Source organism: Muntiacus reevesi, chromosome 20 (assembly GCF_963930625.1).
Source record: "Muntiacus reevesi chromosome 20, mMunRee1.1, whole genome shotgun sequence".
In the NCBI taxonomy this organism is placed as follows: Eukaryota; Metazoa; Chordata; class Mammalia; order Artiodactyla; family Cervidae; genus Muntiacus; species Muntiacus reevesi.
In genome coordinates, this window is record NC_089268.1 from 50,854,943 (window position 1) to 50,996,122 (window position 141,180).

A 141,180-nucleotide genomic window follows, 5' to 3' on the forward strand; every position below is an offset into this window, starting at 1 on the left:
GCCCTGGAGTCTTCACTGGGACTCCTCTCTGGCCCTTTAGCTCAGGTTTACGTGAAGAGACTGTGGGGCAGGTGTGGATTTAGGGTGCCTGACTCCACACCCTGGGCCCCCCTCATGTCCTTCTGCTCCTCTAGGTGTCAGAGATCGGGGCAGGGGCGGGTGGATGGGCCCCGGGGGCGGAAGGCCCTCGGCAAGAGGGGAGCAGCAGCCAGTTCGGAGGTCTCAAAGAAAGACAAAGAAAGATGCTCCCAGCAGACGTCAGTGCTCCTGGACACACAGGCGCTCTTCTTAGCTCCCATTTCAAAACAAACTTAGAGCTTTTTCAATAAGAAACTGGAAATCCCAAGTCACCAGTGATGGAGGGGTGGAGAGGGGCGGTATCTCGAGAGCCTCCGTGCCTTCTGCCCCCGGAAGCCTGACGGCCTGACTCAGACTCCAGCCTCCATCCCGGCCTCGTCCCAGTCACCCGGCTCCTCGGCCCCCACTGGCATCATGCGGGCTCTTGCTGCAAGGTTGCTGAAACCCAGTGTCACCTGGCTAAGACGGAAGGAGGGTGGCGGTTTACTGGCAGCCGGGAGAGACGGCAGGGGTGCGGCTGGCTCCGGAAACCCCTGCACCGCAGCCCGAACATGCCCAGCCCCTGTCCTCGGGGCCAGTTGCCTCCTCTCCCGGCTCTCCACAGTCACAGGGGGCGTCCCGCCCGGAGGAGCCGTGACTGGAGGGGGCGCCCAGCAGGCCGCTGCATGCAGTCTGCCCTTAGGCGGGGCCGGGCGGGGCCTGGAGGAAGCCCCCAGGAACCCCTCGGTCACACGCTGAGCACGCGGGGCAGGATGTTCCCACGGAAGGGGGTGGTCGGGTTGAGCACACCGAATTCTAGGCGTCCACCTGCGTCACGACACCAAGGTGTCCCAGAGCCACTCGGGATGCCGTTTCTTAGCACGGGTCAGGCACAGACATCCCGGGAGACCCTGGGACGGCAGGAGTCCTGGGAGCAGCCCCAAGACTGGTCCCCGGGCTGGGCTCTGCTTCCTGGCTTCTCACAGGCCCCGAGGACTGTGTGCTGGCCAGAGGCCCGCCCGAGCGGCCCTGCCTCAGAGACCAAGCCGTGTCTGCGGCTTCCTGTGAGATCTGATGTCCACCCTGGAGAGGAGACCACGAACAGGAGATGGCCTCGGATCTTCCACGACTTCAACACAGAGCTTCCTGCCACAGGGAGGCAGGGGCAGACAGGCCAGAGAGGATCCGCTTCAGCACCAAGAGGGCTTATCGTTGTTGCTGAGTCGCTCAGTCGTGTCTGACTCTTGTTTGACCCCATGGACTGCAGCCCGCCAGGCTCCTCTGTCCCTGGGATTCTCCAGGCAAGAAGACTGGAGTGGGTTGCCATTTCCTTCTCCAGGGGATCTTCCCAACCCAGGGATCGAACCTGGGTCTCCTGCATTCCAGGCAGATTCTTTACCACTGAGCCCCCTGGGACGCCCACCAAGCGGGCAGATGACAACAAACAGCAGAAATCCATCCATCCTGTGTTCTCAGGGCGGTTCTCCCACGTGGAGAAAAGAGGGTAAGAACATGGGACCTCCCTGGTGGTCCAGGGGTTAAAAATCCCCCTCGCAGTGCATGGGACATGGGTTTGATCCCTGGTCAGGGAACTAAGATCCCACATGTCATGGGGGCAACTAAGCCCAAGCACTCCAAGTAGAGAAAAGCCCAAACACCACAATGAAGGCCCTTGGTGCTGCAACTGAGCCAGATGAAGCCAAATAAATAAATAAAATAAAACTGCTAATTTAAAAAAAAGTAGACAACAGTTTGCCAGCTGGGTTCCATCCACGCCTGTGTGAACGACCAGCAAGTTAATGAAAAAATATTTCTTCCGCCACGTCCCGCCTCTGAAACCTGCGCATTGTCCCTCACACAGCCGTGGATTAATGACAAGAAGCGTCCCTCACTTTCGGCAGCACCAGAAGTGAATAAAGTGCTTTCCCCTAAGTCATTTCATCTATTTTCATAAGAAACTTCCAAAGTAAAAGTGGGCCCATAGCCTCTCTTAGCCTCACTTTTAAGCTGAGCAAACCTCAGCTCCAGGGAGTGCAGTGATTTGACAGAGAGTGGATGATGGCTTTCTCTCAAAACCTAGCTGTCCCATCATGGAAGGGGGCTGGAACTGCGAGGCTCACCAGCAAAACATGGAGCTTCCTGTAAGTGGTTTTCTGGTGTGAATTCAAACCGTACATGCTTTCAGAGGTCATCACAATCCGCTCTCCATCAGGGGATGACACCAATTCATACCCTGGGATCCCAGGAGCTGTCCAGCTGACTCTCACCATTATGACCTTGAACATGTTCATTGTCCACTTATTTCACTTCATTAGAGCGTCGTGGACAGGTGACTTGCCATCAGTTTATTGCTTAAATAAAGACTACAAAGTGACCCGAGTCCTACTTCTAGAGCAGAAGCAGAAAGTTCACACCACATCCTAACTACACCTACCTACTACATCCTAACCACTCCCCAGGTGGCCCCAGCTCAGCCAGGGAACCACGCCCTGAACCAGGGAAGGTTCACACCTACCCATCCAGGACCAATCTCATCCTCGATGCCACCATCTTCTCCAGCAAGAAATCCAGCGAAACAAATGTTCGCTGAAGACCTCCCAGGAGCCAGGCATTGTGGGGTTACCACAGCATCACCACGGCTACCCTCAGAAGACTTTTCATCTGAAACCAAGAGGCCAGAACCTGGGCAGGACCAGCTGCTGGGCGTGATGCCAGCGGAGGGAGGCACGGTTTGTTCTAACTGGAGACAGGTCAGTCACACCTTCACGTATTTGCTGGATCTTGGGGCAACATTGCAAACAATAGATTGTGGAAAAAACACAGGATTCTGACCCAAATGCTTTCTGCTTCAGGGAACGGTTGAGCGTTAGAAGGCCCCATGTTATGTAACTTCCACCTGGTAATGAACGCCAGCTGGGACTCTGCCGTTGCTCAAGCAGAGGCCGCCCGGACCCCAGCGCAACCCCCGGGGGGAACCCAGCACCTTCCTCCAGAGCACGTGAACGCGGGCTTCTGAGGCCCACGGTTAAGTGTGAGGTTTTCCATGCCCTCGGCCCCAGAGGAGGCTTCTTGTTTTCACAATACTCGCTTCCCTGGAGCGTAAGAGTGGGGAAGCGGTGGGCAGGCAGGAATTTGCGGGCTGCAGGCTGGAGGCCATGCATCTTGCTCCTTGGTCAGGAACCAAGTCATTAAAACTCCTGGTTCTCAATGGAAGTCAAAAGTTCATCAAAACTGGCCAGGAGCACAGAAATCGAGTTGCTTGAAAAATCTGTCTTCCTTGGGCCTGGCTGGCCCCATGGAACGTCATGAGAACCAGCAAGACACCCTTTCCAACTCCGACTGTCAGTCAACCCTCCCGCGGGCAGGTCTGGCCAGCACAACACACATGAGTCCATGTCCAGGTGGATGATTTCAACAAGCCCCACGGGGGAAAACCAGCAGCTGTGGTGGGAAGGGGCGAGAGAGGCAGGCAGGCCGGCCCAGGCGGCGCGGGGACTTGGGGCAGGCTGGTCGGCCTCCCAAGTCACCGAACGTGGTCAGAGCCAGCAGGAAGAGACACAGGAGTGCGCAGGAGGGAGGTAGCGGGGTCGGGGGAGACACCCTGCATCCAGAAGAGCCTGCTGGCCACCGGAAACTGCTTTCTGGATTCTCGAAGTGTGGTCTGCAGGGGCCAGCAGAGAAAGCATCACCTGGGGACCTGCTAGAGATGGACCCCACCACAGCTGGACTGGGCTGGAATTCTGGTTTCCAGTGGGCTCAAGAGTCTGAGAACCATTGGCCAGGCGGCTGAGCACTCAGGCTGCCTGGGTTCCAAGCCCTCTCTGTGGCCCCGGGACAGTCACTCAGCCTCCCTGAGTTCCAAGTTCTGCTCTGGATTAAAAATAGATGCGGCTCAGATGGTCATTTGAGAAACAGATGATAAAGCACTTTCAACAACGCCGGACACACAGACAGCAGCACGCCCGTTTACGATCGTTGTTCAGTCGCTCGGTCGTGTCTGACTCTTTGCAACCCCATGGACTGCAGCAGGCCAGGCTGCCCTGTCCCCCACCACCTCCCAGAGCTTGCTCAAACTCATGTCCATTGAGTCAGTGATGCCATCCAACCATCCCATCCTCTGTCATCCCCTTTTCCTCCTGCCCTCAATTTTTCCCAGCATCAGGGTCTTTTCCAATGAGTCAGCTCTTCCCATCAGGTGGCCAAAGTATTGGAGCTTCAGCTTCATCAGTCCTTCCAATGAATATTCAGGACTGATTTCCTTTAGGATGGACTGGCTGGATCTCCTTGCAGCCCAAGGGACTCTCAAGAGTCTTCTCCAACACCACAGTTCAAAAGCTTCAATTCTTCGGTGCTCAGTCTTCATGGTCCAACTCTCACATCCTTACATGACCCCTGGAAAAACCATAGCTTTGACTAGACGGACCTTCACAATGATTGACTAACCAAAATCGTGTCAAGTGTCCCTGGAAGACCATGACTGTCCCTGTCCCCAGACTGGCCTCCCTAAGGAAGTGACGTCCGAGCTGAGACCAGAAGAATCAGAAACGCCCACAACTCACTCCTAACAATCTGCAGCTGTCGTGCGTGGTTCTCAGCAGGTCTTCCCCACTGCCATTAGGTGATACTTTGACCCTCATCCCACGGATGAAGTGACTGAAAACAAAGATGATGACCTTGACGAAGGTCACCCAGGGGAGAAGTGGTGTAGACAGAGCTGGGCCCTGGCTCTTCACCACTGGGCGCGGGGGCTGAGGGCAGGGAGGGCGGGAGTGAAGTGGGAGTGCTGCTAGATGGGGGGGGTGGGATGCGGTCCCGAGGACTGAAGGGTGGGCTCCGTTTTACCCCGAGAGCCAGGGGAGGATGCGGGCGGGGTGACCAGACCCCTCCCTGGGTGGGGGAGGGCCCAGGGCAGCACAGTCCAGGCTGGCGAAGGAGCTGCAGGAAGGGGCCTGGGGTGCAGACCGCATCTCCGGTCCTCAGGAGCCCCGCGTTACAGCCCGCATCTCACACGCAGCGCACGGCCCTGGACCGTGTGTGCAGCCACCGAGAGCCGCACAGACTGTTCCAGGACGTGGCCAGCCTCCAGGCGAGGGAGGCAGACTCAGGAGCAGGTGAGGTTGCCTCTGATTTTCTCACGCTCGCTGGGAGAAACACCCGGGGGCAGACTAAGAAGCCGGCGGAGCTTACCGCTGAGAACTAACGTTAAACCGGGCTCGTGCTGTTTCGGGCTCGTGTTATTTTTTCGCCGTGTGGTCTGTTTTGGTTTTGGCTGTATCCCCTCTGGTACCTTTTTGGCAAAGGTCACAATTACTTTTGTAATCAGACAAATAAATAATAAGTAACTGGCCTGTGGGGTTAACCACAGACACTCAAACGGTCTGGCTGAGTGTGGTGGCCGCTGGGCTGAGGCTGGTGGAGGCTGCCTCCTGGTGGACACACACGCCGAGGACCGGCCTGGGCTGTAAGACAGCGGCACAAACATCTCAGGGAAGCTCACGGAGTCACTCATTTTGTCACTCAACACACACACGCTCATCACCTTTTAAACGCCAAGCATGATGGGAATATAAAACCCAACTTACATACTGTTTAAAATAATGGTGTTTATAACAAGATCACGTTTTGGAACAAGGCTTATGTCCGCTTTTGTTGGAGATGTGTTTTGTTTACACCTTGGTCCTGCTCTTTGGACACTAGTAAGTTTACTCCCAGGTTGTTACGAGCAGCGGGGTGGTTTTCTTGGTACATTTCCTGATTACAATTATAGTCCAGAAGCTACTGATTTTCATATATTGTTTACCTCGGGCCATCTCCCTGGACTGTTTCTCAGGCACACAGTCAGGTGGAACTCTGCTTCTTCTGAGATGCAGTGACTGTACGTCTGGTCTGAGACGTGTCCGTTCCACCCTACCCCCGAACCTCCAGACCCCCCCCCCGCCCCCCCCCATGCTGCTCTTTAGCCAGGAGCGCCTGGCAGGTTCTGCCAGGGGGGCCCTGGCAGCTCAGGGGGGCAGAAGGAGCGGCCAGGCACCCTCTCCCTCCCCCACCCCCCCACTCCCGCCAGGACGCGCAGTGGAGGCTGGATCCTCCCCCCACGCCCCCAACTCGTCCCCTGGTCCGCTCAGAGGTGCTGGCCGGCTTCCGCCGCCCTGGGCCCCTCCAGCCCCCTCCACTCCCCGCTGGGCCGTGAGACCCCACGGCTGGGAGCGGCGAGCTTTCCTTATCTAGAACACTAGTCAAGATGACGGGTCAAGCCCGTCTCACTTCATTTCCTCCTGAGGCCCTGCCCATCCTGCAGGAAAGGAGTCTTAAGCTGGAGAACAAGACGGGGCAGCACAACGTGGGAGGCTGGGGAGAGGGTGGGCCCGCAGCCAGGACTGGGCGGGTCCCAGGAGAGCAGCCAAGAACCCACCCTGTCTACACAGCGGGCATCCCCAGGGCTCCGATGGCGGTGCTCGCCCTCCCCGCCCCAGGAGGCTCTCTGAACCAGACCCAGCAGAGCTGGGGGCCGGGTCTCCTTCTCACACAGAGCTGCTGGGGGACGCTGGAGCGTATGGCGCCCAGAACGCAGGGGCCAGAGGGTTCCCCACCCGGGGGAGGACGGAAGTTCTCCGGGACTCTAACGGGCCTGAGAGGATAAGCCCTGCAGACTCTGGATGCCAGGTTCCAACAAATGGCTTCGCCCGGACCCCACTCACATTCTGAGCTTCCAATCTGCCGTCAAGCTGAACAGGAGCTTCTTACTGGGGTGACTGGACATCTGAGGAGCAAGTGCTAGGAAAGACAGATGCCAAACGGACAGAAAAAACAAGTGTGGAAGCGAAGAGTGCATACAGGGAGAAAATGAAAAACAAGTTCAACATCCAGGGAAGTAAGATAAGCAATCACAACACACATACAGGTTACAACCAAGAGAAAGGACATAACAGAAAAGTGAGCTCTCGGAGATGTACAACGTGATGGTGGCAAAGATGAAAAATAAGCCCAAGGAACCCTTCCAGGGAGCAGAGCAAGACAAAGGACGGAAAACAAGGAGGAAAGATACATACACAAGGACTGGTTCAGGCTGGCCGACCTAGGCTGTTCCAGGAGGAGGGACCGGAGGAGATGCAGGTGAGAAAGACCCTCAGGCAAGAGCAGCACTCTGCAGGGACACCTGATGCAAACCAAGGCCCCAGAGGAGCTGGGCAGTCCGGAGCGAGCCATCAAGCTTTCTGTCCCGAAAACGTCCACCGTGGTCCTCGGTTTACTGGGTTACTACGAGAGTTCAGATGAGCTGTCCACGCTGGCAGGCAGAACACCCTCCGTGAATGCCAGCCACCGCCAGCTCCTCTTGCACACACAAGCCACACACAACCCGTCGCCAATGTGGCTGGCTCTGCCTGCAGGCACCCGCATCCCCAGATGGGTCCTCACCGTCTCTGCCCCCCTGCACCTCCAGGGCCCTGCCTCCCTCCCGTCCCGGCTGAGCGCCGCAGCGCAGGTGGCCCAGTACGTGGCTCCTTTTCTAAAAACGCCGAGCAGAAGCCCAGTCTTCCAGAACCAAGGAGTCTCCGTGCCTGCCTGGCACTTCCCTGCCCAGGGCTGCCCCCACGGCCTCGCAGGCCCCCTGTCTCCTGGGTATCGGGGCACCAGGCTCCTGCCCCGGCTCTGGATGAGGTCCGCTTGGCCACCAACATCTCAACCACACCTCCAGCCTGTCCACATCCACCCCAGGGTAAGGACGTCCTCCTTAGCACTTAGCGAGGACTGCCATACTGAAACGCTCTTTCTCCAGTTTCAACAGCTCGGGATTTTGTCTGTCGTTTCCTAATGTTCCCAGCAAGAGCTCAGTGTGAGGCAGGCACTCTGTATTTATTGAATGAATAAAACCGCCCCAGAACTCAGACCCAAGTGTCCAGACTGAACGGGTCCCCCACACACTCAGTGAAATAAATCACGGCCAACTGCAACCCCAGGAAGACTCGCTCAGCCTGCAGAAGGTGGGACAGGAAGGCGACTGGCCGGGATGCCCAACTTGGAGCTTCTTTTTCAATTTATTTGAAAAATTTTTTCTAGGGTTTTCCCAGGCGACACTAGTGGTAAAGAACCTAATACAAGAGACATAAAAGAGATGGGTGGGGGTTTGATCCCTGGGTCCGAAAGATCCCCCAGAAAAGGAAATGGCAACCCACCCCAGCATTCTTGCCTGGGAAATCCCATGGACAGAGGAGCCGGTGAGCTACGGTCCGCGGAGTCACCACCCGACGGGACTCCAGAGCATGCACACAGTGTAGGCTTTACTTGGCTGCGCTGGGTCTTCACTGCGGCACGTGGGATCCAGCTCCCTGACCTGGGGTTGAACTGGGGCCCCCTGCCTCGGCAGGGGGGAGTCTTAGCCACTGGACACCAGGGAAGTCCTCCGACCGAGAGTTTATTCCCGAACCATCGGGCAGGCCTGCAGGCGGAGTCAGAGCAGCCCCAGGCTCTCAGGTGGTCCTGCTGCCCAGGCCTCCGTGCTCCTTAAAGCAACTGCAGGATGTGCTCACGTCAGCAGGTCGCGCACAGGATCCCGAGGTCAGATGTGGCGCGTGGGGGAAGCAACAGCACCCAGGATGGGAGGGGCCCCCCACAGGGCAGACCACCGGCCAACCAGCAGACGGGGTCCTCCTGGAGGAGGGGTGCCCGACAGCTAGAGGGAGCCTGAGGACTCAGCGAAGCGGAGCAGGACCCTGTGGTCCTTTCTCAGGGTCCACCACCTGCCTTTGCGGAAAAACTTTAGCCAGAAGGTAAGTCTGATCAGTGACGTGAGAGGACGCAGAAACAGAGGCAAACAGTCAAGGGAGAGCAAACAGCAGCAGGTCAGGCAGGAAGCAGAGTCAGGGGCCTCGGGCTCCTCCTCCAGGATCACAGACAGTATTCGGAGCCACATCCTGCGCTGAAACCTTCGCCAGGTGACGTCAGCTGCACGATGACCGGACTGGGGCCGTGACGTAAGCTGCCACGATTCCGAGAAATTGCCTCAAAGAAATAGGAACCAACCAACTCTGGAACTGAAGATCAACTGTACTTAAATCAATCACGATGATGTTTCAAAATCCTTAAAAATTTTTAAAGTGGATTTTCAATAGATACACAGACTTCTGAACTGTTACCTAGGGTCATTTTTCTATTTACCCATCAGCATGTAACACTGACAGATGTTGGAACCGCGGATCCCAGGTGGAAAACAGGCAAGAACCAAAGAGTACTTTGAAATAGTTTTATTGGCTCATAAGACCTTTTGCATATAAAAAAAATACCCAAAACACTATGCAGTATTAAACCACAATTACATTTTTTTTTTTTACCAATTTGAAACTACCCAGAATAAACATTTTTTAAAGCAAAAGAAACCTACAGAACTAAACTCTGAAATGACATTATGACTTAAATACTATGACAAAATATACCTCCTTATAACGTGAATCCATTGCACAAAGCTGCCAGAACGTTTCATGAGCATAACGTCGCACAGGGCGCAAACGAACACGTCACGTCACACACGTAGCTGCAGCAGCTGTGCCCCCGCCTCGGGAACGCTCGTCTCTGGCACGAAAGGCGGCCCGAGACAGCCTCCGCCAGGCCCCTGCCCCGGCAACCCAGGGCCTCCTCTCCCGCCGCGGCCGCCTCCGTCAGCACCGCCGCTGCTTGAAGAAGTCCACGCCCCGCAGCTCCTGGGGCAGGTACTCCTGCTCCACCGGCTCGCTGTAGGCGGGGTTGTACTTGTAGCCTTGGCCGTAGCCCAGGTCCTTCATCAGCCTGGTGGGCGCGTTGCGCAGATGCAGGGGCACGGGGGGCAGCGGCCCCTGGTGGCCCCGCAGGCAGGCCTTGACGTTGCTGTAGGCGCTGTACACCTCCACCGACTTCGGGGCCCGCGCCAGGTAGACGACGCACTGGGCCAGGAGGACCTGCGCGGGGCCGGGGTGGGGGGCGCCGCCCGGGTTAACTCTGGGAGACCCCGCCCCACCGGGCCAGGAGGACCAGCGCGGGGTCTGGGTCGGGGCGCCGCCCGGGTTAGGTCTGGGTCGGGGCACCGCCCGGGTTAACTCTGGGAGCCCCCGCCCCACCGGGCCAGGAGGACCTGCGCGGGGTCTGGGTCGGGGCACCGCCCGCGTTAACTCTGGGAGACCCCGCCCCCGCCCCCGCTGACCTCCCACGGGGCCCACAGTCTGGGTAACCACGACAGGGAGGAGGCGGTCCTGCACGAGGCGACGCTAAACCAGACCGGTGCTTTTCTTTTAAAACTGAAACTTTTTATCATATGAAATTCTTCTTAAAACCCCAACGTATAAAGCTAGGCAGGAGCTGCTCTATCTGTGGGTGAACTTGCAGAGACGTCCTGCTCAGCCCCTCTGACGCTCCTGCCCCCAGGAAACCCTGAACGCCTCCGAGGAGCCCACACGAGCCCCTGCTGACACCAAGGTCGCCCCCGCCCCAGCGTCTAAGTTCCCAGACGGGCGTCAGAAAGCCAGGCAGCCTCCTCCGCGGTCCAGGCCCAGGGAGGCGCCATCCGAAGGGGCCTTACCTCGCACTCGGGCATGCCTATGAAGTGACAGCCTTGGTAGGCGGCGACTGCTTGTGTCAACGCGGACGGGTCGGCCAGGCCTGCCACACACACGAACAGGGGCGAGTTAACTCCCAGTGCCCACCCCTGTGCCGACCCCCACCGCCTGCAGACTCTTAACCAGGAATCACTCAGCAAAATCTGATCTTAGCTGACTGCAGAGGTGTGCGCGGGGTGGTTACTGCGCAGGGTCAAAAACTGTTTCCTTGGAGATAAAAGCTCTACATCTAGTAGGAAAAACAAGAGACCACGTGCAATACACGCAAGGAGCAGAGGCCATGGAGACGGTCACGAGGCTGGACACGCTGAAAGCGGAGCACTTACTGACCCCAAAGAAAGCTACGGCTCTGCGGTCGTCTCCTTTAAACTGGGCCTGGAATCCTCCCTTGCTATTAATATCTCGGGAGCTGTCTGATGAAAACCAGAACATCTGACTCCAAAGCAAAATTAAAACGCTGCTTTCATTTCAACACGGGCACCTCAGAGAGATCCTGGGCCTGTTCTACACCACTGCAGTAACGCCAAAACCGCGAATGAAGGGAAAATCGCAACAAAGCAAGCTGCACCGATTTTCTGGCCCCCGGCGTGTACCAAGCTCCTGCCAACAGAACACTGTCAGCAAAGGTCGTGTCTAAGACCCTGCACCGCTCAACAGGCCAACCGTCACCCGAGCCTGGAGGGAGTCAACCTTTTTGTAGTAGTGACATCAAAGAGGACTTGTCGCAGACCTCCAGAACAAAAACAGAGCAGAGATCAGAGTGTGAATGCCACAAGAATCACCCAAGGCGACACGGGGACACCACGTGAGCAAGTGCCGCTGGGAGAACGGCGCTGACAGGGCCGTGACACGGGGTCCCAGGGACCCCACGGCCGCAGAGGCCCGAGCTGTGAAGGCGGCCCGCACCCCCGCGGGGTCACTACCGAGGCACGCGGGGACCCGTGACTCGGAGCCAGACGCCCAGAAAGAGACCACGGCCTCTCCCCGCCCGCCCAGGACACTCCCCGGGCCCCGCCCAAGGCCCCGCCCAGGACATGCCCCGGGTCCCGCCCCGCCCGAGACCCCGCCCAGGACACTCCCCGGGCCCCGCCCCGCCCGAGGCCCCGCCCAGGACACTCCCCGGGCCCCGCCCCACCCAAGGCCCCGCCCAGGACACTCCCCGGGCCCCGCCCAAGGCCCCGCCCAGGACATGCCCCGGGTCCCGCCCCGCCCGAGACCCCGCCCAGGACACTCCCCGGGCCCCGCCCCGCCCGAGGCCCCGCCCAGGACACTCCCCGGGCCCCGCCCCGCCCGAGGCCCCGCCCAGGACACTCCCCGGGCCCCGCCCCGCCCGAGGCCCCGCCCAGGACACTCCCGGGCCCCGCCCTGCGCCGTCACTCACCCACGTCCTCGCTGGCGAACCTCACGAGCCGCCGCGCCACGTAGAGTGGGTCCTCGCCGCCCTCCAGCATGCGGCCCAGCCAGTAGAGCGCGGCGCTGGCGTCGGAGCCCCGCATGGACTTGTGCAGCGCCGAGATGCAGTTGTAGTGCTCCTCCCCTGCACGCAGAGCCCGGCTCAGCCCCGCGCCCGCGCGCGCCGCACGCCTCTCCCCGCTGACCCCAGGGAAGCCCGAGCCAGCGAGGGACCCAGGAGGGCCGGAGCATGGGGAGCTCCGACACCGCCCTCACCCAGCCCCCCGGAGGGGCAAAGCTGCCGTAGTGGGATGCGAGGCTGGGGAGACGGTGCTGAGCCCCGCCCGCTGCAGAGGGCCTCGGCCTCACGCTTCACCGGGTCCATGGTGAAGGCAGCACGGTGGAGAACCCACTTCCTTCCAAAGGGGTGGAAATCCGACTCCAGCAAGACCGCCCAGAATCACACACACCCTCGTCTACAGGGGACTCTCTTCATCACCCACATCTTTGGTAAAGACACACCAATGTGCTGTGCTTATGTTTACTATTCCATATTCCAGCTCAGGGATTTAACAGGAGCTGATGTCAGGTTTGTTATCTGTAAATATGGTTTTATGAAAACAGATAAATGCACATGGCAAAAAGCACTTTTAAAAAAACTAGCACAGAATAAAAGCATCAATTTCTACCTAAGCTTAATTTTTAATTGTGCCTTTAAGAATTAAAGTGAAAGTCGCTCAGTCGTGTCTAACTCTTCGCGACCCCTTGACTATACAGTCCATGGGATTCTCCAGGCCAGAATACTGGAGTGGGTAGCGTTTCCCTTCTCCAGGGGACCTTTCCTAACCCAGGGATTGAACCCAGGTCTCCCCCATTGCGGGCAGATTCTTTACCAGCTGAGCCACAAGGGAATTAAGGATTTTAACTCTCATTAAAGAACTCCAATTGAACCAAGCTACTTAAACTGAACACACACCCGAGTTTCCGAGATTCCACACCAGCTGTCAGCCCCCGAATCAGAAGTCAGGAGGCAGAGCTATGGGTGGAGCTGCCTGGGGGCGCGTGGAGCTGCGGGGGGGAGTGGGGGGGGGGGGGAGTGGGTCACTCACCTGCCCGGTCATAGAGGATGTGTGAGCGCTGCAGGCCCTCCTTCACGTCGCTCTCTGTGACCAGCACGCGGCTCGGGGGGTAGCTCTGCCCGCCCTTCTTCCCAAAGGTCTTCCGGGCGCTCAGTCGGGCCAGCACCGCCAGCTGCAGCCCGTTCAGCCCGGCCCGCGCGTCCCCATCACTCAGGTGGGCCAGTGTGTCCACTGCCTTGTCCTCAATGAACACCGAGGGCCTGCAACACCACCACCGTGTCACACCCTGGACACCCCCTCCTGCAGCACGCTGTGCCTCTCATCCCCACAAGGTCACTACGGAGGCCCCCGAGGCTCAAGCTTCCGCCCGGGCCCCAAACCCTGGCGTTGGGGCGGGTCTGTGCTGTTACGTGGCCAGCACTGGCAAGGCTGAGCAGAGCCTCGCCCTGAGTCCCAAGGTTACTTCACCTGACGTTTGGTCCTTTTTCACTCGACATTCAGCCCTTTGCATCTCCAGGTTCCACATGTACGAATTCAACTGGCCTCGGACGTAACGTATTAGGGAAAAATTCCAGATAGTTCTAAAAAGCAAAGCTTGAGTCTGCTGCGCGCTGACCACCACTCACAAAGCATTAGAGCACGTCCAACAACTACACGTGGTTTATCTACATCGTGTTAGGTGTGATGAGTCGCCTAGAGACAACCTAGCGTACATGGGAGGACGTGCTCTGGGTCCCATGCAAACATCAGGTTGACAGAGAAGGGGCCTGCGCGTCCTCCAGCCTCAGATTCCGGTGTCCACGGGGGTGGGAGGGCTCTGGACCCAATGCCCTGCAGACCCTGAGGGACAGCTCTACAGGCACGCGTCCTGCACTTGACGGACAGGCCTGTCCCCCTCCCTCTGCGCTGGCCTGGGGCACGCGGCCACGGGAGCACTGGCCACGCGTGGGCCTTTGTCAGGAAGGTCTAACTGTGACTCCTTTCGAGTCTAACTGAGCAACTTTTCCTATTCTGTCTAGTTAGACAAGGTATCCAAAACTTAGCTATGTAGAGGGGTCTTATTCTTTGTGGCTAGCTATATACATACAAAGCAAAATATAATGGTTCAAAGTTACAGCTCAGCCATATCCCTGCCAACCTTCGGCTGGAAATGTCACAGCAATTAATAAATCGACACGGATCATCTGAAGCAGCTATTTGGAGAACAACCCCAAAGGCCCCACCGGCCTGGGCGGGGAGTGCTCACAGAGGGTGCCCGCCTAGCTGGGGGGACAGCCTTGAGGATCCCAGGCTGCACTCGCCCCCGAACGCCCGTCTCTGGCGTCTCATGGATGCCGTGTCTCCAGAGCCAAGCCTCCCAGCTGCCTCTCCGCCCCCAGGAGTCAGCTCACAACAGACGGCTCTCCCATCGGCCCATCCGCCCCTCCTGACCAGACATAACACACACCAAGACCACAGCACTGGCTCTTTGTAAAGCTGACAGCCACTTCCAAAGGGAATTCTTGATGATATGGAAAAACACTAGACGACCCGCACAAAAGATAAAGGATGCTGCGGGGGGCCAGATGCAGAGGAGCTGCGGTAGCTTGGGGGAGCCGCGGGGGAGGGCAGCCTTGCTGACGGCACATCTGCGTGTCTCTGTGCGTATGTGTGTATATGCGCGTGTCTGTGTGTATAAGTGTGTCTCTGATGTATATGTGTCTGTATAAGTGTGCATATGTGTGTCGGTGTGTTTAACTGCGTGTGTTTATGCGCATAACTGCGTATGTCTAAGTGTCTGTGCATGTGCATAAGCGTGTGTGTATGTGTAAGTGTGCATGCATATGTGTACATGTGTCGGTGTGTTGATGTGCATAACTGTCTGCAAGTGTGTATATGTGTGTCTGTACAGGTGTGTATTTGTGTCTCTGTGTATGTGTGTGATGTATGTATATGTGTGTCTGTATAAGTGTATATGTGTAAGTGCATGTGTTTGAGTGCGTGTCTGTGTATATGCGTGTATATATATATGTGTGTACAAGTGTGCATGTAATGCGCACATCTGTGTGTGTGATGTGTGTATGCACAAGTGTGTGTATGTGTGTGTCTGTGTGTAACTGTGTCTGCACAAGTGTGTATGTGTGTTTGTCTGTGTGTGTGTGTGGGGTGGGCAGACCCACACGGCCTCAACAGCTCGCCCAAGAACTAGTGACCCTGACAGCCTTTCTCCTCGGAGCCACCGGCAGCAGAGCGCCCGCAGGACCACGTGTCAGGGGAGCGCGGGGCTGGAGGCCTGAGCCAGTGTCGCGGGGCCGCCCTCCAGAAGCGATCATCTCCACCCCCGACGCTGGGGCCACAGGACGGGGTCCTTGACCTGCAGGGCCTGGCAGACAGCCCCCACTTCTGCACACCGAGTGGACCAACTTCAGCTTCCCCACAGCTGCAGGCGGGAACGTGTATTTTTAAAAACTGAGACAGACGGGAAGTACACAAGAGAACACACCACAAACCCTTATCCGCAGCACCCGGAGCGCTTGCTGAGCCCGCTCTGTGAACTGCCCACCCACTAACCACTCACCTCACTGAGCTGGGGGCGGGCCTGGGGCAGGCAGAACCTTCACAACACCCGGTACATGTCTATCCTGTGACCATCCACTCAAACTCTGAAAACAAAACTAGGTCACATCACACAAAGTCTGCAACCTTCATAATAAAACACTATTTTGAAAAGCAAGCTAGGTACTCAGATCTCTCAGTATTATCTTTTTACCAAACAGGCATCTTGGAAACTGTCAGCACCAGACAAAGGGGTGGATCGCTGCCGCTGTGCCACCATCGGGTCAGCGCCGGGGGCACAGACCGCCCTTGTGGCTGCGCCAGGCACCCCCGGGGCAGGAAGCGGGCAGAGGACAGGCGTACAGGCGGTCTCAGAGCCCAGTCCTCACGGACGGGCGGTGAGCGGGCCTCGTTCGTGACGACAGAGGCCAATGAGTAGGCTGCGAGAAAGCCTTTAGAGACGGAGGTGAGTTTCCCACAGCTGGAAAAGGCAATCCTCCCCTCAGTGTTCGAAGTCCGCTCTGTTCCGCTGTCATCCCTTCCATCAGGTTGGAGTCACGGGCATGGGGTGAGTCCGCCTGGTCTCCACGGCTCCTCATTCCCTCTCACACGAGCCACATTCCAGGACTGCCCCCGTCCAGACTCAGGCTTTCTAAACACAGATGTGTTGCAGTAATAAAAAGGCCTGATCGGGACGGTCACGAGGCAAGTCTCCGAATGGGAACTGACTGCCAAGAACAACGCTGCGGAGCTTCCAGCCCGTAGCCAGTTCCTCCCAACCCCGCTGACACCACGCGGGGCCTCAAGAGGAGGAAATACCATGAGACCCCTCGAGGCCTCAGGCGAGGGCGAGGAGGGGCGCTCAGGTCCAGGACAGACAGGGAGGTGTTCAGGGACCTCAGCAACCAGCACCCAAAGCAGAGTGCGCTCTGAGTCCAGAGACAGTGACATGCTTTCACGGCTGAAGCTTCAACGACCGATGCCCGCGGGGCCCTCTCGGCTCCTCAGCCCCTGCGTGGGCGGCTCAACCCTCAAGCCATGCGACCTGGCCGAAGGGGGTCCCTGTCCAGGCTTCCCAGCGCCCTAGGTAATTCCCTCTGCATCTGGGGCAGGAGCAGGCGGCAGAGGCGTGCTTCTAACACAAATAAGAGAAGAGCCCTGCCCCACGTAAGGCAATCGATGGCCCATGAAACACACACCACGTGTGACCAGACTCACGCGTCTCTCACAACACAGAGACATCACCCGGAGGAGTGGACAGCCTTAAAGGCATCCTTTTCAGTTACAATTTCTTTCCTTTCGTGGAATTGAGTCTCTGACTTCCAGAGTGCACAACAATCACCCTAAAAACACTTGAAAAAGTTTACAGTAACGTTTACATTAATTCTTAATCAATGTTTTACAGAAAAAAAAAACCTGCAGGAAAAATAAAATTGGAATCTGAGTATAAACTTCCAAAGATTCATGACATAAGTTTCTCCTATGAAGAAAATAATAAAAAAAGCCTCTCTAGGTTTTGCGAGCCTTAATAAAAAGGTGTGCAAGGAAAAGCCCAGAATCTGCTGGCACCAAGGCAAACACCTGAGAACTAGAGCCGGGGCCAGGCGGTTAGTCAGAGCCGGAGGAGCTGTGGGGACACCCAGGATAGACGGGAGCCCTCTGCAGGCCAGCTCCACATGCGCCCGTCCATCCTGGAAGGACACCCTCCCCCATCCTGCCCTCCAGCCCAGCCAGGCGCCCCCCCCAACCCGGAGCCAGAGCCGCTTACTCGGAGCTGCTGTTGCCGCCGTGGCTCAGAGGGTCGGCAGGGCGGCTGGAGTCCAGCACTTGGATCCCCAGGGAGTTGACGGCCCGCATTAGGATGGTCACCACGGCCTCCACGGGGAGCTTCTCGAGCACGATGACTCGGCAGCGGCTCAGGAGAGCAGCGTTGACCTGGAAGGAGGGGTTCTCCGTGGTCGCCCCGATCAGGGTGATGGTCCCACACTCCACATGGGGAAGGAACGTGTCCTGATCAGGAAGGAAAACAGAGGACGCTGACCCCAGTCGACAGCCTGCAGGATCCAGGGTGAGCCGGCTATTCCTTCTTTTCCTAATCCCAAATTCAGGATCCGATCAGCAACTTAAGCTGTCCACTAGTCCTGATGTTTCAATTACAAATGCCTGAAACTTGGAAACTTGACCCAAAGTACTTTTTCTCATATCAAGAGCCCTGGGATATACCTACAATTTCATTTATCAGACAGAGGAAGCATTTTCTGGCCACCAAAAAAATGCTAAGAAAAAGTGAGGGTAACAGGCATGAAGGAGAAGGGCGGAGGGCCTGGGCTCCTGGAGATTCCCATCACCCCCACCCTGAGCCCGTGTGCAGTGACCGCACAGGCTTCACACTCAAGTCCACATTTGCAAGGACCAGAAGGAAACAAGAGCGAGCACGTACCTGCTGAGACTTATTGAACCGATGAATCTCGTCAATAAAAAGGATGGTTTTCCTCTTGAAAAATCTCTTCTCGTTCTGAGCTTGTTTGATGACGTCCCGCACGTCGGTTGTCTTGGCGCTGGTTGCTGACAACGTCACAAACCTGATGCTGTGCTTCTTGCTGTTGTTGGCTATGATGTGGGCCAGTGTGGTCTGCGAAAAGACAGAGGGCAGGAACTGTGAGACGGAGGGACGGGCACCAGCACCTACCAGAGGCCTGGACACTGGTGTGCTCGGCAGCAGAGAACCATCTGAAACAGCGTAGCGCGTCTTCACACGCTAAAAAAATGCTACACATGAAGCAGGAAAAGCAGCTGAAAGTCCAGCTAATTCTGACCTCCTTCCCTTCACGTCTAACTCCACTGATGCCTTTCGGGGGACACTAAGATCTCCAGAACCTCTGGAAAGAGCTGCTGAATGGACGCAGCAGAGCCTGGTGGTAGATGCGACCTCACCCGGCCAAGAGAGCAGCAACACCGAGCAGCGAGGCGCAGACCCACGGGCCGGGGGGACCACAGCCCGAAGCTCGCAGGCAGCGCAAAAGAGAACCAGCACTTGAACTGGGAGAGCAACGGTAACCTTAAACCAGCACGTGCAACCGTCCACAGCTCACGTCCGCTGTGGATGGAGTGAGGCAGCAGCAACGCCTCCATCAATGCTTCCCAGGAAGCGAAGAATTCCAAAGAAGAGTGCTGCTTGGCAGCTGGCGCCTACTGAGGGCTGCACACACACGCACACACTCTCATTATTATTACTGTCGGCATCGAAGTGCAACAGTAAGGATGGGGGTGAAGAGGGGCAAATACGCTCCGGAATGAGTGGCAAGGGGGCATTTTATTTTCTGAGGGTCACATGGCCCCATCAGACACTGCGGCTGCTCCTCAGCCAGACCCAGCCCAGAGGCCACACATGCCTGGCTTGCGACAGGCCAGCCACTCTGCACTGACCAGCCTAGCCGCTGCCTTTCCGGCCGCGCATCCTGTGAGTGCGCCCTGCTCACCGCCCCAAGGACGTTCTTCTTCTTCTCTGCCTCTTCCATCTGATTAACCGTTCCGACCATCTTAAGTAAAGAGTTCTCGGGAATCAGTAAGGATGCCACTGCATAGTACCGTGCTGTCTGGGTTAAATCTGACAGTTCCCTGGCCAAAGGAAAGCACAAGACAAGCAAGACACATAAACAGAGGCTAAAGCTGGAGAGAAGAACCAAAGAAACACCATCAAGGTGTCTGAGCCTCACAGCTCTGAGCTCCTCTACACCCAATCCTGGGCTCTGCTTCCCACTCTGTGGTGCTCTCTCCCTTTTCCAGCAGATAAAATGTATATATTTAAGCATCGCTTGGCTCTCTCGTTTTTCAGTCTTAACACCTGACTCCTTAAGACTGCTGCTCAAGTGTTCTTCCAATTCTCTGTTCTCTAGATTCCAGCATCCTAAGTGCCCACCTCTGGGCTTGTGCCAATTCCTAAGAAAGCACTGGACACCAAGACGCACCCAGCTTCTTCTCTATAAAGGACAAGGCATCGTAAGAAGCTAGGGAAAACAGCGGATGAAAGCGACTTGCAAAGGGAAGGAGTTCTCAGGTCAGCCCTGTTAAGTAAATACAGTTTCGAGGTTTGATAAAGAACTGTTTGCAAGAACAAAACGAATGAACAAGAAACCCAACAGCTAAACAGAAGGAAGCACAACAGAAATTTAAAATTTTTTGCATTCCGCCCCCCCTCTCCAAACTGAATGGTCACACTCCCGAATGGGAAACTGCTTCAGGCCACCTGTCTTTTCCCCGAGAATCGGGCTACTAACAGCCGGGGGTGCGGCCCAGGCGGGACGCCTCGGGGGCCCTGATCGGACCCCCCATCTCCCCTCGCAGAGGGCCGGGACGGTGCGCTGACCTTGCCGCAGCCCGGTGGCCCCCACAGGATGAGCGAGGGCACCTCACTGGCCTCGAGCAGCGAGCGCAGCAGCGTCTCGGGCCCCACGGCGCGGCCCTGCCCCACGAAGTCCTGCAGCGCGTCGGGGCGCATGGTGTCGGCCAGCGGCTTCCCCTCCAGCAGCTGCCGCACCTCCTCAGCCGCCGGCGCGCGCGGGCGGCCCCCTGGGGCCCCGAATGCGGCGGCGCCCGCGTCCGCATCCCAGCGGCCCGCGTCGTCCTCGCCGTCCGCGTCGCCCGCCGCCTCCTCCTCTTCCGGCGCTTCGGCCTCGCCCCAGCTCCGCGGGGACGCGCCACCGGCCGCCGCCGCCGCCGGCCGCGGCCCCGCGCCCTTGCCGCCCGGGCTGCCGGGCCGCGCGCCCGGGAAGTCAGGCAGCAGGCGCGCGCCGCTGGGCGTGGGCGGCGCGTCGTCGCTCTCGCGGCCCTCGCTCTCGCCGCCGTCGTCCGGCTCCTCCGCCTCGCCCTCGCTGCTCTCGGCCGCCGTCGGTGTGGCCGGCTGCTTGAGCGCCGAGCTCTCGGACGGCCGGCGCCGCTTGGCGCGGGGTTGCGCGGGCTCCGCCAGGCCCGCCGGGTGCAGCAGCAGGCAGCGGTCCAGGTGCGCGTTGATGTGCGCGGCGGGCATAGCCTGCTGGCACACGGGGCACTGCACCCGGTGCAGCTGCGCCAGCAGCGGGTCGTCCTCCGGCCCGCTCACCTCCATGGCGGCCGCCGCGCGAGGCCCCGCGCCGCGCGCCCCCGGCTCCGGGAGGCGGCAGGACGCGCGCGGCCCGGCGCAGAGCGCCGCTCAGGCCTCACGTCCCGGCCGCCCGCGTCGGCCCGCCCTCTGCCCGCCGCCCTGCCGCCTCGCGCGGCGCGCCGGGAAGCGGAGTCCGCGGTAGCCCGCACGGCCGCCGCCGGCGCCGGCTCGCACGGCCCGACGGGAAACGTAGTCCGCGGCCGCTCGGCGGCTGAGGCGCGCCCTTTTCCGGCCGGCGCCGGCGCCGGCGCCTCGCACGGCCTTCCGGGAAACGTAGTTCGCGGAGGCTCGGCGGGTTGCCGCGCGTCCCTTTCCGGTCCGCGCCGAGGGAGGCTGGCAGGCTGCGCATGCGCAAACCCACCCGCGGGCGGGACGCCAGAGAGCTGGGACCTGCGCCGCGGCTGCGCGAGGGGCGTGGCTTTGCGTGCGGGAGGGGGCGGGAGGGGGCGGGAGGGGGCGGGAGGGGGCGGAGGGCGGAGTCAGGCGGGGAGTGGGGGTACCGGTGGACGCGGTCGGAATGCTGGTCCGGGACGGGTCCCACGCAGACCGAAGGGTCACCCGCAGTGGCGGCCGGAGACGCACGTCTAGCACCGTTCTCCCCAGACTGTTGGCCTTTGAACCCAATCGAGTGGTGTCTCGCGGCCGCTCCGTAGTTAAACGTTAGGAATGCGCGGGCATCCCCTGGCGCCGGCGGACGGGCGACGTCGGGTTGGGACCCGCTAATCTCTGGCCTCTAGGCCCCGTTCCTGCTCTTCTGAAACTAGTTAAAAAACGTGTCACACACCTGACTTTTTGGTATTTAGAGAAAGGAAACAGAGGTGGGATGAAAACAAATGAAACGTTTTTAGGGAAGAATTGACTTTCCTAAAAGCTGACAAGACTGGAATTTCTAATTCATCTGCATAAGAACTGCTTCGAACTTAACCGAAAGGCAACCACCCAAGGCATGTCTGAGTCTCTTCTTGTGAGATGATTTTACAAAAAGGAATGGATCACAGAGAACTTGTTCTCTCGCCCAGTCGTGTCCAGTAAGTCAGTTCTTTGCATCAGGTGGGCATCACACTGGAGCTTCAGCATCAGTCCTTCCAATGAATATTCAGGACAGATTTCCTTTTAGATCGATTAGTTGGATCTCCTTGCAGTCCAAGGGACTCTCAGGAGTCTTCTCCAGCACCACAGAGAACTAGCAGTATATAAAAGATAGTATAAAAATGAACAGCAAAGGAAATATTTTTTCAGTTGATACTGGATTTAAAGTATGTGTTGCAACCTCCCTGCAACTGTAAAGAGGACTGAAACCCGATTTTATGATTAGAAGAGGTAAGCAAAAAAGTTGAGAAGGAATCTTTACCCTTTGGCCATCATGCAGTTTGAATTGTAGGATCACGAACTTTTATATAACCTTTTAATTATTGCCCAGAGCAAACATCCCCTGAACTTCACAAAAGCAGGTAGTTTGAGAAGAGGTTTTCAGAGCCTAGAGAGAAATTTCCTCATTCTGCCTTAAGTTTTATTAGCTTATTAGCTTTATTAACCAACAGAAGGCCGATTAAAAAGAGAAAAACAGGACTGTGAACATGTGCAGGTCTCATACACACGGAGTACCTAGTGATGAACTGGGGCTTGGATAGCAACTTAGCAGAAAACACAACAGGTTTGAAGGGAAGTGACAGGACAAAGGAAAAGGACCTTGCGTTTTTAGAGAGGCAAACTGGGTTAAGGCAAATATATGGGAAACTAATGGGGGACAAACAGTGTATTAAAAAGCAGAGACATCACTTTGCCGACAAAGGTCCATCTAGTCAAAGCTATGGTTTTTCCAGTAGTCATATATGATTGTGAAAATTGGACTATAAAGAAGGCTGAGTGCTGGAGAATCAATCCTTTTATCTGTGGTGTTGGAGAAGACTCTTGAGAGTCCCTTGGACTGCAAGGAGATCAAACCAGTCGATCCTAAAGTTAATCAACCCTGAATATTAATTGGAAGGACTGATGCTGAAACTTAAGCTCCAGTACTTTGGCCACCTGATAGAGCCAACTCATTGGAAAAGACTCCGATGCTGGGAAGGCTTAAGGGCAGGAAGGGAAGAGGGCAATAGAGAATGAGATGGTTGAATGGCATCACTGACTTAATGGACGTGAGTCTGAGCAAACTCCGGGGGATAGTGAAGGACAGGGAAGCCCAGCGTGCTGCCATCATGGGGTCGTAGAGAGTCAGACAGACTGAGCGACTGAACAACAAATGAGAGACAAGAACTAGTTAAGTATACTATGTAGCTTTCTCTCGTGCCTCCTCTGGGCCGATGAGGGTCTAGGGTTCCCTCCAGCGATTAACTTCTGCTCTTCCTCGTAGATGGGATGCGGGACACCTTTGCAAATTTATGTCCTGCTCTTAGGAAGTAAGGGGAAAGCAGAGAGCTTTTCTTGTATCTGCTTAATTGCCTTCAGCTCAGTATAATCTGTGGACTTCCTAGGTGGCCTAGTGGTAAAGAATATGCCGGACGATACAAGAGAACTCGGGTTCAGTCGTTGGGTCAGGAAGATCCCCTGGAGAAGGAAATGGCAACCCTCTCCAGTATTCTTGCCTAGGAAACCCCATGGACAGAGGAACCTGGTGGGCTGCAGTCCATGACTTTGCAGTCTGACTCCGCAAAGAGTCAGACACGACTGAACGACTAAACGGTGACAGTATAATGCTTAGGCCAAAGGGACGCAGTTTGGTGTGGCGTGTTCCGCTGCTGGTCAGGTTCCAGAGCTGTCCTCAAAATGAGTTTTGAAGGAAAGTATTTCTAAATATGGAAACAGTACACTACAATAATTTTAAACATTTGTAGAAATAAATGGACTTGTAGTCACCTTTAACACAAAATATTTTGAAATAGTAATAACAAACCAGGCAAGATCTATGAAGCTTCTTGAATCTTTTAATAAATGTAAAGCTTAAAACTTAACTTTTTTAAAACTAATACACACTTATTGTGAAAAATCTACTCAGATTCTCACTTAATACTTCAACACCCTCTTCCAGTCTTTTAAAAATGCATTTTAAGACTCTGCTGTGTATATACATATAAGTGTAATTCTGTATCTGCCTTTATTGTTACCTAATATATATTTTCAAAAGTTTTTACTGTAATGGGAAAGCATTCATTGTGTAATAGTAAAAGTTAGAAGGTACGAAGCTATATAGTGTAGTCCTGTCTTATTTTTATACAAGTGCTTTGTTCATATTTATATATATATATTTAAAAGAAAAGAATCAGAAAAAGGAAAAAAAGAGAAGACAAAACCCTCCGTATCTCCATGTGTACACGTACTTTACTCCTGTGGTCTCATCCATGAATAAAATCGAGCCATTTGGATGGAATGCGAGGTGAAAATGTGCCGACTTGCCCTCGAATCTGCTCTTGAGTGGGCCGTGGTGTGACCTTGGCAAGCTGCTGCCCTTCGCAGGCTCAGCTTCCAAACCTGAGGGGGTTCCGGCAATGCCTCCCAGCCTGTTGTGAGCGGTCAGCCATCCTAGGAACGTAAAGGGGTTTAGGACCTTGTCGGTCTCCCTCTAAGCCCTCTATGACTCTGTTTTCCTGAACCCCAGCTCATTCTGTCTGAAGTTCAAAGTTTTCTCCACTAGATGGTGATACTAGAAAAATAAAATGAATAAATGGTAGCAGCTTCCCTATCCAGATTTAAACTTTCTGTTTTAATCAACATAAAAACAAATAAGTTTAAGCCCTGTTATAAGACTGTAGTGAATGAGATCAACGTAAAGCAATAAACCTTCGGTTTAAGCTTCCTCCTCGAGTCCCTGCCCGCTGTCTTGTTTTTAGCCGGCCTTGGCGTTCTCTCTCTCTGTCCTCCGGCCCCACGATCACGGTGGGGGTGACGGGCATGTGCGTGGCTCTGCTCTCAGATCGGCCATCTGTTCAGTGGCCACAAGGAAAGTCTCAGTGTGGCTGGGGGTCCCGAGTGCTGCCGGGCAATGAGCCGCAGTGTTGTCGAGCCTCGGGTGTCATCTTGCCCCTGACATTCACACCAAGGCCTGTTGGATGTTCTGGGTTCAGTTAACCCCGCTGTGACGCACGTGCCCGAATCTTTAGTCTGCATCCTAAACGTCAGCCCCAGGGTCGTCCCTTCTCCTTCCTGCCACAGGGGTCCTCTCCCCTGACTTAGCCTCACCCGCCTTTCTTGTCCTGACTTTCCCCTGTGTCACTTCTCATTACGTTTATTCCAATAAATTATATACTTCTTGCTGCTATACTGAGACCGTCGAATTGTTTTATTTTATTACTGGTCTTACTGGTATAAAAGAACGGCCTTGACTTTTATTAATTTATTTCATATTTGACTTTTGTTAGTTTCAAGTGATTTTCAGTTGGTATTTGTGATGCAAAAAGAATATATCTGAACTTTGAAATCAGTTTCTGGCACCGAGCTTCAAAAATCCTTGGAATTTCCTGAGTGACAGGAGAGCCAGTGAGGTGACACCTGGCGGGTCCCGGGAGAACTTCAGAACAGGGCGGGTCACCAGAAAGGCCAGCCACACAACTCGAGGTTGGAACTGCGGGCCAGCCATCTCTGCGGACGGAGGGGCCCTGCATCTGTAGCCGTAGGACTGCTGGCCCCTGAGCCTGGAGTCTGAAATGGGCCATCCTTGCGGGGCACTCTGCCCTGACCCGTGGGTTCTGATAAGAGCGCTGGTGTCAAGAGAATTGACTTGTAGGATGTCGCCTACTTGGTGTCAGAACAATACTGTCCCTCTTGATTTCCAAAGCATTTTTTTTCTTTCTGAATTGCACTGGTCAATACTAGTTATTATTACATTGTTGGAGAAAGCAGATCATTTTACCCTGTAAAGTGAAAGGTGAATTGACGGAGGCAAAACTCCTACTTCAATCCCCGATTTTTTAAAACTTCCAGCCAAGTAGAGACTAGTTGTGTCTTGGTTACCATCTACTCTTCAGTTTAGCGCATCCTCTGCATCGTCCTCGAGTCTCCAGGCCGGTCTGACGCCTTGTCTGCCCTCACGGCGGACGCCCTGTGGCGCTGTGACCGGCCGCTGCGCGTCTGTTTCCACTCTGCCCTCCGCTTCCACGTGCAGGACCGCGCGGGTCCCGACCCGACCTGTGGGGCGCCGGGCGGGCTTGATGGGGCAGTGAGTGAAAGCCACCAGGTCAAGGGCAGGCTTGACCCTCTGCCCCAAGGCTCACATCAGGAGTCGTTTCTTCCAGAAAGACCACCCAAACGGGGCTTTTAGTCATGTAAAGATTAGAGGAGTACTTTGAGAGAACCCTTCCATGAAGAAAAAGGGCAGTGTTTTGGAGGTGGGAATAAGATGGTCTCCTAGGAGCAGTGGGAAGAAAGACTGGCTTGTTCTGGGGAGAGCTGGGTTTTTAACTGAAAGGAGAATAGAATGTGGAGGGTCAGCCGTGATGTCTGTTTCCTTCTTGTCTCTCGAACTGAATTTGAAACCCTACGGGAAGAAGATCGGGACGGTTCAGGAGACGCTGGGCGTTCTGGCCCCGAATCTGGGTCTGGAGGACCAGCCGTAAGCGGTGGAAGGAGGCCACCTCCGCCGCCCTGCCCTGGCCCGGGGAGGGGGCGGCTCCCCACTCAGACCCTGGTGCTCCCCCGCGGCCCCATCGGCAGTGCTGGTGCCCAGGTTTCTTCCAGGAGGGTCTTGACAGTGGCCTTCACCCAGCGGGCAGCAGGGCCCTGCAGGCTACGTGAGGACTGCGGCCCACGGAGCTGCTGGCAGCACATTTCAGCGACCCTTTGAGGAATTTCCAGAAATATTAATAAGTAGGGGGTTCACAGGTTGCTGCTAAGTGACTGGTTGGTAAAATGAGGCAAGTGTAAAGGAGGATCTCAGAGACGTTGTTAAGAAGGCATTAAAATTAATGTGAAGTTCAACAAATGATCCCATCAAAAGTGAGTAAATGACAGAGAAAAAACGAACCTTGGCTTCTACTTATACCACAGGCAAAAATTAATTCAAGATGGACCACAGGCCCACATGTAAAAGCCAGAAGTCTGGCTTCTACAGGGAGACATGGAAGAATATCCGCATGGCTTTGGGGTACATGAAAGTTTGTTAGCGATGGTGTAAACAGCACTGCTCATTAAAAAATATATATGAGTATATATATATGTATATGTTGAACTTAATTAAATTTTAAAACATCTGCTTTTCAAAAGACATCTGTGGGAAAATGAAACCATAAGCCATAGCCTGAGAGAAAATATTTGTAATACATATATCTGCACTGGACTTACTTCGAGAGTATATAAAGAGAATTATCGTAACGCAACAATAAGACAAAATACCCCTGTTTTTAAGTGCACAAAAGGTATAAAAGAATGCTTCACAAAGGAAGGCACATAGATAGAAAGGCACAGGAAAGATGCACTTTAAAGCTACCATGAAATGCCACCGCAGTCCGTCTCCTGTGCTAAGGTGCTTCAGCCGTGTCTGACTCTGTGTGACCCCATGGACTGTAGCCCACCAGGCTCCTCTGTCCACGGGATTCTCCAGGCAAGAACCCTGGAGTGAATTGCCATGCCCTCCTCCAGGGGATCTTCCTGGCCCAGGGATCAAACCACACTCCCTCTAGAATGCCTGAAACTAAAAAGATTGACCACATTACGTACTGTTAAAAGGGCAAACACACCCTTGCCCATAATCCAGTAATTCTATTCCCGGAGGATTTACCCAGGAGAGATAGAAACATGCTCACCACAGCTAGGGAGTGGCCCCTGCTTGCTGTAACTAGAGAGAGCCCTTGTGCAGCAAGGAAGACCCAGCGCAACCAAAAAAAAAAAAAATCTCATCAACCTGTACCTTCAAAATGGGTGCAGGTTGTTTATGCAGTTTATATGAGGTTGATTAAACCCCCCAAGATCCTGTTTCCTGCCCGTGAGAATGACTGCAGCTCACAGAGCCGTCAGCACCACACGCTGGCAGGGATGCAGAGCAGCCGCAACGCCCACACGCTGCTGGCGCGTCGCCGCTGGAAGCCCGGAATGGGCTCTTAGAGAAGCTTGCCGATTTCTTATAAAACTAAACGCGCCATCTGCTCTATGACCCATCCGTTGTACTCTTATGTATTTACTCCAAGGAAATGAAAACATATGTATAAAATGTCTTGTAGAAGTGTGTTTATAGAAGCTTTATTTGCAATAGCAAAACAAGCCAAGACCTGGATACACTGTAAATATGCAGGTGATGGATGGACAGGTCGTGGTCCCTCATACGGTGAAGTGCTACAGTGGACCAGGAAAGGAGGAACTGCAAACCACACGGGGCTCCCACAAATGCCACGCGGAGGGAAGGAAGCCAGCGCAGAGGGCTCAGGCAGTGAGTCCCTTGCAAGTTCAAGAGCAGGCAAGTCTCGGGAATCTGGGTCTTAGAAATCAGTGTCATTGAGGCAGGGATTGACTGAAAGGGGGCATAGCAGGAATGTTACGCGTACGGGTTGGGATGTGGTCTAATTAAGAACTAAGCACTGCTAGCAAATTTCCCCTCAGTTAAAAAATTCAAGGGGTTTCCGTTTCCAATAATGGCAGCTGGGAAATTCAGATAGATCAATACACGTAACTGCTGAAAACAAGTAGTGTTGCTGAATAAAATGGTTTAGAAATCTTCCTAAAAGTATCAGAGACCTGATAAACAGGAACTTGTTGTTTTAGTTGCTAAGTCATGTTGGACTCTTTGCGACCCCATGGACTGTAGCCCACCAGGCTCCTCTGTCCATGGGATTCTCCAGGCAAGAATACTGGAGTGGCTTGCCATTTCCTCCCCCAGGGGATCTTCCCGACCCAGGGATCAAACCCACACTTCCTGCATTGGCAGGTGGATTCTTCACCACTGAGCCATCAGGGAAGCATGAAAATAGGAACTATCTGGGAACAATCTGAGGGAAATGCAAATCCAAACAGAGCAGAAGAACCTGAGCACAAGAGGTCCTTCTGCCCCGAGTGCTTTTACCAATTCTGCCAATTCTGAGAGTGTCCGTCATGAGCCCAGGGTCTACCCGAGCTGAGAGTTCACCCTCAAGCAGAGGGGCCTGAGAGACCTCCCTCCCCCTTCATGGAGCTGGCATCCAGAGGGCAGTAACCCCTGGTGATGATGAACAGGATGCAAATCCACCCCCACAACCACTGCCTCTCACTATTACACTCACATTTTTTTTCCTGGCATTGTTAAATGTTCTTCTACGTGTGACTTAATAGAAATATAATGTTCTTTCTTATGGAAGGACTACAACTATTCAACCAGCTTGTACTTATGTTCTATCTCAATTTTTTAAATATAATAAATAACGTCATCATTGATAACTTCAAAGATATTATTTTGCAATTCTATTTCCTTTGGGGCGAAAGTCTTAGGAATGCAATTGTGGGGTCACAGAGCATGGCAGAACTGCCTTCCCCAAAGAGGAGAGCAATCTCCATTCCAACCAGAAGTGTCGGAGGGTGCTGTGCTGGGCCCTCCCCGGCCTCATGCACATTCAAAATGTTTCCCGGATGACAGCTGGGACTTGTAACGCCCTTTTACCATTTTACCAGCTGCCACGGTCCTTTTGCACCAAGAAACGTCAATACTTTTGAATATATGGGTTAAAAACTAAAAAACCTATGAACCATTACATAGTAGCCAGATTTATTTTCTAACTAAAGATACAACCTTTACCCTTGATAAGAAATAAGACCCTCCTGAGAATATGGGGCGATTTCACCAGCCCCCCTTCAGCCCCCATTACCCTCTCTGCCGCAGTGTTTTCCCATGGAAAATTTCTCTCCTCAACCTTACCCTCTTGGGAAAAGCAGGCCAACATTTGGTCAGAAGAACATGGCTTGGGCTTTGCACTTCTGTAATTTCATGCCTCGTTCCTGTCATAAGCTCCTTCTAGCTCTTAAAATTCACTTCTAATTTAGAAGGTAGAAAAGCATCCTCAAGAATGGAAACATAAATATACCCTTCCTCAAATTCCAGCTGGAAAAAATGATGATTCATGCTGCAGAACGGAATCTCTCACACTGGGACCTGAATACTCTCACTTTTCCCAGTTGTTTAGAGCAGTCTCAACAGAAGAGTAAATGTTACCTCACAGCAAGTGTTTTATTTTGTTCTTTCATTCTTAGGCTTAAAGAATTAACGGGAGGGAGATGTGTTTGTGGAATGGGGGACGAGAGGCAGAGAGACTCCTGTGGTGTTGCGTTGGAATTAGAGAACTCTAAGGATGAACTCACAGTTTGAGAAAATTTTACTTCCAGCTCCATCCACTGAAAAGGACTGGACAGCCAGTAACAAAGAGCTCCCTGTTGCCTTGGTCTTGGTCTTGGCTTCTAAATCCATTCTTCCCTGAAAGGAACCACGGCTTCTCTGAGAAATGGTAGGTTCTAGAAGAGCGGGAGAAGTACATGGTGAGCTTCAGTATCTCTTTATGCCAGAAAGTCAGGATGTGCCCCCTAAAACAGGGGCATGTCAGAAGTATTTTGGCCAAATTCGGGACAATTTGAGCATCAGCGTGAATAGCACAGTTCAGTTCAGTTCAGTTCAGTTGCTCAGTCGTGTCTGACTCTTTGCGACACCATGAATCGAAGCACACCAGGCCTCCCTGTCCATCACCAACTCCCGGAGTTTACTCAAACTCATGCCCATGGAGTCGGTGATGCCATTCAGCCATCTCATCCTCTGTCGTCCCCGTCTCCTGCTGCCCCCAATCCCTCCCAGCATCAGGGTCTTTTCCAGTGAGTCAACTCTTGGTGGCCAAAGTATTGGAGTTTCAGCCTCAGCATCAGTCCTTCCAATGAACACCCAGGACTGATCTCCTTTAGGATGGGCTGGTTGGATCTCCTTGCAGTCCAAGGGACTCTCAAGAGGCTTCTCCAACACCACAGTTCAAAAGCATCAATTTTTTGGTGCTCAGCCTTCTTTACGGTCCAGCTCTCACATCCACACATGACCACTGGAAAAACCATAGCCTTGACCAGACGGACCTTTGTTGGCAAAGTAATATCTCTGCTTTTTAATATGCTATCTAGGTTGGTCATAACTTTCCTTCCAAGGAGTAAGCGTCTTTTAATTTCATGGCTGCAGTCACCATCTGCAGTGATTTTGGAGTCCAAAAAAATAAAGTCTGACACTGTTTCCATTGTCTCCCCATCTATTTCTCATGAGGTGATGGGACCAGATGCCATGATCTTAATTTTCTGAATGTTAAGCTTTAAGCCAACATTTTCACTCTCTTCTTTCACTTTCATCAAGAGACTTTTTAGTTCCTCTTCACTTTCTGCCTTAAGGGTGGTGTCATCTGCATGTCTGAGGTTATCGATATTTCTCCTGGCCATCTTGCTTGATTCCAGCTTGTATTTCTTCCAGTCCAGCATTTCTCATGATGTACTCTGCATATAAGTTAAACAAGCAGGGTGACAATGTACAGCCTTGATATACTCCTTTTCCTGTTTGGAACCAGTCTGTTGTCTCATGTCCAATTCTAACTGTTGCTTCGTGACCTGCATACAGGTTTCTCAAGAGGCAGGTCAGGTGGTCTGGTATTCCCATCTCTTTCAGGATTTTCCACAGTTTATTGTGATTCACACAGAGAATGTGTTTTATGTTCAGAAATGATACTGAAAGGGAGGGTATCAGGATGGGGATGGAAAACTTCTTAATAGAAGAATATCAGTTAACAAGTGTAGAAAATGATAGGATTGGGAAGTCACTTATCAGTCATTGTGGTGATAGCTGATTCACGCAAGGATGGGTACTTAAGTCATCAAGTGATAGACTGTTGTGGAATGGGATGCCCATAAAATCTCGCAAGTTAGTTACTAATTGCAAAGGGAAAAGGATAATCTTATTATTAAGAAATCTAGCAGATGCCTCCTGGATCAGATTACCAAACTATATGATTGACCATGGCACAATCTTCATCATGTACCACCTATCGAGACATTCTGAGAAGGACCTACTGCCCCTGACGTGGTTTTCATGCCCTGTGGTTGCCTGGTTCAGACTTTGAGGAACAATCTCTCAATTCAAACTGAGAGACATTTTATGGAGAAACTGAATCAAAAATATAAAAAATCTCAATGTCATGAAAGGTTAAAAAAAAAACTTGGTTTTTGTTCTCGAAATAGATAAAAAGGAGACTGAAAAGCATGTCAACAAAATGCGTTGTGTGATTTTTTGTTTTTTTTGTTTTTTGTTTTTTTGCTGTGTGATTTTTGGTTGGATCCTGTCTCTGATCTCAGGAGACATGATAATGTATTTCGGGGTAAAGTTTCATGAGGTCTGTAACTCAGAAAAGAGAGACAGCAAACATTGAAAATATAAACACTTGGTGAATCTATGTGCAGGGTGTATGGATATTCATTGTACTATTCATGCAAATCCTTTGCAGCTTTTAAGTTCTAAAAAAGAAACAAAACATATCTAGCGAAAATTATACAGAAGTGGTATGAGCTTCAGAAATGTATTTCTGAATTTACAAAAAGTATTGCACCATGCACTTCGTTCCTATTGAATATCATATGTTTTCTAAGCAGTAGATTAACTCCATGACTTGTGTTTACATTTTACAAGAAAGCAAAAAAGGGTATAATTATGTGAACGAACTGTGCAACTTTTATAGAAGTAATGAACTGAAAGATTATTTGGTACTTCTGAGGAGACTAATTTTTAAAGGGCCCTAGATGTATATTCATATAGTTTTTTTCAATCCTTCTATTTTCATTTTTTATTACATAAAATTTAGCTACTTACTCACCGTCACCTGGACAGTTTAAGGGTCTAATATCAGCTGGGTTGTAAACAAGTCTGAATGTTCCATAACATCACTGTCCTCCTGGTTCAAAGTGTCCTCTCTGCAAGTAGAAAGTAAGAGATACAAATTAGCTTTAAATTTCCATTAATTTTCTACTAATTAGGAAACCCTACCCCGTGCGGCATTCCTTCCAGGAGAGAAGAGTGAAGTCTTCGATCTTTCCCACCCACCATTTCCTCTTCCTCTCTCTGGCCCCAGCTGACCTGGAAAGTGCAGGCTATGATTTATGACTCCTCGGGTCCAGCCTAGGTCACTTGGAACAGGCGGCCACCAACTGCTGAGTGGCGATTTTTTTTTCTCTTAAGTTTCCCTTTCATTATTTATATTGTTGGGTTTTCTCCTTTGTTTATTACTTTTTTGAACTATAATTCGCACACCCCAAAATTCACCCATCATCAGTGGACAACTGAACTATGTGTTAGGAAGCATACTGAAGTGTTCAAAATGTTTTTTGAACGTTTCTGTCATCCCAGTAAGATTTTGCTTGCAGTTCATCCTTGTTTCTACTCTCAGCCTGAGGCAACTCGAATCTACTTCCTGTGTCTACGGATTTGCCTTTTCTGGACATTTCACGCAAACGGAGAGTCACAGTGTAAGGCCTCTCTTTCTGACTCTGTTCGCTCAGCGCAGTGTTTTTGTTTATCCAGGTTGTAGCCAGGATGAGTGCTTCATTCACTTCTACTGTTGAGTAGCATTCCATCTGAGTGGATACATCGAGCACTTTTCTCCGTTCACTGAATCTGCTGCTGGACAGTGGATTGTTTCCAGGTTTTGTGAATAACACTGCCGAACATTTGCACCCAAGGCTTTGCTTGTTCACGTATTTTCATTTCTCTTGGGTAGATGCCTGGGAGAAGAATTGTTAGGTCAAATGGAGAATGACTTTAACCAACTGCCAACCTATTGCCTAAGACCTGCATCATTTCACGCTTCCTCCAACATGTATGTTGAGGGTTCCAGTTATTCCACACCCTCACCAACACGTCCTTCATCTATCTTTTTATTATAGTTCTACTAGGGTGTGAAATGTTATTTCGTTGTGATTTTAATGCATCCCTCTAATGATAGATTTTTGAGCATTTTTGTGTGCATATTAACTATTATATGTTTTCTTTTATAAGATGTCCTTCAAATCTCTTGTCCATTTTTAGAATTGGGTTGTCTTCATATTGCTGATTTGTAAGGGTCTGTGTCAGGATATGGGTCTTTTATCAAATATGCGGTTTCACAGTGTTTTCTCCAAGTCTGCTGCTTGTTTTTCCATTTTTCAATGGTGTCTTCTGAGGAGCAAATTTTGAATTTTGGTGAGTACAGTGTATCAGGTTTTGCTTTCATGGATCATAGTCAATGATGCTTTTTGAAAGGAAAGTTCAGTAGCTGTGTAGATAGTAGGGGGTCTTTCTTTGCATTCTGGGGTTTGTGAAGATGGCTGCACTCTTGTGTGCAGACATGCAAGAGCCTTGCTGCTCCAAGACCCTCAGGATGCCAAGCACAGGCAGACGCTGTCAGCACTGTCCAGGCTGTCTCTGCACCAGCCAGCACACGGAGTCCCTGGCCATGCCTGCCTCACCGCTCCTGCGACAGCACACTCTCGTGCTGGTCGATGTCCATTGAAAGCAATCGTAGTTTCTATGGCTCTGAGAAATGATGTTTTCTAAGGTTGAAGAAAGGGAACGTGTTAGTTGCTCAGTTGTGTCTGACTGTGACCCCATGGACTTAGCCCGCCAGGCTCCTCTGTCCACGGAATTCTCCAGGCAAGAATACTAGAGTGGGTTTCCATTTCCTTCTGCAGGGGGTCTTCCCGACCCAGGGATTGAACCTGGATCTCCTGCATTGCAGGAGGATTCTTTACCTAAGGTTAGGATTTTTATAAAAGATTTGTAGCTCCATAGTATGAGGGAAATCCAGGGGAAATGTCTGGAGCTGTTTCCACCTCTACTGTGAAGTTTCCCACTAGTAACAGCACCTTTAGAGACATCTGGTTATTTTATGGTGTGGACCTTCTGAGGTGAGGTGGGGAGGCCAGAGCGGGTCCGCCCGCGTTGCCTGTTTTTCTTGGTGGTTAGGATTGTACCAGGCTGCTTGCGCTCGGCGCCACCAGACGCTGGAGATGGTGTGACGTAGCAGAACCGCACTACTGCTGTCTGATTTTAGAAAAGTAGAATGATAGGAGTTCTTTCCATGGACTTCTCCTTTAGGACACTTAGGCACAGTTAAAAACCTTCTCTCTAGTGAACTCTGGTATTTTGGCCACCTGATGCAAAGAGCTGACTCATTTGAAGAGACCCTGATGTTGGGAAATATTGAAGGCAGGAGGAGAAGGGGATGACAGAGGATGAGATGGTTGGATGGCATCACTGACTTGATGGACATGAGTTTGGGTAAACTCCAGGAGTTGGTGATGGACAGGGAGGCCTGGCGTGCTGCGGTTCATGGAGTTGCAGATAGTCGGACATGACTAAGCGACTGAACCGAACTGAACTAGTGATCAATCAACAGATGTGTATCGAATATATACTGTGCCCGAAACTGTCTGCCTGTGATGACCTCATGTCTGCAGCCCGGACCTCTCCCCTGAAGTCCAGGTTTCTGTCTCACGACCTATGAAATTCAGATATCTAACAGAGCTATCAAACATGGAAGTCCTGACTCCCCCCAAAGTCACTTCTCCGTCACAGCCAATGTCAGCTCCCGCCTCCACATGCTCAGGAAAAAACGTGGAGAGTCATCCTTGCCTTCCGGCTTCCTTTCACTCCTCACATCCAATCCATCATAAATCCTGGTGGATCTAAATGAGTATGAAGTCCTGGATGAGATTCCCATGTGGAAAAGGGGCACTAGGGAGGAACTCATAAAGCCTGAATAAAGTATTTGTTTTTGTTGTTGTTTAGTCACTAAGTCAAGTTCAACTCTTTGCAGCCTGCCAGGCTCTTCTGCCCGTGGGATTTCCAGGGCAAGAATATTGGAGTGGGTTGCCATGCCCTCCTCCAGGGTATCTTTCCAACCCAGGGATCAAACCCAGGTCTCCTGCACTGCAGACGGATTCTTTACCGTCTGAGCCAGCAGGGAGAGTATGCCATCAAATTAGCTGAAGGCCACTCACCTGGCTTTCTCTGGGTGTGGGAATTGGTCACCTTATCCACACTTCACAGTCTAATTACTCCAAGGAAACTGATAACCTCAAATCAGTTCAGTCTTTTCATGACAGTTCTGTCACGTAATCTATCTTTCACAAACATATAATATTGTGGAGTTACTCTGCCTGAAGAGCAAAGTTCTCTGGTCCTAGAAAAATATCCAAAGTTTGGCTTTTTGAAAGATTTTACTATAATTCTTTATATTCTACTCAAAATGAAAATGTATTCTTATTTAATATGGAAAACACTGATCTGAATTAAAGATAAGAGCTTTAGTCTTTGAAAAGCAAGAGGTCACTAGAGGCGGGTTGGGGCGGAGAGCGGGGGCTCTGAAAGATGAAAATGAGAGAACTGTAGGATCATCTGTATCAGTTCTATTTTCTGGGGAATCAATGTTTTATGCAACTTCAGTAAGTCTAGGAATCCCCTGCTGTTGCGATCAGGCAGGTGGTTTGTTGGCAGGGGATTCTCTTTTCTTGGCCTGGGGTGGAAGACGGGGGGAGGCAGAGTGTTGTTTGCAGGGAGAGTTTGTGAAACCTCACTCCTGTTCTTTGTCACTCCCCCGCACGCCTGTGCCTTTGAACTTTCCCCGGAGCTGTAAATAGCTGGAGATGTTGCAAATAATCTTAAGCGCTGAGAACCTTAAAACTGTCCAGAGCTTTTGCCGGCAGAAGCTCTCTCCTACTGTAGTGGGTTGTGTTCAAAGTGTAAGGTGGGCAAAAAAGGTGGGCTTCCCACACTTGAACCCCCAATCTGGGAACGTGCCCGAGACGCCAAGACCGAAAAGGGCGGCAGAGCGGGGCGTGCGATGGCAAAGACAGACGCGGCTTTGTCGTCCCGAGGCTGCTCCCGCCGTGACGTGACGAGAAGGTGAAGGTGATATTTCATCCGCGGCCACGGCACATCCTCTCCTTACCTGACCTCTGAAATGGAGCCATCGGCCTTGAAAAGCCCGGCGTCTAAAATTAATGTTCTTCCCCGTCTGACTGAGAAGGCAACAGCTGAGCAACATGAGATCAGGGACCATCTGAGCTTAAACAGGGGCTCAAAGTGGCATTCGAGAGAGAGGCTACTTCCTCCCGGAGTGGACACTTGTCTTTTCAGAAGACTTACTCCGACTGCAAGGCCAGACCTTTACCAGGGAGTTGAGTAGTCGTTCTGAACTCTGCAAACTCCCCTTTATCTGCTGGATCTTGTGCTCTACGCTTGGAGTGGTCTGAGCCCCAGCATGTCCTCTTTTAAATGGTAATCACTCTATTTTCTTTCTTTATTTCTATGTTGTCTTACATAGCAAGATTTATCAAACTCCAGGCAGAGCTTAACATTTAATAGTTCTCTGCAAAATTTTTATATCTTGGACCCAAGCTTTTGTTAATTTTTATGTGGCTTCCTGAGCCAACTTGAGTACATTCTACAATGATGTATTAGATTTTAGTTATAGTTTGTTTTAGATGTAGCCGTGAAATCCTTATTATAACAACAGATTTTCTCAGGGCAACTTGTAAGAACACTGGTGATGGTCTGTAGTATATTTCACAGAGCTCTGGTTGATGCTGTTCACATTTTAGTGTGAATAAGTTTATGGTCTTTCTACGGTTCAGTAGAATTGTGAAGAGCATTGGATTTTAAATAAATTTAGAGTAAAGGTATCATTTTATTATACTAGAGGAGTTGAGAAAATGAAAGATGAAGTTTTGTGGGGATAATTACAGATGATTTCAAATTGAGAAAAAGTTGGAAGAAGCAATTTCCAGAAAATCTCTATCAGGGGGCCTCCGGAGGGAACCCATCACAAGTTTGCATCAGCCTCCCCGAAGTGGTCAGGAGATGCGTGGCTGCAGACACCCGTGTGGGGCTTTGGTATCAGAGCAGTATTGAGGCTATTACTTCGTTTGTAAGGAAAGTGTATCTAGGGTGTGAAATCTTTGGTGCTCAGCTGCCAACGACACAGGGAAAGGTGTCTGGGAATCTCATCTATGCGAGATAACTGTTAGGAAGCAAAGTTCTTTTTAAAATAAACATTTTAAGACGTAGGCAGCGAAAGGCTCTGAAAATGGCACATTTGGTGAGACCACTCCCCCGAGGGGGCAGAATTCCTCGGGGAGTCCCGGGGGCCCCTTCCTCACACAACACGCCCTTCCCACCTGGGCTGGAGGGGCAAGGCCAGCAAGCCAGTTCAACCCAGACTGTCTCCTTAAACCGGCTGCTTTGCCTAGATCGTCTATTCGGCAGCGAGGCCCCGTGACGCTCCAGTTTGCTTCTCACTATTTTCTTTTGTAGGAAAAAGAAGGGAGAGAAAGCTTTTTCCTTTCCAAATCCCAACATGTGAAACTCAAGGTTAATATTTTCATTTCTCTTCCTCATTTGGGGCCCTTTCTCTAGTTTAAATAGAAGCAACCTCAAACTTCCCAGTGTTGGTTTTCCCAGTCAAACGTGTGTGTCAGTGATGGGAGCTCCGTTCCCCCCTTGCAGCGGAGAGAAGAGTCATGGTGACTATGTCCTCATTTACAAACCAGAGACCGAGGGGGACAGAGACCGCGCTCCAGACGCCAGCCTCCTCGGGCTCACCACCAAGATGCTGACAGTGAAGAGGCTGGAAGGAATCAACGCGTGCTACCGCAGTGAGCAGCTGGAGAAGATGGCTTTTTTCCAGTGCGTGGAGGAGGTAGAGAAGTGCTTTCTGGAAGAAAGTTCTGGTGAACAAGATTCGAGATCTGGAAAGAGCCAGGTACCTGAAGTGGTTTGGTCTCCTGGCGAGGGTCAGTCCTGCCTTCTGTTTTCTCACATAAAGCAACGCCCGTCCCCATCTATCAGATGGTTTTCAGATTCGGTGTTGTCATCCCTGGTGTAGAATTAAGGAAGCTCTATGAACCTGCAAATCCCCGCTTTGTTCCCCGGAGGTTTGCCCCCAGGTGGGAGCAGTCGCCGCTGGGAGGCCTTTGAATGTGCAGCTTTCCCTGTGGGCGCCGCTGCCGTCTGGCGCCCGGCTTGGAGGTCACGGGGGTGGCGTGGAAGCGCAGTTTCTTAGGCGGGAAGGTTTGGGCATGCAATCTGGAGAAGCGCGTGAGGGCCACAGCTGCTCTGCACAAGAGTCTAGTTCCCTCAGGACCCCGAGGTCTCCGTGGAGTAGGGGTCAGGGCTGTCGACAGTGGCCGCTGGGGTCGGGGACAGGCTCTGGCTGGCGGCAGGCCCCATCCTGGCAGCCGGCTCTTCGGGAGGCCCCTCACCGAGCGCGGTGGCTGCCGCTCTGAGCAGTGGACACGCACGCGTGCCAAGCCCCCAGCACCGGCTCTGTCGCGATGAGGGGTGCCCGGGGGTGTGGACCGGCAGGCTCTGTCCCCTGCTCGGCCCCCTGGCTCCCTCCCTCTGCCTCCCGCCCAGACGGGGCCTCACCTGCGATTGCTGGAACTTGTCTGTCACCCTGCCCCGGATGCCCTCCTCAAGGTCGGGACCTCCTGTCACCCCCCTCGCCTTCTCTCCTGCTCACAGCACCAAACCGGCGCCGAGACGTTTGCAGAACGGACAGGTCTGTTCAGGTGTGTCCTGCGTTCCCCTGGAGGGCCAGGGATCGTTATTTCTGATAATCAGAGCGAGTTTGGGAAACATCCCTCTTTGTCCTTCCCCAGGGGCTCAGATGGTAAAGTGTCTGCCTGCAATGTGGGAGACCCGGGTTCCATCCCTGGGTCGGGAAGATCCCCTGGCCGAGGGCATGGCAACCCACTGCAGCGTTCTTGCCTGGAGTCTCCCGGACAGAGGAGCCTGGCGGGCTACAGGACGTGGGGTTGCAAAGAGTCGGACGCGGCTGAGCGACTTTGCTTTCACTTTCACTTTCCTCTTTGTCCAATTTCTATTTCGAAAAACCCTGTTCAGGTAGGAAGGGCATTTCTAATGATATAACAGACAGTGGAACACAGCTATTAGGTATAAAGGGCAAAGGAGTCTTTTCACTGTGAGTGCAGAGAGATGAACCTTGCTGGATAGAGGGAACGAGTCGAGCTGAAGCGTGGTGTCTGGAGACCGACCTTCCCCTGTGAGCTAACATCTTGTCCAGCACACACCAAGAAGAAACTTCCTCGGCAAAACTGAAGTCAGATCCGAGGACTTCCTCTTTTGGGCTGCTTGCAATGCAAATGAGTAATCAGAGGGGTTTTCTTTTCTGTTCATTAATTTCTGTAGGACAGGGGAGATAAAGTATTCTTATAAGCGAACTTTGAAATAGCCAATGATTTGTGATAGTTTCTATGAGTTTGAATATGTTTCCAGGACGGATTTTTGCCAAGTTCTGTGATACAAGTTTTGTAAGTAGGCAAGATCGTGCTAGGTGGAAACAGGAGCATTTTCGGGAAGAACTGTTTTGGTGATGATCTGCTCCAGAGAAATCAAGGGACTGGGAAGTGAAAAGGTTTAGGATACTTCTGAGGGAACGTCTGAGGATGCTGACCCTGAGATCCTAAGAGAAGGTCCTGTGCGACGGGTCTGATGTCCGGCGGCGCGGAAGGTGGGGAGGATCCGCCGTGTGTCCCATTCAGTTTCTCGCTGAGTGGCTCAGGGCCCAGAGGTGTCGCCAGTAAATTTCCCCGGCTCTCTCGCCCTGCGGGGGACGGACGGGCCCAGGACGGGAGGCACAGAGCCCTTCTCCTTTCTGTGTCTGCCAAGGCCACAGTCCCCGAGGCCCTCGCTGGCCCGGTGAGTGGGTGCCGGGCGGCCAGCAGGCCTTGGCAGGGCTGGGCGGAGAGGGCCTTCCAGGGGCTCGGATGTCGTCAGGAATGCAGACGGAGCTGGGCTGACACGTCTCCATCTCCTGCTGGGGCCACGGGAAATCTTCACAATCCCGGGCCTTTCTCTCCAGGGACCATAAAACATGCCCTCCATGACTCTCTCCACCACGTCTCTGTCCCTTCATCCCTTCTCTTTAAGAAGATTAGCACAGCTAATCATAGTAGAAAGCCTCACCGCGCTGCCCTGGGGGGAATTTACTCTGCATGGCAGTCGCTCTGGGACAGGCAATCTGCGCGGAAGGCCTGATGCGCAAGTTCTTTCTAGAAGAGTCTTTTCTCTCCTAACAAGAACAAATTGTCTGTGCATTCCACAACTTACATCTATGGACACAGTTCAGTGCAGCTCAGATTCTGCTTTTCCGGCTCTGCACCAGGTTTTTCTGTTTCACTCATTTTTCCTCTTCTGGCTTTATTTATTTATTTATTTTTTGCCTCTCTTCTGTCTCTTCCTCTGATTTATTTTTTGAATTGATAGAATACCACATATTCTACTTTTCTACTATGTTTTGTTCCTTTTGTTTTCCAGCTTCCCTTTTGATTCTGTTTTTGAAAGGCTTTTCTCATATTCTCTTATATTCTACAGACTGTTCAAAATCACCTAAACAGTGTAGGATTTTTAAAAGCTTGTGACAGATACCCTGGGCTTCCTAGGTGGCGGCAGTGCTAAGGAACCCGCCTGCCTACGCAGAACATACTAAGAGATGTGGGTTCAGCCTCTGGGTCGGGAAGATTCCCTGGAGGAGGGTCCAGCTCTCCTGTGGGTGGGCACAGCTTTGGAGTGGGTCCCTGAACGCACTCCAGTCTTCCTGCCTGGAGAATCCCAGGGACAGAGGAGCCTGGAGGGCTACAATCCACGGGGTCGCAGAGTCGGACACGACTGAGGCGGCTTAGCACAGAGCAGATACGCGACAATAAACCAGACGGAAAGCCACACAGTGTGGTGTTGAAACAAAGTGAGACGTAAATGATGAACGTGGCGCATGTGAGCGATGGCTTAATAGCTACTGTGTGCGTCATTAACTCAGAGTGATAACGGCTCTCATAACTATAATTAGCATTCCTTTTACACAATCAAATCCAGGTTTTCCTCTTTTGTTACTTCTCTGTTACCCATATAAATAATCACCATGCTGTATTTCCCTCAGCTCTGACTTGCTGTTTGATACACGCACACACACACGCACCTTCTAATGGAAGACCAAAGAGCTCCTGTTCTCAGCAACCTGAGTCCGTTCTCCCCCGTGGTTGTTTCTGCCCCTCTGCCACCCCGCCGGCTCTACACACCCCTGCTTTTTCTCCCCAGGCTTGTCTCTGCTCACCTCCTGTCCTCTGGTCCTCAGCCACCCCCCAACAGGCATGGCCCCCGAGCAGGAAAGGACCACACGGAGGTGGGGATCACAGCTCCCGGAATGGTGAACCACCGGGTACAAAGGCTGCAAAGACCAAGCAGAACGAGCTGTTTATTATCAGGATGTGAGGAGGCGAGGAGTGGGTTGGGACAAAGCTCGGGGCTCCCTGCTGCGATAGCAGTTGGTGCATTTAATAGCAGGTGGCCGTCCCTGCCTCACTGCGGTGAAGCTGTACCTTCAGCGGGGGTCACCGTGATTATAACTTAGATCTCAAAATAGCGTAGCTGCGGGCGGAGGGTCTGCGATGTTTAAGGCCGTGCATCCCCCTCCCGCCCAGCCCGTGTCCCTTGCCCGCGTGGGCTGGAGAAAGCTCCCTGGCGGTGGCCCCGTTTCCCTGGCGCTAATCGTCCTTGAACGGGAGACAAGCGCGTTCTCGGGGGTGTCACTTGTCGCCAGCCGGTCTCCCTCTGCCCTGCACCTGTTTCCGATCTGTCACCCGGGCCATCATATTTTTCCTTTTAAAGAGGCAGATTAGCCATTGATGGTGTAACTGGAACCGTCACCGCAGGGTCCTGCAGACCCCGCCGCTCAGCACCGCCTCCCACCCGGAGCAGAGTTCTGCCTGGAAACGTGCTCGCGCCGGGTGAGGGCGGGAAGGCAAGATGGACTTGTCACTCAGAAGAAAAGGTGTCTGGATCGCAGGTGGCCTGTGCCTTCTCTCGTCTCCCGTCCTCTGGCGTGTGCTCCGGTCCGTGATGACCCGGGGAGGTCACCGACAGGCGCCTGCTCTTGAGGACACCCAGGTAGTAACATGGTCTCTGTCGTAGCTGAGTGTTTCTGGCCAGAGAGCGGGCTCGCCCCAGCCGGCAGAATGCATGTCCTGCCTCGTCCTCCCCGGGACGGCTGCCCTGCGGGGCTGGGATCAGGAGAGGTAGGCAGCCGTTGTTAACATCTCCAACTCTCCACCAACTTTCGGGGAACCTGGAGTCAGTCATTCCTGACGTGTATGAAAGCCGGCATTCTATTTTTATCTGTGAGAGCTAAAAATAATGTCAGCAGCTCTTCTCCTACTTCTTATGTAACTGGGGGAAATAAAATGGCACCAAGGCACAAAGTCCTTTCCCCTCGTTAAGAAGTGTCTGCAGAAGAGTGGCCGCCTCTTCTGAGCAAGCTCCCGAGCATAGATGGCCTCTGAGCCTCTTCCTTGGAACCTCTGCCCCTCAGTGCCTTTCCTGGGATGCCACAGCTGGGATTCAGTCAGGAAAGCAGGAGCATTTTGAAGGAAGAGAAAGAATTCAGATTCTAAAGATTTTAGCGCTTCCCAAGGGAGAGTCTTGTATCTGGGAAATCAGTCCTTTCTACCTATTTAATTCTTTCATCAATTAGCATAGAATGAGTTACTTTTAAGACGATGGAGGCAGTTTAGCAGAGACTCCAGGAGGTGTTCTGAGCTGCTTTTCCCGCAGGAAGAGGTTGTCAGCAGAGCTGCTTATCACCAACTCCCCCACCGCAGGGACTTCGGGCCTTTTTCTGCTTAGTCAAGCCCCTTCCTTGAAATCGTGCGCCCCGGATGCACTCTACGCCTGTGTGTGCATTGCAGGTGGTTCTGTGGTTTGTGCATGATTTAATTTTTGTCCAAATAATTAATTTTTGCCTCTTTGGATTTGGCCCCCATTGAAAACTCATGAGTTTATGGTTATCTCTCCGGGGGAGTTGGCTGATATGTGTCTAAGCCTGCATGTAGATTTCTGTCTTATTCAACAAGAAACCACCAGCCCTGCATCGGGTAGTGCTCAGAGGACCCAGAACTCGAGGAGCCAGGTTTCCATGGTGGCCCTGCGCCTCTCCGAGGAGCTGACATGATGAGTACTCCTGTCACTGCTGCCCAAGCCTGAATCTTTTTGGCTGTTGCACACACGCCTCCGGGGGAGTTGGCTGATATGTGCCTATGCCTGCAATAGACTTCTGTCTATGGGGGACGCACAATAAAGAACAACCATCCCCTGTGTCTGAGAGGTGGCCCCCAGGTGTGTCCTGAAGGAGGGGCCGGCAGGGAGCTCATTAGGAGTGCTCTGCTCTGAGTGTTTTATAAAACGCTGTTATCACTTTCCAACGGTAAAGAAAATGTCTCTTAAATCAGATTTTACAATATACCCTCTTCTCTTTTCCATTGTGAATGGTTATTTGGAAATGTGGGTGACCTCTTGTCTTAAAAGTGTCTATAAGAGCAGTTTTAGGAACTCCCTTTTCAGGGTGTCAGAGAATACTATCTGGACGTCAGTCTTCACTGAAGACATAAAACAGTGGAAAGGTTTCCCAACACCCTGGGAGCAGACCTCTGCTCATACGAGATTCTGAGAGTCCCAGTTTCTGTCTGTGTCATTTTGACTTCTGAGAATAATTAAACTTGTGATAGTTTTATGTCATTTGGTATAATATGAAAAAAATGTCTTATTTTCTCTCTCTGAAAATTAAATCAAAGTAGTAAAATATACAAACATTGCAAATCAAGCCTGTGTTCCTAAGTTAGAAAATGATTAGCATATTGATAATGAAATTTCTAGATACAATTGACCAAACTGTGTCCTGATCCACTTACCTAAGACATGACGACTATAAAAATCACATTTGTCTATCGGGGTTTTCCAGACCAATTTCTCTCACACCCCCTTCTTGATTTTTGCTACATCGACATACGAGTTTTACTCCTATTAGTTAATATAATATTTTCACATATCAAGTCATTAAAAATATTTAGCACAAGCAAGAGCGGAGTGGAATCATGGTTTCGATGTGCTTACTCTAGAGTTTCAAATACACAGTAACACACATAAATAAATTTTAAAACTGGTTTCGTAGTTTACAACCCCCAAATCACCCCAAGCTTCTAGTAAAGCGGTGACTCCACGTCACCATTGGACATTGGCCTCCGGGTGCTGTGTCCGAGTCTTCTGCCTGGGCCATTGGGCACTTTGGGCTTTATTTTGAAATTTCTGCTCAAAACATAGCAATGATAACAAAGATGGGGAGTGATAAGCAGACAGCGGTGGAAAGCCAAGAGGCCCAAAGTCCCCGCCTGAACGCAGAGGCATGGGAAACCCTGACAGGCCGAGCGCGGCTGGGGCCCCCTGCGGCTCTCCCGCTGTCACTGAGGTCCCAGCAGAAGCTGGGGCAAGGTGGGCGCGCGTGTGCAGGTGCCGGGCTTGCCCCGGGGGTGGGCTGGGGGGAGCGGGGACCCCTGATGGCTGCATCGCCAGGCAGGAGGGCCTCAGAGGGTGAGGCGGGGGGCACGGTCCTCTGCCTCCTGTCACCCCGGGGTCTTCTGCAGGTGATAGACCCCCGGCGTCTTCAGCTGTGTGTGGGTGAGCTGCACCCTCAGTTACAACTTTGGTCAGGGAGAAGCACTCGCGGTCAGCCCACTGACAGTGCAGAGGCGACAGGCCCGGCCCAGGCCGGCCCAGTGAGCGTGGCTCTGACCTCGTCCGCCCGGGGTCCCGGGGAGCAGAGGCTACTGTGGCATTTCGTGATGGTTGGGGCGTCAGGGGGCCGGGAAGCACAGCCTTTCTCTGAGGCAGCCTTCTTCACAAGTGGCTGGGCAGCCCTTGGCAAGGTTGCTAGCAAGTTCCAGCTGGCCGTTCCCAGGTGGACGCAGCCAGCAGCCACAGGCCCCGGGTCAGCGGGCAGGGGGCTCGCAGGCCCTCGCAGGGTGGCTGAGCTCTCCCGGACCCTGGCTTCTGGCCTTGGTGCTGCCTCTTCCTGGCTCCCCCGTTCTTTAGGGTCTTGCACTGGGAACGACCCCCAGGCCTCGAGCTGGGAACTGGAAATCTGAGCGACAAGCCTGGGGTCGTGGCGAGCAGGCCGACGCTCCGGCCTGTGATCAGGTGTCAGGAAGTTCTAGAAAGAGGCAGAGACCAGACTGGAAGTGAGGGGAGTGTGCGCCCAGCCTCTGGTTTGTCTAGTAGACCTTTAGCTTGTCGGCTTCGCATCCCAAACGTGAGCAGTGAACATGGAAATCACCTTTCCTGTTACCATGCTTTGTATACCATTTAGGGCTTATCTGATGAGATGGTTGGTGTACAACGAGTGCGGAGAAAAAAAGCAAGCTGGGCAGTCAGGCAAGAAAAGGAAATTTATTAGAGGGAAACGAGACGGTGACTGGCCCTTAAGGAGAACCCGCACCCTCCCTTTCTGATGGGGACTTTCTTAAACCCTGCCAGTGAAAAATTCTCGGAAAGGATGGTCATGCAGTCAGAGGTCTAGAATCTGGTGGTCTTGCAGCTTTGGGAAGGTAGGCGCCAGTGAGAACACAGAATGTCGTTTGGGCAATTTGGTCAGTTGCAAGGATCACTGTGATTTTATTCTTTGTTTGCGAGGTCAGCATCGTGAGTCATCTTATCAGTGAGCCCCCACGTAGACCCTATTAGTTGGATAGCATCACCGACTCAATGGACATGAACTTGGGCAAACTCCTGGAGACACAGAGGGGCCAGGAAGCCTGGTGTGCTGCAGTCCATCTGGTCCAAAGACTCGGACACGACAGAGCGACAACAGAACAGAACAGAGGGCTTACCTGAACAAAATTAAGTGAGCTAAGTGTAGAAATTAACTATGAAGACAAGATTTTAATGCATAAATGTATTTTTCTCTGCATCCCGGGGAAATGGCTCTACCTTCTGTACAGCGTAGATGTTGTATGATGGTGCATCCTCTTTCAACCGTGCGATTCCAAGTCCTGCTTTGATCTGTTTGGAGTTGGCCATGGGCAGGTGGGCCAGGCACTCGACTGCGGGCAACTGACCGGCAGACAACGGGCCCTGGCGGGGCTGCTCTGCCCTGGGCCTGCCTCAGGGCACCTGTCGGTTCTGGGGCTGCATCCAGCCTGGTGTCTTTGAGTCCAGCATACGCATGGTTTGCAGGATGGGTCCCCGATCTAAAAGGGGTTGGCGCTCCCTCGGGCGCCAGGGCCAGGAGGGAGGCAGCAGCAGGTGTAAGCTCTCAGAGTCCGTGCAGGCCCAGACTCCCCTGCGTCTCTCAGGTCCCTTGGGTTCTCAGGAGAGGGCTCAGAAGATGCTCAACACGATGACTGTCCAGCCTGAACCCTGAGGAGAGGGTGTTCCCAAAGGGCCCAGAGAAGGCGGGGCTGGAACAGGCCAGGGGGACATGTGATGAGTCTATGCTGACCAGTTCTGTCTGTCCTGGGACCAAGCAGTTCTCACAGTGAGGTCCCTGGACCCCCTGAGGGACCCTAAGACTCTTTTGGAGGTTCGCATGGTCAAAGCTGTTTTCTCTTCTGTTCTAAGATTTCTGCCTTTTCCGCTGCTTTGACACTTGCACTAATGACATCAAGGCAGTGATGAGTAAGACTGCCAGCACCTCTGCCCAGAATCAGGCCATGCCACCAGCATGTCCTAGCAACCATGGCGTGTTTCCCCACCAGACCCTCAGACACAACAGAAAGCTTTAGTTTCTGTTTTCTAAAGAGCCAGGTTTCCTTAAGAATGTACTTGGTGAAGCGGGAATAAAAATGCATCTGATTACCTGCATCAGAGCTGAAGTGTTCACTTAAATCTTTGTGCCTGAATTCTAGGCTGATTTGCTCAGTGAAGAATCTCCGAGCACCCACTGAATGAAGAGGAGGCAGAGTCTGATGAAACGGGGTCGTTTATTTAAAGGACTTATAGAGCCTGCGGCTCAGCATGCTTACACAGAAAGTCTCATGGTGGGGTCTTCTTGTAGAACTCTCGACGGCCTCTAGTTATCTCAAAATTTAAAAATGGGTGATGACACCAGTAAGGTCTTGTTTCTCCCCAGCCTTCTAGGATGAGCATGTTGAGTTGATGGGATAATATAAGCAAGTTTCTACATTCTTAAGGCTATGTTTGTATTTTACCCATAGCCACCTGATGCGAAAACCCTACTCCCTGGAAAAGACCCTGATGCTGGGAAAGACTGAGGGCAGGAGGAGAAGGGGCAGCACAGGGTGAGATGGTTGGATGGCAGCGCTGACTCCGTGGACCCTGCGGGCACCTCCGCGATCAGCTCTGAGAACGACAGTCATGGTCACCAGCATTTGTGCCGTGATTCCTGTGCTCCGTGCTCAGCTCTTCGTCCCAGTTAATCCTCACAGAGGTCCCGTGAAGCTGTGTAGTCGTTCCCTCTGTTCTGTAGATGGGTAAACTGAGGGTTGGTGAGGCCAGTCACCCAGAGCTACGCAGCTACGTACCGCGATACTCTAGCTGGGTGGATTAGTTAGCCCAACACATGAAACAGGCAGCTAGGTTTATCTGTAGGCCATTTGTTGTTGCTCTTCAGTCGCTAAGTTGTGTCTGACCGTTTAACTGGAATTTAACTTGCAGACCATTTAACTGGAGTTTAGTTTTCAGAAATCAAACATTAAGTATTTGAAAACCACCTCTGATGAGTTTTCTAAGGACAGTGTGTATTTTCTTCACATTACCTGAGGTGCATTTCACCCATGCTGTTTTGGCCAGTTGCTCTGCTCCTTGATGCAAATACAGCTAGACTGGGTAGAGAGATTAAAAAGGGGCTCGTTTCTTTTTCTCAGCAAATTGAGGCTCTTTTCTGGTACTGATGTAACAGTGACCTCCTGTGGGAAGAAGCTGCAAAAGTCCTGTCGTGAGGTCAGAGCACTTTTGGCCTGTCCTTCCAACTGGGTTTTAAAAATGGTTTAATTAATTCATTAATTGAAGTATAGATGATTTGCGATATTATATTAGTTTCAGGTATACACATAGTGATTCAATATTTTCATATTTCCTTTAAAAGTTGTTACAAAATAGTGGCTTTGTTTCCCTTGCTGTATGATGCATCCTCATTGCTAGTCTATTTTATACACAGCGGTTTGCGTCTGCTAACCCCATACCCCTTATCTGCCGCTCGCCCTTCTCTCTCCCCTTTCGTGACCACTAGTTTGTTTCCTATGTCTAGGAGTCTCTTTCTGTTTTGCTTGTACATTCGATCATACAATTTTTTAGATCCTACATATAAGTGATACCATACAGTATTTCACTAAGCATAATGCTGCCTAGGTTTGTTCTTTTACATGATATTTACATGTTGCTTTACATGATATTTTTTCATTCTTTTTTTAAGGCTGAGTAATATTCCACTGTATAAACACACACACACACACACACACATGACACATTTATCCATTCGTCTGTTGATGGACTCTTTGCTTACTTCCATATCCTGGCTATTGGAAATAGTGCTGCAGTGAAGACTGGAGTGCGTGTATCTTTCTTGGTTTGTGTTTTTGTTTTCTTTGGATACATATCCAGGAGTGGGGTTGCAAGACTGTCTGGTACTATATTTTTAGTTTTCTGAGAAACCTCCATGCTCTTTCCCACAGTGGTTGCACCTTCCACTTGTTGAAACCAATGTCTTGAGGCTGCCGTCCGCCTGTTCTCAGCCATTGATTCCAGGGCAGAGGAGAAGCCAGGAAACAAAACATTGGAAGTAATGATTTTCTCAAACATATAATAAGGTTGTAAAATTATAAACTGAATGCTGTGTGTCAGCGTACCTAAGATACTTAATTTCTTTGTTGTATAATACATAACGGTTTTTATAGTCTGTAGCTTATTAACTGTAGTCACAAGTCTGGACTCTTGAATGGATTTGACTTTCCACTATCTTTAGGTGGTGGACAATAAGACAGGGAAGGTGGATAATCCAGGGATCAGCTTGTTCAGCTTTTGTCGTGGTGCTCGGTAATTCTGCAGGTGTTTTTACGCACATTGTACTTATAAAATCTGAGGTGAGCCGTGGTTACTGTGCGCACAGATTAGCGTGAGACCACAAGCGTGGATTTCACGTCCCCTGCGCCACCTCTGTGACACCGAGCGTGTTGTCCAGCCTCTCACCTGCCTCCTTGCTGGGGTCAAGAATACCGACCCTGCAGGCTTGCTGTTGTCTAAAGCAGGCTACGCTAAGCGTGCTGCAGAGAGAGGGCCCACAGACCCCACGGCGGGTGTGCGTTGTCCGCGGCGCTGGCATCCCCTCCGTGGCCTGATTGCGCTCCTGCTGAGAGCCCCGCCGCCCGCCTTCCCGTGGGACTCCTCTCCCCGCCGCTCCTCTCTTTCCTCCCGGAATCCCCTTCCCAGTTTCCTGGGGGCTGGGTTGGAGGCCTTTTCCTGCACGCTCCCTCATTCTCTCTCCTCTCCTGGGCCCTTGGGGGTCCTTCTGTCCTCAGGGCCAGATTCAAAGCCCATCGCGGTCGGTTCCAACCCGCCCTCCACACCGTCCTTCCGGGGCACTGTGCCTGCCCCGTGCCGCGTGTGCGGGTGGTTTTGATGCCCTTTCTGGTAATCACCTTGGGTTTGGCCTCTGCTCCTGAAAAGCCGGGGCCTCTGCCCCATGGGGAGCCTGCTCTATTTCTTCGTATCTTTCACGGCACCTGTGTCATGCGTGTCCGATCTGTTCGTGTTCTAGTTATTCCTAACATGGTTTAGGGACCGTTTCGTACTTTAAACCTTAGCAGTTAGGATAATTATTAATATGCTTATTTCAATTATTCAAACAAAGTCATGGGCAGGGCCAACCTCCAAAGAGCAGGATATCTGGAATAATACTGGTGGGGGAATTTCCCCCAAGAGTCCCATGAGGATGTGCTTGAAAGTGTCTTACCCATCTCGACGCGGGCAGGGTCGGCTTTGGGGGTCAGCGTGGTCTGACGCACACAGGCATGCTTCACCGACGCACAGATCAGAGCGTCGCCCTGCTTACCTGCTGCCTCCTTCTCTCAAGTCGAAATCTATCTACCAGCTTGTACTCTGAAACGGCTCTCACAGAATCCAGGGAACATTGTTTGCAGTCATGGCCAAGAGGCATTGCATAGATTCTGAAGTCTGTCTTGAGATTAATTTTCCAAGAGAGAATAAGTTTATTTGAACACGTTTTTTATCTGTTTCTTTGAGGCATTCTGATCTTTGACAGTCACTGTTTCCTGTGTGATGGAGATGGTCATTCACCACAAACCAGAACCTTGTTACTCCAAGGGCGGCCCGTGGCTTGCCAGCTTCACCTGTGAGCTGGTTAGAAGTGCAGACGGTCCGGTCCCTCCCAGACCTGCTGGGGAAGAATCTGCATTTTAACAAGTTCCACTGGTGACCCCTGTGTGCATCGAAGGGTAAAAAGCAGTAGGATGTTCGCTTCCTCCGGCAGTTGAAGGATGAAGGGTTCATTCAAGTTTACTGTAAGAAAATTCCTGACAGGAAAAATTGCTGCCACAGTTGTGAACACATGCTTGCATATTATACACATGTAAAAGCGTCAGTCGCTCAGTCACGTCTCTCTTTGCGACCCCCATGGACTGTAGCCCGCCAGGCTCCGCTGTCCGTGGAATTCTCCGGGCAAGAATACTGGAATGGGTTGCCATTCCCTTCTCCAGGGGATCTTCCTGACCCAGGGATCTAACCTGGGTCTTCCTTATTACAGGCAGATTCTTTACTATCTGAGCCCCCAGGGATGCCCTGCATTTTATACACACACACACACACACACACACACACATCCAGAACGCGTGTGTGCGTGTGTGTATATGTATGTATGCATGTGTGTGTGTGTGTATTTAGTGTGTATATCCTTCCAGGGGTCTGTCAGGCTATTTCTTGGGAACCAGAAAATATCCTTTCTTGAAGATTTTAAGAACATATTTTCCCTTATAAAATAAATATGTCTAAGAATAGCTCTTTCCATTAGATTTCTCAGGCAGACAAAATACAAAATTTGTACTAGGGCCAGTTAGATAAGCTGAGGGGAGGGACATGTGAGGTGCGGGCGTGGCCTGCCTCCCCCGTGAAGGTCACTGGTCCTCTCCAGGTGGACCTCGAGTTCCTGGCCCCTTTGAAAGGCAGGGGCCTGTGACGAGCCGCTGCGTCATGGAAATTCCTCGGTCAGCCCTTGTCCGCAAGGCAGCAGGCGATCTAACTGGGTAAAGGGGTCACCTGTGAGGCCCTTCTAGCGTGTAGGCACAGCTTTTTGTCCGGGCGGCTGGATCCAGTGCGTCTACTCGGGCAGCCCTGCTCCCAAAGCTCCCAGGGTGGGGGGAAGGTCCTTGTGCCTGCAGCTCCTGAGTCCACTTGGACTCTGCCCTCACATTGGACAAGTGACCTTGACTCTGAGCACGTGTGTGGCTCTCTGATATTTGCTCATCCGGGGCGTGCGTGCTAAGTCGCTTAAGTCATGTCTGACTCTTTGTGACCCCATGGACTGTAGCCCACCAGGCTCCTCTGTCCAAGGGATTCTCTAGGCAAGAAGACCGGAGTGGGTTGCTGCTTCCTCCTCTAGGGGATCTTCCTGACTCAGGGATCGAACCTGCATCTCTTACATCTCCTGCATTGGCAGCTGGGTTCTTCATCACTAGCACCACCTGGGAAGCCCCGGGGAGGCATTTCCCAAACTCTCCTGCCTACAGGTGAGAATCGCCTAGTGCTGGGTGAATATTCCAACCCCAGGCCCCTGAAACCACAGCACCAGACTCCTCACGAGGGAACCTTGCCTTTAACACTCTGGGGCTTCTCAGGGGTAGGGCGGTCAGTCAGCCGAGCTCTAGGGACCCCCCCTGACTTCTGGCCAGCTCACACTCCTTCCCTCTCAGGACTTGCTGGCACCAGAAGATGCCCACTGCCAACTGAAAAGATGATAATCTGTTTCTGCTGGGGGTTGGTTAGGCCATAAGACGTATGTGATACTTGAAATATTTGGTCCCTTTGCGTGATGTGTACTCATCACGCATCTCTTCTAACCAAGTCAGTCATGTGACCACTGATGCCTCCTTGTCTGTAGATTAAGGCTGAGCGCAGCACACATGTCAGGAGGCTCCTTGTTCTGAGAAATAGGTGAATGCTGACTGATGTCATCGAGTTTCTTGCCCTCTGAGTTCTCGCTTGGTCTCTGGGGATCATGGATCTGTGGGAATGCTAGTTTTGGGTATATATTTCCACTGCCACCATAACTCTCTTATCTTTGTGTTAGTTGCTGCAGTGAACATTTTGTGCCATTAGTTGGGTAAGAAAAGAGAATTCTGACGGTAAAACCAACAAATTAAGAATAATCTTGGCAGAAGGAAGACGTTACACAAGGTTTAAGGAAGAACCGGCGGTCAGGTCGCCCTGCGTCCAAGCAGGTGGATGGGCCTGTCTCTGCGGAGAATTACAATGAAGCGGACCTTCCGTGAGTCGACTTGAGAGGCTGAATGAAATCTAACCTGAGCGCTCTGGGCCCTACACGTGTCCACAAATAACTGGAGAGGGCAACCGTGGACAGCGGGTCAGGGGAAGTGGCGGTAGAGGAATGTTTGGGAGGAACATCCAAGCCCAGGTACAGAGAAGGCCTGGCTACTGAAGCGTGAGGCCTCTGGGAGCGGTCACGAAGCCCGGGGCAGTCCCTGTGGCCGTTTCTGCAAACCCTCCCTGTTTCCTGGGAGGCCCGAGTGGCAGACTCTGCTTCCCTCCCAGAGTGCCGGTCCCACACCAACCTGGACACCAGTGGCCTTTGGGCTTCTGTCAGCACGGCCTGCACAGAGCAGCTCCTGGGGTCGGGGCGGGAGGTGCCCTTTGGAGCTGGCGGTGAACTCCGTCAAGGTCAGGACCCAGCTCAGACAGATGCTCTGGACGGGGGGCCCAGCCGTCTGTGACCAGAAGTGCAGAGACTCGCAGGCTCTGCTCAGGCTGAGTGGAAGCCTTTGCTAAATGCCTCCCGAGTCCCGTTCCCGCTGGCTCCAGTGAGGAGGACAAAGAAAAGCAGTTTGCAGAGCCCAGCGTGCTAGCTGTCGGCCACCTGGCGCCCGCGCTCGCTGAGGGTGACCTAGACGTTGGCGACGCTGCCCTCCTGGGGGCTGGCGCGCAGGCGGGCCCAGTCTGCGCGGACGGCGCTCAGCACAGCAGATGCGCGACACTGTGGCTCCGTCTAGAAGCTCATCGTCCAGTCGAGGTAAAAATGCCAGGCTGTCTGGATCAGGAGGAAAACCGGATGGGCAGTTCCAGCGTGACTCTTGGGGCTGGAGGTTCTCTGAGCTCGGGTTGAGCGTCTGGGCCGGGCTTTCTCGGGTCTCGCCTAGGTGAGCAGGGTGGGGGCAGCCCACGTGCAGCCGGGTGTCCGCTGACCCCTCGCTGCAGGGTGAGGGGCAGGCACCGGCCAGCCGTTGCGACGGCCACTCTGCGACCGCTTCCCCTTCTCGGCCAGTCCCCTTAATGCTCACTTCAGAGCAGAGTCTCCAGGTCCATTTGGAATAGAAGAGCCCCCAGGTCTGTGAGCCTGGACTCACAGAATCTGTTTTTTTCCAGCTACTCTCTGAGCACGCAGCGGGAGTGTGGGGTGGGCGGGTGGGCGACGCGTAGGCACGGCTCCCCTCCGCCCTCGGTCTTAGGGAGCAGGCAGGCGAGGAAGGGGCGTGGAGGGCTGAGGGCGGAGCGGGTGTGGGGGGGTTGCCTATTCTGGGGCTGCTGGGGAGGCCCCACAGAGCAAGTGGCGTCTCAGCTCTCACGTGACACGCTGGCATTCAGGAGGCGCTCAATAATGAAGGCTCGGCGTGAAGGGGGAGGGAGGCGGCAGGAGAGGAGAAGACGCCCTTGCTGACCGACCCGGCCAGGCCGAGAGGGGGAACCTCGGGGCTGCCCGGAGCCCGATACCAAGGTGGGGGCGCCACCCCACCCCAGCTCCGACTTCCTGCTCAAGCCCTGCCTGTATTTTATCACCCCTGAAAGTTAATTCTGGTGGTTCCAGACCTCATTCCTGGGACTTCTTAGAAACGAAATTACACTTGGTGCCACTTCCCTTCCTTCTGAGATTACTATTGCTATATTTTTAGTATGTTTTAGGGGAGTAAAAGCATTACTTACCTCTAGTTTTCCACATAACCACTTCTGATGACTACCCCTTTTAAATACTTTCTGTTTTTTTTTTTCAGGCCGTCCAGCCTGAATTAACTTTTCTGTGAGAAAAGGTCTTTTGTGGTTTATAAATTTTAATGCAGGATGCTATCTGCCAGGATATTTTTGGATCACAACCAGAGGTTTAACCAGCCTCCCTTAACGATGAAACGAGGCGGGCCTGAGCCACACCTGGCCACAGTGGCTCTTTCATCGTCCACGTTCAAAGTCATGACACTCCTGGCTTAACCTCGGGACGCCAAGAATTTTCTTTTAAAACCTGTTTCCTGGAAATGGGTCTTTGCTGTGCTAATGGATAATTTTTCACTTCATATTTTTTTAAGGTGCATAAATTCTATTTTTTTCCCTGGCAAATAGAGAAACCCCAGAGTATGGGGGTGTGTGGTAAGAACCTCCTCTGTATTAAACAGGACAGAGCATCCCTGTCCTGGGTTTTTAAATATTTCATTAGCAACCGGCTGTTCTTACACTGACTCCTTCTTCCCTGTCCTCCCCAGACACTGGACTGATTATTTTGATTAAAAGTGCTGAGTAAGAGAATGTGGCCTGAGAATTAGCCTCGTAAGTAAATGCCCAGGGCTTTAACCACAGAGGGACCTGCTCTGGGGCTATTTAGAGTGCTCTATTCGATGTGACCTTAAGGGAAGCTGGGTTTGAGGCCTGACTTCCTCCTTTGTTTTCTCATCCTTTCTCCTCCCACGCTGAGTGATCCTCCTGGTCTCGAGGGTCACTCCAAGCTGGCAAAGTTCCTTGGTGCAAAATTTTCAGAGCTGCTCCCTCTAGGGCGGTAGATTTGCAGGGACATCCTTCTAGGTGCCTGGTGGCCTGACATCCGGGCCAGCTGGTGACGTCTGTGGGAGAAATCCCTTCCTCCGTAAGCTCAGCCCGGGGGGCTCAACCGCCGCTGACCCTCGATCCACACCCGTCTCCTCCCCAGGCGGCTTTGCACAGCCTGTGGACCGCACACAGTGAACGTCTTGCTGGAATGGCGAGTTTGCTGTTAGCCAACTGTCCATTCATTCCTGTGGAATCGCTGACAGTTTACTTCTAAGACTCCAAATAAAAGAATGCGTTTGCAAAGGAACATGGTGGGTTTCCCAGGAGGCCGGTGCTTGAGGGAGGCGGATGGTTGCTGACCGCGTCCCCACCTGGACGCGGCAGGGCTGCCTGGCCCAGGGGTCCTGCTGAGAGGACTGGCTCCAGTGACCCTTCTGGGTTATGTCAGTGAAAAATCACAGAGACTGCAGCTTCCAGTGTGGGTTTTAAGAGGCTCCTTTGTAGTTTGTAAAAAACTGCTTTCCCAGGGGTTTCGGTGTATAAACGCTGAGACCTGCCTCCCAGCGGGAGCCTCCTGGAAGGAAACAAAATGAGGCCTTCAGCATCTCCCCAGGAGGTTCAGAGCCGTGACAGCACATCTGATGAGCCGAGCCCACCATCTGGAAAGTGTCCCCTGAGGCCAAGGAGGGCATCTGGCCCAGTGCTGCAGGCAGGGGTCAGGCAGGGCTGCCAAGTTAAGTTCAGGAGCCCCTGCAACCTGCATTCCAGAGAAGCAGTGCATCCGCTTTAGCATGCACATGTCCGTGGAGTATTTGGGGCATATTTATACCCCAGGGTTCCTCATTGCTTCTCTGACGTTCAAATTCCACAGGACCTCCTGTTTTCTCAGTTACGCGGTAGCAGGGGGCGGCCTGTGAGCACGCTGCACACGAGGTGCTTTGAGATCATGGCCACGGGCTGATGCTGGAACCCAGAGGCCAGGTGTGGGCGCAGCTGGTGGGCTGGAATCAGGAGGGCGTGGGGGCTGCCGTGGCCCACTGCAGGGGTGCTGACATGCTTACAGTGTCGGGGGCTGTCACAGCCCAGCGGGGGAGGCAGGCAGGGAGGCCTGGGGGCACTGGAGGGGGGACAGAGAGAGGCTGACGGGGAGGCAGAGCCTGATGGACTGGTGTGATGGCCAGGAAGCAGCAGGTGTGACTGTCCTGGGTCTCCACGTTGGTGATGGAAGGATACAGAGGCCCTTTGGTCACCATGGTAACTAAGACAGAAGAGAAATGGCCCCACGGCCCTGCTGGGGTCCAAAGCCCCAGCCTGACCTGGCGGTCAAGTCACAGGAGAAGGGCCTCTGCGAGTAAGTCGGGTAAGATGGAGGTGGCGGGAGCCTAGAATGCAGGGGCCGGCTGGTTGAGGCCCCAGGTGCTGATGAAGGCGTGAATCTCCTGGAGCTGTGATCACCAGACGCTTTTCTTGTTGAGCCCCTTCTTCACATGGTGCCTGATGGGCTGTATCACAGACACGCGAGTGGCCCCTCCAGAGTGGCGGGAGCACTGTGCACCCCTGCAGAGAGCAGGGAGGAATCGCTGAGCCCCGAGCTCTACGTCTGAGAACCACCCCTCCAGAACAAGGACAGACAGGCTGGCCTCCCGGGACCCCCGCCCAGGGCCGCCTGGCCCTTGTAGGGACCTTGGTCAAACTGTGGAACCCGCTGACCTTCAGAAACAGAGGCAGGCGCTGCTTCCACCTGCCCAGCGCCCTTGGAGTCCCGTGGCATTTCCTGGGCCCCTGGTTTGCCTGTGTGGAGGGGAGGGCACACGACTGGCTGGTGGGCTAAACAGGGGCCGTCCTCAGACGGCCGTCGCTGCCAATGCTGACATAGCGGCGAAACGTGGGCCAGCCCCTCCAGACCAAAGCATCAGATCTCTGCGAGTCCTGCTCAGGTGACTCAGGATTCTAGAAGTTTGAAAATGCGTTTCTTGTGACAGAGTGTCTGTCCTCAGGGGTTTCCCAGCCCCTTTCCTGGCGCCTCCCCACCTCCCTTCTCAGTTCCCGTTTTTACCCCCAGAACCTCGTGGGGCTCCCCAGGATCCCACTCCTTCCTTATGGCCGGAAGCGTGGAGTGAGAGAATCCAAGGGCTGGCATTTGAGGTTCTGGTGGATTGCTTTCATTTTCGAGGGTCTCTGATTCAGTTAAAGGAGCCAGTTCTTCAAGAGTCATGAAGATAGACCAGAAAGAGCAAACTCCTGAAGCTCTTGGGTTGCCACCCGTCTGCCCACATCTGTGTTCTCCGAAGCCCCGCAGGGACTGGAGGGGGACCCCGCTTCAGAAAGCAGCGGCCTGTGACATAGTCACAGCTCAGAGTCGGGGGAGCGGTCTCTCCTGCCGGGAGGGAAGAAGGTGGTACTAAGACCTGTACACAGAAGTCTGTTATAGCCTGAAGGACCGTTCGGTTAATTTCGGCGTCGGGTCTGAGGCTCCTCAATCCCCCGTGTCTCCCGTCACCGCCTGATGACTCGCCACGGCTTTTGTGTCCTCTGAGTCCGGCCACAGGGGACACCATCAAGGGTGGGATTTCCTTAGGAGGACGCCTGACACTGGGATCTGGTTTCAGAAACCACTCACCTACGGTCTCAAGACACGTGAGCCGTTTCCTGGCGAACGGGGACGGTGCTGTGTGCCAGACCCTCTTCCTCCCTGCCGCCCCCTGCACCTTCGCTGCTGTCACGACGTCCGTCTGTGACCTGAGGCACCTTCGTGTTCTGCAGTCCTGCAGCTACGGGGTTTCGGTACCATTTTTGGACATCCACAGCCGTGCACGTCGGAGATGCTGGCTGCTCCCTTGCCTCTTCAGAAACCAGCGCCCTCACCTCTGACCACGAGCGAAGCTCTGCTCGCTCCCCGGTGAGACGAGAGACTCCCGAAGACGAGAGGCGAGGAGTGCTAACCCTGGTGGACCAGAAGCACCTCCCGAATACTGGGGCCTTTCCCTCCTGGGGCGGCCTGGCCGAGCCGTGCTCTCGAACCTGGACCCGCGTGTCAGGATATCATAAGGGGAGCTAGGGAGAGATGACTCAGGGCCGCTGTCGACTGTAGGGCCTTTTGTTTTGCTTCCATATGGCGTCCTGGCGTTTGTTCCCTCGGGACACATGAGGTCAGCAACCGACCGTAAATGTTTAAAGGATGAATTTCTGTGATGTGAATATTTTATTAATGTTGGCAAAAAACGTCCTTCTTCCTCCCCCACAATTTTCCAGAAGGCTGTCACTGACTGTTCACATTTTTGTTCCTCAGCTAGGGTCACCAAGGGTGTCTAAATGTCTTCCTGCTTGAGTTAGGGCTTGAGTCAGCTGCGTCAAAGTCAGAACGCCTTTTTCAGAGCCCCCCTGGATCCGGACCCTCTGGGGTGCCTGTTGTTTTCCCCCAACATACCCCTGCCCAGAGCAAGCCCCGTCTGGACCCTCGGGAGTCGGAGCACCGGGACACAGGGCTTTGGTGGTGATGTCTAAGAGGCTACGGAAAAGTACCTGAGAATCCAGCCCATCCGCGCAGGTGCCAGGGGAGGCGCAGAAATGCCGTTCCCGGCCACGGGGCATTGCAGGGGGCCGGCCATCTTCAGAGTGGTCCAGCAGAGAGCCGCGGAGGTGGGGATGGGAACAGACAGAATCGCTCTGTGGAGAAGAGCGCAGAAACAGCGAGGCTCCCGCAGGTGCTAACAGCCTCAGGAAGGGCGCCTGTCTAGCCGGGGCTGCCTGGGGCCAGAAGCACCCACAGCCCGACCGCTTCCGCTCAAGCTCTGACTGAAGATGCCAAAAGCCAAAAGCGTAACTTTGTGAGGTGCTCTGGCAGGGCTGCGATGAAGAGCGAGTGTGGAGAATAAGTGAAAGAGCAAACGCAGTCTCTGGGGTGCCGGTGAGGGCGGGGGAACCCCGGGAGGGCCTGGGGTGAGGGTGGCCCCCAGCGTTTCTGAGCAACCTCTGCGTCTCCTGCTCTGCCGAATGCTCTTGCCTCCTTCCGTCTGGGAAGCTGTCTTGGGCAATTCCATATTCTCTCCTTTTCATTCTGGAGCTCCTCATATCTGAGTGTTGGATCTCCTGGACTTGGAATTTCTTATCCTTTCATGTCTGTTTCCTTCTCTGCTCTGCTTTCAGGGAGTTTTCTTTATTGTGGGGGTTCCTTTAAGTTCTCTTGTCAACTCTCGGAATCGACTCCAACAACCCTTTCCTATTCTCCGAGTGCTTCTTTGATGTAAATCCTGTTCTAGTAACAGAGATTGAACATGTTTCATGTGCGTATTGATGAGTTTTCTTTTAAAGTTTTCTTTTTCTTGCATCACCTCTGCTGCCTCCAACTTGCTTTGCTTCATTAGTTTTAGCCTCTGTTTTCATAGGGCAGAAATGCCAATGCTTGTCTGCATATTAGAATCATCAGGAAATCCTTAAAAACTCAAGCATCCAGACCACTTGCCAGGCCAATTAAATCATAATCTCTGGGACTAAGATGAAATAATCAGCATTTTTCAAAGCTTTCCAGTGTTTTGTGGAATAATTCCGGTTGCTTCTCTGCTTTCCTCCTCTGTTGTCCTAAGATTCAGCTTTCCTGTCTGGACCACTTATCCATCTGCCTCCAGTTTCTAAAATTCTATCACTGCTATGTCGTCTCGTGTTATTTTTTGACACTGTGTGTGTGACTCACTTATTGTTATTGTTCTTTTAATAGGGTCTGAAGGAGCGGAGCATGGAGTAAGATGGGGAGGGAAGGAAGGGCTCTTAGAGGAGGTCAGTTTCGAACCAGAAGGAAGGGTCCTTCTCATTCAGCCCTAGTGGATATTGACACAGGTACAGATGTATCAGCAGTGATTTTACCTTTACCTCATTTATTCAAAAAGGGGCTACTCCCTTAAAATCTACCCAAATTTTCTTTAAAAATGAGAGTACTGGCATCACCCTCAGTTATGCAGTTAAAACCCCATATAGTCAATGTTTCCTCATTTATGGTTTAGTCGCTAAGTCCTCTTTGCGACCCCGTGGACTGTAGGCCACCAGGCCCCTCCGTCCATGTGATTCTCCAGGCAAGAGTACTGGAGTGGGCTGCCCTTTCCTTCTCCAGGGGATCTTCCTGACCCAGGGATCTAACCCAGGCCTCCCACATCGCAGGCAGATTCTTCACCAACTGAGCTATGAGGGAATCCCTACTAATTTATGACTAGTGATAATGGACTTGGTTAAAGTTTGCTTTTCTCTATTTGTTTTGGTTAAAAAATTAGTGTAAACAAGATTGCAGTCTGGTAAACTGGTTAAAAGAAAAATAGTCAAGGATCTTACTGGAACGTAAATGCAGGAGGGTGAACAAGTTGCTCTGCTTGCAGATGCTGTTGATCTGAATCTGATCTGCCCTGCCCTGAACCATACTTTCGTAGCTATTAATTTGTGTCACTGAATTAACAGAACTGGAATAAAACTCTTTATTCTTTTTAAACAAATTTCATAGTTTTTTTAAACATACTTTTAGTCTACCTGAACTTGGAATTGTGGAGTGTTTAATGAAAGTAACAGGAAGACAAACTGTGAACTATAACATGTCATCTCTAATTAATAAACCGCTGAACATAGGCAAGGAATTCAAGGCTATAAAGCACCGTGCCTTTTCACAGTCAATTAATACAGAATTATTTGGCACGTCCAATTCTGTAGCTAGGTGGGAAATTACTGTATTTAATTGCGTTCAAGCGCACACGTTTAGCTGTGAACCAGGGCGCTCTCTCCTGTTCTCAGGGCCTGTAACGGAAGCCGGGCAGCGCCGCCTCGGCCGCCCCGCCCCGGAGTGTGGTGGCTCTGTCGCCCCGCTGTGACCCCCTGCCCTCTGCCCCCCTCTCTGTCCTTCCTTCCTCACCGATGAACTTCCAGCGCTCTGGGCCCTGCGCCGGGGCTGACTGGCGCGCTTTCTCCCGTGTGTGGGTGGATTGACTCAAGGATGTGGGCCCAGACCTAGCTACACATTCTGCCTTTTGAAGGTGTGAGTGAGTGTGTGTGTGAATGTGTGCGAGCGGGAGTGTGTGCACGCAGAGTGTGGCTTTCTCTCGGGAGCCCGGCGTGTCCTTCGCTCCTTGCTGGTCTGCCTGCCACAGCAGTCCTGAGTGGCGCCAGTGGAGTGAAACAGGAGGCAGGGAGCTGGCCTCGGACAGTCACGCGAAGGCTCCAAGGAGACCAGTGACTTTCAGCCTTATGGATGTGAAGTTTACAGACTCACAGACTCCCTGATAACACAGCTGCACCTCTTTGTTTCCTGTTGAGAAGATAGATGACTAAAAGCTATTTTTATTCTTCATCAATTCTGTCAAGTAGGCTTGACTTTTACCAACCACACTGGTGTGAACGAACATGGGAACGATGGTCAGAGTCAGTCACTTAGGAATGGTACGTGGCTTCTAGAGACAGAAGGGCTTCCCTGTGGCTCAGACGGTAAATAATCCACCTGCTATGGAGGAGGCCTGGGTTTGATCCTTGGGTTGGAAAGACCCCCTGGAGAAGGGAATGGCAGCCCACTCCAGTATTCGTGCCTGGAGAATTCCATGGACGGAGGAGCCTGGTGGGCTACAGTCCGTGGGGTCGCAAAGAGTCGGACATGACCGAGTGGCTAACATTTTCTAGAATTCATGCTCTCGTGAGTTCAGTACATGAAGGTTTAGACCCTGAGAGTCTAAAGGTCCAGAGGTTTGGTTCAAAGTCAAGTTCTCTGAAACCCTCCGGCCTCTCCCTCACGTCCCCAAGGAGGTTACTGGGGCTTCCGCCATGGAACTGCTTTCCCTGCAGCTTGAGGACTGGAAGGGCAAGAAGTTTTCCTTGAAAGCTTTTTACTCTCTGATGCTTATGTCTCAATGGCCAACCCTTCTACAAAGGAGGCTGAACAATGTAGTTTTTTAGCCGAACACACAATCCAGGTATCTCTTAGAAGGGAAGATGGGGAAAAGGACAATAGACAGACTGCTCGCAACCTATGACATGATCTGTCCTGAGACCAGGCCGAGTGAGTGCCTGGGGCCGTGGGCAGTGAGAGGCTTCTTTGTGTGTGGGCCGGAGACCCCAGCCCCGGTGTCCCCAGCTCGCTGACTCCAGAGACTGGGGTTTTGGGGGGCTGGGTGTAAAGTATTTCCCAGAGGAGGCAGCTCATAGCGGTAAAGGGAGCACTGAATGCAGAGCGAGAGGAGGTGGGCGCACGTCTTGAGGATGGTCAAACTGGACAAGCTGCTTGACTTCCTAGAGGCTCAGCCCTCCCGTGCCAGGAGGAAATGCTTGCCTTTACTCCCGGAAGGGACACCGGGCCGGGGTCAGCGAAGGCCTCTCGCCTGGGAGCCTCGCGCATGGTGCTGCTGACTTGGCGTGCCTTTAACCTGAGGGGCCGGGGTCACAGGCCCACCGGACAGGGGGCCACCAGGCAGATGTGAGGTGCTGGACTGTCCCCTGGAGTCCCCCAGGGTGGGTGCTGGCGTGGACGGCCACGCGGTCATGCCCCGTGCCAGAAGGCGCCTTGTGAACCGCTCGGCCAGGGTGCAGGTGCAAATCGGATTTCGCGAGGTGCGGGGCGCTCCCCGCGGGTCCGCCCACCCTGCAGTTCTGCTTGCGTGTCTGCTTTGCGTTTTAGGAGTTTCATTTTTATACTGGCTCGTTTACAGATGTTTGATCAGGTGTGAACTTCTACCAAGAAGACTATAAAAAAGCAATTTAACCAGGGAGTCTGAAATGCCATAGGAAGGGTCGGCCTCTGCACAAGTTACCTACTGGACTTTAAAAATGAACAAAGTTGCTCTTTCTTTTTCACTTCCTTGCGAAGCTCCTGGAAGGAAAGTTCAGGAGTTCACTTTGCCTGTTTGGGGCGGCTGTCTGAGCAGCCCGCCTGCTCTGCCTGTCCTCGGTTCTCTTTTCCTGACACGGCCTCTCCCTCCTGCTCACCAGCAAAGACCTGGGTATGTTTTCAGGCCTGGCTCAAGGGGCAATACCACCTCAAAGCCTCCATAACCAGGAGCCCCCGGAGGAAGCCCTCTTCCCCTGGGCTGGGGTAGCCCTGTCTGCATCTTTATCGTAAGAGCATCAGGTGCTAATTGAGAGCTTACTGTGTGCCAGCCACTGGTCTAAGTGCTTCGTGTATGTTCACTTCATGCTCGTGAAAGCTGTGTAAGGTCAGAACCCTTATTACCCTCAGCTTACAGGTGAAAGTGGAGGCACAGAAAGGTTAAGTAGCTCGCCCAAGATCACTCAGCTAGAAAAAAACAGCCAAGGCAGGCCATGCAGCCAGTCTCTGAAGCAATTATAACCCATATGCAATAATTCTCTTGATAATGCACTTCTCAGTCTTTCTCACTTGACTATAAGAATTTTCTGTCAAGGGCTCTGTGTTATTCCTCTGAGCATGTTCAGCTTTCTATCTTGAATGAATGAATGGGCATACACATACCAGCATGGGGACACAGATTCAAACAGTACAGGAAACTTGAAAATGATGAGAAATGACACTGCGGCTCCAACTCAAGTTTCTCTCCACAGTGAATGCTGTTGATAATTTCCTGTGATTTCTTTTAGGAATGCCAGCATATATGTATGTGCTTTAAAGAATTCATCCAAGCAGGATCAAACTTGAACACATTCTGTTCATTCCTAGTACATAGAGGGCTATTTTTAACTTAGCGAGACTGAAAAGTGTTTACCCATCCATCCACCCATCCATCCATCCATCAGCAGATGCTAGAGTTTCTTCCACATTTTGGCCATTGTGAATAACGCCGCTGTGAGCAGAGTTGTGCCAATATGTTTCTGCATCCTTGCCTTTAGATCGTTTGGGTATCACTCAGAAGCAGGATTGCTGATCATATGGTAGCTGTCTGTTAAATCTTTGGATGAACCGCCTCACCCTTTTCCCCAGTGGCTGCGCCATTTTACGTTTCCACCAACAGTGCAGAGTTCTGATTTCTTCACATCCTCATCAACACTTACTGTTTTTATGCTAGGTTCCCAGGTGTGATGGGTGTGGTGTGGTATCTCGTTGTGGTTTTGGGCTTAAGTTATTTTATCTTTTTGTCCACGTGGCATGTGGGATCTTAGTTCCCCGACCAGGGATTGAACCCATGGCTCCTGTAGTGGAAGCTCGGGGTCTTAACCACTGAACCACCAGGGAAGTCCTCTGGCTTTATGTTACTCTACATTCAAGAAAAATCCTCCTTCATTCTGGGTTTGGGTGAGAGTGTTTTAAGGAGGAATGACAGAAGCGAAGTTCTCCATGGGATGTGGCTCAGGGTATGTTTGTCAGCCAACGTCTGGGCCCAAATAAGGGATCTGACCTTTAAACTGGCTGGGAAACCCGGCACCGCCTGGCCAGGCTGGCCCCCAGCGACCTCCCCGGGGATTCCTGAGTGTTAAGCTGTGCCATGACTCTGGGTGGGAACGGCCTGCTCTACAAAATACTGGTGCCGGCTTTGTGCTGGCGTTTATGGCAACGGGGGGGTGTTCTTCCAAATGTCGGGGTCAGGCACGGACACGCCTCCCCGGCGGAGGTGGACTTTCCCCGGGCGGCGGAGTCTATGCCGACAGCTGACCCGCCTGTTCTGGGGACCCTGCATCAAGCTGGTGTTTGTGATGCTTTTCTTTTTCCAAAAACACTTACACATTCATCACTGTGTGTTAGCCCCTTAATGATCTTTGAAACTAGAGGCGATAAACCCGAGTCTCTTACGTGGAGTGCTGTCCGCAAGGGATGCAACTGGTTAGCAGAAACGCCCCTAGAACCCAGCCTCCTGACTCTGGGCCAGTGGTCCATCTGACAGGGGCGGTCCCCTCCCAGAGTTAAGATTCCATGCATTTGAAGAGCCTGTTTTCTTCAGGACTTTTTCCGGCTTCAAGCAAAGTACCCAGTTGAGCAGGGGCAGAGGGTAGTTTGTCTGGCCCTTTCTCCGGAGACCCTGGTGGTGAAGACCAGCTCTGTGAAGACGGGCACAGCCCTGGGGCCTCGAACCTTGGCAGGTAACACTAGTGGCCCCACAAGCTTTCGAGACCAGGACTGGTTAACTCTGCTTAGATAAGATGAGAAACCTCTGCTGATGACGCTCGTGATGGTTAAAACCAGCGTCTCCAGGCATGAATGCCGTAGACAGAGGAATGCCCTGGGTCTTCTCTTGTTGCTCTGCGTAGCTCGAGTCAGAGGTCACAGGAAGTTCTATGTCACCGGAGAAGGTCTCTGAGTGACCGGTGGCTCCCTGCTGGACTTCAGGCGGCCTGAAGTATATACAGGTCTGGATGGCCCTCCCCAGGCTACTTGCACAAACGTGAGCCCACCCACAACTGGTCTGTCTTCTGGAACTTGCTCTCTGCGAGCTGAGTGGCCGAGAGCACAGGGGCTCATGGACACAGCAGGTGGACGCCACTGATGGACAAAGGCGGCCAGCTGAGTTTGATGGCGTCGCACCCCAGAGGTCATCCCACCCCCACCCGGCTCAGGTGGCCCCTGCTGAGCGCGGGCCCCGGGCCATGATGGAGCTGTTGTTCCAGGGACAGCAGAGTCAGCGCCTGCGGGTTTCAGGTTTCGTGACTGTTAGTGGGAACGCCGTGAAGGTTGCCTCAAATAGACACGTTCACAGCATATTCTTTTCTGCTTTAAAACAAAAGAGGAGAAAAACCCACCTCACCTGCCACCTCTGACATGTTATACACTTACTTGCAAGATGTATACCTTTGACTAATTATTTATATCTTTACAGAAGCACCTTCCTTCTTTCCTCCACGACTGGAGGAAAGAACTTTTGTTTCCGAGGAAAAACAATCATCAGTCACTCGTAGGTCGCTCTTCAGAACGACTCCCCAGAGCCTACTTAAAAATTACAGACCCGAAATGTTGCCTTATTTCTTTTAAACCAAAGATACCCAACGTTAGCATTACTTAAAAATAGTTTTTAATTAGTGGATAATGTTACGTGTGAGATGCCCTTCCAAAGCATCTTAGCACTTTACAGCTTCTCAGATGATACCACCCTGTGAAAGTGTGTTCGTGAGCCCTGGGCTGACACCCCGCGCAGAAGCTCATGAAGGGTAGCCAGAAGGTTTCCCCCTGTGTCATACTCAAGCACAGTTAGAAAATAAAAAGTCTCACCCTCATTTCATTCCATCTTTACTGAGCCAGAGGTAAGAGAATTTCATGAGAAAGTTTGGAAGTAACTGGTGACTTGAGGATATTTAGAATATGGACCATCTGAGGGTGAAGACAAGGACTGCTAGAAAATACCTCCACAAATTTGTAAGTTGCATTCATCAAGGAAATGTTGTGCTAAACTCATTCTTTCTTCTCTTGGGTCATTAAACTGGCTGCCGTGAGAGTGCCACGACTTAGATTAATTTCCGCAACTAAATTCCTTGCCGTATCTTGTGGGAAATGCAGAGGCTTGTGAACTGGCTTGCAGCAGAGCAGGTGACGTTCTGACTGGCTAGAGAACCGTCCTCAGTACAGAGCCCGGAGCCGTGGTCCTCAGCGTCCTCCCTGCTGTGGCATGGTCGGAGGACGGCTGTTCCCACCCCGGACTCGTGTGCGCTGCTGCGTGCAGACCAGCTCCCTGCCACTCGAGAAAACACACCTCCAGACTAGTTAGGGCGAGAGATATTATTATGAGAATTAACTCACCACCCCGATCCGGAAGATGGACGGCTAGCAGATTTCAGTACCTGGGACACTATTAGTAACCACGTGTTTGAGCATCTATGAGGGACCCTAAGTAAAACAGGCTGTGCTGTGACCGTTCCTTTCAGCTCACCCTGCGAAACATTCTAAACTCCAGCATTAAAGACGCTGGAAGGTGCTTCCAGTCTTCTGGGGAGCCCAGCTCCTCAGCCAAGGGCAGCCTGCGTGAGAGGGGCGGCTTCAGATCTCGGGAAGAGGCTTTCAGGACCAGAAAACCTACAGATGAGGGAAGCTTTAAGCCAGTACATAAAAGCGGTTAATTTTTAAAAATGAAGATTTGATGTCACATCCAAAAGCTTTCAAAACAAGTTTTGATTTCTGTAAGTCCTGCTCCAAATGGACTTCTCTGACAAATAGACATGTCAACATGATCAATGACTATTTGGGTAAATATTTTGAAGAATTATAAGAAATTATAAGAAATAATTTATTATTCTATTCCGCCTCTGGTTGGCTAGTCCTTGGACGACAGTGAGCCCATCTTGCTGGTTTCTCTGCTCTTGACCCTGGCTGTCTTAGGCACACACTATGGAAGTTTGGTGAATTAAATGCTAGTTCACAAACCTCGCAGAGGAGTCTTGGCTGTGACAGAACTCTCCACTTAAGACAGTTTGCAAATTAGGGGGCTAGGACCTTGACGAGCTAACCCCAGGACAACTGTCCCCACCCTTGACTGTGCATTACTCACATGAGTTGCCCAAGAAAATAGACAGGGCACCACTTATAGGGGAATTTCAGATAACGAATGATTTTTTTTTTTGTAAGGGACACACTTATATTAAAAAATTACTTGACGTTCATCTGAATTTAAATTTAACTGGGTGTTCTGTGTTTTTATTTGCTAAACCTGACAAAGCTAAGGCTTTAGAAAGGGTTGAAATGAGGTACTCATTTGGCCTGGGATGGGGCGCCAGGGCTGGAATGCTTCAGAGGCTCTCCAGGTGACTATTCTGCAGCTAGGGTCATGGGTGCTGTCCTGTAGGGTGCGTTTCGACCTTGCACCTGTTCTCACGACCTCCGGTTGGAAGCATCTGCGCCTCCGTTCCGAGGTATCCCGGGCCTCAGCAGCCCAGGGGCTGGTGGCGGGGGTCTGTGACCGGCAGGCATGGGGAGAGGCGGGAGTTGTGAGGTGGCCTTGACGTCTCTGCCCTTCCTGAGACAGCAGAGCTTTACTGTTAGAGTTCTCCTGAAAAGAAGTGTCTGTGCCGAGGCGCTGGGCTCCTTTGGCTCATCTCACCATCACACGATGCTGCTCCCGGCTCTGCACGGTCCTCAGAGGTGATGCTCAGCCCCTGGGCACCCTGTGTTCTTGGGGGGGCCTCCTACACCAGGGCACCCCACAACCCAAGGAGGCCTCAGATTAGGAGGAGGGCCAGGCTTTGCTGGTCCCTCCAAGTTTGGTTGTGTGTGAGAGCCGAGTCTAGGCCTTAAGCCCCTTGGATTCCTCCCTGGAGACTGCCGCTGCCTCCTGGGGCCCAAGCCCAGCATCGGGCCCTGTTAGCCAGCAGCAGAGCCTGCAGGGTTTGTCTTCCCAGCTGGAATCCACAGCTGTGTTTCTCTGGATTCCTGTTTGCTTTCCTCTGCTCACTTGTGGTGCCGGTCACACATCTGAACTGTGGAGCTTGCCATGGCCTTGGGTCTGAGGCGGGCGAGCCTCCTCTGAGGACAGGGCCCAGTGGGAGGACGGAGACTCGAGTGTGAGGTCAGGCCTGGCCCTGGCTTGCTTTGAGCCAGATACCGCGCCTCCCTGGCAGATCTACAAGTAAGACAGAGCACTGTGGACAGAGACTGGAACCCCTGAAGGCAAGCCACGCAAGTGTAAGATGGTGGGTTTTATTTTAGATTTGTACAGTTTGAAATCCTTACAGCACGACCAAATGGTAAGATCTAGTGATCAATTGAATCATGGGATTAAACACAGAATTCTGAGATCATTTCTATAGAGTTTAGTTGAAAGTGTCCGTGAGTCCTCCAAGGAGGAAAAAACTGGGGCTCGGTGCTCACAGATGTCAAGCACATGGTGGAGGAGAAGCCGGGAGCGGCGTGATGATGGCCAAGGCAGGAAGACGTGCCAAACAGCCATCAGCTCCTGATCATGTGTGGACTTCGAGGACCACTCCCGGGATGAGCTCTGAGATGAAGGCACAGCATCGTCTGCGCGGATGGGATTGTCTGCAGTCTGATAGGCATGTGGCTGATGAAGAGAGACTGAACCCTTAGATATTTTTACGAGTGCCCTATCAGAGATGCTCATTTAGAAGGAAACCAGATAGCGTTTTCAAGGATGTGAGCTCTGTAGGAAAATTACCGAGGTGTCCTAGCCAGAAGACAAACCCGGTCTTAATAAAGACTTCTGCACTGAGGCAGCCATGGAGGGAGGAGGCCAGAGCTTTTAATTTGAGTTGGAGTACAAAGTAAGATGCCAAAAGATTAAGTGGAAGGAACATATAGTCCTGGATATAAACAAAACACAGCCCTGTGAGAAGTCCAGTGCTGGCAGAATCCTTGAGTCTATTAGCAGCTAATTAACTCCTGTGCTAGCTCGGGCTAGTGAGACCGATGGCCCAGGTCATAGCAAATCTGAGAGGGGACAGTCCCTTCTGTTTGTTAGTTGGGAGAATGGGAACGGGGGAAGTGACTTTTTTCTTTTTCCACTGCCGAAATTCATTCATGACAACAAAGGTTACATTGTATGGCAGATCTGTGAAGTCAAACTTTAAGATCAACTCTTTGGTATCCTCTGAAAAAATGATTTGATAAACGACTTGAAGAGAAGCTAACAAAATATAATGCTTAAAGGCAAATTAAAAAAAACAGTTTTCATCAGAGAACGTGACTCATAAGCACACATTTTTGTTATTTCTAAGTAAGTACGTTTATAGATTCAGTCTGCTTTCCCAGCTTCAGTTTCAAAGCTGGTGTTCGTTGGCTAGTACTTGAATTTAGTAAGGAAACTTATTTAGCATTATGAATTTCTAAAATAAAGCATTGTTTAGAGACAGTATATTTAGATGCAAAGATGAGACTAATTCTATCAAAATTCCTATTTTTTAAATTATGATAATGATATTAGATTACCTGGGGGAAAAGGTTATGTACACTTTCAGACATGAATTTGGTTAAATCAGTATTGATGGAAGCAAGGTTTAATAAAAATATGGATGATTATGAAATGCATATAAATAGTATGCTGTTTCATTAAATATATTTATATTCATGTTATAAAATAAATTAGTCTTAGTTATTTAATCACTTGAAAAAAATCCCTAGATCTTAGAATTTTTGAGTTGAGGATTTTTTTGCAGCTGGAGTCCCGATTTTATAGAACATGGATTTTCATAAGAGTTGGAACCCTCATCTGGTTAATTTTCTTTAAAATTAAAATAAAAGCCCCACATTTGACTTTGACATTAATTGTCATAACTTTCAGTAGAGAAAAAAATTTGAGGTGCTACTAAGAGTAGAATTCATAAAAAATACTTAATATTTTTTATAACATTTACCTAGAAACTGAACTTATTTATTTTTAAATAACACTACTTCTCTGTTAAATAGGAGAAATTGGTGCCAGTATGAGTAATTTTGTGGGAGTGAATAGAAAATGAACAACAGCAAAGTGCTAGCAGGTGAAGAAATGTTCAGGTTCAGATGTGACTGATGTAGCTGCAGTAAGTTATATATTTGTGTAAATGTACTCCGGCAATAATGAGGTCAGTTTGAAAAATATATTGCTTATAACTGAATTAAATCAAAATGAAAACTTTTACAGTGATTGTTAAACGCCAAATTGAACTGATCTCATTAAATGTGAAATTCAAGTATATTTAGACTTTTGCCTAAATTTTAATACATGAAAATAATGAGACATGACCAGAAGAGTTGGAAAAAGTTACTTCTATTTTTTTTTTTCCCTTTAGCAGTTTCTCATTTCACAGTTTAGATGTATTTTCTGGAGCTGGATGAAGTAGCCTGGCGTGTGAACCTCCAGCGCACCGTGCGTCTCAGTGAACAGAGGATGAGTTGCCGGTTTTATGTGAACATTTTGCTCATGACTTTTCACCTAGCGCAGTTATCTTTGTGTGTGAGTCAGGTTCACAGAGAAGAAAGAGTTCATTAAACTGGATGAGGGGCTGCAGTGGCGTGGAGTGAACGCAGACGAGGTTTATACGAGGTTGCTAACTGAAAACAGACTTCAGTTCTGGGCTTGGAATGCCCGCAGCTGCAGTTTGCAGCCAGGATGGTGCAGTGCTGAGTGGGCTGCGGCCAGCTGTCGCCTCCTCGTGGGCACTGATTTATTTCCTGCTCTTCCGGGGCTGGTCTGGCCAAAGTCTCCAGGAAGACGGATGAGCAACTGTGTGCTGGTTTTGCCTCCTGTGGAAACCCACGGAGAATTCCAGGTGGGTCGCCCACAAGCCGAGGAAAGCAGGCCAGCCCCTCCTCGTTGTCAGACCCTGTCCAGCCCAAATCTACTCTATTGGATACAACTGCAGGCACTAATAGTCTCCTTAATCCCCACTATTGGGCCTAATTTGAGAAGTGTTCCCTCCAGACAAAAGCAGTCCCTTTAAAGTTTACCTGGCCTGTGTCCTTCTCTGGCGACCCGATACTGAAGCATAGATTACTGCTTCTGTTTATACCGGTCCACAGCATAAAGCAACTCCACAGCTGCCCGTTCTGAGCGCCGAGAAAACTGCCGGGCAGTAACACACGGGACGAGGAGAGCCGGGCGCACGTCTGGAAAAGGCACTGCGGGGCTGGCTGTTTAGTGAGAGGAAAGGAGAACGAGTCTGTCAGGCGTGAGTCAGCTGGCACTTGAGGGAGGAAGGCCTTGTGGGGAAGGTCACCAGGACTCACAAGAACCACCCCTTCCAGCGGCAATGCTTCAGCTAATTTGGCGCGCTTTGGTCAAGAGCCCTCCTGCCAACGCAGGAGACGGAGATGTAAGAGACACGGGTTCGATCCCTGTGTCGGAAAGATCCCCTGGAGGAGGCCACGGGAGCCCACTCCAGGATTCTTTCCTAGAGAATCCCATCACAGAGGAGGCTGCTGGGCGACGGTCCACGGGGTCACAGAGTCAGACACGACTGAAGCGACCTGGCACGCAGTATTAAAATCTCCTGCAGCTGAGTGGAGCTGGGAAGACTCGTTTCTCTGCTCTCTAGCTGAGCTGACTGGGCCTACGTGCTCTTCAAGGTCTCTTCAAATTCTAAATAATTTTATGATTTAGTAAGCTTTCTATTTCTTTGTTTTATTTTGAACGTTTAAAACACCGTGTTCCTTTACTGTGAATTGTGTGGCTGGGAATCCCAAACCCACCGGATTGGGAAGCAAGCTACTTTCATTGCCTTAATTTCTTTAAAACATGTAATTTAAACCTGTGGTATTCCATCTAAGGTGATTTTGTCGGTTTCTCCTTGTTCTGTCTTCAGTCATCGTGGAAAATATAAAGCATTTTTTCTGTAATGAAAAACGCTACCTCTCCACATGTATTACTTTTGTTCATGGACGAAGCGATCTTTCCGTGAACAAGAGATTGCTGTTCTTGCTGGAGTCAGCGGATAGCGCTTTCTTTTTAAAAACATAAACTTATTTTTAATCGGAGGATAGCTGTGCTGGCGGGTAGCGTGAGTCCGCCGTGGGCATGCCCGCGCCCCCTTCCCCTTGAGCCGCCCGCCGCCCCGCGCCTCTGGGCGCTCAGAGCCCGGTTCTGAGCCGCCTGCCTCACACAGCGAATTCCCGCGGGCCACCCCTCTTACGCGTGGTGCGTCTGTGTCTCCACGCTGCTCTCTCCTCCGTCCTGGCCTCTCCTCCCCCACGGTGCCCACAGTCTGCTCTCTCCCGCCGAAGCAAGGACGCCGGGCTCAACGCCGGGGCTGCCCGAGAGCAGGCCTGAAGCGCGCGTCTCAGCGCCCGTCCCGAGCCGCTGCCCCCGAGCAGCGCCGGGGAGGAGACCTCCCGCACACCCCGTTCCCCTGGGACGGCGGGGAGATGCGAGTCTCCTGATAGAGGTCCCGAGGGATCGCCGTCCTCCGTGCGGACAGGGCCCGAGGCAGAGGGGAGAAGTCAGCCCTGCGAGGCAGCTCCCTCACCAGCTGAGAAATGGATACAAACTCAGGTACAAACAGGCAGGCACGGTGTCTGTGACCTGCCCTCAAGACACCTCCCCACGGCATCTGGTCACTCAATCCTCATCACGGCAGAAGAGCGATTCCAGGGCGAAGGTGCCTGCAAAGACCCCCAGAAGCGGTTTCTCGCCAGCAGACAGAGCTTCGGAGAGTGCCTTTAACTCCGCCAGGCTTCAGCCCAGAGTCGGCGGCCTGGCAGAGGCTGAGAGCGCAGGGGCGTCAGAGCGTGCACGGGTGTGAGGGCCGGCTCCTGGGCCCAGGGCAGATGCAGGGAGGACTGCAGAGTCCGAAGCAAGGCGCTGACTGAGCACCTGCTCTAGTGTCGAGCTCGGCGACGCACAAAGAAAGCCAATCAGACGTTTCAGAGGAAGTCGCCGCGGCTTGCTCTCGCCTCCTGGAAAAAGAGGTTTCATGATCCTCATGAAGTAAAATGTGAGTGCCAGCACCCGCCTCTAACCTCGTCTCCTCCCCATCATCGCAACTGCTCCTTAAGTCTCTGAAGCACGGAAGGCAAGTTGCACGCAATACAGAGTCTGCGTTTCTGACAAGGTCTCAGGGGGAGCCGGACCCAGACCTGGCTGAGTAGAAGGGACCAGCCACCTAAACTTTGGGGCAGAGTCATCACAGACGAGTTTATATCTACAATGTTCGCATCACATTCCATGTTCAGAGACTTCTCAGAGACGCCTTTTAAAGCCACTTTGCTTTGTAACGTGCTTGCAAAACTTGCTGCCCTGGGGAAGCTGTGGAAAGGCAAAGCCTGGCAGGTTCAGTATTTTGCTCTAAGTGCGGATCTCTTAACCTCCCTTAAACCAAGGGGCCACACAGCCCCTCGCCTGGGGAGCGCTGGGTTCCCCAGAGAGCCACCCACCCCCGTGGGCCAGCTTCCCAGGGGGCTGCGCTGGACCGCCCGCTGCTTTCTCGGAGCAGGATACAGGAGATGGAGCGATAAAAGCGCACGTAAAATAAAAATTAAAGCGCATACGGAGAACACCACGTGAAATGAATCCTTATAAAACTGTCTGTGGCGGGGAGAAATCAAAGGATTTTATTAGGTGGTGAAAAAACGCTGTAAACTTCATGTGAAAACATTCCAAGGTCGGGTCTTGTGTTGTATAAGAGAGGAGTTATGCTAAGTAAGACTCATTTTAATCAAATGCACATCAAGGAGCTCGAATCCCATTTTTACCTGAGTTTGAAATTGGCTATTAACACACACGCGCGCGCACACACCCCCAGTGCCATTGCTCAGCAACCTTGCCGCCCCGTCTAAAGTGCACGTGTTGTTCTGGGGCAGACCCTTAAGCAGACAGGCAGCCGCCGTCCGGGGCTTTCAGACTCACTGTTGTGTGAAGTGTGCAAATAACTCTGCGCTCTGGGAGGCGGTGTCGCCCCACTGCAGCCAGTCTCCCCTCCTCTGCTCACCCGCATTTGGGTGGAGGAATCCAATCCCTTGTGATGGCCTCAGTTTGACCAGGAAGCAAGGCGAAGATTTCAGGGGAGAACCAGGGGTGTGGGTGGGAATGTGGGCTTTTCCTTGGCTCCCCCCTCTCCAGATCCCCCGCAAGATCATCTTGGAGGGGGGTCTGCGGTCTGCTGGGCAAGCACCCCTGGACTCATTTCCTCGTGTGTCCCTGGTGGCCGGTGAGGCGGAGGCAGCGGTTTGCTAGATAATCCATCCTGGGGAGGATCGAAGACCCTTGATGGAGGGAGGGAAGCAGCAGGGCTGAGGAGTGCGGCCTCCCCAGTGTCACTCTCGTTCACGCTGCGGTGGGGCTGCCTGGGTGGTGAGGAACCAAAAAAGCTTCCAAAAGCCAGAGGGATGGGGCTGGAGCTGTCAGAGTCCTGGCTCCCAAACCTGGCCTCTCTTACAGTCCATGGGGTGCAGGTGGGGTCAAAATGTCAGTCTCCAGCCCACTCCTGTAATTTTATGAGGCGCTCTGGCGGCGGCGGGGGGGGGGGGGGACCCAGGCACTGATGGTTTTCAGACCCCCGGCCGGGTGGTCAAGGAGAACCAGGTCAGAGCAAAGGAGGATCCGGGCAGGTGAGAAGGGGGAGGGCGGCAGGAGGGCGGCCAGGCAGAGCCTCGTTGGCGGCTCCTGGGGAAGGGCAGCAGTTAGGGGCAGAGGGCCCAGCGTTTTCTGTTTGGGAAAGGCAGGAGAGGTGGTGGAGGGAAGGAAGTAAGAAAATATGAACCTCTTTAAGATGTCTGAGGGGAGTGCGTCCGTCGGCAATAAGAGGGAAAGTGAAGTCTGTATGAGCCGCACGCCCCGTGTGCCTGGATCTTAGGTGGTTGCTCTTGAGTCGCTCAGTCCTGTCTGACTCTTGGTGACCCATGGACTGTAGCCCACCAGGCTTCTCTGTGCATGGGACTCTCCAGGCAAGAATGCTGGAGTGGGTTGCCATTTCCTCTCCAGGGGATCTTCCGGACCAGGGAGGGATTGAACCCACATCTACATTGCAAGAGGATTCTTTACCACTCAGCCAGCCCAGATCTTTAGGAGATGGGTCTTAATTTGCTCCCAATTATTTCTAACCTGTTCTTTTAAATTGACAACGGCAGGCTGGAGAGGAGAGTGAAAGAGGGTGTATTTTCAACATTTGTGTCTCGGGTCCACAACCTGGCCCCCAAGGAGGAAGGGCAGACCAAGGGTCGGCCTCTCCCAGAACCTTGGGTCTTCACACCCCTGTTCAGGACCCACTTGGTCACTCAGTTATAGCAGGGGGTCTGGGGATGAGAAAACTTGCGTGCATGCCCAGTTGGTTTCAGTCGTGTCCAGCTCTTTGAGACCCCATGGACTGTAGCCCACCAGGCTCATGGGATTTCCCAGGTAAGAACCCTGGAGTGGGATGTCATTTCCTTCTCCCGGGGATCTTTCCAACCCAGAAATAGAACCCGAATCTCCCGTGTCTCCTGCAATGGCAGGTGGGCTCTTTACCACTTGAACCACCTGGGAAGCCCAAACCAAGCCTGAAAGTGTGTAATGTAAGTCAAGCTGAGTCCGCGAGGACAGGTCGGGGAGCGCATCTGAGCGGGGCTGGTCCCACGCACCTCTCGTTGGAGAGGCAGTGAGCCGGGCACTGTGCTGCCGTTTTTACAAAACTGCCGATTCATCTTGCTGTCAAATGAGAGTAAAACCACCCAGGTCTCTGCCCTTGACAGAGGCTCCCATTAGGCTTTCCTGAGCCAACACCGTTGATTCTGGTCTCTCTCTTGAGATGCACCTGGGAGCAGTCTTCTCTCCTTGGTGGACTCACCAAGAGGCGTTGGTCTTCCTGGCAGGGTGGTCTTCTCCTGTGGCCGTCTGACTGCCCTGACGTTTTCTGCAGCCCCGGGTGTGTCTGCCCACTAGCTCTGAGGTCCAGGTCAGCACTTCCCTCCCAGGTTCGGTCCTGTCCTGTCCTGCCAGGCCCGGCACATCGCTCAGCGGGTCGTGTCTACCGGGGACTGTAGGGAGTTTTCTCCCTTAAGGCCCAAGGAGTTTGCATGTGCGCCGAAGATGAAGAGAGCCAGATTTCTCTTGCAAATGATCTCTACAGTCATCTTCCAGGAGCAGGCGAGGAGACACAGCTTTAATATTTCTTCTGAAAATTCTTTCCTTTGTCTTCTTTTAGGCTCTGTTTTTCTCTCTCCCCTGTGAGGAGTCTAACCAAAGTTTAACAATGTAACATTACAGCTTTTATAATTTTGCTTTTGTATTTCTAAAGCATTAGGCTAAAGTTACCCAGAGTGTTCACCTTGGCACCTCAATAACAATAATGTACCCTCAGCTTAGCGTTTAGGCAGTTAGTTTGGTCGTGTCTCATTGAGATGTTAAGAAAACAATTTTCTGAGGCAGCTATAATCCCCCACACAGAGCTTCGGCGATCCCGTAGCATCAGCTCAGGGATGCAGACTGTCAGCAGCGCCCGGGGAGCCCGATTTCAGGGGTGCAGCCTGACGGGCGTTCCTGCCCCGACATCACCGTCTGGTAATCACGGCTTCCTTCTTGCGCGTGGGCTCAGCAGGCCCGCCGCGCGGTGCTGCGGGGCGGAGTGCGGGGAAAGGTCTGTGCCCGGGCGAGGACGGTGCACGGAGTCAGAGCTTCTCCTGGAGTTTCTGTTCAAACAGCAAGGAGAACTGCAGCTGCCGCGTGTTTGGAGCTCGTCGGGTCCAGGCTCCTCTAGATGTCAGTGTGACACAGGGAGACAGCCTGTGGCAACGAGGGAAGCCCTTCTGACGCTGTTCAGGGGTAGAGCGAGCCTGATTCACAACTGAAGGGGAGAGAGCAGAGCCTCGCTGGGAAACTGGGCTCTGACCTTCCTCAGAATCAGTAGCTCTCCTGTTGGTCCAATCAGACCTAGCGCCTAGCGCGTCCTGTGGGCCCCCAGCACCGACACGGAGATGGCCCTGCAGGCGGCACCTGGGGCCAGCGCGCCACGTTATCCAGTTTGCGTATTTTGATAGACTGAAACCCACTGACACACACCAGTGTTCTTTCCTAAGTTCACCAGTGCTGTTACCGCCACGTTCATGCCCTCCAGTATGAATCCAGAAGACCACGACCCGCCCACCAGGGGCTTCACTGCAAAAGCGAGGCGGCGAGACAAGGCTATCAAACATCTCAATTTGCTAAGCTACCTTATCTGACTCATTTTCAAAACCTGAATGAAATTCTCTTTCTCTCCTTCCATGTTAATTCTGATCTTCTGACCAATGAATATTTATTTCTTTCCTTGTTTCTATTTGATGGCATTTTCTTGTAACCTTTCATCTTATCTCCTGTGATGCTGGCTGTATGGTAGATATTCCATCAATATTAATTATATACCTTGCCTATAATCTACTTCTTTTTTCAGAGTGACAGCACAGCTGTAGTTATGACTTAAAGTCCTGTTTATGCCATTTCTGAATTATATAACCCTGTTAAATTATCCGACTATATTATAAAATGGAGTTAGTAGTATCTATCTCAAAGTGTTGCTATGAGGAAGCAGAAATTAATGATGTAATGGGCTTAGAAACATGCCTGGTATGTAGTCAGTACTTAGTATATACTAGCCACCACCATCATCATCACCATCACCACCATCATCACCATCATCTTTAGCAGCCACAACATTATCATCACCACCATCACCATCATCACCTCCACCAACATTATACCCCTGAGTAAATGCCAGGGATTCAAAGATGAATCTGTCTTTTTGCCCACGTGGGCCCTACAATCTAGCGGGAAGCTGATGATGAAAACATGGAGAAAGTGTTGTGTGCTGTTTGGGGTGGGGGACGTGCTGACCACTGTGCTTGTGCCGAAGGGGAAGCTGAAGGACGTGGTCCTGGCTTTCACTAAAAAAGAGAAAATTCCAGACTACCAGGCTCTAATCTCTAATTTTGGCTTTCCGCAGATTTACTAAACATGCCTCTGTGTTTGAAGGCCTTTATCTGAAAAATGAAAATGCTCTGAACCTATTGGACTGCCTCTTGGGTTGTTTAAAAGCACACTTCTAATTTGTCTTGATATCCATGACCTGCACTCACATAGTGTTTCATGCCTGCAAGTCACCCACAGGCAAATTTTGCTCTTTCCAAAGTAAAAAAAAAAAAGACTGATTCTTTGAACATCCATAGAATTTCATTAATTTATAATGCATAACTTCAGAACTTGTGATAATTTGGGTGGATTGGGTTAATGTTTACCTTTTATGTGGTATTTAAAAAGGGTTTGTAAACTAATTCAGAGAAAGGGCTGGGAGAAGAATACTCATCTCCTTAGAAAGGGGCCATCTGTTCCAAGTGGTGTAGAAGCCTCTTTTATGAAAGCTTACTGTAGTTTTCTACTTTCTGATTTGCAAAACCCATTCACAAATAGCCTCTGATTTTTATTTGATTTCTACGTGAACAATATCAAGACAGAATAAACAAAGATCAAGGGTAACATACACATTGTCAATATCCTCTAATCCATCCAAGAAGATGAGCCTTCTTCTACAAACAATGTCAGAGTTTTATAAAACTTCTTTTAAAATAGTTCATTCACTTTCAAATACTCCAGTTGCTACAGGGCTTCATCAATTCAGACCATCCTGCCCTCTAAATTGCTATTTATTTTTGGTATTTTTGTCTGTGCTTGAATTGTGTAATGTAGTGGTTCTCAATCTGGGGTGAATTTGTCTACCAGAGACATTTAGCAATTTCTGGAGGCACTGATTTTGGATATTTCACCTGGGGGTACTGTGGACATCTGGTGGGCAGATGCTGGAGATGCTGCCAAGCATCCTCTAATTCTAGAGACGTTCCCCATAATAAAAAATTCTCCAGCCCCAAGCACCAGGAGCCCTGCGGTCCACAGAGCCTGCTCTGACGTGTCATTCACATTGCTGATTACTCCATCGTGTCCCCACAGGCTAAGGAGCAAGTGTGGTCACTCCCTGGCCTGGAGGACTCAGCAGCGCCTGCCGCCGAGGAAAGGACAGCGGCCCCCGCAGGTAATCCTTCCGTAAGATTAGATGTTGACGAATGAAGTCCTGTCGTTGTTGTTCTTATCCAGAGGAAGTTACACTTTCGTGAAGCCCTGTGTTGGGTCAAATGCTGCTTGGATACCTTTATCTGACTGGCTTTGGGTCCTCCTAGCTGCCGAGCAGAGAATCTTTGGAGGCCCAGCCCCCAGTCCATTGACCACACGCTCTCCTACTTTGCTTTCCAAAGCTCGTATCTGCTGATAAAGAGAAGCCTGAATAAAGGTGCCATTCTGTGAGGCCAGAATGACACCGGTCACATGTGACCTTCATTAAAATATTTTGTGTCCTATGGTGGCTTTTAGAGAGATCTTCCCAGAAGAACCTGCCCTCCTCTGAGGAAGAAACGTTTAACAAGCTCGACGAGAAGCAGGCCGAGGAGACCCCTGCGTCTCTAGCTCAGAGAAGTTCCGCCGCATTTCAGACAGAAAGACCCCATGGTGAACCGGCAGATTCTGCCCTCAGAAATTCCGCAGAGCCGAGAGACAGTGAGGACGGAAGAGGCACTTCATGTCCAGGGAGCCTGAGCCGACGGGAAGCTCACAGCTCTGGAGCTGAGCGAGGCTCTGCGGATAAAAGTGAAAGTCTGGTGTTCGAAGGGGAGGAAAAGGGGCTTCGCTCTAAGGGAGAGCCTGGTGACAGAGGATCTAAAGAAGATGGAGGATGCGAGATTCCACACGGAACAGGGCTGGACAGGAGTTCAAATAAAGAGCAGTGTGTTGATAGAACAAATGGTGGTCAACTCCACGAAAGGTAGGGTTTACAGCGTTTGCATCCGCAATCACCATTTTCTGTAGATCTAGGTGCCATTGTAATGTAAGGCCATACTGAAGGATAACAAAATGACAGTTTAGAAGCCGCTTCCCCAGCAGCATGGATTTTTCTTGCCATTATTTTTTCTTCTTGCTGTGACATTTTCAAGCAATTTATCACTTTCTATGTCTCCTACCAACTGATAGACAGATATGGTAATTACTGTCAATCACATTTTGTATTTTCTAAACATCAAGTAAAAGTTTCTTTTTTTTAGCAATATAGAGCACATCCTTCCTAACTGAGCATTGATCAGATTGATCAAATGGTACATTGGCTGCTTCACAAGTATTGTGAGGACTGAGTGAGAAGTAGGTTATTTAATGCTTCTTCCTCATCTGCGAAGTTTCACATAGAAATTCAGGCAATTACGCAGCCAATTAAAATGAATGAATCTATGTTGTGATGAACCAAGAATCTACTTGAAACAAAGAGCACCCAGATCTAACCATTCTGTGGTGTTTTTTAGGGATTGCTGATATAATTCTTATTTCCTTTTTGAATAATGTATTTTGGAAGCTATTTATAGAGAAGTCTAATTTTTCAAGAGCTAAATGTAACCGCTAATGTTTATGAAGGAAGTCCATCACTGAAGAAATGGGTTTAGTAGAGTCTGGAGGTGTCGGAAAGTGGACATTAGTTGAATTCTTTCACCAGCAGCGGCTCCTCTCACTGCTGGTCCTATTCAGAGACCATTGTTTTTCTTTTCTTTTCTTTTTTTTTTTTTTGTGCTTTAATGCAGTTGTTTCCCTCTTCTTTAAGGAAGAAAGTGAAAAATGAAGATCAAATTAGTTAGGGAGTCATAAAATGACTGCTGTTGAAAAGGGTCAGTGGACTAACGGGGTCGCCGTGAGGTCGTCAGGGAGTGCCTCTAGGATGTGGGCTGTCTCCAGCTGCTTGGGACGGTGGGGTGCACCCATCTCCATCTCACCCCAGACTCTGACATCGCCAGCTCCCTGTCTCGAAGCTTACATCCCATCAGTGAAGCATCGTTGCGAGGAAGGTTTCCTGGTCAGAAATGTGATCATCTGAGAGTTTTCTCTTGGGAACGTTGAAAGCTGTGGCTGGATTCTATTTTCCAGGCATGTCAGCTCCGTAAAAGCCGCGCCCCCGTCACGAGCCGTGGGAAAGGCAGCGACAAGACCTGCCTTGCAGAAAGCTGATCCAACAGAGGCCTTGGGAGGCGAGAAGAGGAGAGGCGGCGAGGAGAGCTTGGTCCAGGAGGAGAGCAAGAAGAGCAAGATAGATGCAGTGGGTAGAGGAGCCGGGGACATGCGGAGCACACCGCAAGCCAGCCGCGCCGGGGACTCCCTGCAAGGCAGAGCCCCCGAGCCCGCTGGAGCAGAGGCCCCCAGGCAGCAAGCTCTGGAGACCCCCCTGGGTAGGAAACGGCTTTGGTTCCAGCCCTTTAAAGCATCTTAACCTTTTCCAGCAAGCATTTCTGACTAAATTTCACTTAGACTAATGTCCTGCAGGAGACCTTACAACATAACGATACCATTTGTGTTTGTAACGCCATCACTGTTTTGGGGGCAGTGAAGAGACAAGTGCCACCAGGAGGAATCTGTCCCAGCTTCTTCATTTTTCAGCATATTTATGGTGTGAGAGGAGAATATCCTTGTCAGATCAGATGCCCAGAGATTAATATCATTATCTGAATCTTAAAAATATGAACTCTTGACAGAGTGCCTAGCACAAGATAAGTGTTTAAGGATTACATTTTGAATAAACGCAAATTTCTAAAAGCAAAAATATCATCGGCTTACTTCCTTCTGTACCCTTTGGACACATGTAAGAAGCTTCACTTAGTAGGTGATTAAATAACAAATAAATGGAGAAATGAATAGGTTCATGGCAAGAAAAGTTTTACAGTAACTCTGGAAAAGTGAAAAGTATGCTGGAAGAATATTGGTCCGTAGCTATGTATTTTACGGCCTTCCAAGCTGGCGCAGTGGTAAAGAACCTTCCAGCTGATGCAGGGGACACCAGTTTGATCCCTGGGTCGGGAAGATCCAACCTGGGGAAGATCCTGGGGGAAATAGCAACCCACTCCAGTATTCTTGCCTGGGAAATCCTACGGATAGAGGGGCCTGGCAGTCTACAACCCATGGGGTCACAAAGAGTTGGACATGACTTAGCGACTAAACAACAGTGTGTTTTAGAACAGACCCTGCTGTGGACTGGAGGTTAAACACTCAGGCTGGAGCGTGAAAGTGGGAGAAACTTGTGAGCTGGAGAATATACTCTCAGCCAGTGTTACTGGGTGTTCTGTTTCTAGTCGGGAAAAATCCATCTTGAAGCTTTGTGCTTAGTTGCCCAGTCATGTCTGACTCTTGCGACCCCGTGGGCTGCAGCCCACCAGGCTCCTCTGTCCATGGGATTCTCCAGGCAAGAACACTGGAGTGGGTAGCCTTTCCCTTCTCCAGGGATCTTCCAAACCCAGGGATCGAACCCAGGTCTCCTGCATTGCAGGTGGACTCTTTACCAACTGAGACACCAGGGAAGCCCCTTTAAGCTTTAAATGTGTCTTAAACAAAGGCTAAAATATTTCGGAAAGGTCATGTTTAGTAATATCAAACCTTTCAATGATGGAAGAAATTTTTCATTTTTTTTTTTCTCTCTAATTAAAATTGTGGACTTTATCAATTGTGCTTTTAAAAAAATGGGTCAAACAGTGTCAGGGATTTGAGTGTAAATGACTCAGACCGGGAGCATTACCCGTTTGGGCATTATATGGAGATCTTTGATTGTTTCGTTGTTTCTGAACGCTGTCCTGAAGAAGGTGGGGACCAAGGTCCTGACGACCTCTCTCAAAAGTGTCAGGGGTCACCTTGGTGACCCACAAATCACAACATGAAGTGAAGATGTGTTCCCCGGGTCTTTCGGAATCCAGAGGGCCGCTTGCGTTTTGCTTCTAAACGAGCACGTTGGCACACGGGCCGCTTCTCACCAGCCTTCTCCTCTCGCCTCCCAGCCGACGCCCCGGCACCGCCCGCGCCCTTCGACCACCGCATCGTGACGGCCAGGCAGGCCGCGGTCAGCAGCTTCTACACCGTGAGCAGCACCGGGATCTTAGGGGGGTGAGTGAGGCGGCTCTTCCGCCCTCTCTTGGCAAGGAGGAAAGGCCGCTTTCAAGACGCAGGTCTTTTTAAAATTCTTATGTTTTATCTTTTTAATTTTACTTTTTTTGGTTTTTGTACTGAGTTTTCATATTTTTAAATTTATATCGCAGCATAGTTAATTTACAATGTTGTGTTAGTTTTGGGTGTACAGAAAAGTGGTTCAGTTACATCTATATATATCTTATATTTATCTATATATATATTCTTTTTCAGATTCTTCTCCATTACAGGTCATCATAGAATATTGAGTAGAGTTCCGTGTGCTATGCAATAGCTCCTTGCTGGCTGTCGGCTTTACGTTTAGTCACGTTCGTAGGTTAACCCCGAGCTCCTAACTTAGAGCCCCGCCGCCCGCCTTTCCCCTTTGCTAACTGTAAGCTTCTTGCCTAGCTGTGTGAGTCTTTTTCTGTTTTGTAAATAAGTTAATTTGTATCGTATTTTTAGACCTCATATATAAGTGACATCATGTGCTGTTTGTCTTTCTCTGTCTGACTTAGTTCACTTAGCATGATAATCTCTAGGTCTATCCATGCAAATAGCATTATTTCCTTCTTTTTATGACTGAGTAATATATATAAACTGCAGTCAAGACTGCCGAGAGAAATATCAATAACCTCAGACATGCAGATGACACCACCCTTATGGCAGAAAGTGAAGAAGAACTAAAGAGCCTCTTGATGAAAGTGAAAGAGGACAGTGAAAAAGTTGGCTTAAAGCTCAACATTCAGAAAACTAACATCATGGCATCCGGTCCCATCAGTTCAGTTCAGTTCAGTTCAGTGGCTCAGTCGTGTCTGACTCTTTGCAACCCCATGAACTGCAGCACACCAGGCCTCTCTGTCCATCACCAACTCCCGGAGTCCACCCAAACTTGTGTCCACTGAGTCGGTGATGCCATCCAGCCACCTCATCCTCTGTCATCCCCTTCTCCTCCTGCCTTCAATCTTATCCAACATCAGGGTAATTTCAAATGAGTCAGCTCTTTGCATCAGGTGGGCAAAATATTGGAGTTTCAGCTTTAGCATCAGTCCTACCAGTGAACTCCCAGGACTGATCTCCTTTAGGATGGACTGGTTGGATCTCCTTGAAGTCCAAGGGACTCTCAGGAGTCTTCTCCAACATTGCAGTTCAAAAGCATCAATTCTTTGGCACTCAGCTCTCTTTAGAGTCCAACTCTACATCCATACATGACTACTGGAAAAACCATAGCCATGACTAGTTGGACCTTTGTTGACAAAGTAATGTCTCTGCTTTTTAATATGCTGTCTAGTTTGGTCATAACTTTCCTTCCAAGGAGTGGATGCCATGATCTTAGTTTTCTGAATGTTGAGCTTTAAGCCAACACTTCATGGCAGATGAATGGCATCACCAACTTGATGGACATGAGTTTGAGCAAGCTCCGGGAGTAGGTGATGGACAGGGAGGCCTGGCGTGCTGCAGTCCATGAGGATGGAAGGAGTTGGACACGACTGAGTGACTGAACTGAACTGAATATGTATACCACACATTCCTCATGCCCCATCTATTGGTAGACACTCAGGAGGCTTCCACGCCTTGGCTATTGTGAATAGTGCTGTTACAAACAGAGATGGATCTTAAAGATTTCAGAGATGTTTGTCAGTCTCAACCAGAGAACCAGAAACATCATTTACAGCTATTTTAAGTGATTTTAACCATTTCTTAAAATTGTCGCTGATACCAGAAAGGTTGATGAGGTGACTACCCTCCGCGTTTCACCTGTGTAACTTTCCGTGTCGTCCTGTCTGGAGCGAGAGGAAAGAGGTGTGAGTGAGTCCCCAGGAGGTTTAGAAGTTTGAACGCTGAGGAACAAAATTTAGAAATGTGTGAAGGCTGTTTATCTCATGGCACATATTAAATATATATTTTTATCATCATTGGTTTTCCATTTGCGCTGAGACCATCATTCATCTCAGTTGGTGATGCGCCTCCCTGAAGGGCGCGCTGGTAGGACATCCACACATACTCCCTCCCTGAAGAAGGAGGAGGCGAGTCCATCAGGAAGGAGGGTCCTTCCTCTCCTATCTCGGCCATGACCCCCCGTGAGGTCTTGTGACTTCCAGTATTAAGTTGACTCCCACCAGCAATCTATGTAGAGTAAGAGGCGGAAAGCAGGAAAACTGTACATGTATTCAACACATAGAAATTTACTTACAACACGGGGAGAGCACGTGTGGCTCTTAGCGTGCGTGTTTCTGCCTGTGGTCAGGGGTGCGGCTGACTCTGCAAAGCCCCTCCTGGCTTTCCCACCCCACGGCTTCTTTGCCGTCTGTCACGGGACGCACCCGAACTTTCTCCTTGGCTGGCAGAGAGCCCCCCGGCCTGTGAGGATGGTTGAGGGGGACGGGGCTTCCGGAGCAGGTGGCCGTGCCTGAGGCCCCCTACTTTCATGGCAAGCATTAGCTTATCAGGGTCTCGAGGGATGGGGTGGCAAGCCAGCCACCGTTTCTCTAAAGGAGAAAAGTTATTTGCAGACGCGGCTTTGGAGCAGCCCCAGGGTCTGTGTGTGCTTCTGGTCGAGGTCCCTCGGTGACTCTCAGAGCCTCCTTCCTGCCCCTTTGGGCCGCCCTTCCAGCCACCCTTGCCCCGTCCCGGGCTCAGTGAGGAATTAGAGGGGCGGTCAGCTGGGCGTGCTGGCCTCATCGGCGGGGACCTCCTCTCGGTCAGGGGCGAGTCGAGATGCAGCCTCTTGTCCTGCATTGTCGGCGGAGCCACAGCCCGGGGCCGGGCCGCCGGGGCCCCGCACGCCGCGGCAGGCCCCTCCGTTTTCCCGGGGTGCTCTCCCCGCCTGTGGTCTGTGGGGTGATTAGGGCTGCTGTTCACCATGGTCAGTTATTCCTAGAATGAGGTTATCAGCCTGGCGGGCCAGCAGGGGCCGTGTGAGGCCACCTCCCGCCCCAGGCCTTGCAGGGCGAAGCCTGCCAGAGGGGCGGAAGGAGGCACTGAAGCTGAGCAGCGGCGTGGCACCACGGCCGGGCCAGGCCGATCCGGGGGCCACTGCTAATTAAGGGGAAAAGCCCTTTCTTAACAAGTAGCCACATCTGAAGCGCCTGGGGCTGTGTTCATGGGCTCCAGGAGAGAGAGCACGTCTGGAACAGTGGATGGGATTAAGGTCACACTTGGCGGCGCTTTCGGTAATGTCACCCCCCACCCCCACCCCAGGACGCATCTGCTTCTGTGCAGGGAGTGTGGCTGAGTGGGGTGGGCTGGGGTGACCTTCCCCAGCTCCCCGGCCGTTACACTGAGTCAGGAATCACAGCAAGCAAGTCAAGTGGGAAGACTGCTCATGAGTGTGTATTTGGGGAGGTGGTGACGTTTGTAAGAAGCTGCCTTACGAAGTGCATTTAAATTGATATCCAAGCTAAAGTGTGTAGTATCTGCTTTGATTAAATGTGTCTATATGCAATTTTGTGATTACTTCTTATTTATTTATATGCAGTTTCCAAAAATAATCTCACTTGCCCGACCAACAGCCTGTATCACTCTTATGCTTAGAGAACCTAGCTTGTTATATTCACATGCATTCAGAAAGACTCTATTTTCTGTACAATAGAAGCCCTCAAATTTTGGGGTGCATGAGAACCACCCAAGAGATGTTGTGAAAGTGCAGCTTCTGGGGCCTTCCTCAACCTTCCTGCTTCAGTAGGGCCAGGACATCACCCCCAGGTGACCCTGAGGCCAGTGGCTCATATCAGAACTTGACCTGTTCTAGGAGATTTGGCAACAGTAGGGGCACGTCAGGTTTGCTCACTCAAGTCATAGAGGGGTGTTGGAAAGCCTCGGCTTCCACCAGGTGGGGACAGAGCCTCACCCGGGCCACGTCTTCTTCTCCCGCAGCGGGCGCTTTGGCCAAGTTCACAAGTGTGAGGAGAAGGCCACGGGCCTGAAGCTGGCGGCCAAGATAATCAAGACCAGGGGCGTGAAGGACAAGGTAAGGGCCGCGCAGTGGAATCCGCGGGCTGCCGCCACCCGCCCCCCCCCTCCCCCCCCCCGCCCCCAGCGCTAAACCAGCCCTCCCTCCGCTAGGACGACGTGAGGAACGAGATCAGCGTCATGAACCAGCTGGACCACGTGAACCTCATCCAGCTCTACGACGCTTTCGAGTCTAAGAACGACATCGTCCTGGTCATGGAGTAGTAAGTCCCCCACCCCCTCCCCATCCTACACGCACATCTGGGCCCTCAGCACGCCGCCCTGTCCTGCCTCCAGCTGCTGGACCCCGCTGGACCCCGGGATTCTGACTCGCATGTGTCAGAATTGCATCTGCCGCGGGATGGAAATTACTCAGGAAAGGGTCTCCACGTGAGATTCTGTTGCTAAGCAGCAGGATGACCACACAGATTTAGCTTCAAACATGAGCTGAACTATCGAGGCCCCAGCTTAACTCTTGCTCTGGACACCCTGGAGGAGTGAGCCTTGAACTGTGTCCTACTTTTGACCTGATGGCGAAGACAAAATTCGTGTCAGACTCTTACAAGTAGAGCTAAGAGGCTTCTGTTTAACATCGCCTTTCCAGGGCCTGCCCTCGTGGTCCACTGGTAAGACGTCCCCTCACCACGCAAGGGCTTCGGGTTCGATCCCTGGTCTGGCAGCTAAACATAAACATAAAACAGAAGCAGTGTTATAACAAATTCATTAAAGATGTTAAAAATGCTCCACATCAAAAAAAAAACTCTAAAAAAATTATAAAAAAGAAAATAAAATCACCTTTATAAAAAATTGAGTGCTTAGTTAGAAAGTGAGTCATTCTACCAAAGCTGAATCTGTGCTTGTGACTCATTTCACCTCCCCACCCCCATTTCGGGTTTTGCTTGTCATTGTGTGATAGGAATTTCGGATATTAAAACATCCAGCATGAGCTCCACCTAAGCACTTTATTGCTGAAATCAGCCTAACCTTCCCGAGGAGTTTGGAATTCCCTCCATCCCTGCCTTCCTAGCGTCCTCTTGGGCCTCCATGCTCCTTAGGAGATGGCAGAGGTGGGCAGACCCACCGTTAGAGATGGACAGCCCCACCCCAGAGCCGCAGCCCCTGCAAGGGAGGGGCTTTGAGACTTTCCGTTTGAGCAAGTGGTGGTGGCTACAGCGACGGCCATCACCGTCAAAGGCATCTTACCGAGAAGGTAGAGAGACGCAGCTGCAGACGCATCCCGTGGGCAGGTGGGCAGCGCTCAGACGCAAAGAGCAGGTGCCTGTCGAGGGCGCTGACTGGGGACTCGCCCCCTCCCCCGCAGCGTGGACGGAGGCGAGCTCTTCGACCGCATCATCGACGACAACCGCAGCCTGACGGAGTTCGACACCATCCTGTTCATCAGGCAGATATGCGAGGGGATAAGACACATGCACCAGATGTATATCCTGCACTTGGACCTGAAGGTAGGCTGCGCTCTTCCTCACGGGAACACGAGCCTTTGCTCAGGTGGATCCCTGGGCCCCGGCGAGTACAGGACGCCGACTTGGGAGACAGAGCCTGTCGCTGGGTACGTATTCAGGCATTCGAGAACTCTGGACTCTTAGCTTCATCTCCCTGTTCTCAACCAAGACCTGCTTGTCTCCGACCTTAGGGACTGCTGCCCAGAGTCTTACTCTAAGCTGCTTATGTTAAAGGAACTCACAGGGGGCTGGTTTCCACCATCACCCCCATCACCATCACCCCCATCACCATCACCACCATCCTGGTTGCATCCTGGTTGCATCCCCTCATTATCAGTTTGAGTAGGTACGAGGAATTTTAGCTAACTCAGATTTCCCTGGTTGTGGTCAAACTTCCCAGCTCTCCAGAATGCCCAGCAGTCCTCTAAAACCCTCCAGGAGGCTCTGGACTTTAAGGATTATTTTTCTATGAGCCTACTAGAGCCGGGAGGAGAATGGTATGGCAGAATGGGATTCAGGGGGAGGCGCTGAGAGGCTGAGAGGCAGAAGGGTGGTGGGTGGGGCTGCGCACCACCCTGGGAGCCATGCGAACCTGTTGTAAACAGTGGGAAGCTCACCCTCTTTCTCCTCTTATTTTACGCTCGCTCTCTCTCCCATTATGCAGTCCCTGTAATGGGACTGTGCATAGTTACGACCAGCGACACACGGGCCCGATGACTCGGAGCAGCTCTCATATCGTCAGTGCATCTTCTGTGTGGCTCGGTCTTTTCCTCACTTCCCTGTTTGCACAGTGTGACACTGAGATAAAATACACATTCTGTAGAACATGCCATCTACTGCACGTCATCAGGGATCGCAGAGCTAAATGAATTCAGCTTCCTTGAAGAGGTTTCCATGGGCCTCCGTTCCTGTAACGGCTCCTCTCACTGTCCTGCCTCTCCCATCCACGGGGCAGGGGGAGGTGGTCGATAGGATGACAGAGCCAAAGGTTAACAGTCATTAGCAGAGCCCATGGCTATGGACCGGTTTGATAATGCATACTTTCACGGAGCATTTTCACTGAGTGTAGATACTCTCCAAATATCCCTAAAGGGGTTTGATTGGCAGCTGAAGCGAGGACCTGACCCGTCGTAAGTCAAACAGCTCCATATGTGGCTTCATAATGTTGATTGAGGACTTGCAACGGGCAGTTTTACTTGTGGCTCGTATGTAAAGATGCAATAAAGGCGACAGCTGGATGGGTCATTAAGGACCAGGTGCCCTTTCAGAAAGCTCCTTGGAAGCAGAAGGGCCAAAAATACCAAAGGCTTGTCTCTCTGTAGGGGAGATTAAAGCTGATTTAAAGTCGTCTTCTTCCTGGATTTTTTTGTGTTTTGTAAATCATATTCAATGAATATGCTTTAATTTTATAATTAGAAAAAAATTAACTCTGAAGTGCCCTCAGAGCTGTGTTTTTTCCTTTTTAAAATATTCTGCAAATAATTCTTTTGTGTCATGGTGCTCTTTGGCAACTGGACAGCTTGATACATAATCAATCAGTTATGTGAGCACGGGGCCACGTCTTCCTGTGTAGCACCCACTTCTCTATAAATTGCCTTTGCCTAGAGACATCTGTTTTAGAGATATTTTAGGAAAAAAATGACATTATGACCACCAAATGGACAATTGAATGTTGACAAGCAGACACTACCAGAGTGGGAAATGGCAACCCGCTCCAGTTCTCTTGCTTGGGACAGAGGAGCCCGGCAGGCTACAGTCCATGGGGTAGCAGAGTCGGACACAACCCAGTGACTAAACCACCGCCTCCAGGCCGGTACTCGCTCGTTTCTCCAAGTGTTACTGTGTTTCTGACCTCACTCTACCCTCTCCTCCACCTGGGCAGGCAGGGTAGGGGGCAGCCATGGCCCCATGTGAAGGGTGGGATGTGGAATCCCGGGCACTTGGCACCTCGGCTAATGCCCCCTCCTAGCGCTTAGGGAAGATTTGGGATTAGTTAGAGCTTGAGAGTTCAGGCAGTTCTTTGAAACCTCCATTTCTCTTTTAAGGATGACCTTGACTGTAAGTCAGATCCCTTATCTTTCCCATCCCTCAGGTCTCCCGTCCTAACGAAGGTGGGTGCCCTTGTCCGGTGCTCTAGAAATACCGAGTGGCAGCTCTATCTCCCTCTCCCCTCTGCACCCCAAGACCACCCCATTGGCAGGGCCAAGTCTTTCCAGAGGCAAACTCCTAGGGAACGCTTAGTCAAGGCTTCTAGGCACCGAGGCCAAACTCAGCAAATCTCTGGCATTGTGGAGGATGAAGAATGGACGGGGGTGGAGGAGTCCCCCGCTTACAGATGACTTTCCCATAGACTGAGCGCAGGGCGAGCCTGGGGGTCAGGGCTGCTTGCATTCGGGTGCGTGCTTAGCGCGGCCGGTGGAATGAAGCAGGCCATTTCTCCTGGAACTCATAAATCCTCGGGAAAAATATTCCTCCAAGAAGGGGAAATTCATACTTAATAATTTTCGGGGGTGGATGTCAAGTCGGAGACGGCCTCCACGAGGCCGTTTGGAAAGTCCTGAGGCAGGAGGCCTTGGCCTGAACTCAGGCATGGTCGTCAACTGCAGAGCCGGTGGGGGAGGGAAGGCAGGGTCATGCAGGCTTGGCAGGGGCCCACAACCTCATCCACCACATAATTAAAGGAGAAAATACCCACACAGACAAGCCCGCCCCAAAGTGAAAGGCCTGATATGTTTTTCCTGAGCATCGTTGTATTTTTAGTTGTGGTTCAAGGACAATTTGAGTGAAGGATGGTTGTTTTCATTGCTAATGTGTCTCTTTCTCCTGGCAGCCTGAGAACATCCTGTGTGTGAATCGGGACACTAAACAAATAAAAATTATTGACTTTGGATTGGCCAGAAGGTATGTCAATTTGGATATAGGTGTGTGAATTGAGTTAGAGAACATGATGGGTGATCTTTCTTTGCAAAGATAAATCTGATATACCCCTTGGTTTTGTATCCCTGTTTAGAATTAACCAAAATTATGTTTCAGCTTTACTTTGCTGGCTTTAGAATTTGAACATTTAGGAGTTTCTTACAGTGCATGCAAGAAAAATATGGAATATTAAAACCTACTATAGTGCAGTTATCAAATTTTAAGACAGTAATCCATAATTTGTAAGAGTTTGTTTTAGTCTTTTGTATTTGGTCCATCTGTAAAGAGAAGATTTACTTTAAAAAAGTAAATGTGTGAGCAGGATTGCCAGGGGTTCGGGCAGAGATGAGCTCCTTAAGGGAACAGAGTCTACAGGGACCTCAGTGCCTGAGTGAGAGTGTCAGACGGCCGTGAAGTGCTGCCTTCTCTATATTCATTAAGCTTGTTTAAGCCGTCCACAGGGCACAGTCTGAATCACGGCTCCTTCTGTCATGTTTCAGGATTCAGGTGTTCTAATTGCTCTGAGTGGCTTTTCTCACAACCATTTCAGATTATTAAGGCTCTCTGGTGGGAAGCTTCGTTACCAGTTTTGGACACTATCTCTGTAACGCACGATCTCCTTTAGAGGCTGTTTATACTAACTGTGCTGTGCGTCTGCAGTTATTTTGCTTATAGACTGCATCCTTTCTGATTCCTCGAGTTTTGATTTCTGGCGGACCCTCTTCATTCCTCCGTGTTGCCTCCTAAATTTCAGGTACAAACCCAGAGAGAAGCTGAAGGTGAACTTTGGAACTCCTGAATTCCTCGCCCCTGAGGTTGTGAACTACGATTTTGTCTCCTTCCCCACTGACATGTGGAGTGTGGGCGTCATCACCTACATGCTGTAAGCAGACCCCTCAGCCCCTGGGTCACTTGTTCTCCATCCCCGTGCATATTCCATTTGCTTTGAATAAGTTAGATCTTTCAAAGATAATAACTCTGCCCCATACTCAGGTACTTCCCATGTTCTGCTGACTCTGGTGGGTAAAGGAGTAAGTTCTTTCCTTATATCATCAGAAAAAGTAACAGTCTGTCTTCTTCACTCATCACCCGAATTCCTAGGACACCATCCTATGCTCTAAAAGTAACTTAAAAAGCACCTCCAGCCTGTGTCCTGATGCCCTGAGTGACAAAGCAACCTCACAGTTCAGGGGTCATTCCTGGCGTTTGCCATCTGAGGACGTGATGGCGCTCTGCAGAACACGACGTTAAAAGGGTGTTTGTGTTATTGTGTGAGATTCCTGTTTGAGGCTAGCTGTGCCTTCATCACACCCACTGCTTATAAACAAAAATTATGCTCGCAAGTCGCTCATTCGTGCCCGACTCTTTGCGACCCCACGGACTGTCTGCTAGGCTCCTCGGTCTCTGGGTTTCTCCAGGCAAGAATACTGGAGTGGGTTGCCGTGCCCTCCTTCAGGGGATTTTCCCGACCCAGGGACTGAATCCACATCCCCTGTAACTCCTGCATTGCAAGCAGATTCTTTATCACTGAGCCACAATTCTTGGTTATTTGCCTTCTTTCCGTTTTAAATGACAGGACCAAGAAGGCACCTGTCTCTACAGAGTCTGAGGGTGTTTAAAGAATTCTCACCCTGGACACCGTGTCTTACAGACTCAGCGGCTTGTCCCCCTTCCTGGGTGACGACGATGCTGAGACCCTGAACAACATCCTGGCCTGCAGGTGGGACCTGGAGGAACAAGAGTTCCAGGACATCTCGGAGGAGGCCCGGGAGTTCATCTCCAAGCTTCTCATTAAGGAGAAGAGGTGACCACGTCCCCTCTGGGCTCAGGAGGAGGCAGGGGGAACAGAGAGGCGGGGCCCCGGGGCTGAGAGGACCGCAGACAGAGAAGTGGCCAGCAGCCCCCGCGGGGGTCTCTCTGATGGACCTCAGAGGTGTAGACAGAGTGACTCTGATGCTCCCCACCCCGCCTCCTAAGATCTGGAACTGCTGTGATCACAGGGCTTGAGTGGGGCTGGGGGGCTCCACGCCGCTGAACGCTTGACGGTTGTTTCATGGGAGAGCCAGCTGTGGGCCCGGCCTGCCCGCTGCTCTGCAGACGTGTTCTTTTACCCGCTTCCAGCTCCGTGGGAGGAGGGCATTATGTTCTTTGACGAGACTCTGAGATCATAAAGCCGGTTAAGTGACAGAACCAAGAATCAACACAAGGCTGTGTGCGTGACTGTTATGTATGAATGGCCTGCTTTCTGTCTTGCTAATAATTCAGAATTCAGTGGTTGAAGAGTACTGATACTGAAATACAGGGGCTCACATTTTAGAATCATGGAGGGGGTGGAGGTGGTGATGAGCCAGTCAAACATACTTTTCAGACGATTCTAAAATATATAATGACAAAAGATAAAACTAAATAACAAAAATTTAAAAAAAACCAACTCCCAAAAACATAAAAGAAAAATACAAAGAAAAAAGAAACCAAATTAAAAATAAATAAAAATAATTTTAAAAAGCAAAAAGTTTTAAAAGACAAAAAAAGGAAAACAAAAAACCTCCAAAATGGAAAAATAATGAGAGAAAATAGAAAAATAATAAAACATACAATGATAGATGTCATTTAAGATGTTCATGACCAACAAACTTGCTTTATTGTTTTATTATCTTATAGTTTTTAAGTTATATAACCACAACCGTGAACCAATAGACAGGCGGTTCAGTGGGGTGGGGTCCGGGGCAGACCCCAGATGCTCCTTCCCTTGCACTTCACTGTCCCTGATCCACCAGGAATTGTATCTGGGGCTTTGAGGGCAAATGTATAAGTCCAGTCCCTGCCTTTAGGTAACTTGTGATCTAAGAGAAGAGACGAGCAGTTTTTAGTTCAGTTCAGTTCAGTCGCTCAGTCGTGTCTGACTGTTTGCGACCACATGGCCTGCAGCACGCCAGTCCTCCCTGTCCATCACCAACTCCCGGAGTTTACTCAGACTCATGTCCATTGAGTCGGTGACGCCATTCAACCATGTCATCCTCTGTCGTCCCCTTCTCCTCCTGCCCTCAACCTTTCCCAGCATCAGGGTTTTTTCCAATGAGTCAACTCTTCGCATGAGGTGGCCAAAGTATTGGAGTTTCAGCTCCAGCATCAGTCCTTCCAATGAACACTCAGGACTGATCTCCTTCAGGATGGACTGGTTGGATCTCACTGAAGTCCAAGGGACTCTCAAGAGTCTCCTCCAACACCGCAGTTGAAAACAGTAGATTTTAAAAGAGGCTTAAATACAATGTGGTGAACACTTATTGAAGGTCAGGCTTCCCTGGTGACTCAGTGGTAAAGAACCTGCCTGCTAAGCAGGAGACACAGGTTCGATCCCTGGCTCGGGAAGATAGAAGTTTAATTTATGAAGCTCAGGCATCTCATCAAGAATGGTTATTTCTATTTGAATTCCTGTTCAGGTGGCAGAAAGATTTCAGAGCTGTTTGTCTTCCTTGTCTTACCACCAGTGTTACCCTAATGGGATTGGAGGGTAGCCTGTCCCTGATACTAATTCTACAGAAGACAGAATCGCCTGGCAACCTGACGTGAGGCCATCTGGTCTCCCAAAGGCGGTGGTCAGGGCCAAGGTCTCGTTCGCTGGGTCCCTCATAACCCCTGCCTTTCCCTTCAGCTGGAGAATCAGCGCGAGTGAGGCCCTCAAGCACCCGTGGCTGTCGGACCACAAGCTCCACTCCAGGCTCCGCACGCAGGTAACCACGGCTGCTGTTTCTCCCCCTCTTCTAGCCGGCTTCAACCTTCTGGCGGTCAGATGCTAGCGGCACCTTAGCCTCGAGTGGCGTTCTTTCTAATTAGTTTCTCACAGCCTTCTAATCTGCTAGTGCTAAATTGCTTAAAATGCTTTTATTGAGTGATTTGTGGTTTTTAATGATGCTAACTACGCTAGAGAGTTATTTTCAGCAGAACTATGTATTACGTTTATTATTTAATTACTATATCCCTTACAAAGTGAATCGTATCGTCACCATAATTGCACCCACACTTGCACATTTAGCCTAGGGCATAGGGACACAAGAAGTTTCAGAGAATACATGCTAATATACATTCAAGGTAAATCTCCTACTTAGAACTCAGAATTCTAACTTCCCTGCTTGCCTGGTTTAGTGTACTCTAAGCACCAAAAAAAAAAGGTCATATTCAGCTTGGACAAGAGATTAATGTAAGTGCGTGTGAAGGAGACTCTTACCGAAGTCTGAGCAGAGACTGGGTGGTGGGGTGTACCTCGAGAGCGATCCGGCCGCCCCGTGTGGTCACTTCTTACGCAAACTCCCGACCGCCTCTCACCGCCCTGGTCAGCGCCTAACATTTGACCTCCCTCGTCGGCCCCTCCAGCACAGGTCTCCTTCCTAAGCTTTGGGTCCGAATACTCCCCCGGGAGCTGGCCATCCCCACTTGGATTGTCTCGCCGCCCGCCACCGTCCCCGCCACCCTCCCAGACCCCAGCGCGGCTCTGTGCCCCCTCTCCGTCCCCCAGTCCCTTCATCTCATCTGCAGTCTACCTCCAAGTTCTGCACTGATTGTTCCTGGAATCTGTACAGCCCCCACCATCACGATGGTTGTCTAGACCGAGGCCACCGGTCCCCTGAGTGACTACCATCGCCTCCCGCCGACGTCCACATCCAGATCACCGTGGATCATATAAACAGCACAGAGGCAGACGGGTCGCATCTAAGCAGCTTTCCTGAACATTTAGCGTGGTCAGCGGGTCGCGACACCCAGGGAGGCGGTGGGCAGGCCCTGCCGCCAGGCTCACCGTGGATGGGACTGGTCGGCCTCGTACACGCCCCTCCCCTCCATCTTTGCTCCTCCGGGGTTTGGAGTGCAGCTTTTCCACTGACCAAACCCTGGGATGACTGTGCCCCAGGTACTCATTTTTTCCACATCCAGTTTTTATTGAAATTACTTCTAAATTCGGCATCAGTTGTAAGTTTTATTTGTGTCTGAATATACCTTTCCTTGATAATTGGTACTGATGTCAAGTAAAAATAGGCTGATTCCCTGGTAGGTACCTCACCCAGACGGCATAAACTGCTTATTAGGGTTACCAACCTATTCTGGGCCAATTTTCCACCCATGTATTTTTATCCAAGCTTATTGGTGTCCAAATACACTTTGACGTGGTGGACAATATGGAAACCACAACAGATAATTAATGACATTTTACAGTGTAAAAGTGTTTAAAAATATTTTTTAGACCATATAACAACAACAAAAATCACCTTTTTGTTATTTTATCCAACTGCTGGTACCTAAGGTGAATAGATATTTCAGGGATGGTGAGGATTAAACAAGAAAATATTCCATTGTACGAATCCAGTTAGTTACCATGAAAGTTAAAATTGCACGGCGCTGTGCCAAGCACTGTTCTGACGGCTTCAGGAAAGGCCGATGCTCTGAAACAGACATGCCATCATTCCCTTTATGTGAATGGGCCGCTGAGGACAGGGCTATGGACCCACCCAGGATCCCAGCACAGGCAGCAGGCCCTGGAGCCGGGCGAGGGTCCCCACTCTGCCGTCCCGCTGGAGGCGGGCTGCCGGGCCAAGGGGGCCTGTGCCGTTTCCAGGACCACCCTTGTGTGACATCTTTCAGGTTACTGAAAGACAACACTCAAGCTTAATATGTTTTATTTTTCGGTGAAATAATGAGAATAATTTTTTTTTGTCTCTTTTCATTGTTTCGTGCTTAAACGCACTTCCTGTTTCCCAACCACCAAGCATGCCCGTGATCCGTAAACTTAGATGATTCTCCTTCTTGGACACCGAGGCCCGCGGTCTCTACCCCCTGAGCCGGGCTCACGGGGCCAAGCCCCCCGCCCGCACGGGACCCACTGCGTCAGACGCAGCCTGGGCTGCAGCAGAGCCTCCTGGAGGGCAAGCCCGTGAGCCCTTGGCCAGCGGCTGTGCAGACGCAGTCCCCGCTTTGGGGCTGGGGGCGGGTAAGCCAGCGGGTGGGACCGATTCTCTCCTCCCGCAGCTCGTGACCATCCAGCTCTCCTCCCCATCTCCTGGGTGCCGGCTTCATCCTCTGCTTCCCGTTTACTGAGCTGATAAGACAATGGACGTGCTCAGGGTCTACGTGCAGCGCTCTCTGCCCCGTCACCAAATCATCCCTTCCTTAGCTACAGCTCTGACCGTGTTATCCCCTGAATAGAGACTCTCCCAGCTTCCCCTTCGTGCGCCCTGAACCCCCATGCCCTCTTCTAGGCAGGGGTGCCAGTGTTGGGGCCCCAGCCCCGCGCCCAGGTCAGCCCAAGTCCTGGGCAGTGTCCGAGGCCCACTCCCAATGCCCTTTCTCCAGGACGGCCTCCTCACTGTCAACACACACACACACACAGACACACACACACACACACACACACACACACACACAGATACACAGACACACACAGATACACACACACACACACACACACACACCCCACCCGGCTCTGGTAAGCACTGGGATCCTTCAAGGGGCTCCTTTTTTCTCACGGACACACACACATTACAAAGTCACCTGTGGTTTCTCTAAGGGGCACAGCCAACTGATTACAATTTTGAAAGCCTTGCTGAATTAACAAGGGTCATGGGGTGCGAGTCTCTCCGTCCGTGACTCCGAGGGGAAGGGCGGTGATGACAGGTCCGCTGAGGGGCTGGGGAGGGGGACGCCCTCAAGCCGATTCTGCGGCCGTGAGCCACTCGGGGTCCCGGGACGTGGCTGCAGGAACCCCGCGTCTTCAGGTATCATCAGACCGCGTCAGTTCCGACCCTTCTCAAAATGTCTTCCTGGTTTTCCCAGAAGAGGAAGAAGTGCTGCCCTGATGCCCAGGAGCTGGTGACCAAGTAGTGCCCGGAAGGCGCCCTCCTGAAAGGTTGGTCTGACGGGGCCTCTGACCTAGGGAGCGCGGGGAGAGCCTGGCTGGCTGACCGCGGGCAGCGGGGCGCGTTTCCTCCGGGGAGGCCCCGAGGCCAGACGGCTGTCTTTGGGTCTGCTCTGCTGTTTCCTAGCAGAGAACCCTGTGTCTTGTGATTTGTGGACTGGGGACAGTCTCGTTTCCCATGCTTGCTGAGTGGCTCCACTGAGACCATCCAAGCAAAGCCGGAGACCAGGGCTCGGCACACAGTAGGTCCTCAGAGGGGTCCCGAGTCCTTGCACCGTTGCACGTGGCTGAGGTAGCAGGGGAGCGAGCGAGTCTGCAGAGTCGGGGTGCCTGAGGCCCTGCCTGCACAGCCCGGGGCACGGTGGGGCCTGACCCTCTCGGGGACCCTGCTCTCTCTTCTCCTCCTCCAGAGCTGTTGCCAGGCCCAGGCCCCTTCTTGGACCCCAAGGAACTGCCTCTTCATACAAAGCCTCTGCCTTGCTTAGAATTTTGTCAGAATTATTCACAGAAGGAGTGTTACACATGAGCAGGTGCTGTTACATCAATAAATGGTCCAATCTGTGGCCTACAGGGGGCTTCCCAGGTGGTTAAGAACCCGTCTGGCAGTGCAGGAGGCGTAAGAGACACGGGTTCAATCTCTGGCTTGGGAAGACCCCCAGAGGAGGGCAGGGCAACCCACTGCAGTATCTTTGCCTGGAGACCCCCATCGACCGAGGAGCCTGGTGGGCTACAGCCCACAGGATCGCAGAGAGTCGGTCCCAGCTGAGAATCTGAGCGTGCACGCATGCACACACACACACACACACACACACGCGCGCGCGCGTGCGTGGCCCAAAGGAGAGGCTGAGGGCAGTGCAGCATCCCAGGGGACTTCGAGAAGCCCCAGCACCCCGTGTGGTGCGGGGGACGCTCGGGGGCCGCCCCGTCATCTGGGCTGCGGGTCCACGGCCGGCCGGGCAGCTCGGCTTCAGCAGCCCTGCTGGCCTCGAGCCTCGTGAGTTGGCATTCTGCAGCCGGCCCGTCCGGACTCTCCCGCTGACTTATATCTACTCCGGCTCCGAGGTTTTGTTGGTCTGTTGACTGAATGTGCTCTTCTAAGATGCCTTGAATCTGTTGAGGAGTAAGACGGGATAGAAATAAACCAGCAAATCATCATACAAGTCACGAACCAGCGTCAGCGAACAACCCGGCTTCGGCACGAGGGTCCCTTACTGGGGACCCTATCGCTTGCTTAGAGGCTGATGTGACGTCAACGGGAAAGCTTTTGCTTTTGACATACAAAGACCATTCTTGTTTGTCCAGACCAGTGGGGAGTTGGCGTTGGGAACTGCAGGGGGTAGCCTCACATCTGGTGATACGGTGGAGATGGAGGGCCGCCTGCGCCTCCTGAGGTGCGGGGCATCCTGGCCTCGCTGGGAGACGTGGGCCCGAGGTCTGCAGGCAGCACGCCCCGGCGGTCCTTCTCTCCCCCAGCCCCGCCCAGAGGCCGCTCCGTCCCCAGCGACCACAAGCCCTGAGGGTTTGCCGCAAACCACCTTCCCACCATAAGCCCTGGGCGGGCTCTGGGGGCTGGTGGGAGTGAGGTCGCTGGGTGCCAGGAGGTGCCCAGGGAGGAGGTCTGGCGCCAGGGGCTGGTGGGAAGGATGAGGCGAAAAGGCAGCGGGCGATGGCCGAGTCCTTCCCAGGAGGTTTGCTCTTGAACCCAAGGCGACGGAAGGGGTGGCAGCCAGCAGGACAAGGACAAAGGGTTGTGTTTTTCTTTTTTCCCCCAAACTTCAAACTTTTTATTTTGTATTGGAGTACAGCGAGTTAAAAGTACTCTGGTGGTTTCAGGTGAACAGTCACGGGACTCAGCCACACGTGTAGGTGTGCATGCATCCATCCTCTCCAAACTCCCCTCCCGCCCAGGCTGGCACATAGCTGAGCAGAGTTCCATGTGCTGTGCCGTAGGCCCTTGTTGGTTATCTATTTTAAATGTAGCAGTGTATACATGACCTTCCCAAAGGACAAAGTGCTTTGAGCTGGTTGCCCTGGCAACGCAGCATCTTTGTTGCAGATGCTCAGCGAGACCACTCCACACCTGGCCTGGTCCGCTCCGTGCCGGCCACTCGGGCTGGCCACCTTCCCTTCCTGGGTCCCCCCCACCCCGGTCCCACCGCATGTCCATGCAATGCAGGTGCTTCCTGGTTTCCTTTCTCACTTTTTTTTTTCTTTCTCAAACTAAAATGCAAGCTTAAGAAATTAACGCTGGGCGCAGCCCTCCTTGAGCAGGACGCTGTGCTAAAAGCAGTAGATCATGCTTCACAATCTCTCCTGCCAGGAGGAGCTGGGAGCTTTGGCAAGAAGCAACATGAGTAAAACCAATTTTGAGATAATATTGATTTTTAAAATCTGGTGGTTGGAGATGATTCCTGTGGAAAAAGAGCCTTATGAATAAGGCATAACCCGCAACGCAAATTGAGGACAGAAATCTCCTGCAATTTGTCAGAGGTTTTTTGATGGGTTGAGGAAGCGCTCTAAAAACAAACCAGGTGGCGTTTCGTTTCTCCTTCCCGCTGCTCCATGGCTAGCCCGGGAGACGCGCACCGGGGCCAAGCCCTTGGGTCTACAGGGAGGACGTGGGTCACACGCAGCCAAGAGCAGATGGAGAGAGTTCCACGCGCGTCCCCGGCAGCTCTTTGATGCTGACGGAGCTGGCGGGACGCAGGGGTGGCAGCGGCTCAGAGCTGGCTGTGCTTCAGGTGAAACAAAGAGGCCTTGTCCTTCGATGCTGCACACAGTACCAAAATATCTTGCATAAACTGAAACACACACACACAACCCACCCAGCTCTGGTAAGCAGTGGGATCCTTCAAGGGCTTCCTTTTTTTTCTCACAGACACACATACGTTATAAAAAGTCATCTGTGGTTTTCCTAAGGGGTGCAACCAACTAATTACAATTTTAAAAGCCTTGCTGAATTAACAAGAGTCATATTTTGTTTGCTTTGCAGGAAAACTGCTGCGGTTGCTGCTGCCTTGAGAAGATTTTTGGAAAAATCAGCAATTCTGATGCCTTGACCCCTATGGAGACTGGTGGCTCTGGGCCGGGGCGGGGGTGGGGGGTGCGTCACTCTGAACTCTGAGCACCTCTGCCAGGCTTGGGGGCGGGGGGCGCTGAGAGCTGAAGCCCTGGAGGCAGGCAAGCTTGCACCCCCCTTCGTCACACCCTGTGACGGGGCCCACACCCCAAAAGACGGTTCCCCAACATCCTGAGCTTAAAGCTTTCTGTCTTCGTTGCTGGGGCCCGGCGGGTCTCGTCTCTGCTACGTCTCAGACCACTAGAGCGGTCACACTGGAGACTGAGCTGAGGGTTTAAAATGTGTTGGAGGCAACAGCAAACTATTATCTATAGGGCGGATAAACAGCAAGGTCCTGCTGCACAGCAGAGGGAACTGTATTCAGCGTCTTGGGACAGACCCCTGTGCGTGTGCTCAGTCCTGTCTGACTCTTTGTGACCCCACGGACTGTAACCCACCAGGTTCCTCCGTCCATGAGATTCTCCAGGTAAGAATACTGGAGTGAGCTGCCATTTCAGACTATAATGGAAAAGAACATGAAAAAGAATGAATTGTTCAGTCGCCTGGTCGTGTCCGACTCTTTGCGACCCCATGGACTGCAGCACGCCAGGCCTCCCTGTCTGTCAGCATCTCCCAGAGTTTGCTCAGACTCACTTGCATCGAGCTGATGATGCCACCCAGCCATCTTATCCTCGGTCCTTTGCTCCCTTCTCCTCTCACCCTCAACCTTTCCCTGCAACAGGGTCTTTTCCAATGAGTCAGCTCATTATAATGGAAAAGAGTACGAGAAAGAATGTGGATATATGTTTAAAGGAAAAAGTTGGATACATTTAGAGGGAGAATCGCCTTTCAAAGGGGTGAGTGTGTTGCCAGAAAAAGTTCTAAGTCCGGTGAACCCTTGGCCGGTTACTCTCTCAGACTTTATTATTTTGATTTGGACTGAAATCCGGTGAATCCGACTGATGAGTAATTTGCTTTCTGGAACATAAGCTTTCTTTGAATTCTGAGCAACAGGCATCAGGCGGCCTGTCTGCCATGTGTTTTGAGACCTCCTCCAAGAGCAGCAGTCTTCCAAGCAGCTGGTCTACTTTCAGCTGAGGGGCGTGGGTTGTCACCGTGCACCTTGCTCTCTTCCGAGGGAACCGTCATCCACGTGAACCACGGGCACGGTTAGTCTGTCCACTCACGGCCTTGAGTAACGCTAACTGTCCCGAGAGCTCCCCTCGACGCGGCCGGAACGAGAAGGGGTGGCTCTGGTGAGTCCTTAGGGGGACGGTGCTGGGCTTCCTGTCGAGTGACCTGGGTAAAGAGGACCAGTGGCCACACCACATGTCGGCTCTTTGGCTCAGCCCTGCGCAGGGCACCCCCCGCTCGGAAGTGACCCTGATTTCCAGCTGGAGGTTCTTCCGTTCCCGAGCTCATGTGCCGTTTCTTCACATGTAACAGGGGACCTGAGCCCTGCTGCAGAAACGGGGGTTGTTTCTCCAGGAAGCTGAGACGGTGGATGCCACGCCCATCACTTACTTCTTAAGCCTCTCTCACGTTTCCCACTTCCAAATACCTGTTGTGTTGAGATCAGCTATAATAATGTCTTTATTTTTAGCTTAAGTTGCTCTAGGCTCCAGCTGCCTCGATAGTGATGAAAGGAACTAAGAACAGCCCCAGGGGCCGCCCAGGCAAGGGGGTTCTGACAGGCGCTGACAGTTCCCCATCCTCTCTGATCCCGCCCGAGAGTCCTCCTTGCCTGCCCATGTGCTTCTGGGGCGGGGGAGGTGGAGACAGAAGACAGGGGTAATTAGTTCAGGCCTCTGGCCAGCTCACCGGTGGTGCAATAAGATGCGTCTCCTTCTCCTTTGGGCCCGCGCATTCACCCAAGGCTGGCTTCTTCTCTTCCTGTTCTATGATTCTGCTTCATGTTTAATTTAGTTTCCTTAAAACACACACACGCACACAAGGCCCTGTGACTGAACTGTTGTGTTACCGCACTATCTTTAGCGCCTGGTGTTCATCGGGTCTGGAAAAGCAGGAGGTGGTCCAGGTTTAATACTCAGTCCACAGAGAGCTGGCGTCTGCTCAACTGCTGAACAGGACGCAGGGGTCTGGTCGGAAGCCCCTCGTGGAGGGCGTGTTCCGGCCTGAGCGTGGGTTCTCCTCCGGCCCGCGCGGAGGACCTTCCGCCGGACGCGAGGGTCACCTCGGTCCTGGCCGCCTTCCCCGGTCCCACCGCACGCGGAGGCCCCAGCTCGGGCCAAGTGAGCGAGTGCCTGCTTGCCAGCTTCACCCACTGACGACCCCGCAGTCAGCGGGCGTGGGTTTTGGGGTTTAGAAAGGAGACTCCGCTTTGACAGCGGCTCTCCTCAGACTGCGTAGTTAGGTTTGCAGCCTTGGCTGGGGAGTGCTGGGGCGGGGTCCGCAGGGGTGCTTTCTGCGGGCGCTAAGGACACGGTGCTGAAGCGCCGAGGACTGCCCTCCAGTTTCACGAGATGAGGGGGTTCCCGTCTCTTGCTCAGCGGTCCCCTCTGTCCACACCCTTGTGCCGCTGCGGGATGTGGCGATTCTGATGGGAAACGGGCTTCGCGCATCGGAGGAATCAAACCACAGGCGAGTGTGAACCCAGAACGGAGTCTGGCGGGACCGGGGTCCTCGTGATCCCTTTCCCCCAGAAGTCACCAGGACCCAGAGGCTGTGTGGGCTTCTGCATCCTCTCGGGGGATGTGGTGGCCTTGCTCACTCCTTTAGGCCGTCACTGTCCATTTGCTGGAGGAAATTAAGTGCCAGGGGATGGGGCCTGTCCCACGGCCTGGGGAGAAAGAAACTGTCAAGGGAAAAGGAACCGACAGGGACCCGGAATCTGTTGCTGCTTAAAAACCAGGGAGAAAACGGTCACCTTGTTCATGACATAAAAGCCCCTAGCACGGACTCCCACCTGGATTAACCGTGGAAACCATTTCCGGGTTGAGGTTGGCTGACTCCTGTCTTTGGGCGCTGTAGAGTTGCCTGGAGTCAGTTTCTGTCGACTTGACATTTCTTTGCTTTCTTTCCTCAAAGATGCAAATAGGCGTGATGATTTGTCTCGCGAGGCAGGCTCTGATGTGATGTGGTCTCAGATCTGTGAGAACCAACGTTTTCACCATCTTTATGGAAATTAGCACAGCAGCACTTTGTCCTTGTTTTAGAACCAAATATGGGTTTTCTACGAGGGAAATGAGCAAGGCTCTCCTTTAATTCCTTTTCTGTCCTTCTGTTCCCACGACCCCGACTCCAGCCTCTGGGCTGTGGGAGGGCCAATATTAGACTTGCGCCTGTTCGGTCTGGACTCCAGGCCAGCTGAGGGGCCTCCTTTGGAAACTGATCTGTGAGCCCGTAACTAGGGCAGGGAGGGATTGAGCTCAGCTCTCTCCGCTGGAGATTCCGTCCTGGGTTCAGGCCGTTCTTCTGCACCCTTCTCAAATCGGCCACGATGCGCTCCTTTGCTTTTGCTCCATCTTTTAAAATACTTTGCCTCTTTCTTTTTTTCTTAAGTTAGAATCAAAGTCCGGCTTCTTATCTATCACCATGTTCCCCTAGAGCCTCTCTGAGATGGAAATTATGTTTGCAAAACGCGAGTTGCTTTCTGTTCTAAAGGACTGAGACGCTGCCCTGAGTGGGCGGGACTTCCTGGGCTGGGACGACTTCCGGGCCTCGGGTGAAACTCACAGCTTCTCAGCTTAGAGGGTCAGTGCATTTCTCCTCCCAGCTCCGATCCAGGCAGGTGCGTCGTCCCTGGCGGTCTTCCCGTGGGCAGCTTCACCTTCCGTGAAGGCTTCTCACTCCCCTGCTGCTGCCCACTCGAAGGGGCAGAAGAGTCCTGCTTGCACGTTCTGTAGTTATCCCGACGGATAGATGCCGGTGAGCCCTCTGGACGAAGTTTCTCAGTGCAGACAAGAAACAAACACGGAGCCCCGAAGCAGTGACTACATATATCGTGTGTATTTTCTATTTCTGGCATAGTTTCATTCAGCTGTACTCCTTTTCCTTATAAAGATGTGTAACAGTCATATGTATGTATCATATTGAAGAATAAACTTGGACCTTGTTTATCCTTTGGTTAATGAGCTAATTTGTGGACGTGTCAAATGCGATGCAAACGCTCTCCTTTGGATGAGGATGGTGTATGACATCTGCTGATATCAAGAACCTAGGCTACACTCACAGGGACCCTAGACCAGTCACAGGAGCCCCGGGGAAAACTATTCCCGCAACTTGGATGCAAAGAACCAACATAAGGTGCAGGGTTTTTCCCCCTAATTTTAGCACAAAGATACAGACTGAGATCAATACACAGCGCCCGGTACAGCACCGTGTGAGGACTCATGAAGGCAGCTAGCAGCAGCTCACCCTTTCCTGTAGCTCTGGGGCGATTCTTCAGACCCAGAGGGGTGTGTCTGCCCCAGAGGACCTACCGTTGAGGGACTCAGGAGGAAACGGCTGCCCAGCCCGGGGCCACCGCTGTCCTTCCCGGCTGGAACGCTGCTGTGAGGGCTCCGAGCCTAGCCGTTGTCTGAGGGTGACGCGGGGCCAGGCCAGCATCCCTAGCCTAGCCCCCCGGGGGTGGCTGCCCACCCACACTGGCTGGCATGGTCCCGCTGGGGTGCCTGGGGTCTCTGCTGGGAGCGGCGGACCGCGTGGTCACACAGACACCCTGCTGCTCACTCGAGATTCAGCTTCCCCACCCGGTGTCAGGCCAGGCCTCTGACCTCTTTCCTGGGCCTCTGCGATGTTGCGATACAGCCACAGCTGTGTGTTTGACCCGGGTCCCGGGTCCTGGCCCGGAGCTCCGAGAAGCCTCAGAATTTCCTGAGTGTCCACAGCTGAGCTGTTGCCTTCAGGTCACTCTGGGTGGGTGAGGCCTGTGGTCCGAGGACCCAGCCACAGGACCGGGGGCTGGTGCGCTCACCTGGCCCCTCCACCCCTGCCGCCAGGGAGGGGGAAGGAGCTGGGACCGAGCTAGCACCGGTGGCCCAGAGTTGATCCGTCATCCCTGGGTACCGAAACCTCTATTAAAAACCCTGAACGAAGGGACCTGGAGAGGTTCTGGGTTAATGAATGTGCTGGAGGGGGACGCAGCCCAGCTCCACAGGGTCAGAGCCTCCTGCTCTCAGGACCCGCCCGGGCCTCGCCCTTCCGGCCACTCGTCCGTCCGTGTCCTTTACTCTGTCCTTTGTAGCACGCGGGGAGTAGTGAGTGAAGGGGGTCCCTGGGTTCTGTGAACCAAGCGTTCACCCAGATGACGGAAGCTGAGCGAGGCGTCAGATGATGGACGCTCAAGGAGGCGTCTTGGGAAGCCGTGAGTTTTAGCCGAGTTGGACAGAAGCCTGTCTGGAGGCGCGGGGTCTGAGCGATGAGCCTGGAACCGGGGTCTGCGCGGACTCCAGGCGGGTGTCACGACGATTGTGTGCGGAAGCCCTACACACTCGCTGTCAGAAGTGTTTCAGGGAGCAGCTGTCTTCCTTCTGCCTCCAATGCGGGCATAAGCAGGTCCAGGGTCCAGCTCTGCCCTTTCCCGGGAGGGGCCCCCGCTGGGGCCGGGGCCTGGGCTGCTCCCCGTCCTCCTGGGGGAGGGGACGGGCCGTCTCCCTTACCTGCGTCCCAGGGGAGACACGCGGTCACTTCCCCGGGCCGCTCTAAGAGGCAGCCCCTGTGGATGAGGCTTGGGATCCAGACCTTGGATCCCACCCGTCAGGGGTTGAGAGGCTCCCAAAGACCCCTCTGGTAACTCTCTGCTCCTGTTCCCAACACAGGGATCCCCGAGAGCTGGCCTGTGTCCCCGATGTCGCCTCGGGGACAAGTGTTTCTCAACAAAGATGCTTACCTGTGCTCAGGGCCTTGCCTGCACAGCTCGGTCCCCTCAAAGCTCACTCGGCTTTTACGTGATTGATGGCAAAAGTAGAGAATGTTATGAATAAGTAAGATTTTCTTACCATGTGTGCTCATGATTTTAAAAATATTTCCCCTGTGCATATGCTCAAAAACATGTCAACTTGAAAGAAAACAACCTAACGAGGATATTCATAATTCTTGCTCATTAAGGTCTGAACTTCTTTCCCCCTCAATGATTTCACACACCTGTTCACTGTAAATTTCCCGGGAACTTTTTATACTATATTAATGTTGTCCAGAACTTGGACACACACCTGAGGTTTTTCTGAATTTTAATTATTCTGAAGTCAATTTTCATATTCTGAATAATTTCTGACTTGCCCATGTGTTTAATAAAATTGAACTTTAAAACATTATGAAGTTTTCCTAGGGTATTTTTCAAAAGACAGTGTACAGTCTGCCTTTATAAATGCTTTTAAAATTGTTTTTAAAAACTCCTTTCACTGAAAATGTCCCTATTTGTCTCAGATCTTATCATTCTACAATTCGCTTAGGGGCTTTTCTCGTGAGCAGGGGCTCACGGCTTTCCAAGGGGAACAGGAGCTTTGCTCCTCCGTCAAGACTGCCTTCCGCTGACTTTTTCAGTGTCACATGCTGTGGTTTTGGTCGGTTTTCTGCAGCAATTTTCACTTTGCTTCTGTCTCACTCAGGAGTTATCCACTCCCAGCTGTGCTATCTTAGAAATTTGTCTGACATCCACCTGCTTCTTAAAGCATGTTTGGTTAAGGTGTTTCATCACACAGGGTATTACTTGGTTGTTATCATTTAGCCGTTCACGTCCGACTCTTTTTTGGCCTCATAGTCTGTCGCCACCAGGCTTCTCTGCCCATGGGATTCTCCAGGCAAGAACGCTGGAGTAGACTGCCGTTTTCTTCTCCAGGAGATCTTCCTGACCCAGGGATTGAGCTCAAGTCTCCTGCATTGGGAGGACGGTTTTTTGTTTTTGTTTTTTTTTTTTTTTTACTGCCGAGCCACCACAAATCGGGTAATGATGGCTCCTGTTGTGACAATCCACTGGGACTTGAAATTTCAAAATTTAATACTCTCTAAAATGGAAGAGGAGGCCTTGTCCATATCTGCAAAGTAAGGTTTCCATTTTGTCACAGTAGGCAGTATACAGTGTTTACTGTTTAGCCTTCACATAGTAGTTTCATTGCACAGTAACTTAAAAGTCGGACTTCCCTGGAGGCCTGGTGGGAAAGAATCGGTCTGCCATTTCAGGAGGCGTGGATTTGATCCCGGGAGAAGAAAATGGTAACCCACTCTAGTATTCTTCCTGGGCAATCCTGTGGACAGAGAAGCCTGGCAGGCTATAGTCCGTGAAGTCACGAAAGAGTCAGACATGACTTGGTGACTAGACAACAACAACAAACTCAACAGCCATTTTATTGGTTGCTGCGGGGCAGTGCCACCCCCTCCAGCCCTCCTGCCTGGAGAATCCCAGGGACGGGGGAGCCTGGGGGGCTGCGGTCTATGGGGTCGCACAGAGTCGGACACGCCTGGAGCAACTTAGCAGCAGCAGCTACTATGTGGTAACATTAAAGAGGCAGCTAGCAACAAAAATCAGACTTAGGTGGGCATGTGGGACTTCCCTAGTGGTTCAGCTGGTAAAGAATCCGCCTGTGATGCAGGAGACCCCGGTTCAATTCCTGGGTGAAGAAGATCCCCCGGAGAAGGAAATGGCAACCCACTCCAGAATTCTTGCTTGGGAAATCCCATGGACAGAGGAGCCTGGAGGGCTACAGGTCATGGGGTCGCAAAGAGTCAGACACGACTGAGCAATTAACACTTCACACTTCAGATAGGTGTATATGGTGATAGACTTTCTGACGTTAAAAACAGCCTTTTCTGTATGTTCACCTGTTAATCATTCAGGTTATGTCCAGATTTTAGTTTTTACAAATAAAGTTGCTGAGAACATTCGTGCGTGGGTCTTTGTATGATCAACCTGGTTTGAAGTTGATCAATATTATTGATCACCTCAAATAACTAACGCTTTCCCCCCATCAGTCTTCTCTATTAATTTTCTCTTTTCTGTTTAATTGCTTTCTATCCTTATTGTTTATATTCCCTTTCTTTTCTTTACTTTGGGTTCAGTTTGGTCTTTTTTTTTTTTTTTTTCTTGAGGAGGAAACATAGGCTGTTGATTTGAAATATTTCTTCTTTTCTTATGTAGATACTCAGTGTGAATGATTTCCCTAAGTACCGCTTTTGCTGTCACTCCGAGGAAGCCTGTGATACAAGGGGGAGGCCATCCGGGTGGCATCATAAAATAGAGTACCCAGCTGTCTCCTGATAGCTCTGCCTATGGGACCCTCTCACCAGGGGTCCCTGCAAACAAACCTAGAGTAACCCCTTCATGACTAACTCCCTGGATACGGCCCATGGAAGAGCAGTGTTGCTGAGTTTTATGCTCTCATGTATCATTAAAAGCGAGACTCTAACATGCTTCAGCTAAAGGCTGGCACCTGCCATCTGCCTCTGCAAGGATTAATTCACAAACTGCTGTGACCACTGACCTTCAACACCCTCCGAAATGAGTTCAGGGTGGAGATCAGGAATGAGGCACTCTGTGCTCTGGGAAAAGCTGCCAGAACACGTCTTTAGACAGTTAGATATTTCCAGGAGAAGATTTTATGAGCTCAATTCTTGCGTCTCTTTGTGTCTAGAAAAGCACTAAAATCTCATGGTGACGTCTGCTCCTCGGGACCAGCAGTAACCTTCCCCAGCCTGGCAGAAACTGTCTGCAAAAACGTGTGCTTGACTGTGTGAACTGCCCTTTACCACAGCCACGTGCAGGCCGACCTCCCCCTTGCCTGTTCAGAGCAGCTTCTCAGAGCTAGCTGAGACACTGCCTCCCGGCCACACTCTTCATTTTGCCCCAGATAAAACTTAACTGTCACACTGCGCTTTTTTTCTTCAGTCAACATAAGCACTGGTGTTTACGTGCATGAAAAGTCAGTCATCTGGTGTACCACATACATGCCTCTCACCACTTATTAAGCAGATGTTTTGCACAGGAGCCCGTGTGTAAGATCTGCCCTCACTCTCTGACTTCATCTCCATGGTAACCTCTGTGAGGTGCTGGTCCTACCATGATGCCATTTTCCGTATCAGGAAGCCGCGTCCTCCACAGCGAGGCTGACGGTCATGCTCTGAGTGTGGGCCTGGGTTTATCCTAAGGTCTTTCTAACCCCAAATCGCAAAGCAAGCCTCTCCTTCGTGACTGCGTCCACGGCCTCTGCACAGACAGGTAGGTGACCCCTGACGAGGGCTGGCCTGGTGAGGTGGCCCCAAGTCACGGGGCAGGGGAGAAGCCGGGTGAGAGCCGCAAGCCAGAATCCCCCCCTTGGGAGAGAAGCGTCTTCTCCCGACGGCTTACTGGGGGAAGCCGCCTCAGCTCGGGAGCTGGCCCAGCCGGGGCTGTGGTCACACAGTCAGCCAGCACCCACGGGCGCCAGCGGGCAAAGTGAAGCTCGCTTTATGCCCGTGTTCACTGTATTGTTTTCTGTTGTTTGTCAACACACACACACACACACACACACACACACGATTTCACCCTCAAGCAAGCCTTTAACAAAGGTTAAGTTAAATGACCATGAATTCATACATCAGACATGGGAGCACGGTTGGGTTAAGGATGGAAAATTGTTTAAACGCACACAGACACACTTGGGAGCTCACAGGTAGGGCTTCCTGAGCGCTCCCTTGCAGCATCTGCCCTGAAGGGTCACAGGTCAAAGTGGAAGACGAGCATGTGTCCGGGGGTCACCGGATGCCCCACCTTCTGCACGGCCAGGTGAGTGCTCACCGGGTAATCATTCCCAGGAAACGTGTCTCCGGGCTGCACGTGTTAGATGCTCTGACCCATCATCTGTTTGGGGATCCATCTGTTCATTCGGCACGGAAGCGGAATGTTACATTTTCACTCTTCCTGCTAGTCTAAAGCTTTGTTCATATCCGTCAGCCATCCTGGAGCGGTTTAAATCAGTGCAGGTTTTTATTTTTTATTAAGTGTCAACTCTGCTCCAGGCGAGCCCGGCCTCGCCGTTATCCAGAGTGCTCAGCAGGCCCCGGGAGTCCCGGCGCAGAGGAGCACCGCTGTTAATAAAAGCTAGTCGTGGCTCAGGGCTTATCTGCGCTCCGTCCCCTCAGCTCTGGCCCCCTCTGCGCTGCTCAGGGCTCCGGTTCTCCTCCGTCGGAAGGACAAGGGTTTTGTTCCAGGATGTGAGCTCCATGGAGACTCAGCAACGCCTCTCCAGCAGTCCGGGCTGGAGTGGCCTCTGCAGAGCAGGCCGGGAGCATTCAGCTGATGTTTCAAAAATGGCAGAAATCGGCTGGCCGTCCCCCGTCTCCAGAGAGGAGTTCAAAAAGCCCAGGTGAGGTGCAGGCCTTGGGCAGGCATCTGGCCACCTGGAGCTCCTGTTACACACGTGCGTGTCCCGTCCACCGGCCTCCGGAGTGGGGCTGGGGCGCTGGTCCTCCCTGCGCACCGTGGGTTCCATGGCCTGCGCCCCTGGCCTGCCTGGAGGAACTGGACACCGTTAAACCTCCTCCCACGTCTGTCTGTGCAAGGATTCAGCCTAAGTCTCGGGATGGGAGGTGCAAGCTGACAGTCTCCCAGCTCTGATTCCTCCTGCCTCAGGGAGACCCTCGCCGTGACAGGGACCCAGGACCAGAGGGCTAATGACAACGTGGGAAGCCCTTGAGTTCACCCTCCTGCCTTGGAGCAGCACGGATGGGAAGTGTCCCCGGGTGATCCCTGCCGTTGCAGCATCTCACAGGGCGATGGATCTGTGTTCTCTTTGGCCAGAAAGCCGGTGTCCACGCTTGAATTCTACTTGCAGCCGGGGCCGCACCCTCAAGACACCTGGGCTCACGGCGGCTGCAAGGGCGCCAGCCCTCCCCTGGCTGTCAACATGCAGGACCCCTTCCTGAGCCACAGGAAGTGACCTCATCCAAGTGGGCACAGCCCTGGAGCAAAACCCTGGGGACCCTCAACCCGAGGGAGCTGGGCCAGAGAGAGATGCCCGCTGAAACCCAGAGAGGGGCAGGGGCGCACTCCCCACCACGAGCCCGCAGCCCGTCCCCAGCGGCGAGGGCTCCACGAGCTCCTCTGCCTCTGGCTCCGGCGCACTCCTCCCCTCACTTCTCGTGGGATGACTTTCCCTGGAAACCAACCGTGTCCAAGCTCACGTCTCAGGATCTGCTTTCAAGATCCCTCAAACGAAAACAGATCCACTCCCAGCAGAATCACCGCCTGCCCAGGTCACTCCTGTTCACGCTCACGTGCGATCACATGACCGAGGGGAAGAGGAGGTCAAGTGACTCGATTTCCGTGGGAAGCAGCCTGCTCCTGTGGCTCCGCTCAGAGCTCCTGCGTGTTGCGGGCCTTCCCTCCGCAGGCGGCGGCCTCCCGCCTGGCGTGCATCTGCCTTTTGGGTTTTTCAAGACCTCCCAGTGGTCCTCACGTGTATCGAGGTCGGGAACCACTCACTGCAGAAGGAACAGGGTGCAAGCAGGAGCTGCTGGACTGTGAAACCCAAGGAAATATTCTCACGGTAGGAAGGATGAAGACGTGGGTCTTTCCCTGGGTAACAGGACTCAGCTTATCCCCCGGGTTTGTCCCACTGACTCTGCCCTTACGGTTTTTAGCTGGGGAAGCTCTGCCCACATTTGGAATTCCACTCCTTCCCTAAGAGGACAGTCCCCATGTGGGGTCCTTGGAGCCCCAGTGCCCCCACTTACTGCCCTTTAAAATGGGCCCGTAACTGAGGGTTGTTCATATTTGTGATTCTTTGCAGAGAGCATTAGACTTTTCAGTAGGAGACTGAGGGATTGAGATGAGTGTTGACATGTGAACATAGAGATGATCCCTCCAGATTATTTTTATCTTGTCTTAAACACTCAAACACCGGGGCAGGCAGACCAATTAAGCTTTCGTGGGAAGCTGTGCATGTCTTTCAACCACAGCAAGTCTGGGGTTATAATCCCCGGCTCCCTACAATAAAATCGTTTCAAGGGTAAATAAAAAGCCAGTGAGAAGAATGGCTGGTTGAGAACAACTGTTTCACAGTGACCACCTCGCACATAAACTGTGCACGAGAAGATCCGTGCTGGCCATAAACGGGCTCCCCTGGGGTGACCGTCCATCCTGCTCACCCCCAGACCTGGCGGGGCCACGCTGGCTTCCCCTGGGTCACTTCTGTCTCCGTCTCATTCCTTTATAATCTGCACAGTTCCCCAACCCGGCGGCCACTGGCCCTCAAGGCTGATGCGTGTGGGGTGCGGGGCTGTGCGAGGCAGCAGAAGGTCCAGCCTGGCCGCGGCTGACCTCTGGATGCCACCCGGGTATGAGTCACACGGCGCCCAGGGTCCCCAAGTCCTGGGGGACGTCCCCTCTCCTCCAGCTCCCAAGGCCATTCTGGGAGGCGGGTGGGGCAGAAGAAACAGGCCCATCACAAGGCCGTGCGGAGGAAACCTGACTGCCGCGTCCAGTAGAGCCCTTCCTCCTCCGAGGTGCCACGAGAAGATCACCTTCCGCAAAGCCCCCAGGCGGGGGCTGCGAGGGTCTCACTGATCAGGGGAGGGCCCTCTGTCAGCTCAGACCTGTCAGAGCCTCCATCAGAGAAACAGAAAAGCGGCGCTGGCGGGAAAGTGGAGCCCGGGAAAGAATGCAGCAGGCGCAGCTGGCAGGGAAGGCAGCACAGCCGCGCCGAAACCTTAAACGCAGAGTTACTTCACGACCAGCAGTTTCGTCCTCCTGCATGTGCGCCCGGAAGGATGAAAAGCAAGGACTTGCAGCCGCTCACAGCCGCGGCACCCACAGCAGCTGAAAGGCGGGAGGCCGCACCTGTCAGTGGACGATGGGTAAACAAGCTGTCTATGGCTGATTCATATCAATGTATGACAAAACCCACTGAAAAATTAAAAAAAAAAAAAACCCTAGGAAAGGAACAGAAGAAAAAAAAAAAAAAAGAAAGAAAAAAAAAACAAACAAGCTGCGGTCCATCCACACAGTGGATTCCGGCTCGGTCTCAGAAAGGAAGGAGATTCTGACACCTGCTGCAGCACAGAGGAACTCTGAGCACATCCTCAGTGAGATAAGCCAGCCACAGAAGGAAGAGTTCTGCATGCTTCCACTTGTGCCAGCTCCCTAGAGCAGGTTCATAGAGACAGAAAGTGGTTTCCAGGGGCTAGGGGAGAGGGTGGAGGGAATGTTTAATGGGGACAGAGTCTCAGTTTTGCCCGAAGAGTTCTGGAGACGGTGGTGATGGTTGTACGACCATGTCACTGTTCTTAGCGCCACTGACCTGCGCGTGGTGAGTGGTTAAGATGGTGAATCTCCCGCTGTTGTGTGTCTGACTCTGTGACTTCATGGACTATAGCCCTCTGTCCGTGGGGTTCTCCAGGCCAGAGCACTGAATGGGTTGCCATGCCCTCCTCCAGGGGATATTCCCAACCCAGGGATTAAAGCCGGCTGTCCTGCAGAGCAGGCGGACTCTTTACCGCCTGATCCCCCAGGGTAACAGAAGAAAGCAGCTCTCCACCCCGGGATGAGGCGCTCTCGAGGTGGAGAAGCTGGTTTCTGCCCCCGAATGGGCTCACGCCCACCTGCACCCACGGCGGCCGCTCGTCCTCTGCACACGGGGCCCTGGTCAGTTTCTCCCGGATCAGAGGAGGGGCGAGCACTTGGCTCCCGTCATTTTGGCCTTTGCCTGTTTCTCTGGCTTGTTTGGGTTTTACTTTTCCTGACTGTGATACTTATGGCTCTGTTGGAAAATGTTGCTTGGTTCACACCAACGTTTCTATTCATCAGGCACGTAAGCAACACAGAATGTATGCGCACGGCCACTTGCACATTTCCCTGAGGTTTATATCCATTTCTTTTAAGGTAGATTTGATCCATAATGTTTAGAGCACGTCTTGTTTGGAACCATCATACCTAAGTGTCAGTCGAGTTTTTTCCTCCTTTACTGGTTACTTTTACCAGGCTGTTCCCTTGAAAGAAGCTCAAAAAGCTTTATAAAAATCCACTGTATGAATCTTTCTCACACAGCAATGCCGTAGAGTGGGAAGTGGTAGGGTTCTTCCAGTTATGAAGAAACAGTTGAGGGAGTGGAAAATTCCAGAAGGAGCACGCCTCCTTGAACTGCCGTACCCCACCCTGATTTCCAGATACGCCACGGCTTTTTCCTCAGTCTAGACTGGAGACATTTACAGCGAGAGCTTGGAACTTTAATGAAATGCTCTGTTAGAGGCAAACTTCTTCAAGCTTGGCTTACACACCCCGGGTCACGCATGCCTTTCTCGCGGGTGTGTGGATGGGGGCAGAAGCCAGGTTTCTGGCTCAGAAAGAACCTGAGCTCTGAGTTTAGATAGGAAGTCCCCAGTCCGAATAATTAAACTTAAAACCTGGCATTTTTACGTAACACAAAGGAAGCACAAACTTTAATTCCTTCTCGAGTTTCACAAGCAGTTTTGGTCACTCTTATTAACAGAGATAGCAGTGTCTTAAATATTTTGCTCATGCAAAGCAATAATATAAAATGCCCTAAAAAAGTCTATTCCTTAGTGAGCTCTCACTAAAAAGAACTACCCAGAAATCCAGATATTTGGGGACCAAAAAATAAATAAATTCAAAGTCTTAAAAAATGAGACTTTTCTACTATGCTTCTTCCCAGATTGAAGGCTTCCGGGGGATTGCTGGGTTGTTTTCTCCGGTATTTTAGCGCTAACACTGGTTCGCATGCACCCCGGGGCGCTAGCTCAGCTCGGCCACCAGGTGGCACTGTGGTCATTCACCAGCGCCCGCGGCGCCCGGGCCGGCGAGGTCGCCCAGGCATGTCCAGCCTCCAGCACTCAGCCTGCGCTTCGTTATTATTTTTTGATTTATAAAGCGCCATTCCTCCGCAGATTCCCTGGCCGCAGCTGCTTCAGAGAAGGCTCGCAGAAGCATTACCCAGCAAGGGGAGCGACCCCTGCAAGGCGTAAGGTGGTCTGATGGACGCTCGCAGGTGGACATCTGGAAAGAAATCTGCTGACCCAAGGGGCCCAGCGGCCAAGGCCCCGGCCAGCAGGGGAGCGGTCAGCCCCAGGGCTACCCGTGTCCCCGCTCGCAGGGAAGGCAGCCCCTCCAGTGGGCACACGCGCAAATCCGTTCCCGTAAGAGGCAAGACCTCCTTCACGGTGAGCATTCGAAGCACCGCAGCTGGGACCTGCTGGGCCCGGTTCAGCCTTTGTGTTCCGTCCAGAGCTGGGCAGGCTCCCGGTTCAGTCTGCAGGGAGCCAAACACGCTCCTCGTGGTTTAGGGAACTGGTGCAGCTGAGACCCTGAGTGGGCCGTAGAGCTAGGGGCACCGGGGACCCTGCCTCTGGGGACAGTGCTCTGAACAGGGTGGTCATTACAGGTGGAGCCTTTGTAACAGCAGATGAAAACTTACAAATTCAGTTCTGGGACGTTGGAAAGGGGGCAAGTCATGACCACGTGACAGCCAGAGGGGAGCACGTTGATGGGCCGCAAACAAAAATATAGAAGCTTAGAAAGAAAAAATTACAGAAGCTTGATGAAAACAGCACGACTGTGGGAGGCCACGTGGAACCGTGGGCAGCCAGCCGGCGGTCTGACGACACAGGTGGGGGGGGTGTCCACCTCCAGCGGTGCGGGCACCCACGAGCTCTAAGTCCCTGCTTATCAGACAGCATGCTGAGCCCCCGCCCATCAGACCGCGTGCCCTGAGACCCCGACCATCAGATCGCATGCTGAGTCCCCGCCTATCAGATCCCGTGCCATGAGTCCCCGCCCATCAGACCAAGTGCCCCGAGTCCCCGCCCATCAGACCTCTCTCCCTGAGACCCTGCCCATCAGACCACGTGCTGAGTCCCCACGCATCAGATCACGTGCCCTGAATTCCCACCCATCAGACCACGTGCCCTGAATTCCCACCCATCAGACCACGTGCCCTGAATCCCCGCCCATCAGACCACGTGCTGAGTCCCCACCCATCAGACCACGTGCTGAGTCCCCACCCATCAGACCACGTGCTGAGTCCCCACCCATCAGACCGCGTGCCCTGAGTTATCCTAAGCAGTTCTCCCGGCAGTCTAGCGGAGCAGCGATTGTCGTCACCACTTTACAGAGGAGGATGCTAAGGCCAGATGGTTAAGGTTACGTGGCCAAGGAGATACGTCTGGGAGCTGGAGCGAAGGCCCCTCGGCTCCCAGGTCCCTTAGCGGCACCGCGCTGCGTCCTGAACAAAGCAGAGGCGCGGGCAGGCGTGGCCGCGGAAGGGTTTGCCTGCATCCCTCAGGCCTTCCTGCCAGCCGAGAGGAGAAGCGTCCAGAGCTCAGGGCCTGTCCGCCCTCCTCCCCTGCTCCAGGTGGGAGTGGGGCTGCTTTGAAGCCCCGGGCCCAGAAGGTCTCCTGCGGCCCATTTTCTGCTGGTGGTCACTCGCCGTATGGTGGAGAGACGAGGAGACCCTGCTGGTCACTCCTAGGGGGCCTGTCCGACAAGCCGTGGAGGGTGGCCAAGCGCGGTCCCTGAGGCCAAGGCCGGCGCACATTTGGTTCAGTTCAGTCGCTCAGTCGTGTCTGACTCTTTGCAGCCCCATGAATCGAAGCACGCCAGGCCTCCCTGTCCATCACCAACTCCCGGAGTTGACTCAAACTCATGTCCATCGAGTCGGTGATGCCATCCAGCCGTCTCATCCTCTGTCGTCCCCTTCTCCTCCTGCCCCCAATCCCTCCCAGCGTCAGGGTCTTTTCCAATGAGTCAACTCTCCGCATGAGGTGGCCAAAGTATTGGAGTTTCAGCTTCAGCATCAGTCCTTCCAATGAATACCCAGGACTGATCTCCCCTAGGATGGACTGGTTGGATCTCCTTGCAGTCCAAGGTACTCTCAAGAGTCTTCTCCAACACTACAGTTCAAAAGCATCAAGTTTTCCACGCTCAGCTTCCTTCACAGTCCAACTCTCACATCCATACATGACCACTGGAAAAACCATAGCCTTGACTAGACGGACCTTTGTTGGCAAAGTAATGTCTCTGCTTTTTAATATGCGATCTAGGTTGGTAATAACTTTCCTTCCAATGAGTGTCTTTTAATTTCATGGTAATTTCAATCACCATCTGCAGTGATTTTGGAGCCCCCCAAAATAAATCTGACACTGCTTCCACTGTCTCCCCATCTATTTCCCATGAAGTGATGGGACCAGATGCCATGATCTTAGTTTTCTGAATGTTGCGCTTTAAGCTAACTTTTTCACTCTCCTCTTTCACTTTCATCAGGAGGCTTTTTAGTTCCTCTTCACTTTCTGCCGTAACGGTGGTGTCGTGTCATCTGTATATCTGAGGTTATTGATATTTCTCCCGGCAATCTTGATTCCAGCTTGTGCTTCTTCCAGCCTAGCGTTTCTCATGATGTACTCTGCAAAGAAGTTAAATAAACAGAGTGACAATATACAGCCTTGATGCACTCCTTTTCTTGTTTGGAACCAGTCTGTTGTTCCGTGTCCAGTTCTAACTGTTGCTTCCTGACCTGCATGTAGGTTTCTCAACATTGGGTTGGAGGCGATAAGCTGCACGAGAAACTCGCATCTCTCATCATGAGCCCTGCAGGCTGAACACCTTATCCCTTTAGTGTATTGCTTCTTTTAAAACAAGACCATTGTTCGGCTTTAGGCAGGAAATCTCTCTGCTACAACATTGCAAGCCCCCAAGAATGATGATGTCACAGGCAAGCAACCGAGAGCTCCTTGCGGTGATGCAACGGCGAGCGTAGGATTCAAACAGGGAGGCAAAGCTTGAACTCCCGGGAGGAGGAGGTGGGAAGACGGGGAGGCTGGAGCCCGGGGCCGCCTTGACCGAGTGGAGGAGCGAGGGGAGCCGGGAGGACGTGGACGGATTTGCTGAGGGCGTTATTGATGAGCAGAGTGTGGATCCCCGGCCCTCACGGGACGTCAAACCTGACAATGGAAAAGACAGAGGAGCTGGTGGGGATTGGCCTCCAGCTGACCTGCCAACTTCTGCAAAGAGACGGACGGCCGCAAGCAGAAGGTGCGGGACCGAGGGGAGGAAGAAGCAGAGAGCAAACGTGGATGGCGCCCGTGGTGAGGCGCGGGGTCCTCTCCGCCCCACCGCGCCTACAGAGCCCCGCAGAGAGGAGCCAGGCGCCGGGTTCCAGTGGAGACGGGCCGGAGCCAGGCCGCTCAGCATGGGGCGGGTGGGGCGGGCTCGCCCCGGCCGGGGCTGCACAGTTGCTAGGGTTTCACACCCTTGCTCTGGGCTGCTCGTTAGTGTGGCCAAGTGAGCCACACCCGGAGGGAGACGCGACACCACCTCCCGCCGTCCACAGCTAAGTCCGCCCCCGACCCCCGGTGACGTGGAGGCCATGGAGGGGAAGCAGAAGGGACAGGCCTTCTCCGACTTTGCTGGAGCTGATCAGTGTCCAGTAAGTACTTTCTTTGAAAAATGACTTTCCCCAGCAGGTTGTTTTGAAAATGAAAGTGGCTCAGTCGTGTCCGATTTTTTGTGATCCCTTGGGCTGTAGCCCGCCAGGCTCCTCTGTCCATGGGATTCTCCAGGCAAGAATACTGGAGTGGGTAGTCCCTTTTCTAGGGGATCTTCCCAAGCCAGGGATCAAACCCAGGTCTCCCACGTTACAGGCCGATTCTTTACCAATGAGCCACAAGGGAAGCCCAAGAATACTGGAGTGGGGAACCTTTTCCTTCTCCAGGGATTGAAGACGGGTCTTGTACTGCAGGCAGATTCTTTAGCAGCTGAGCCAGAGGGAAGCCGGATTGTTCTGGACCATTAGAATTTTAACAAAAGTTGAGTGCTCTCTGAGTCCTACTCTCGCTGTGTGGCTGAAGCATCCGATCTTCCCAGGAGGTAAACATTGCCTCCTTCCTGCTGAGATGTGGACACAAGGCCCCTGGGGAGTCTCGCGGGGTCAGTCGGGGCCTTGGCTGCTGGCGGCAGAGCTGGCATCGGACATTGGGTCCAGTCGCAGAAGGCGGGGCGCTTCCTCCTTATTTCCATAAATAAGAAATAAGAAGAAATAAGAAAACATACCGCATTTGTCTTATGCACATGACATTGTTGCTTTTATAAAACATAGTCTGAAAAATCCCCGCAGATGTCATCAGCCACCAGGAACGTTTCAGTGACTCTCCTAGTAGACGTCTGTCTGCGGCATCATTTCAGGATGAACTTGTCATGCGCAGGTTCTTCCTACTTGGAAACCGGTCACGACACATCTCACTGACCGGAAGTGTCTGGCTCTTTGGTCTTCAGGTTTGCCCAGTGGGGTGGGCCTGGGGTTTCCGTGAGGGGAAGGGCCCCCCTGGCTGCAGGGAGCCTCACCCCCGTGTCTGCCCCCCGCCCCCTGGCGCTGGGCTGCTGCGAACATCTGTGGGCTCTGGCCAGCTTCCGAGAGGGGGTGTGCGCGCTGCCTCTGGAGGCAGGACTCCGGGACAGGGCCTGGAGGACGACAGCCACATGCACCCTCATCTGCCTCGACTGCGGGGATTTCCCTCCAGCCAGGCCCTCCCGGAAGCACTTTATTAGAAACGCCAGACGGCGACATGATGGCCCGTTTCCCACACGAGGAAACGGAGTCACCCGGGTGGGAACACAGCTGAGGCGGCCAGGGTCGGCCCTCAGGCCGCTGGAACTCGGAGCCTGTGCTCTGCGTCCCTTCACCGGCTGCCTGAGTCATGGCCCGTTGCCGGGAGAGGCTGTGTGTGGGAGAAGGCTGCAGGCCGGCGCGGCTTGGGGTGGGAGGAGTTAGACTCAGCAGACACACACACACGGGTGTGCCCACACCCCGCACCAGCACGGGGCCGCCCTCCTTCAGAGGAGCCTGTGAGCGAGCCGCCCGTGCTGGCCGGGACTCTGAGCCCGGCCCCGACTGCCTTTAGGAGCCAGCACCGGCTGTGAAGGCGCCTTTGTTTTCCTCATTGTGCAAAAGGTGTTCTGATTACAATATGTTTTTCTGAGTCAGACGAGGGAGGTGAACTGTTGGCTATGAAATGGGGTTTGTGAAATCCCAGTGGAAGAGACCATAAAGTGACTTTAATGCTTATTTACGAATGGTTTCGTGATCTGAAGGAGAACGGACGGAGCCATAGTCACTTAGAGAATTTCTCTGGCAGGTTTGTAAATGCGATGTTCAAGGAAGTCAGAAAAATAAATGATGAGACAGCTGCTTGGGGGCTTGTATCAGTCAGGAAAATGGGTCACGCTGCATAACAAACAAACCCCTGGATCTCCTAATACAACGAAAGCTGATCTCTTATCCAAGTGCAGGCTGGCCGGCTCGCGGAGTGGCTCTCCCCCCAAGGATGAGCAGGGGTCCTGGCCGTCTCCCCTGTGGCCCCGCCAGGGAGCTGTCAGGTTTCAAGGCTGCCACCGTGAGGAAGTGAGGTGGGGTGCTTTTAAGACCATATTTCGATGCCAAAATCAGAGGTTCAGAACCACTTCAAGAAGGAAAAGCTTTCACATTTGATTAAGGCGCCTTGAAGAAATATGAAGGTTGGCTCTTCTCTCACCAGTATATGAACATATTTGGGCGTAACAGACCCAGATCTGTGGAAGTGGAATGGAAGTCCATGATGAAAAGGAGCTGTCGTAAGACCTGGAGCTCACCCGAATTCAGAGCAGTCTCACCTGGAATCACCGCTAGTGACCTCTGCACAGACTCTTCCCAAACAATGCCACCACCTTGGATTCCTTGTGGATGGGTGTTGTAAGGGACCAGGATCCTACCTACGATGACGACCATCTGCAAAGAGCAAACATCTTGTCCTTCATGCCTCAGACATTTTTTATGAAACAACCAAGTATCACCAAGGAAACTGTGGATTCTCTGGGTTCCTTCTGGACCCTGCTTCTCCACATCCTTGTTGCCCTCATTCCCTCCCTCCTTGGAGGACACAGCTCTGATTAACTCGATGTGGTCCCTTGTGGGTCATGTGTTTATATTCTTATTACACTTCTCTTTTCTATAATAAAAGCATAGGATTGTTTTATGTATTTCCAAAATTTACATAAGTGGCATCCCGTTGTGTACATTGTTTAGGACCATTTTGTATATTCAACATTTTGTTTTCAAGAGCTGTTCAAGGCATAAACTTAATTGTTCCTTTTAATAAATATTTTGTATTCCATTATATTGGCTCCTGGTGTTGGAAATTTAGACTGTCTTCAAATTCTTTTCTTACAAACTAGTTAGTGAATGATCGTCAGGGTTCATCAGAGAAATGGAACCAATTGTGTGTGTGTATATAAAGTAATTATCTATGTCTCTATGCATGTAGATATAGAACTCACTCTCTTTATATATAATTAATGTATATAAACACATATTTTATATGAAATGGTTGTGATATATACAATTACAACAATTCTCAGAATGCTCAGCTCAGCTCAACTTTGAAGCCTCAAGTCAACAAGTATCATTTATATTTTATAGGCTCAAATCCCCCAAAGCAATAGTCCTCTGGTTTAAAAAATCCACTCGCAGGAACTCTTCCACCCACGGGCCCCCGAGTAGTCACCGAGGTCCTCTGTGTCCCCGCCTGCAGCATCCGTCTCCTCTGTCATCCTCAGGACCTCTCGGCTCTGGTTTCCGACCTCAGCGCTGCTGACACAGGGGCTGAGGAGTCCACCCCTGGGGGCGGGGGCTCCTGACTTCGAGGCTGTTCAGCAGCCTCACTGGCGTCTCCCCGCTCCATTCTCCCCCTCCCCCAGTTGTGAAAATCACAGCTGTCTTCATTCCTTGCCAAATGTCCCACAAGGGCAAAACTGCCCCAAACTGAGAACCAGTGACTTAATTAAAACCCCGCAGTAAAGTCGCCTTGGCAGATGCTCTCAGAGAAAACCCAGCCCGCCCGCTCTGCCTGCAGGTACCGGGCGGAAAGGAGGGAAGGATGTGCAACCTGATTCTCTCCAAGGTTGCCCTCGAGGTCTAGGTTCTGAGTTTATTTCTCTTCTGGCTACACTTAGGAGGGATAATTTCGTGAGTAAAAACGATATGGTCAAGCCAAATTGAGAGCAAATAGAGAAAGAATCTGTCTTTTATTTCTATGGCAGGAAATGATAGGAACCTGAAAGGGAGTTTGCTTAAATTTTTGTCTCCCTAATTTAATTTTCTCTGTTGTTTTCCCAGTGGGGACCAGGCTTCCAGATGTTACTGCTGCCTTTTGAAGTGTAGGGGGCTCGGGACAACCAAGAGCCATAAGCATGAGTCTTCCCTTATCCACAGGTCAGACGTACGTCAATCACCACCACCTAAGACACAGGGAAGAAGCTGGAAGAAGCAGAAATGTTTTCCAAAGAAAACGCACATCGTGAGGTCCGTTCACAGGCTATTTTGACCCTAACTCAAGGGAAAGTTTTCCCCACGGCCGGACTCTCAGTTAAGCACATTTTAGAGAGTCTGACCGCTGACTTTTCCTGCCGTAGACTAGGAAAGAGTGGGCGTCACATAAAAGTGCCCTGAAAGCAGAGAAAATGGTTGTTACCCCCTGATGGGAGAAGACAGGATAACAAACAGGAGCAATAAAAAGCATCTCACGATCCCAAAACCTTCGGGGCTCGAGGTTAGCTAATATGCAGCATAAACTGCACAGACACTTCATTTGCCCCCTCTCCCACTGTGAGTGATGTCCCAACGCTCCCAGCGCCGGAGGTTTACGGGCGATGCTGAGTCTTTATCAAAGCAAGTTTCTCTCATGTTCACGACAGTCCTCCGGGCAGGGGTGATGGTCACACAAGCGTGTGAATGCATTTACCACCTCTGGACTGCACACTCAGACGTGAGGAGAGTGGTAAATGTTACGCTGTGTATGTCACTGTCGTTTAAAAAATCAGGTATTAGGAGGACTGAGAAGTTTGTAATATATTTTGGAAAAAAATATAACCGAAACATACACGATTAAAAATAAAAGTGTGCAGAAGCATAAGCAGGCTCTCTCCCCGGGAGCCACTCAGGAACAGTGTCTCCTTTATCACCGAAGCTTGACGGTCATGATGCCACTGGAATTTGTTCAAAATCAGCAAACAAAAAAAAGCACACGGCAAGCAGTCAGGTCTTAATAGAATCAGATGTCAGGATTTGGGGACTGGCTTTTTTTTTTAAACTCTGACAATGAAATATGACTACAAATCTTGTGGTTTGATAACACAACTTAAAAAAACCTAAGTTGGATGACTGGCCCGTTTCTGCGGCTCCTCTGACGAGTGTGGGCTTCAGGACTCCACCGCCGCGCGTCGGGGTGAAGGATGAGCAGGCGGACTGTCTGCCTTGGCGACGGTGAGCAGATTCCCGCCGGCCAGCGCTGAACACAGTGGCCCCTCTCGGTGCGGAGCACGGGCTCCAGGCACTCGGGGTTCAGTAGCTGTGAGATGGGGGCTTGGCTGCTCTGCAGCCTGTGGGACCTTCCCAGACCAGCGTCAATGCAGCCCCTGTACTGGCAGGCAGATTCCTATCCACTGTGCCGCAGGGAGTCCCTCCAAAAGATTTAAATAGGTACTATTGCATGCGGGCAAGTAGATTCATTCAAAGCTCTTCCTTCCCATCACATATGGCTCTCAAAGTCTGGTCCTCAGTTAGGACCAGGGGAGGAACTGGCACAGCTGGAGGCATCCTCTGCTCAGCAGAGAAACAGAGTTAGTCTGAAAAACTCAGCCATCGGTCCACGGGGGGGCTCTGGGTGGCCAGCGGGGATGGAATTCTCTGAGGAAAGAAAGGATTTTTCTGAATCATTTCCTCAGGAGGGAAATAACCACCCAATTTTAGCCTCAAGCTTTCAAGTTACTTCTCCAAATCTCTGGAGGTTTTTCAGATCCAGTTCTGAAGGTTTTTCTAAAAGCAAAAAGGCCCTGAAATCTCCTGTCCAAGTGCAGAGCCCCTCATTGAATGGATGGGGTGTGATGCGGTTTTCTGAGAGCTTGTTTGGATTTCAGGAAGTGAACGAGATAAGCTGGATGGCCTTTTCCTGCTGTGACTCAAAAAAAAGTCTTGCCCAAAAACGCTTGAAAGAAACCACTGACATTTCCTAACTTCAAAAGAACAGAAATCTGACTGGGGAGGAAAGAAAATCACAATTAGACGCCCAGGATGCAGCAAAGACATAGCAAGTGGTAACGCCAGCGGGGATAGATTCAGAATAAACACGCGGTGCTCCCGAGTGTGTCTTTATTTGCATCTTGTTTTGTTTTTGTATGAACTTCCCCGCTGATAGGGTGACACGGAAACGCACTTGTCCGGTCTGAAATGTTCCCCTTTCCCCTCCTCTTTGCTTCTTGCTTTGCATTTCACCATCAGGGGAGGTAATCTTGGCGGGTGTGTGTGTGTGCTGGAGGTTGTTTCAGGGAAGTTCTATGCTGGTGAATGAGGCGGTTTAGGGCTGAACTTCATTTCTGTTATTTTTGTGAAGAGATGGAAAGGCAGCATGATGCCCTGATCGTCACATGACATCCTTCAATACGGGCGGAATTTCCAGGGAAGCCCACCCCAGCCACCCCTGGGCAGCTCAGGCTGGACTTCTCACCCTGAGAAAATGTGGTTATTTCAGACACCCCTCTTCACACTGCCTTGAGACACGGCAAGAGCAGGGGAGCAGCACCCAGCCTCTGAGAGCAGGAGAGAAGAGCCAACCTCTGCCAGGCCTGGGGCGAGACCCACGGCGTCCCAGAGCCCTGGCCCAACAAGCTCCAGCGCGGCCCGTGAGGTGACGGGTGACCGTTCTCTCTGCTCTCTTCCCTGCCGTGGAAAGGCGTGACTCCAGTGCAGGGCCTGGGCCTTGTTCTCAGAATCAACATTCACAAGCGATGAGAAGAGATGCAAAACTCCCAGCCGTTGCTTCTGTCCATCCTTGAAAACTCAAGGAGGTTCAGCTCTAGGAGCTAAAAGCTAAGGTCCAGAATATCAGCAATAAAAACCAGTTCTTTTATGGCCTCACTGGCTTGATGGACTTGAGTTTGAGTAAACTCCGGGAGAGGGTGGAGGACAGGTGAGCCTGGAGCGCTGCAGTCCCCGGGGTCACAAAGGGTCGGACGTGACTGAGCGGCTGAACGACACCCACAACGTGCTCCGTGTTAACGTGGCACGTGCAGGATAGAACAGGCGTGAGGAGGTGGCGAGTGCTCCCTTCCTGCGAGGCGGTGGGCGTCCACGGTCACTTCAGAAAGAGTCCCTTCCCCTGGGGGCAGGAGGGGGCCTGGTGATCTCTTGGGCAGGAAAGCACACCTCACAGCTGCCCCCCCCAGAGGAGCCCTCCGCCCGCTCCGGGCCTGCTCCCGTCCCTGCTCCAGCCGGCCTCATCGTCATCTCTCTCCTCCGTCTCCCCACGCATTTGCTGTCAGGCTTGGAGCGTTTCCTCCCTCCCCCACGGACCCCACGCCCTCAGAAACCGACTCTGGCCAAGTCACTCCTTGGCCTCTGAGAAGCCTGGAGACCCTCTTCCATCAGAAGGACGTTAGAGATGGCATCTCCTGACCCTCTCTGGACCGAGCTCAAGGGAGTGACGTCTTTCTTTCCCGGTCCCCTCGATGAGCTCCTTGGAGATGCTAGTCCCGGTGACTCACGCGCGCTCCACACTGTCAAGGGCGCGGGCTGCCTCCTGGGGGCTCCTCCTGCCTGAAGGAGGGGGTCAGCCTTGGCAGCCCCTGCACCCCACCTCTCACCGCCTGAGGGGACAGGACCCTGCCTTTCCCGGCACAAAGTACATCTCTCATCCCTGGAAGCACTTTCCTGCTGAACCTCAGAACGCAGTTATTTTGAAGTCAAGCCAGGAAAAGCTCTGGAAACAGTGATGGGAGCTTGTGCTGGAAGCTGAGGACACAAGCTCCACGCCGCCTCTCCAGGCCTTATTTATTTCATGATCTGGGCTAATTTCTCAGCTGTAATCGACACCACCCACCACCTATGAACTTCCCAGAAACGTCCGGCAGGGGAGGGGTGGGACGAGCAGGAATGCCCGCGGCCGCCAGGCTCCAGGTCCAATCTGTCACGGCCAGCTCCATAATTCATGTAGACGACCTCCTCAAATAAGCGGAACTATTGGCAGCAAACAGTCAGAGCAAACGTCCCAGTTTTATTACAGGACGGAGTCTGTTACACGATCGGATTGCAGAGTGAGCTGACGTGTGAAGACCTAGCTAGCCTTTACATTCCGATATTTTGCTCATCCTGGATATTTTTTGGTATTAATTTTGATCTTTGAAAAAAAAATATTGTACTAGGAAACTTACATGCATATTACTAAATGAAAGAAGCCAATCTGAAAAGGCTGCGTGCTGTGATTCCAACTCGATGACATCGCAGAAAAGGCAAAACTGTGGACACAGTGAAGAGATCAGGGGCCCCAGGAGCTGGGGGCAGGGAGGGAGGAGGGGTGAACAGGCGGGCACAGAGGGCTCTGGGCGGGCAGTTAGACTGGTCTGCGGGACGCCGCCGTGATGAATACATGCTGTTACGCCTCTGTCCAAACCCGTGGGATGCACAACACGAGGAGTGAACCCGAATGTAAACAGCGGGCTCTGGGTGCTGACGGCGTGTCAGCGCAGGCTCATCGATCATAACGACTTTACCCCAGTGGGGGTGTCGATAATGTGGGAACAGGGTATGTGGGGGGGGGCAGAGGGCAGGCAGGAAATTTCTGCACCTTTCTCTCAATTCTGCTGTGAACCTAAGACTTCTCTAAAATATAAAGTTTAATACAAACGTTGCATTAATATGTTATTTATCTGGGATGCTACCGTACGATGGGGCCAGAGTTTCAGTTTCATGAGACCGAAAGCGTTCCAGGGAGGAAGAGATGGGACATGGCAGTGTGAACCTAAAGCCGCTGAGCCTAAAAATGGTAAAAATGCACATTTTGCATTGTGTGCGTTTGATCAGAGTTTTGACACGCCTTTTATCTTAACACTGAGTCTTTTGGCCCCTCCCCTTCACCTTGAGTTTGTGGCCTTCTGGTCTCACCCTCGTCCTGGCCGGCTTTCCCGCCTCTGAGAATCAGCGCTGCAGGCGTCGTGGGGTGTGAACCACCACACCGCAGGGCGGGACTGGCTACACTCGATGCAGGCAGCAGCCTATTTTGTTTTTCTTATTCCACAAGACTGCAAATGCCAAAGCGTTGTTATAAAAGCTTGAATTTCAAAAAAAAAAAAAAAGCTTGAATTCCGTCTTAAGCATTTACGGACCCTCCCTTCTGAGTGTGTGTGTGTGTGCTCAGTCACTCAGCCGGGCCTGATTCTTGACTCTTTTCTCTGTGTGGACTGTAGCCCGCCAGGCTCCTCTGTCCGTGGGATTCTCCAGGCAAGAATACTGGAGTGGGTTGCCATTTCCTCCTTCAGGAGATCTTCCTGACCTAGGGATTGAACCTGCGTCTCCAGGGTCTTTTCTTTAAGAGGAGGCTCTTTGATGTAAAATTATTCTTCTCTATCTGGCTTACCTTGTATTTTATGTGCATCAGAAATAGAGGATGAGAGTGAGTGAAAATGATGAAAGATAAATATGGAAGGATGTAAAGGGGGCTTCCTTGGTGGCTCAGATGGTAAAGAACCCACCTGCAATGCAGGAGACCTGCGTTTGATTCCTGGTCAAGAAGCTCCTCTGGAGAAGGGAATGGCCACCCACGCCAGTATTCTTGCCTGGAGAATCCCATGGACAGAGGAGCGTGGGCTGGGGGTGTGTGTGGCTACAGTTCTTGGGGTCACAAAGAGTTGGACATGACTGAGCAACTAACCCTTTCAAAGCGGGCTGCATGCGTTTTCCACCATGGGATAATGAACTAGCACAAACAGTGGTTGAAAGCTACAATTTGTTCTCTTGATGTTACTAATGTCTGCAGATCAGAGGTCCAGCAAGGTCTGGCGGCCTCCTTGTCTGGAGTTTCTGAGCGCTTGCTCCTCCTTGGCAGGATCCAGTTCCCTGAGGTTGCAGGACTGGGGTCCCTTCCCCGCCGGGGTCAGCGGAGACTTGCTCGGAGGCTGCGCGGGTCGCCTCCTCACCGTGGGCCCTTCCCCTCTCAGTCAGCAAGGGCACGTCAGGTCCCTCTCCGGCTCTGAGTCTCTGAGCCACTGGGTCACCTCCCCACGGAAAGGTCAGCTGACTCGGGAGCTTCCTGACGTCTGTACCGCCCTTCACAGCGGTGCTCAGGGTGGCCTTTGACCGAAAAGCTGGGAGGTGTGCACACACCACGGTTGGAGGTCTTGGAGCCCGTGTCCTGGGCTTTGAGGGGAACAGTTTTGGGGTCTTCGAGTCCTGTGCTGGCTCCAGCCCCGCAGACAGCGTGCCTTCTACTCTTCGTTAGCCACGGAGGGCCTCGGCACAGCGAGAGCCGTGCCTCCGGGGACAAGAGAGAGCGGTGTGATGTTCGCTTTGTTCAGGTCAGTTTGAACCCGGGACAGGACCACCCACGCAGGTGATAATTGTGACGATTTTCAAGGCGATCAGATTACTGGCTGATCCCGTCCCCTCCTGTCACACCAGGCCCCCAAACCTCCCTCAGATGGAAATGATTTTCAGAACCTGGGTAACCGTGCTCGCTAGCCAGTTACAAACACCATTTGGTGTCCATCCCCATGTTCTCCGAGAGCGCAGTGTCTGAGTGACGTCTGCGCGATTGCTGCGGGCTGATACTGGTCACAGCTGCCTGTCTTTCTAATGGAAGTGATGCAGAGACAAAGAGGAGTATGTAGACTACCAACTTTGCAATTGGGGTTGGGAGCACCAACTAAAGTTTATTTTTGTTTTCTCCAAGCAGAAAGGCTGTGTTCAGAGGGCAACTGTGGGAGAATGCCCTGCCTACCCATGGCCACAAAACACTCCGAACAATTGGAAATCCCTTCTAGGTGGCGTGTGCTACATGATGAGCTTTCGGTTGTGTTAAATAAAGTCTCCAAAGCTCCCTAACTGCTCAGGTACCGAGAAGAGAGTGTCTCCTGCCGGAGTCCTGAGCCGGGTGAACTTTGGATACAGCTGGCTGCTGTCATGCAGGAAAAGGATGAAGCAAGAGTTCCTTTCCAAAAGCATGGCCTCGGGTTGCGGGGAGATTCGTGATCCTTCCCTCCTCCCCTCGCCCTGAGACCCTCACTGCCTCTTGAGTCCCTGTCACAAAGGCGGGGCCCCATGGGTGCCCATTTGCCACCCGCTGGCTGCGCTGAGCGGCATCTGGCCCCTGCCGGCCAGTCAGCACAGGCGGCTCACGCCTGCTGCTCGCCTCCCAGGTGAGCGTCCCCGCAGCCAAGCCCCACAGTCCCAGCCCGTTCTGCATGGCTCCCTGTGTGCCTTAGCACCCCAGAAAAAGGGGGCCCTTTCTGGCCTGGGCCTGCCTTCAGACTATCTCGCGTCCAAGTATTTGCCAGAATTCCCCCAGCTGCTCCCCATGGACACTGGCTCTCTTTCTGGCATCTTCTTCATCCTTCACGTCCTCTTTCTCCCCCAGCCTCTCCCGCCGCCTCCTCCAGGGAGCCCTCGGAGCATCCGTCCATCCTGAAATGAGGTCCATTGTGACAGGCACACACTGCTTCTCCCACAGCCCTGTGACTCCAGTATTTCTGCCCTCCACGGATTTTTGTCAGCCTGAGTTCACCTTGGCTCATCTTCCTTCTGTGGCACTGAATTCAGGGACACCTTCAGACTTGCTGGAGGCAGCCCCAGGCCAGAAAGAAAAACGGTCTAGGAGCCCCTCTGGCTTTGTGCACCCACAATGCAAGTCATTAGAGGAGAAAAGGTTTAGAATGCCAGCAGACGTGCCCGCCAAAGCAGGGGGCACGGCCAGAAGAGACTCCTCGGGACGGGGGACAGGGTGGGGAGGGGCCGCCGGAGAGGCAGCAGGCCCCCCCGAGGAGCGGCGCCCACGGCCTGGGAGGCCCCGGCTGCACCGGACACCCCGGGCCCTGTCTCGGAGGGAAGAACCGGATCAGCCCCGAAGGTCCCCGAAGGGACCCACCTGTCCCTTCCTGGTGGCTCATTTGGGATGGGTGTCTGCTGCAGTATTTAAGAGCTTAGTAAGAAATACTGTTAGCTTATTCTAATGACTTCTTTTGCTTGAAAGTAATATTTCTTTTTTTTCTAAATACAACTGAGAATATTCATGGGCTTAAGCCACCCTTCCTGTTGATTAGCGGGAAACAATGCTTTTTGCTCTAGTTTTCTAGCAACATGTTATGCATCCTATGGGTTTTGACGAGTGTACGATGTCATAGGGCGTCCCAGGGGGTGCTGGCAGTAAAGAACTCACCTTAAGAGACACCGGTTGGATCCCTGAGGGGGAAGATCCCTGGAGGAGGGCGTAGCACTCCAGTGTTCTTGCGTGGAGAATCCCGTGGGCGGAAGAACGTGGCGGGCTACAGTCCACGGGGTCACAGAGAGCTGGACATGACCGAACTGACTAACACATGTTGACATATGTGTTGACATGTTGACACATGTTGACAATTGACTTGTGGCTATGATGTCATATGTCCACTATGACAGAATCATGCAGAGTAATTTTGCCGCCCTAAAAATGCTCTGTGCTCCACTGTTTGTCCCTCCCTCATCCACCTTCCACCCTGACAATCACTGACCTCCCGTTGCGGTCTTTTACGTGGCTCTGCCTTTTCCAGAGTCTCACACCCCTGGGACCGTACAGCACACAGCCTTTGCAGATTGGCTTCTTTCATTTAGCAGCATGCTCTTAAGGTTTGGGGGCAGAGTTTTTATGCAGCAACAGATAATCCAAGCACCTCACATATCACGAAAATTAGCATGTGTGTCACTTAGGAGACCGAATGGGATTCACACACACGATTCTGTTAACCGAAGCAAATTGACTGCAACATCTAAGAAGAGGAATTTGCCTGACATCTCAGTAGCATGTTATAAGGTGAGGCACGTTTATCTGGAGAAAGTTGAAGCCAGCAACTTGTTCCAAAGTAAAAAAGTTCAGCTGAATGACCATCATTACAAGTTAATACCAATTTAATGCCATCATTACACTCTTACACGATCAAACCAGTAAATTATAAAGGAAATTAGTCCTGAATATTCATTGGAAGGACTGATGCTGAAGCTGAAGCTCCAATACTTTGGCTACCTGATGCGAGGAGCCGACTCACTGGAAAAGACCCTGATGCTGGGAAAGATTGAAGGCAGGAGGAGAAGGGGACGACAGAGGATGAGATGGTTGGATGGCATCACTGACTCAACGGACAAGAGTTTGAGCAAGCTCTGGGAGTTGGTGATGGTCAGGGAGGCCTGGCGGGCTGCAGTCCGTGGGGTCACAAAGAGTCAGACAGGACTGAGTGACAGAACTGAACTGAACTGAATGCCATCATCACTCTCACATGGCACGACGTTTAACTGCCACTGTTTCCCGACTACACATGTGGGAGCACTGAGATGCTCGGTCGTGTCTGACTCTGGAATCCTCTGGGCAAGAACCCTGGAGTGGGTTGCCATGCCCTCCTCCCTGGGACCTTCCCAACCCAGGGATCAAACCCAAGTCTCTTATGTCTCCTGTACTGGCAGGTGGGCTCTCTAATCCTAGCACCACCCGGGAAGCCCTCCTGACCACACGCACGCACGCACGCACACACCCACACATACACGTGTCATTTTCCCTACAGAAGCAGGAAGTCCAGCTGTTTTGAGACAGAAATATTTAACTTTTAAAACAAAGAGTTTCCGCCGCCCCAGATCAGAACCCAGGAAGGTTTGCTGGGCGTCCCTGGCCCCAGGCTGGCCGTGGCCCTGCCGTGCGCTGTGGGCGGCCTTGGCCCGTCACCCGCTCCGGCCCCACCTACTCTGTGCAGCAATGCGGTTAAAGCAGGTGACCAGTAAGATCTCTTCCAGTTCCTGGCCTGAAAGACAAGTTCAGCAAACTTACTGACCTGCGTATGAAAGTCTCCTGAGAATCAGTTGGTTTCCTGACTTGAGGGGCAATTTTCTACATTACAGCCTTTTACCCAACTCACCTGGGGTCTCTCAGAGTAAAGCCAATCCCCACGTCCCGTGGGGGCCCAGACTCCAAACGGGAATCTCGGAGTGGTTGAGTCCCCAAAGCGCTCTGTGAAGGCCTGACTCATTGAGTGCAGGGTGAGCAGTGGGCCATGAGTTCCCATTTTTCCTTTAGCATGAATTTTCTTTTAATATGAATTGGCAAACAGGGAGTTATATGAAGTACATGCAAGCCAGGGAATGATTCTGGCTTTTAGAGAAGATTTTAAACAACAGAAGATGGACTATAATAGTGAGTATAAGGTCATCTGTTCATTCTTCCTTCAAAAAACCTCACGCACACACAAATATACTCGAGCCCATCATCCCTTCCCACTCCATCTCACATCTCCAGTTCCCACTTTTTACAAAATAGAGCCTTTCTGAGAAAATCTATTCCTGCACCAGCTCAAGAAAACCATCCTTGATAAACTCTGCCCTATAGCACACCTGACGTATTTTGGTTTATGATGACTCTGCACTTCTCTCTCCCTCGTCTTATGTGAGTTTGGGGTGCCTCATATGTATTCCAATGACTACTGGAGCTTCTTGAGGACAGGAATTAGATGGTCTGTGTTGTTACCCACATTCGAATGCTGGGCTGTGTGCAAATAACTAAACCAAACACGACATTGACAGAATGGGATGGGGCACACAGCCTATCCCACTCACAGCCATGCACCCCACATGCAGCACGGTGGGTACCCCTGGCCCCTACGTGGTCAACAAAGGAGTTTCCAGAAATGTGGTCACCGCGTGAGCAAAAATAAAGGCTCTAGTGGGTAGCGTGCGGTGGGTTTTGAGTTCTGAGCTTATCTGCTCATGATGCCAAACCAGTCATCCTGTTCAATAGAAAGATTCACTAAGTAAATAAAGTAGCTTTGAACTGAATAAATATCCATGAGCCCATGCTGACATAAACAACTGATTGAATAAACAAATAAACGGCTGAAGAGAGACAAGTCTTCTCTGCAGAAAATTGCAAATAATTTATGGAGACGTTCTGTCCTCCAGGAGACAATGCAGAGCCTCAACCCCTAAGTGTGTGGTGTGTACAGTGGCTCCCTTCCAAGGAGGAGAATGTGTGTGTGTGTGTGTGTGTGCGTGCGTGTGTGCGTGTGTGTGGCGGGGCTAGGGGGCTAGAGCAGCTTTGCAGTGGAGAAGCCTCGCAGAAACGACCTCAGCCAGGGCTCAAGGTCAGAACTGACAGTGACAAGTCATCTTGACAGTATGCACCCTTGGCAGGAGGTGATGAGAGTGGCATTTTGCCTGTGGTCTTCCTCCCCCAAACCATAATCCCAGCTAATCATGAGGAAAAAACCCTGGACATTCCACAAAATTACCAATCAGCCCTCCTCAAAGTCGTCCAAGTCATCAAAAACCAGGGAAGCCTGAGAAACTGTCACAGCCCGAGGAGCCTAAGGAGATGGGATGGCTGCCTGTGATCCGGGCCTTGGAGGGCATCCTGGGACAGGAAGAAGACATCAGGTAAAAAGTGAGGAAATCTGGGTAAAGTGTAACACTCAGTTAATAGTGATGCTATCAGTTTTGTTTCATTAATGTAACTAATGTACCAGACTAAGTTCAGTTCAGTTCAGTAGCTCAGTCTTGTCCAACTCTTTGCGATCCCATGGACTGCAGCCCGCCAGGCTTCCCCATCCATCACCAACTCCCACAGTTTGCTCAAACTCATGTCCATCGAGTCGGTGATGCCATCCAACCATCTCATCCTCTGTCGCCCCCTTCTCCTCCTGCCTTCAATCTTTCCCAGAATCAGGGTCTCTTTCAACATGTAAGGTTAATAATAGGGGAAAATGGGTGCGGGACATACAGGAACACTCTGTATTATCTTTGCAATTTTTCTGTAAATCTAAAACATCCTATTAAAAAGTATTTTCTTTCAAAAAAATTCAGCTGAGCATCTAGTGTCAAAATCTGTTTTGAGTTTTTTGAGTTGACCAGACATTCCCTTGTCTCGGTTGCATTGTGATTACAACAACTTTTTCAATTTCAGAGCTAACAACAAATATAAATATGACCCAGACCCAGTTTGCAAGAAGCCACAGCCTCACTCGACAGGCGGAGAGGGAGCCGGGCATCTGTGGCGCCGGCATCGCTGCGGCATTTGTGGGGCTGCTCTGTCACTGCTGGGCGCGGGTGGACAGTGGCCGAAAGCCCCCGGATCAGGTCTCCTAACAGCTCTGGTTGCTTCACTGGGCTGAGGCAGGTTCTCTTGCTCCTCAAAGGAATTCATTTTTTTTTTCTCTTAAAAAAAAAAGTGAGATAAGAAGGCAAACTCTCCGCGGAGTCAAGTTCTCAGCTTGGGTCGGGCGTCCAGGACCGAGACTGAGGGGCCGGAGTCCTGCCTACCCTGGACTTCCGCTGGTTTATTTCTTTCATTTTCACAGTATTCACCTAAGTGTGGCTGACTCCATTGAGACGAATTCCCCGTAATCTCATGAAGTTCGGCGTGATTTTAGAAACAGAACCACGGTATAGGACCTACTTTATTCATTTCTTCTCTTGGCCAAAAAATTTTCCAACTACTTACTTATTTCTTTGAATACATATGATGTTCACGTGTCAGTATTCAAACATTACAGAGCGTGTGCGCTCAGTTCCTGGGACTGCCGTGACAGAGTGCCTCCAGCTGGTGGCTCAGAGCAACAGAGCCCCTGGAGGCAGGAGTCGAGATCACGCTGATGGCTGGGCTGTTCCTTCCAAGGTCTGAGAGGGGCCTCTGTTGCAGGACGCCTCCTGATGTCTGAGGGTGTTACCAGTAACCTTTGGGGTTCCTTGGCTTGTAGATGTGCCCTCCAAATCTTGCACGCTCAGTTTCTCCAGCTGTGTCTGACTCTCTGCCACCCCATGGACTGAAGCCCACCAGGCTCCTTTTTCCATGGAATTCTCCATGCAAGGATTCTGGAGTGGGTCGCCATGCTCTCCTCAAGGGAACCTTCCAGACTCACGGATTGAACCCGCGTCTCTTACATCTCCCGCACTGGCAAGTGGATTCTTCATAACTAGCTCCATCTGGGAAACCCCAGTTGTCAAGATTCAGTTACCTGGTCTGCACCCTTGGACTGGGTTATTGAAAGATTAGGAAAACCTCTTGTGGACTTGGAAAGATCACAGATGTGGGAGATAGACTCTGCTTCTCCAGCCCTTTATTTCCTCTCTGACAGTTGGTCGTGACCACTGAGTCGCTGGTTCATGTTAAATCACATAAACAGGGATATTCTGATATTCGGGGCCCACCCCTACCCCCTTCTGGGCCGGGCAGATGTTTTCTTAAAGGGCCAGAGTGTGATTTTTCTAGGCTCTGTGGGGCCAGATGGCCTCTGCTGCAACTACTCACCTCTGCTGTTTGAAAGTAGCCACAGACAATCCTCGGACACCTGCATGTGGCTGCGTTCAAATAAAACTTTATTTGTAGGCTGAGGCTGGATTTGGCCCCTGGGTCACGATTTGCTGGCCCCCACCCCTGTGAAAACTCCTGGACCTCACATTCTGTGGAACGGTAGCTGACACCGGCCGCCATGGTCTCATGGAGTCCAGGGTCCTCCCCAATAAAGCGTGAGGTGAGGAAATGCTGCTGGGACCCCAAGGAGCCAGCATCTGGCCTCTGCCTCCTCCGCATAGCAGACCGCTCCAGAAACAGCGCTGTCATTTCAGTTATTTGCAGTAATGAAGCCACCGCATTTGTTAGAAAACACCAAATACATCTTTCCGCCTCCCCCACCCCCAGCACTGCCCGAGGTAATGAATATCCAGCTTGGAAAGGAGAGAATGCGGGCCATCTCCCCCAGCCATCAGGGGCCAAGAAAATTAGGCGAAGTTCTTTCTCTCGCCTCCAAGTAAAATTTTGGACAAGATGGCAGCTGCCTAAGAGGCCCCCCAGCCCCAAAGCCATTTAGATTTGCCAGTGGTTCCATGTGTGGGGCTGACTTGTAGGTTAAAAATATGCAGTGTTCGAAAGAGGGAGTCATTTATTTCTTGACTGACCTTGGGCCTTGATTTATCTCAAAACAGAATTTTCCTCTTGGTAGAGGAGGGCTCATTCTTTCAGCGAGACCTTGAAAGCTCATGCCATCAAAAACAACCTATATGCTGAATGCACAGAAACGCTCTGAGTGTCAGGAAGGTGGCGGGGGAGAGGCTGGAGGCGAGGAGACGGGAGATGGGAAGAGGCTGGGAGATCTGGGGGAGGATGCCGCTAATGACGCACGTTTCAGGGAGGGGAAGAGCCCCGCGCCGGGGAAGGGCGAAGGTGGTCCCTGCCACCGCGGCGGCGCGCCCTCCTGGGTCCCCTCCTGGCCGACCTCCCCCTGACTCCGGGAGGGCCGGAGAGGCAGCCTGGGTCCCGCGGGCAGGGCCTTCCTGTGACCCGCCGGGGACCCCGCGGCCCTTTCCCACAGCCCTCCCCCCGCGTGCTGCTGCAGCTCTCGGTTTATTTTTTCAGGTGAGTAAACTCCGGATCAAATGCTGGTTCCTCAGTTGCTTTTAATTAGGCTTCTGGGCTCCACTCTTTCATCTCGGTGAAGCCTGCGTCACTTTTCCCCAGCTATTTTTGGTCCTAAAGCCTGGGGTTTGCTTTCATTCAGCTAACTGAAGGCACGCAGGAAAGGAGAAAGGGGATAATCCCGATCAATCGACGTTTCTGAAGGCTGTGATAAACCACACGTTTGTTCAGCAGCAGAAAATTGCTTTCAAAATGTTAGCTCTGCAGCCCCTTCCCCAAGGCGCCAGGGTGCGACCCACCAAGGTGAAGGTCACAGGTCAGGTGGGTTCCCTGGAGCCCTGAACTCCTGGGGAGGCTGGCAGGCAGGTGAGATGCCCCCATGTGGCCCAACAGCCCCTCCACGATGTTCCCTTTGGTGAAGGTTCAGGCAGATGCCCATTAGCATCAACAAACAGAGCAGACCATGACGCCCTTGAAATGTCCCTTGAAATGAAGAGCCAGCCACCAGGCGCTTCTTGAATCTCAGAAAGGAATTCAGACTCTTGAGAAACCCTAAGACTGCAAGGAGATCAAACCAGTCAATCCTAAAGGAAGTCAACTCTGAATATTCATTGGAAGGACTGATGCTGAAGCTGAAGCTCCAATACTTTGGCCATGTGATGTGAAGAGCTGACTCACTGGAAAAGACCCTGAAGCTGAGAAAGATCGAGGGTGAGAGAAGGAGGCAGCAGAGGATAAGATGGCTGGATGGCATCACTGACTCAATGGACATGAGTTTGAGCAAGCTCCAGGAGCTGGTGATGGACAGGGAAGCCTGCCGGGCTGCAGTTCATGGGGTCACAAAAAGTTGGACGTGACTGAGCAACTGAACAATGACAATATATGTATATGTGTGTGTGTTTGTATGCATATATATTAGTAATTTTTTTCAAATCTTAATAAAATTAAAGCATAATAAAAATTAAAAGATCCTTTTTTGGCCCTTTGGGGCAAAATATTCTCTGAAAACTCTATCCATGAAATATTTGCTTTCTTTTTTTTTTTTGCTGTGCTCAGTCGCATAGTTGGGTCTAACTCTGCGACACTTTGCGGGGTGCAGCCCGCCAGGTTCCTCTGTCCACGGCGTTTTGCAGGCATGGATACTGTAGTGGGTTGCCATTTTCTTCTCCAGGGCATCTTTCTGACCCAGGGATTGAACCCTCATCTCCTGCATTGCAAGTGGATTCTACCCATTGAGCCATCTGGGAACCTTCTACTTTGTTTTTTTTTAACCATGCTATTTAGTAAATTTTAGATCTTGTCACAGTAATAAAAATAGGTTTATGTAGAGCAAATATTTAGGTTTATCACTTTTATTCTATCTTTATAATTGATGGATACAATTATGGATGTTCTATAAAGTTTCTACAAAATAAAAAATACCCTCACTTTTTGTTACTAAAAAATAAATCATATTTATACTTGTATCTTAATATACTGTTGTCCCCCAAATCCATTCCTAGAGACAAAACAGTGCAAACAACCAACTACTTACTAGTGTTGGATTTATGAGAGATTTTATATCTAGTTTTTTTTTTAACTATTTCCAACGTAAGAAATAAAATACTTACATGGATCCAAGACAATCAGTTGACAATAAATTCAAGTTTCATGTTAAAGTAGCCTTCATAAGACAACAAATGGGAAAAATATTTGCAAGTCATAAAGGCAAAGGGGATATAACTAATACCTAAATAGTTCCCACAAATCCATGAGAAAAAACCCACTGACCCAGTAGAAAATGCTTAAAAGAACACTTTACAGACATTTAAATATGTGAGTAGAAAAGATGCTCAAGCTCACCCACGATGAATAAAATGCAAGTTAAACTAGACTGAGATTTCATTATCCAATTCCTAGTTTGTTTTTTTAAAGAAAGGATAATGTGCTGAAGTTGCAAGGGAGGAAAAAGTCACTTATGAATAGCTAATGGAAACATGTTGTTTTCAACTTCTATGGGGAATCTGGCAACAGATATTAAGATTATGAATGTATATGCTCTTTGCCCTGAAGTAAGTTATATTTATTTTATAAATATATTCATCCAAGGGAGAAATAAAATATGTGCAAGGTTATTCATTGGTGTTGGCTGCAATAGCAAAAGCTTAGAAACAACCCACTTTTCATCAGTAAGGGACTTGTTAAATAATTTTGTTATAACCCTACAATAGAATATTATACAGCTGTGAAAAATGAGGGATCTCTATCAAATAGTCTCCACTACATATTATAAACTGAAAAAAAAAATCTAGCGTTTGTAATTTGTTAAAAGAAAGTGAAAGTATAGCATTAGTTGCTCAGTCGTGTCTGACCATTTGTGGCCCCATGGACTGTAGCCCACCAGGCTCCTCGTGGAATTCTCCAGGCAAGAATACTAGAGTGGAAAAAAAAAAGAATACTAGAGTGGGTAGCCATTCCCTTCTACAGGGGATCTTCCCAATCCAAGGATCAAACCCGGATCTCCTGGATCACAGACAGATACTTCACCATATGAGTCTCTAGGGAAGCCCATGTAATACCTTATGGCTTGCTAATAATAGGAGGTAAAGATGGATCTATTACTAGATGATAATGACAAGGAATAAAGGCAGAGGTAACCAGTGTCTGGGTTTGTGCTTGTTTGTAATAATATAAAGCAGCTCTGGAAGGACATAGAAGAAATACTTA

The 141,180-nt window shown here is 51.8% G+C and overlaps 2 protein-coding genes and 2 non-coding genes across 9 annotated transcripts; 2 read left to right on the top strand and 2 right to left on the bottom strand.

Moving 5' to 3' along the window:
* Positions 1-1,402: 1,402 nt before the first annotated feature.
* On the bottom strand, positions 1,403-1,473 carry TRNAS-GGA (transfer RNA serine (anticodon GGA)). The gene has a single exon. It is a non-coding gene; the product is annotated as a tRNA-Ser (tRNA).
* A 7,811-nt stretch (positions 1,474-9,284) lies between these two features.
* WRNIP1 (WRN helicase interacting protein 1) lies at positions 9,285-20,879 on the bottom strand. Its single transcript, XM_065912312.1, has 7 exons — positions 20,013-20,879; positions 18,087-18,278; positions 17,415-17,656; positions 13,142-13,371; positions 12,022-12,177; positions 10,604-10,683; positions 9,285-9,986 (listed from the first exon to the last, which is right to left on the bottom strand). Exons 1-7 carry the CDS (start codon positions 20,748-20,750, stop codon positions 9,711-9,713), a joined length of 1,914 nt encoding a protein of 637 aa, XP_065768384.1. The 5' UTR covers positions 20,751-20,879; the 3' UTR covers positions 9,285-9,710.
* A 15,897-nt stretch (positions 20,880-36,776) lies between these two features.
* On the top strand, positions 36,777-106,201 carry MYLK4 (myosin light chain kinase family member 4). 6 transcript variants are annotated; one of them, XM_065912739.1, is made up of 16 exons: positions 36,779-36,996; positions 38,032-38,088; positions 38,268-38,479; positions 79,791-79,872; positions 80,208-80,655; positions 81,798-82,096; positions 83,690-83,795; positions 87,693-87,786; positions 87,882-87,991; positions 89,089-89,230; positions 92,058-92,128; positions 92,898-93,026; positions 93,795-93,947; positions 95,796-95,874; positions 98,963-99,035; positions 102,037-106,201. In XM_065912739.1, the coding sequence occupies exons 3-15, from the start codon at positions 38,327-38,329 to the stop codon at positions 99,008-99,010; spliced, it is 1,914 nt and encodes a 637-aa protein (XP_065768811.1). In that variant the 5' UTR covers positions 36,779-36,996; positions 38,032-38,088; positions 38,268-38,326; the 3' UTR covers positions 99,011-99,035; positions 102,037-106,201. The 6 variants fall into 6 exon arrangements, with proteins under 6 accessions (XP_065768807.1, XP_065768808.1, XP_065768811.1 ...); XM_065912735.1 differs by lacking the exon at positions 38,032-38,088 and having other exon boundaries at positions 36,777-36,996; positions 38,224-38,479; XM_065912736.1 differs by lacking the exon at positions 38,032-38,088 and having other exon boundaries at positions 36,778-36,996; positions 38,270-38,479.
* TRNAS-GCU (transfer RNA serine (anticodon GCU)) lies at positions 95,442-95,512 on the top strand. The gene has a single exon. It is a non-coding gene; the product is annotated as a tRNA-Ser (tRNA).
* Positions 106,202-141,180: the final 34,979 nt, after the last annotated feature.

Bases quoted from the DNA above. Each gene is read 5' to 3' on its own strand.
- MYLK4 (XM_065912735.1), top strand. The intron at 93,027-93,794 runs GTAAGCAGACCC...CGTGTCTTACAG, and splicing joins GGCGTCATCACCTACATGCT to ACTCAGCGGCTTGTCCCCCT. The intron at 93,948-95,795 runs GTGACCACGTCC...CTTTCCCTTCAG, and splicing joins CTTCTCATTAAGGAGAAGAG to CTGGAGAATCAGCGCGAGTG.
- WRNIP1 (XM_065912312.1), bottom strand. From the start codon at position 20,750: ATGGAGGTGAGCGGGCCGGAGGACGACCCGCTGCTGGCGCAGCTGCAC. The intron at 12,178-13,141 runs GTGAGTGACCCA...CTCTGCGTGCAG, and splicing joins CATCCTCTATGACCGGGCAG to GGGAGGAGCACTACAACTGC. The intron at 10,684-12,021 runs GTGAGTGACGGC...TGTGTGTGGCAG, and splicing joins GTTCGCCAGCGAGGACGTGG to GCCTGGCCGACCCGTCCGCG.